Source organism: Chelon labrosus (assembly GCF_963514085.1).
Source record: "Chelon labrosus genome assembly, chromosome: 20".
NCBI classification, from domain to species: Eukaryota; Metazoa; Chordata; class Actinopteri; order Mugiliformes; family Mugilidae; genus Chelon; species Chelon labrosus.
In genome coordinates, this window is record NC_140353.1 from 13172555 (window position 1) to 13312516 (window position 139962).

Sequence of the window (139962 nt, forward strand, 5' to 3'; positions counted from 1 at the left end):
ATGTCTTGCCTATCAAAAAGCTCTTCACAGGCAGTAATGGGGTGAGCTCATACAAAAGGGCCGCGGATGACTTTTAGAGTGGAAAATCCATAGCTGCTGTTGAGCTGAATTTGCACATGCAGTACAATGCAGAGATTATTTGCTGTTTTTGGAGTTTTTTTTGAAGGACACAGTAAGCCAGTGTTTGGCATGTAGTCTGCCCAGAGGTTCAGCTCCTCCATCCTCTCCTACAGTCTGTCCCGGTATCGATTATCTGACAAGAGAAAAGCACTACATCCTCCTGTTTCCTTCCTGCTACCTCTCCTCATTCCAACAACTAGCAATCTGCCACAACATACATCACGGCCCCTTTAAAGTCAGATAACAAAACCTCTTAATATAATTACTGAGGTCTCTCAGCATTATTATTCCTGCCAAGACACTTAATCTACATCTGTGAGAGCAAACAGAGCCCAAAAATACTAAAACAAGAGGATATATATATATATATTTTAAAAAACATTTTATCATTTAAGGAATATAAATGTTCAGATAAAAACAGCTCAACCCAATTTATCTGTGCTATCTGTGTTTCTCCTTTATTGGATCAGAGTGTGTGTGTGTTACTGACCATGTATGGATGGATGCTGGGCTGTGGCACAGTGGAGGTGGATTGCCATCTAGTGGAAAACTCTGGTAACACAAGATGTCAGGCGCTCCATGTTCAGTAAATATAATGTATTAATAGAGCATTGAAGCCAGTAGATAAATTAAGCAGCTGCCAAAAAAGTCAAACACCAATTACAAGGCAATTGTCTGTGACTAAACAGTTATTTGAATAGCCAATACCAGATGTGCTATGGCCTGAATTGAGATTGTTTTTGCACTTATTATAGTTATTTCATAGTCCTCTTTTTATTGTAAACTTACACTTATACTCCTCTGTTCCTATGGGTTAGGATTATGGCTTGTGTCTGTATATAGCTTCTGCCCTATTCATGAGAAGATGTTTTAGGAAAGAAACTGTTCAAATTCTTTCAAACAAATTCTTTAATTTACTGAATTTCTGTGTGTTTCATCAATAACAATGCCAAATCTCAACTGACTTTGATATTAAGCAACTAATATCTTGATTCTGTAAGATCTGAGGAGTTTGATTTATGGTGCATAGCATCCTTCGTTATTATTTATTCATTCATTCATCTTCTATACCCGCTTATTCCTGTTAAGGGTCGCTGGGGGTTTGCTGAAGCCTATCCCAGCAGTCATCGGGCGAGAGGCGGGGGTACACCCTGGACAGGTCCCTTCTTTGTTATTATTTTACTTTATTTGTGTTGTTGTGTTTTAGTCATTCTCTAATCTCCTCTGCCCCGGAGATCTAAAGAGTGTCATCTCACCTTATTCAAGTTATCTTTGAGAGAAGAGGCAGTGCAAGTGTGCTTACCACAGAGCCTTCCACTGATGGATGCATCATGGACGGTTTCTGCCAAGGAGCCAGAACGGACAGAGGAAGGCTTCAGATGTATTAGAGCTCGGGATGGGGTTCTGCTAAACGGATTTCAGCAAACAAGGCAATGAATGATGGCTCCAACATCTCTGTACATCATTAGACCTCTCCTGGCAGCAGTCTTTCTTTTTTTTGGTTGCAGTTAGCATGCACAGCAAAGATATACAAATCAACCGCATCTTTAGTGCACATGCAGCAGTTAAAGACCTGTTAGTCTCAGTCTTTCTGTGGGGGACTGAGCATCTTGAGGTGGGTTAAAGTGGATGAAAACGGTCCTACGTTTTTTCCAGAAACCCAAAAAAATAAAAATAAATAACCAAATGTCTAAAATGATCGACAAACATCCCTTCACACCACACACTGTGTAGGCTATGGGTGCCACTATGCTTCCTCTTTCTCATTCTTCCTCACTTCAAAAGCACAGGAGTAGGGTGACAGGCCAGGGGAGGGGGAGCCCCATTGTTAATTGGCCTTTTCAGCTGAACAGAGAGGTGTAGGGAAGGAGGAGAGATGAGGACAATAGGGTCCCATTGCCTCTCCAGGACAAGAGGGATGCACCGCTTAAAAAGATAGACCGGCCTGAGCACATATAGACCTGCAGGGCTCTCCTCACATAACCCCAAACTAAGTGAATGAGGCAATCAATCACGTTAGCCAGCAGTTCGTTCAGAATAAATGGCCTGCAGCCTTGATATGGACTGCAGATCATTTTTTAAAAACTCTCCCTAGATGCCAGCCAGGTTCAGGATGTAAGGCATGAGGTGTTACTTACCAGACAAACGGTTTCCTCACATCTCATTCCACTGCTGCCGCGGTTCAGTGGAACGATAGGTACTCCTTTCCACTTCAATAAGGGGATGAAGCTCAATTAGCATTTCACAAGTCCCATTTTCCTCCTCTATTGCAACCTTCCCCGCGGAGCCCATGCTTTCTCCGGGGATTGTCCTGTTTTGGGCCCTTGTTGCCGTTGGCAGGGTGACAGTATTCGAGTGTGCAAACTTGTGCTATTGTCCGCGGGCCAGAGGGAGCCATGGAGACCCCATAATATGACACAGGAAAATGTTTGCTGATGGCAATTCTATGGGCTTTGTCCGACTCTTTCTCCTTCATGACGACTCGATTTAAGTCTCTAAATGTTTGACTACAAATGCAGGAGTGCTATCCAGCTCCTTTTCCTTTGTCCCGCGAGGTTTGAATGAGTAATTCAGCCTTTGTGTCGCTCGATTGAGGGGGCAAACAGAAAGACAAGATTCTTGAGCGTTCAAGCCCCTTTCCATGGTTATGCACTCTTTAGATCCCCCCCCCCCCCCCCCCCCCCCTCACCAAATCCTACAGCTGACATCACTCTCGGGGAGGGCGCGATGGGTATCTGTGTTTAAAAACTCAACTTTAAATGCTCTATTATGAAGTTAAAACGCCTGCATGTTTCGGCAGAATTTACGCAATTTTATTTACGCATGCTGCGCATTTTGGGAAATGTTTGGCCAGCGCGCAGAAATCATCGAGTAGGAGAAATATCGCATCCTCTCGGCGGCTTTTTTCCCCAGATCACCATGACAACAATTTGCAATGGTGAAGAATTCGATACCAGGGCGCTTGGAGGCTGATTGGGGTGCATTGTGAGGGGCCTGGGGTCGCTGATTGGTTCAAGAAAAGCACCATAACTACAAGGAGTTTATATTCATTCAACTTGTTGAAGTGCTCCTACTGCAGCCTGGAGAGAAGTCTGTACTTGGACTGAGGCTTCGAGAGAATCTGGATTTATCCAGCAGTGGTGAGTAAAGGGTTATTAGTCTTTTATAAAATAAATATGAAGACGCGTTCCTCAGATTTTAGATTTTACTCCATAATTAATTTAGCGCGCAATTACGCAAACCCTGAATTCATTTTCTGATTTCTCTTCAGATCTTGAGGACTGCACATTTTAACATGGACTGATTTACTAAAGGCTTGGCAGAAATGGCAAATGCAGACAGTGAGGTCAAAACGTTGCTGAATTTTGTAAATCTGGCATCCAGCGACATCAAGGCGGCCCTGGATAAGTCAGCTCCCTGCAGACGCTCCGTGGACCACAGGAAATACCTGCAGAAACAACTGAAGCGGTTCTCTCAAAAGTACTCCAGAGTCCCAAGATGCCACACGCACAGGTCTGCGGAGTACAGATGCGCCAAACCAATGGGGACTGTACAGCAGAGTGTGCCGGTTTCAGAAAAGGCCACATCTGACGCGCAAGGCGTGGAGAATGTGGGGAGCGCTGTGGAGCAGGTGCCCATGAGGAAACGCCAACTGCCAGCCTCGTTTTGGGAAGAACCCAAGTTGACCCAAACCAAGAGGGAGCACTCACAATTAGGATTGAAAAGGAGCCTCATAGCCACACCTGAGGGAAGTGAAAATGAGAAGAGGAAACGGAGTTATGATGATGATGCAAAGGCCACAATGTCTGCGTCCAGCCGGCGCGGCTCCGTGGACAGAGAGACGCTGAAACTGGACCGGTCCTCTCACCACTGTGTGAGCGTGTGCGGCTGCTGCCCCTTCCTGTACCACGGACACCAGGTCCTCCACAGTCACATTGTTGTCCCGCATCCGCCCCTGGGACTGTGGAGCAAAGCAGCGGGGACTGAGACAGAGAGATTTGAGCATCCTTATGGACAGAAAATTCACACACACGTCGTGGTCAAACCCATACCGACCAAGCCCACCGCTCAGTCACCAATCTTCAGTGTGTTTGGATTCATTTAATTCGCCTACTAATGAACCCGCCAACACAAAAATGTGTAAATATGACTAATGTTTTCCATTTTGCGCCTTGCCTTTTTTTTGCAAAACGAGACACTTCCTCAAGCACTTACTGGAATGCTTCATCCACTTTTGTTGTTGTTGTTGTTTAAACCTAAAGGACTAAATTGCACTTGCAGAATAATTTCACCAGCTTCCCTTCTTATGTCAATCTCATGCCACCTCTCTGAACATTGACAGTAAGTCACAGCGTTTCTACTTTTAGCTGTCCACAGAGAATGGCTGTTCTTTTTTTAAGTTCAAAAAGTCATGTAAATGAACCCAGACATCCTGTTTTAGTTCCCTCTTTCAGCTGTGAGAATCGCCTTTCTTTATCAAAGTGATGCTTGATAGGCACATTTGAAACAATGACTTTTATTTTTAAATAAATGATTCAACTTCCTTCAAGAACTCCTTTGGGCAATAGATATTTTTTACCTTTCACCGAAGGCAAAAAAACAAACAAAAAAACATTCACAATGACAGATTAAAGCGCTCTATTGTCACATCACATATTTTATAAATAGACATTTCAACATAGAGAATTAGCCGATATCTACAATCTATAAAAACATCCACAGACAGATAAATTTAGTCACGTCTCTGAGGACTGTATCGTTTGAAGTTCATGTTAAAGTTAGTCAGCCAGGCTCAGGTATCTGATCAGTCTGTTTGGCAGAGGTAGCTTTGTGATAGATCTCAGTCTGTGTCTCCCCATCTGGCTCCGAATCCTTAATCTACAAAGGTGCAGCAGTGGACGCGGTGACACTGTAGACAAGGCAGAGATAAGATGAACAAGATTGTCACATGTATATTTTTAAGATCACACCGCTCTATACGTGTGTGAGGAAGTGAAAGAGGAATGTGAAAGACACGTGTTTCCTTGTAAGGACGAATGCTAAGATTTTATCTGGTACTTACATGACTTCCTTTTGACAGCATGCCATTCTTCTTGGCTGTCCAAAAGTTCGGTGAGTTTGCTGCATAGCTGCACATGGCCAACGTGCTCCAGCAGCAAGTCTATAATTGGCCCTGCCCATTTACACATGACTGGTGATGAGATCCATTCACAGAACTGAAGAGGGAAATCAGAAAGAATCCTAATTACTTAAAAAGAATATACATATTTGAGTGAATTTATTTATGACAACGTTTTGCTTGTTTTATAGACCTGTGTTGCCCTTTCCGGTTGCTCGTTGCAGTTTAAAGGAAGCATGTTGTCATTCTGTACAATGTATCCATTGCTGTTAGTTCTTATATTGGATCCTTCCAAAGCTGGGTGAGGGGCACCGCCGTAAGAACAGGTAAAACAGGAGTGGGCATCACAGCCATTGTCCAAAAGGCATTTGAGCAGAGGCAGATTATTCATACAAAGTGCAATAAGAGCTGGGAAGGTAATCGCATAAGATGGGATTCTGGCATTTACATCGGCCCCTCTCTCCAGCAGCAAAGCCACGGTGCTGAGACAGCCCTGACGTACAGCCATCAGCAGGGGACTGACTGGATCCAGGCTTAGACTTGCACCAGCGTTCAGTAACACTTCAGCTGTCTTGGTGCTCCCGTTGGCAATCGCGAAGTAGAGGGCTGTAGCGCGTCGATCAGCGTACTGGACAGAGTGAGTGTGGGCCAGAGTGGCGTTTACGTCTGCACCTGTCTTCAGGAGCACAGCTGCCACAGCGTGCCTGTTGTGCTCTGCTGCCAGGTGGAGGGGGCTGATCCAACTCTGCCGGAGCCTGGTTCGACTTGTCACAGAGACAAGCAGGGACACAATCCTGAAAACAAAGGGAGCATGTTGGTACAAGTTAAAAAAGTTTCTATAACTAAAAGAAGACATCCACTCTACTGCACATTATAGGTCATCTTTAAAAGCGCGGGAAAGAGAAGTAGCTTCACTTACTCATGGTGTCCATACTGGGCAGCAAAGTGCAGAGGCAGCAGTCCTGAGTTAGTGGGTTTGTTGGCATCTGCATGTTTGGTCAACAGTAAGGCCACAGCTTCCCTGTGGCCTTCTCTACTAGCCTCATGCAGCGCTGTAACGCCGTCACACGTCTGCATGTTCACATCTGCTCCTAAAAAAATAACATTCTTTCTTTACTGCATCTAAAACAGGCTTCACAAACATTAAAGTACAATTATTTTTTCTCAGAAAAGTACCTTTCTCGATAAGATAACACAATGCTCTCATCTGTCCTTGCTGAGCTGCAACAATGAGCGGTGTGACGCTGTAGGTGTTGGGCGGATTGATTGCGGCCCCGGCTCTTATTAGCATCTCACAGATCTCCGTGTTGTTTCTGGATACAGCCTCGTGGAGGGCCGTCCAGCCCTGACCACACCGCTGGTTCACAGTGGCCCCGTGTGAGAGAATGAGGCTCACCATGTCCACGTTCTCCAACTCACATGCTGCAGAGGCACACGGGACACATTCTCTAGTCATCTTGAGTCATTTCAAGCCGGCATTGTTCTTTAATAGCTCTGATTTCACAGCTGTACCTTTGTACAAAGGAGTTTCTTTGTTGTGGCTGCAGATGTCGGGGTCAGCGCCTGCCTCCAGAAGGCACCGCACACATGCCAAGTGTTCACAAGACACTGCGAGCAGCAACGCCGTCTGCTCCTGCAACGTACGTTTGTCCACCGAACCTGGATGTGCTGAAACGGAAAATAAACAATCGCACACACAGGCTGGGTGACTCTTTAAGCGTTTTAACAAGCAGTTCACCAAAAACATCTAAATGAGAATATTTAAATTCCAACAGACAAATTCAACACTTGTGCTGATCATGGATGCTTTCAGCGGCATACCTCTCAGTAGGGCCTTCAAGCACGGCGTCTGCCCACAGTAGGCCGCGTCATGCAAAGGTATCCATCCATCTTTGTTCTCCTTCAGCAGGCTGTGAGAAGAGGATGTTGCTAGATCATTAACAGCCTCCACATCGCCTCTCCTGACGGCAAAGACCACGGGGTCAACATCCCTTGAAAAGACAGAGAGACAAAATCACTTTAACAGACTCTACAATGCAATCAAGCAAATTTTAGTCAGGCATCAGTAACATTTGAGGTATGTTGTTTTGATTCAACCATGGCTCTTAACATCTTTAACTTATATTTGGTTACTATCTGATTATTTTTTTAAAAAACTTAAAACTTGATTTAAGTTGATATGGTAGAAGATGACCTCAGTCGCACACAAGGACCCACAAGACACACAGACACACACGCATAAACACACGCAGCCTCGGTGTCACACAACAAAAGACTCACTCCGGCTCTGACGCGCCGTCGCTCTGATAGTCTCCTCTCCTCCTATCTCCTCGCAGTCGCGACATAACATTATTGCATTTGCGTCCGGCGTTACGGAACTGAGATAAATAGTCAGAATAGTTGAATTTCGTCATTGTTGATGGGAGATTCTTTCTCTCTTTTCTGAGAGGCAGTGTCTCCCCTCGCGGTGCGTCGGCGGCAGCGGAGCAGCGTGCTGCGCCGAGCGAGGCTCAGCTGTGCTCTCTCTCAGATTATTTTGGGAAGCGTATTGTCAGGCGGCAGGATGACAGCTTACCATATATGTCAAAAGACGCAGACACGCGGAGATAAGGCAAACGGCGCTGGAGATAAGGCGCTACAGGCCGAGCTTTCTAGTGTCCTTTATTTTACTGGCTGGCTTCCAAATGAAGCAGACTCCCACATGACAGAAAATAAAACAACATAGACCCACCACAGATTATGAGTCACCCCCTTCTGAAAGACAAAGTGGGCCTGTGCTAAACAATGCATCCTCATGAAATGAATCTTGTTGTTTTCACTGGCCACCATAAAAGACTGAATACATGCTATTCTTTTCTGTTATACTAGACCTGCAAGTTATTTTTCCCCCAAAATGCATGCACAGAAATAGACACATTTAAAGACATGGAGGCTAAAAGGTTTGGCCTCATTTTTATCAGCAAATATTTTATGACCAGCCAATAAAACATCACAATGTTTTCATCACTCTGTGAAGAATGACATACTAAGGGTATGATCTATGTTTCCTTAGTGACAGCTACAGTCATGACCTCTGGTTTGTGTAAGCCATTTAAGAATTCCTGCTATTTATCAAATATACACAGTAACACACTATTTTCAGCTAAAGGCCTGAAATGATTAAAATTTTACCCCCTGCTGACGTTTTAATGTAGGGTTTTTGCTCTGCTATGAGCAGAATGGGCACGTTGACACCATTATCCATGTTCATGACCTCTAAGCAGCTCATTAGCTTCATTTATCTACATTTTTTGAGGATGCAAAGCATCTCATACCGCCTTGTAACTCACCATCTCACTATTCAGCAAGCTGCAGTTTCTCCACAAGAGGGAGTCGTTTTGTGACGCACAGACCCGTCCATGCCAAGGCATCAGAATTAACAGAAGTTTATACCTGCTCATGTAATTTATTTTATGTATTTAAGGTGTAATTTCTTACAGTAAAAGACAGGAAGTGCAGCACACTCGCACTAAAGCCACCTGGAGGCGGTATATTTAAAGCAGCTATCTTCGAATGTGTGTTTTTAGGATTTAAAGTTTAAAGTTTGCAACACATTTTTACCTCCAGTTAACTGCTCAGATTGTGTCCACGTTTCAGCACACTGCTATAACTACCATGTATAACAACACATATAAGATTTTAAAATGTAATTAAATTAATTATTTCCTTGTCAATTACTATTACAAACTTTCCAGGAAATCAGGAAACTGAGCTATGCGGTACAGATTTCTTTCCTTGTCTTCTTTAGATGGCATTGTTGTTTGAAACTTATTTATGTTGATCCGTCACAATGGCATTTTGGTGACTGCACGCACACTCTATAGTGAAACAACCTAATGTAACAGAGTACAGCTTTATAAGATTTCACAGTTACATTAAGTGATATCTTATTTCCTCACCTGAGAAGGTTTGCTGTTGTGTTGGGTGAAGTGTAGGGAGTCAGGGAGTAGACAGCCAGCCTCTCTTTGATGTCATGGTGTAGTCTCTGGTAAAGGGACCTCGGTCTGCTGATTGCAATCATCACGTGTGTTTCTGAGGATTAGAGCATCCAAAAATGTGCTGCTGTCTTCCTCATAGACAAGCGATGACGATCCAGAAAAGAAAAGTAAAAAAAAAAAAATGATGTCAGAGCATTTATATCAGCAATTTAATCAGAGCTTACACAGCATAATACGCACACACTGTATTAATTATTAGAGAGCATTGGAAAGAGCTGAAATCTGCACTGGCAGACAACAGAGAGCAGCAGCTCAGGCAATGAGGGTGGCTGCCTTTTAAGGGCATGTTCAGCTGTGTTTGGGTTCACTTGATTCCTCTGCTCCTGAGGCACCGCTGATGTGTGTAGTGTTACAGGGAGTAATGCAACAGAAATATGGCATTACAGTTACACATGAACACGACTTAGGGAAATACTGTGTTTACCTAATTTTTAAACTTGCCACACACATACAAAACAGAAACTCTAACACTTTTGTAAATACCCTCTTTAAAGCTTAAACCCCATTCCAGTGACTTACCACACAACACTGTTCCTCGCCGTCAGAAGCCGGTCCAGCACAATAAATATGTAGCTCCACAACACACTGTCTAATATCCTTCTCTTGTGCTGCATCAGCTCTTACTGAGACGTGGTGAGGTGGGAAAACCCTTTTAAAAGACAATGACAAAACAATGACAGCTCATTTGCATTTCACAATCACTTCTAAGGAAGTGTTTGTGAAAACTTCTTCCTGCATCTAAACTTGAAATCGTCTCGGGATTTCTTCTGAAACAAACAAGTCCTTCAGCTTATCTATTTACAGCGGCGAGACTAACTAGGCTAGCTTTGAGGCAAATTTTTGAGGAGCTCGACATATTTGCTCAACAAAGATGAGCTCACTTATTCAGCTACGCTATGCTGCTGTAACCGCAACGTCACATGATTCCAGATAATACTTAGTGACAGGAGATGCAGGCACACTGTCAGCTGTCACTGTAATAACCATTAAGAAAAAACAAAACAAAAACAAGGTCCATTCATGGCAGCTAAATGGAGCTCTTATCAGCCGTCATATTAAATGTCTAACATGAAATCATCTTCTTCACTCTCTGAATGAGCCAAAATGCTTGTATGACACAAGAACTTAATGACAATAAGATATATTTGTGTGGAAGATAAATTAAATTAATACAACACAACACCCATTGCCATTGATGAATGTCATCACAGGTGTGTTTTATCACTGTATAAATCACTTGCCTGAAGTTAAATGTTTCTTCATAACGCAAGAACACATGATATTTTATGACCACTTTTACATACAGGGCTTTCTTTCTCGCAGACTTCTCAGGAACTGTTCAGGTGGAACAAATACCAAGAACAATGGCCCTCCTCCATTCAAATGTACCATGTCATTCCAGTGAACTATCATGTGTTATATCAGTTAATCCTGGAATGAGCCTTTGCGTTTGACTTGTAATAACAGGATTAACTAGTGTAATTGACACCAATAATAGCCATAGCTCAGTTTTAGTTAAGAAAGCCACCTAGTCTTGTCTGTATGGCAGCCATTATTAATTTTATTAAACAAATCTTAGGTTTTACTGCTATTATTGAGATGTCAAATTAATCGAATAATGTGTTCACCACTACCCAAAAATTATGCAGACTACTGTGTGTGCATTGCTTGGCCTTTGCTTCAAGCCTCAGTTTCACATGTGTGAGCATCGTGTGACGTACTTCTGGAAATAAGTTACACATGCATGATGTAGAAACGGGAAACCACCAGTGCGCTCGGTCTTGACCGAGGTAGCACCTTGCAGTCACCAGAGAAAGTTTTGTAATAAACATTATCTACATATTCACTGACTCTGGAGCCCTGCCAAAGAAAATTTTCCGCTCTCTATCTATCTTTCTATCTATCTATCTATCTATCTATCTATCTATCTATCTATAATAGGCTATAAAGAAGCTTTAATGATGTAAATTCACTTATTTAATAATTAAATAATAATTACAAATCTGGCACAAGTTAATATGCCACAGTGAGCAGTTTACTTGGCTATGTTTTAAGACATGGCTGAAGTAGGCCTACAGATTAATTGTGAGGCATAATCTCACCAGGTAAATGCTGCAGTTCTTAGTTTTGGACTCTGGTCTAACGTCGGAATCTGGCACGGAGTGAGCCCTCTTCGTTTTCTCCCGCTCTCAGACCGCTGACGACCTCATTTCTATGCGCCTCTCATTCAGTCCAACAGAACAGAACCGCCTCCTCGACAGTTGCCATGACAACGGGGAAACGATCCCCCGTCGCATTCCCCGTTGCCTGGCCCGCGGTTACCAGGCAACGGCTACACAAATCCAGGAAAACATCCGGAAAAGACCCCTGGTCGTCCTTCTGGTAGTCTTTCTGATCGTCCGAACGTGGAACCAATTGAAGGAGGTGTTAACTCAACTCCTGGATGATAAAAAAATACGATAACAAAAATAAAACATGGCGACTTCTTCTCTTCCTCCCTTATATCCTCGTCCAAAAGTCAGGGAAAAAACTATAAGAAACATTTTTGTAACACAGTCGGAGGACACCATAAGGTAGGCCTTTAGTAGTTGTTTCTTATTAGACGTAGCACTTTCTTTAACATTCAATTTATAAATACTCCTACTGACAATTAATTGTCTTTTCAGACAAGGAAAAGAAGACAACGTCAGCCACATTTCTGTTGTGACAGAGGTAAAAATCATGAAACATGAGAAAATGATTTGTTGTCAGCTTGTGGATTTTTTTCAAAAATATATAGAAATGTATATCATGTTATCTGTGGGGATGGTTTGATTGTTTCATTATTATTTTGTGTTTATATTAAATACACATTTTATATGATTTTTACAGTTTTATGTCTTTTATTTTCAGATCTATAATTCTGCTTGACTTTATATGAAGTGTATTGTCTTCTTTTTATTCTTGCTCTTGTTAAAGCACATTATGATCTCATTCCGTTAACATTAACAAAGCTTGCATACGTATGTATATCACACTGGAAGCATTTTGATGTTTGAGTTGTTGTGTTGTTTTTGTTTTTAGAGTTCAGGCAAAGTCCTAGAAGCAGGTGTGACCGCCTTACAGAAGTCCTTGATTCTGAAGAAGGAGGCAGAGCTGGAAGAGGTGGTCAAGCGACTCGCACTCAAACGGCAGGAGTTTAAGAGCTGTGTAGATGCTCTAGCCCGGAGAAGGTCTGAACTCGAAATAAAGCAACAGCAGGCGAGTCTCGACCTCGTAAAATTACACAGATGATTAGGGAGTAGATGAGACTGTCCTAATACGATTGCGGTTTGTGTTTGTCTTTTCCCCTAGACTAAAGAGAGGGTTATGAAATTTGAGAAGTTTGTGGCTGAAAATGAAACGAAGCGACGTAGAACCCTGAAGAGTTGCGAAGCTACACGAGAGCAGAACATTTTAAAACAGAGGGAGATAGAAAATTTGACAGAACAGCTGAAACAACTAAGAGTAAGGTGAGGACTTGAAATCCAGAAACATGAAGCTATTTCTCACTATAGCACTTTTTTAATAAAAAAACTTTACCATATCTCAAATTCACAGAAAGCAAATTTTAAAGGAGAGATTGTCAAAATACAAAATCTTTGAGGACTACTTGATGAAAACACTAGATTATCTCCCCGGCAGTAAGTCCAAAATGTTTTTTTACTTCCCTCATGAATTAACATGAACACTTACATTTAACATGAACCTGTTTTGCTTATCCTGTCGAGTTTGGCTGTAAAATGGAACAAACCTGCTTGCTTTTAAGATTACCCTGATAATGGGTCTGAATCTTTGGTTATGCCCATCATCCGACGCCATGAGACCCTGTCCATCACCCACCAGGAGCTGCTGCAACGTTTGGGGCGCATGGAAGAGGATGTGGAACAGGGCCAGCGACAACTGCTGAACATGAAGCAGGAGCACAGCACAAAGAAGCTGGTCAGATGCACCTGCGTATATACGTATACGTTCAGAGTAGCATTTCTTCAATTGACAGTACTGGAATGATGCCTTTATATCGGTTGCAGATGGCCAACAAAGACCTGTCTGAACTCCAGCGTGAGTTAGAAGCCCTAAAAGAGAAGAACAAGCAGACAGAGGTTAAATTGCAGATAGAGCAAGGACTATCCAGAGAAAAGGTAGCCTTCAAGATTATGAGTTAAAATTACCCACAGATAATAACATGGGAGTCTGGGATATAAATATTACTACTTGTGCTCTTATCTTTCAGCTGGAGGAAGTGGGAAGATTGCTTATGGCCATCAACAATCTTGCAGAGCAGTGTTATCTACCGGCATACGGACCTCTGGAGAACATGAACATGTTAACGAAGATGGACATGGTGAAGGTAGTATCATTAGCAATGGGCTGGTTCTTAAATGTCATAGAATTTGCACTGCCTAGTTTAACCAGCTCTTGACTATTTATTTTAGGAGTTCATTCTGGACAAGGCAGACACAGAGAGGAGGGCGAGAAGGCTAATGGAGTCTGCGTCCGCCATGACAAGTACAACGGCTATGACAGACAAAAGAGGGAGGGGATCAATGAAAAGCATCGGAAGTAAAACACAACTCAAAAGTTCAAGTAAAGTCAGTAAAAAGAGTGAAATATTTGCCTGACATCATGCTTTTACTACTTATTAAAGTTTTTGACAATTTCTTGAGAACATGACATGGCAACAAACCATGCAACGTGACTGAAAGCTCTAGAAAAAGCTGGTATGTGAACCTTGTGTTAAAATGTTTTTTAAATTCATTCATAGATTTGTTTGGTTTTCTGTAACAGATATATTTTCAGATAAGCACCACATCTTGCACTTAAAAAGTCATAAAAATAAGGCATCAGAACTTTGGAAATGTTAATCACTGGAATGTAAACATTGTTTTGTTTTGAAATAAAAAATGGCCGCACTCAAATGATGCGCTCCTACAGGAATTCACGCTCACCAAAACCCAATATGCGACGGTATGTATGCAGTTTATATTTAGATTATATGTATAAATGAGGATAGAAATGCGTGCAAGTACTTAAAAATGAGAACGGATTATTTGTGGTAGTCTGCAGTCTATTCAGTAAATACAGTAAATATGAGATGTCCAGTATTGCACATGGCAAAACGCTGTAACATGTTATTTTCTTTCCATTAACATTATCTCTTCTGCACTTATCACAAAGTCCTCAAGACAGCCAGACATGCAGCTTTGACCCTGTCATGGCTTATTATGGTGTGCTCCATGTTGTCAGATGTTGCCATACAGGTTTTCTTGACGTTTACTGATTAAGTTGCAAGGTTAGCTATGTTGGCAATGTAGCTAAAGTAGAAAAACATGTCACACATTTATGGGGATTCTTTTGTTGGTAATTAGTTTCCTTAAATATTAGCTAATAACCTGGGTTGTCCAGTGTTGGGGTCACATTTGATTGAAGATTGAAGAAGTTGGTTGGTGTGTGCATGGGTGCAGATCCCGGTGGGGATGGGGGGGACATGTCCCCCCCAATTTGTGAAAAACATGAATTGTCCCCCCCAATAAAAATTATTCAAAATTGAACAAATGTATTTTCAGACTTCACATTCTTCACATTTTAGATTCACATCTAAAAAGAAATGATTGGTATGGTGCCATTGTATGAGTTGCATACCGACAAAAAACAAAAATCACTTATGTGTCCCCCCCAATCCTGACATCGGATCTACACCCCTGGGTGTGTGTATCTTCTGCCACGAAAGCTGACTTGGTTTGTTATAGCTGCACCTCGTTCCTCGTTAAATAAGAAGGACCCCCCTACATGGACTGTACCACTCTACCAAGAGAAAAACCAGGACAATGCATTTCAGAGAAATAGGGGAATACATTAAACTTTAAATTCATCCTAAATAACGTGTCAGCTATAGTTCGTTGTTACTTTGGTGATGCAGAGTTTCTTGTTGTTTGTGTTTATACAAAAAAACCCAACAGCATTTAAAATGTGGTGCATTATTCTACAGGTTAGATACAATTGGTTGTTGGTAAAAGCCTATTGCTAGACATAATTCTGTATATTTTATTGCGACGTTTTTAAGTAGTCTAATAATCGTCGATAAAACGCCAGTACTTTTATAAACAAGTACTTTATACAGGTCAGTATTGTTACTATCCCCCGACCCCCTCTATGTAATAACAATGGTATGACTCCAGACTGGGGGGAAAAAATGTGTACTGGCCCTTTAACACAAGCACGTGGTGTCTGCAAACATCCGGTTTTCACAAAGTGGAAACAAAATTGCAACAATATTTTGACACACACCATTTGACGCACGCCATGCCACACTGTGTTCACGATTCCTGACGTAGTTTCCATGTTGTTGAAATGTGAAGGTATGTCGCGAGGTCAGCACTAAAACCCTTAGAGCTGCGGTTTTGCTCTGGCAGGTGGTAAAGCTGTTTGTTTCCCGACAGATGGAGGACCGCTGCCTCGTTTCGTGCAGAGAGGACGTCTCGTCGCTGTTCGCTGCGCAAACGCGGAGTGACAAACACAAAGTAGGCTACTCAGCCGGTGGGGTGGGGGGGAGATGTACTGCAGGTGGTCTCGGGCACCCCTCTCTTGACTGCTCCGCCGCATAATAACCAGACCTATTGTCCTTTGTCAGGAGTTAAGGAGCCAGTTTTCCGCCGTGAGAAATGTGCGCGGCGATGGGAACTGCTTCTACAGAGCCTTCTGCTTCGCACACTTGGAGTCAGTCCTCCATAATGCCAGGGCTTTGCAGAGGTCAGTTATTACTAAAATTAGTCATAAAAGGCACTCAAAAGGACACAGTGTTGTTAAGAGGGGATTAAGGAGCTTTGGAGTGGCTGGAGAAGCGGCTTAGTTTCACCACAATGTCACTGGTTCGAATCCCGTCTAGTCCATGGTTAAGCACGAGCCTACAACCCCCCACCTCCTATGTGTGCATACTGTATATACATGGTCAACAAAGCTGATTTACATGTAACTGTTTTACCCATTTTAATCCCAGATTCAAGGACAAGATTATCCAGAGCAGCAAGGTTTTGGCTTCTGCGGGATTCGACGAGAGTTCCTTCAAGCACCACCTGAACACAGTAAACAATGCACTCACAGACAGTACAGTCAGGCATTCAGAAGTATATATATATATATGTATATATATATATATATATATGATAAAAAATAAAAATGCATCAAGACAAACCATTAATAAAACCATTCAGAAATGTCTCACTAAAACAAAGTGAGGTACCAAACCAGGATAATCCAAAACATTGCCCTATACAAGTGATGCGAGTCATGTTCAAGCATACTGTGGGTTATGTAGAAAAAAACAACAATAAAAAACACAAGTTAAAGGTTTATTTTTAGTGAGGTCAAGCTGTGAAATTTGACACCTAATAGTCAACTAGACACACCAGTTCATTAGGTGCATTAGCAAAAACAAATGCATGCTAATAAAACAGGCTTAAATATTAGCTTCATTGAGGTTATGATACTCAGCATTTGTTTCAAATAACAAAAAGAGCTGTTGATTCAGCTGTTTTCATTTTGGAGGCTGTGGTTTGTAGTTCCATTGAACTGTAATGTGCTGTACTGACACATGCTTCTATTATGTGCCAGTTCTATTTCTATTATTACATCCTCCAAAATGATCATACAGTTGAATCACTACCTTTCCAATGCCATGTCAATGCAAACTAATGTACACAACTATATTATGCCTATACATCCTAAGTAATGAGAAATAACTAGTTGAAAATATAACCATTTGTGATTTATTGCAACACACCAGGAAATGACTTACTTATTAAAAGTCAAAACCAGTTGAACTTGGGTGATATCCAGTTGTTTCTCTTCTCATGAAGGTTGTGCATGTCGTGGATCAGTGCCAGGCCGATGAGCAGGAAAACACGCTGTTCAGGCTCTTCAACGAGCAGGTGACGTCCGACGGCGTGGTGCAGTATCTTAGGCTGCTCACTTCGGCGCACCTGCAAAACCACGCAGACTTCTTCTGCAACTTCGTGGAGGCACCTGATCTGCAAGTCTACTGTCGCCAGGTTAGTGACAAAGTGCTGCTGCCATCTAGTGAGAAAACGGTAGATGATCTTTTAAAGCGGACCTTGATGAAAAAGGGATAGGAAAATTAAAGGGTATGTTCTTTTCGTTCAGGAGGTGGAGACCATGGCGATGGAGTGTGACCATGTGGACATCTTGGCCCTGTCGCAGGCCCTGGACATTTGCATCCACATCGTCTCTATGGAGGGTGACGAACAGCAGCTTGTCCACCACATCATTCCAGAGGGTGCTGAACCGTCCCTGCATCTCCTCTACCAGACATCACATTATAACATTCTCTACACCCAACCTCAACTTTGACCAACGGGGGACTCAAAAGGACTCACCTCAACTCAGGAATACCGACTTTGGTTGAATAAATCCAAACTGAACTCAACTTATGAAAACTGTTTTTTAATAAAACTTTGCAGATTACAGCAATTAAACATCACAAAATACAAAACCTGTATTTAGAAGATTTTTTTTTTAAACATAAATTCAATAATTACACAAATCCTGTCAAAGGTGGCCATATCATTGCTGCTTTTCTTTCTTCTTTTGTTTCTTCTGCTTCTGTTTTTTCTGTTGTGCCGGAACACATTTTTTAAGCTTCTTGTTTTTCTCTATTGAAATCAGGGCGCTTTCCTTCCCTGCAAGAGGCAAGTGGGGCAGGGAGAGCTTTCCCATTTGAGTGGGGTACTTGGTTTTTATCACGTTCTTGAATATGTGCTGGGAGAGCAAATGCTTCAGATGCTTTTTCATCCCCTTCACCATCTTCTGCTGCTCTCTGTCAGCATCGTCGTCCTGTGCTCCACCTGAGGACAAAGATTGCTCCTCTGTCATCTGTTTTTTAATAGACTGAACATGTTATATGTATCTTGTATGGTTACGTTTGTCTTACCAAGTAAAAGATCATCATCCAGGTCAACCTCCAGGGCATCTGCCGCTTGCCTGAACCAGGAGTTGTGCTGCTTCTCCCTGCTGTTGTGATACTCAACCTTTTCTATCTTCCTGGCCAAGTTTACTCGCTCCTGTAGGAGGGGGACACATTCAGCATTAACCAACTCTTCAATGTCACATAAAGACACGATCTAAGGCGGATAGAGCTCACCTTGATCGCCTCCAAGCATTTGGTCTCTATGGGGAACATGGGAAGCTCGTCGCTCTTTCCAAGAGTCTTGTAGATCTTTTTGAAGTTCATCATGTCATCGGGGCCTATAAGCAGCAGACTGAGACCCTCCTTAGTGGCTCTGGCTGTTCTACCACTCCGATGAACGTAAGTCTCAGATGTTCTTGGCACCTGGTGTGAGATAATTACAGGGTGTTCATCAAAATTCAGCTCGACGGTGTGGCGCTGTGGCCTAGTGGTTAGGCACGGTACATGTGGCAGCCCCGTGGAGTGGGCTCTGATTGTACACTCTGCCGTGTGGGTGAATAGATGGTTAGCTGATAACATCTTGACTATGTTGGACTCGTTCTCATGTCTTTTCAACACAGGTAACCAAATGTAAGATGTGTGGAACTAGTTTGCAGTCAAAGACTATAAAATCAGTTGAACTACTATCAAGGGGTTTACCTGGTAGTGAATAACATGTTGAACGTTGGGGATATCCAGGCCTCTGGCTGCCACATCAGTAGTCAGAAGGACAGAACTGTGAATAAAAATGTTTATTTTGAGAGTCAATTCAGTAAAGCACAGCATTTGAACTTAAAATATTGTATATTTCAAAACCTGAGGACATGTTTATGTCAATGTATGTCATGAAAAATGTCAAAGGAGCTGTTCACCTAGTACATGATGCTCAAGAACAAATGTGTCAGTGTGAGTTTGTATGAACATTAGCATACGGATTACAAGCAGAAAAAAGGCAGTAAAAGTTACCATGTGAATATACCGTGGTTAAAATACAACTTTGTGAAATTATTGCGATTTAAATATTTTAAAACTTTCATTATACTACGCAAGTCTCAATGTATTTTTTAACAAGGCTGCTCTAGCCAAGATAGAATCAGCACAGTGCATGTAAACACATGACATAGTGCTCTTGAGTAATTTCTAGAGAAAAATAAAAGATCTATTGGCGAGATTTCTTTGCTGAACTACTGATGTTGCAAACTTATAACTGACATAGTCTGAGATTACCAGATAAAACCTTGTAGGTCAACATTTGTGCTATTTCTTCCCAAATATTTATGTGTTAACTGTAAAAACAGAGCTCCTTCCAAAAAAGCTCAGTCTGCTCAGACTGGTCAGCTCCAATGGCCTAAGCAGGCACAGCACATAAATGTTCAAGCAGACACTGGTAGTGTTGCTGGATATGGAAAGACGCATGCCGATGTAAAATTTTAAGGAACCGTTTCATTAGATGAAAAAATAAATTGAGGATGCAGGAGGAGTCAAGTGACAAACTCTACTGAAATAAGAATACCTATAAGACTTTAACACTAAGATAGTAGCATACTGGTGACATGTAGAGCAAGACACATAATAGTAAAACTCTTAAATGTCTAATATAATATCATGGCCCTTTAAGCCTGTATTTGCAGTTAATAGGTTTTTCTATTTCATCATATTTACTGGATAAAGTCCAAACCAGAAGCAAACGTCCCTTGAGGTCACATGTACATGACTCACCTCTCTCTTTCAGCAAACCTTTCCAGGTTTTTAAGGCGTTGTTTCTGGTGCATGTTGGCATGTAGAGGCAGTGGATTCCAGTCCAGGATAACTAGAAGAGAGTTCAGTCTCTTGATGCAGTCAATGCTGTTTGCAAACACCATGGTGCGCCCAGGATACTGGAGCAGGAAGTAGTAGAGGTAGAAGTCCTTGTCATCCTTCTGACAGTGGATTTGTGTCTCAATCAGTGTCTCCACAGTTGCCTCCTTCCTGGTGAGGTCAACGACTTTGGGCTTGGACCTAATCCCCACCTTCTCCATGAGAATCTCCAGCTTGCTCCTCTTGTCCACGCTCTTCTTCTTCTTCTGGAGGATGCGGCTGGGCAGGCTGTGAACCATGGTCAACGTGGCAGAGAACACAAAGGTTTGCCTCGTGGGATTAAAGTGTGTGGTGTTCAGCATCTCCAGCAGACTCTCTAGCTCTGCAAAGTGTCCTCTCTCTACCATACGGTCTGCTTCATCAATGACCAGGCACCTGTATTATGAAACACAACCAAGAGTAGTTCAGAAGACAAAATAAAGAGCCAGCAAACAAGATCAGTATCACACATGTTTCTTCCATCAATGACACTGATCCAGCCCCATTTGGTAAGCCGCTTTCCTTCTGAGAGAAGGACACATCCCACCCCACATGGAAAGTATTTAGGTCTAACGGCTGCTCAGTCAAGGTGGTACCAGAGAGACAAGCTCATATTCAGACCTAAATAAGTCTAGTTTCTAACAAACGTAGTGGTGCATAGCGAGTCATGGTCTCTTTTCTTTATTTAGCATTCATCTGCTAACGCTGCACTTACAGTAAGACCTTCAAGGCTTGAAATATAAGAGAATCAATGACATGGAGGAAATTATTTCCTCTCAATGAACCCAATGTTCCTCAGTGTATCAGTCATCCAAGACATCCTTAACAGTGAGATGCATTTGAAAATTGGCTGTTCGGCTTGTATATATTAGTACTTCTGTAACTTTATTTATATCTCAGTCTGTAGATAGTGTAAAAAGACCAGAAAAGAAAGAGAGTTTCCATGAAATTAATCTAATAATGTTGTTTGTTAAAATCTGATGAATGAATTATTCTAGAAAGTAGGACTGGGTGATGACTGACTCTATGCACATTAAAAGGTATTTCATTATACAAAGTGCTGTTTCTGTACACAAGCACAATCCTATTGAATGATTAATTCAATTGGTTATAGTAAGTTATACTTAATAAAACGGAAACGGGGTGTATTTTCTGTGAAGATGTCTTCTGATGAAATGCACTATAACAAGCCACAGCTCGCTGCACTGACTTTGGACATTTTATCTGTGATTTGTGTGTGTTTACAGTATCATCGAAGTCGAAAAATAATCTTAATGAGATTTGAACAGTGACTTACTTGAGCTGTTTGAGGTTGAGCAGATGTGGATGCCCTTCTTTGATTAAATCCCACAAACGCCCCGGAGTAGCGATAATGATCTCTGGCCTGCGTTTCAGCATCCTCCTTTGCTTCTGTTGCGCCATTCCACCCACCACTATGGCCGTTTTGATATCTGCACAACAGTAACAACTTGAGTACCTTCACATTTATTAGACAAAATTCCAATTATAACACTTAAATAAATAATGACTTACCAGTGAATTTTGCCACAGCGTCAATATGGTGTTTGACCTGAACAGCCAGCTCCCTAGTAGGAGTGAGAACCAGACCAAGAAGAGGACTCTGACTATCAGTGGGTTGTTCATTAAACGTTTTCATTATTTGGACACGTCCAACCTGCTCATCCTCATCTTCTTCTTCTTCTTCTTCTTCAACGTCATGTTGATCTTCGTCTGAGTCTCCTTGGATCTGATCTTCTTCACCTTCATTCTCTTCTTCTGAAACCTCCACGTTGTCCTCCTGGTCCACTTCTGTTGCGGACTCTGCCATGTTTCCTGATTCATCTACAGATGGTAGATACAAACTCTCCACCTCAGTCGCTGCTTCAGCGTTGCCATCAGCTGTTTCTTCTGGGCCGTTCTTCCACTTCAGGATGGCGTGGATCATGGGAATGCCAAAAGCCAACGTTTTACCACTCCCTGTAAATACAGCACACACATTAGCTTCACCTGGTTAAATCTAAGAACAGACTGTCACAAAATAAAAACTGAAAAGAGTGAGAAGCCTTTTATCTTACCCGTCTCAGCTGCCCCTAGTATATCCATACGATCTCTGATGGCGGGAGGCAAAGTCAGGGCTTGAATCGGTGTGGGTGAACTAAATCCAAGACTGCTCAGTGCCTTTAGCACAGGTGAGGGAACAAACAGGTCCTTCCATGCACTCACATCAGCATCTTTATCATCAGAACTGCCGAGTGCCGCATTTGTCCAGTTCTTTGCCTGCTTTTTGGGGGGCTTTGCCGCTTTATCTTGACTGGATTTATCCTTTTCAAGAGGCGGAAGATCTAATGGCGATTCCTCGTTTGGCTGTTCCTCTGTGGCTGCATCATTTTTTAACTGCTGCCTTGTTTTCGTCTTCTTCTTCTTCTTCTTGTTTTTCTTTTCCTTTTTTGATGCATTATGATCAGGGATAGCGACTGAATCCTTTGCTTCTTCATCCTGTCCTCCTTCCCCATTGGCAGCGTTGTTCTCCTGTAACACTTCTTCTGTGGATGTATTATCTGTCTGGACTGACTCCTTTGCAGCCACTTTCTTATTTTTCTTCTTCTTCTTGGCTTTTTTCTTGACCGGTTCAGCTGTGCCCTCTCCCTCTTTGCTCTCGGTGCCTCCCTTCTCTCCGTCCTCTTCACTCGCTTTTCTTTTCTTTCCTTTCTTCTTTCCCTTCTTCTCTTCCTTTTGCTCTTCCTTTGCTGCTTTGGCAGCTTTGGCTGCGGCCTTCTTGCTGTCTACCATACGGTAATTCGTCAGCTCCTCAAAACACACCAGACCCTCCAAGCCCTCCTCGGAGAAGAGACTGGGATCCAGCTCTACAGCTTTCCATTTGCCTCTCAAGTCAATGTTCCGTTTGGATGGTTTCTGCAGTCCAGAGGACATACGTTTGTTTTTCGGCTTCATCTTCTTTGTCTTCATTTTCCTATAATTTGACACGGGTATACATTAACAAAGTTGGGCTAACATGGCGAATTTCCCAACGCCGAGTCTTTTTAAAGGCACATGTGTCTCCTACTCTTCCACGTTTGCAGAAGTTAGCCAGAAACTACGTGCTAATGATTAAAAGTTGCTTCTGAAAAGTTAAAGCCGGGTGGTTTTGTAGAACCCACACCACTATAAAATGAAAACAAATAGCTTACCTTGACTTACTGAGGGCTCCTGAAGAAGAAAACGCGATTATACCCTATGACAACTACACATGACACGAGGGCGCAGCCATGACAGTGTTGATCACGTGGTTTGTAAAAACTTTATTTGTCGAAAAACCAGAACAGCGCATTCAAATGTTGGCATTCCTTTCTGACAAGCGGCCTTTTTAAGAGAACGTATTATTTTTAGGTTTTAAAGAAGTCTATTATTATCTTTCATTATTATCTATCTAGTTATACATTTAGAAAGCGTATTATTATTTATTTATTATTATTAAAAAAAAGCCTTAATTTCGTTGTACCACAATGACAAATAAAGACATTCTATTCTATTCTACTTACAAAATTACCAACAATGTTTGAGTTATCTTAACTATAAATAAGCATAGGTCACTACTTTATTACCAGCCTTACATAAAGTTGCTACCAAATGTACTTTATGTAATGTTTTTCAACTTTTTTTTTTACATTTGTTTACAAATGTAGTTAGGGGTTAATGAACAGTTAAAAGTCAATCCTGGAAGGTTCCTCCTGTTAATAAATCAATATTAAATAATGTTGTAACCATTACTATAGTCAGTTGTTACAACGTAAACCCTGTAAATTGTCCTTTATTGGAAAGTGGTAAGTTTCAAGTTGGCAGATTTAATTACAACAGGAATGTTTTAATTAAAATCACATCTCCATGGTTGTCTCATTTATATATCCAATGCTGTTCTCGTTAGAGCTTTTCTCACCCTGTATTTGATAACTGGTATGATTAAGGATTGAATCCAAAAGAAACATTCATGTGAAGTTTTTATTAATATTGATCACTCACAGGGTGGCTTTTACAGAACAGTCCAGAACAAGCTGGTCAAACCAATCTGAGAATTTAAAAAAATACAGCAAATTAGCCACATAGAAGCCTGAGTAAACAATATCACATGCAAACCACTTCAGAGCTCAAACATCAGAGTGGGGGCGGCTAGCCATCGGTGGGGTCAATCACCCTGCCCATGAACAACAGACTGTTTGTGTCTTCATGGTAAATGAAGAAGAAGAATGGCCTGTTGACAACGAAGGTCCTCGGCAGGGAATACGGAGTAATGCTGACTGTTGTGACAGCCGCTGCAGTTGTCCCCGTCTCATCCACATCAATCACAGCCTTGTGCAGCACCTGCGATTTTGCAGTCGAGATTAACAGTTTCAGCGGCACATTTGGGAATATGCACGTACTGTGTATGGTCACAACACGGTGAAATGGAACACTAACCTCTGACACAATGAGAGTTTCGTTCCTACTGAGCTTAGTCAGATTGGCTGAAGTACTGAAGATACTGGTCATGCCCATTTCTGGAAGAAGGTTGTGCAGGGAATACGACTGCTCCATCTTGAATTTGGGAATGTTGACTTCCAGTTTGCTATGAACAAGACATAAATTGACATCCTGAATACACAGCGTTATCTTCTGCTTCAAGGATTGGATATTGTGTACAATGTACTGTGTTTTAAATCAAAGCTCTAGGAAAATTATAGCAAATAGCAAAAATACAACTGAATACAAACAATAAACAACAAAAAAAAAAAAGTTGACAAAAAAGAAAGACGGGGTTTTCTAAGCAATGAATTTCTATGCACTTACGTTTTTGTCAGCCTTTTGATCCACTTCCGGAACCTCCCAGCAGTGATCACATCATCAATCACAGTGTAGTCCACGTCTTTGTTGGGTAGCAGGATAAGCATGGAAACACCTTCCTTGTATGGCAGCCTCAGCACTCTGGCACCTAGAGTAACGTCTTCCATCGTATAGAACTTGTCCTCTTTAAACATCATTGGCACTTGCACAGTATTATAGTTGTTGATGTAGAAGGGGGCATTATGTGTCAAACTGGGGTCGAACGGCATCTCCCAAGCTCCTGTGAAGGGGATAATACTGTTAGTTTGGTTAAGATGGCTTTAGACCTAAGGTATGCAGATACTGTAAATAGAAGCCTAAAGTGAGGATCTAAACCGTACAAGTTTGATTGACCTTACCCTGGAAGAAAATCGTGTTGATTAACAAGAGTTGAACTTGTTCATCAAGGGTAGAAATCATCTCTGTAACTTTGCCTCCAGTCTTGCACTTGATGTACTCATTAATGAAACTGATACTCCCTTCTGTGTCCGCAAAGTCTACAGTTTTGATGTCTGCCCCAAAAAACGCATTCATTTTGTCTTCAAATGTCTCCTCTACCACAAAATACCGCCGTATAAAGAGGGCCATGCCTTGGTCCAATACCAGTGAACCATTCCGCGTGATGTTCTCATTAAGAAGCTGAAAGAGCTTGGGGATAAGTTCAGGCTGGTCAGCCCTCTCCAGCTGCTCCAGGTTGAGTCCCTTCAAGATTTCCTCGTGTGTGACACCATCAGAAGCCATTAAGAGAGCTGCAAAACTGGTAGAGATGCTCAGGGGTGAGAAAAAGATGTTCTTGTCGTGGTAACTGGATATTTTTCTGTAAAGGTTCATGGCAAAGTCCATATTTTTGAAAGAGAGATCCGAGATGGTGGCTCTCGGGAGTTGTGCTTGGCCAGGAGAGAAGAGGCACAAGTAGGTTAAGATGACAATAAATGCCATCTTCAGTTTGTGTTCCACCATAATTCCAATCTGGAAAGGTTTGGGTGCGCAACCTGAAAACGAAGATGTTGTTAAAAAAGCACAACTGAGCACTGTAACTAATTAATTCACGAGAAATTATAAGGTTTCACCTTTTGAATAACTACTGTTTGGTGGTGACACACATCTCAACCCCAAAACATTAATAAATGCTATTTGGATAGTTAAAATACACAGCTCAGCTGTCATACGTACCTTTCAGCTTAGGCAAGACTGCGTCTGAAAACCCCATCTATTATTTGGGGAAACAAAGTGCAAGTGTGCTCTGAGTGTTATACATTAACCACAACATACAAATAGGAGTCCTCTGAGGTTTTTGACCATTTAGGGCCACTATTTCAGGGAAGACGTCCATCAATGAATAAATGAGGAACTTTAATCTTAAAATGGAAACTCATTCCATAACTGGTTAAATTGCTTTTTAATTTTTTTTTTTTTTTTTTTTTTTTTTTGTGTCCTGTCCAGCATCAAGGCAAGCAGAATAATGATCTGTTCTTCATATTGTGCTGAGCAGATTTTGATTTGCCAAGGGGAGCTTTATGAATGATAAGGCTCCTCTTGATAATCTCAGTTAAACTTTATTTTATTTTTTATACATGTTGGTGGATGGACCTTTACATAATATTGCTGAACCTGACACGGAGAGAGAAAGAGAAAGAAAGATAGAGTGGACAGGAGTTGAGAGAAAAAGGGGGGGGGGGGGGATGGAGAGAAAAAGAGGGATACACCAAGCAGCAACTGCTACACCTGTTGAGAAACACAACAAAGAACATCACCCGGTCTCGGCCGGAGAGCAAGCTGACAATCCTAAAAGGCACACAAAAGAGAAAGATTACACTGGGGTAGACAACAACCATGGCACAAAAGTTTTATACACTCGTGTTTAAGTCTACACATACATGTTTGTATAACACAGCAGATAACTGAACCACAGTAGTCCTTAATGTTCACGGTTTGTATACACGGTTTAAATGTTCACCAGAGGATGCAGTGACTGTGTCACCATGCAGAATGAGGATGAAGAGTGTTTAAAGATGGCTGTGATGGTGCAACCGTTCCCCCAAGGAGAGCAGTCAATGGACAGGAAGTCCCAGGATCCCAACCACCAGCAGCAACCCCAGGGTGCGTGTCCCCACCACCACACCACAGAGGGACATGCCTCCATCCAGCTGGTGGCATAGGAGGCCCCCGGCCAGAGCCCCCCCCCCAGCTGCAGCGAGCAGGCCCCGGCGGCCCAGATAGGCAGCCACCAACCTCGTCAGGCAACCAGCCACCCGGGACAGGCACGGAGCAGGGTCCACGGCCCCACGAGCCCGAGGGCAGCACCCCCCACCCCCACCAGACACGCGGCCCAGCCGACGCCCACAAGGACCAGGCCGCCCCAGACGGCCGCCCGGGACGGGCCAGCACCCGCCCCCACGCCCAAGCCATGCGCCCAGGGACCCCGGCAGCACCCACCCCCGCCCCCCCTCCCTTCCTCCCACCCACCCACCCAACCCTCCCCTGCCACCTACTTGCACACCCACTCACTCATACACTTCCATCCATCCCACTCAGCCCTCCTCTCATTTCCTCACTCATTCACACCCTCCACCAGGTTCTCCCACTCATTCCGTGCACTCACCTTACTCACCTCCCCCCTCCCTCATTCTAACACGCTCTCCCCCTGTGACTCACCCAGTCGAACACAAACAACACAAACCACAAACAAACCGTGACCGCCAGTCGGCAGCCACACCCATCCCCCAGATCTCCAGGGCCCTACACCCCCCCGCCGGCAACGGCCAGACAAGCACCCAGGGACCCCCCCATCCCGACAGGGCCCCATTTAATTTAAAAACATGCTGCTTTGACTCTGATGCAGCTGCCTCTGTGTCTTCATTTTAATATTTAAATCTAACAGGGCAGGCGACCCAGGTATAACTTTATGAAGTCATGGTGTTATAAAGTTCGTTACAGTAGGTGGCGGTATGCAGCTTTAACGATGGTTTGTAGTATGATAACCGAAGAAGATTATACTAACGTTAAACTATCGTGAGTTGCAGAAAGAACAACTCCTCGGAGCATCGCTGTGTGAGAATGAGGACGCATCATATTGTGGCTGTTCAATTAAACATAATTTTCCAGTCCACTTCTCTAAGTTACGTTCAACCCGGCTCGATGCTAATCAGGCTACAGCAAATTAGCCGGGCGGGCTCGATAGCTGACTTAGCATAACATTAGCTTGTCTTTGGCGATTTAACAAAATAAATGAATAAAATAAAAACAACAGGCATAACATAAAGACCACATTCAACACGATAACCATATGACAAAATAAATAACTTAAACTTGTTTATCGTGATTTAAACTTTGAGCCAGGTTTTGCTTTCTCGCACGCTTTTCGTTTTAACAGCTAAACAAAATGCTAATCAAGTTACCATATTAAATGAACCAGGCAAACTAAAACCTAACTGGGATAATGGGTAAACTATGCGCCATTTAGTATTGCATAGTGACCTGATAAGTTACATAAAAAGATAGAGCAAGATGGGGAACAAACTGATATCAGCGATGTGTCACCTTGCATTACGAAGCTAGCTCCAAACTTGACACTCACTGACCCCAGCTCAGTCTACGCTACAATTGTTTAGCAACAATGATAGCATGCCTCATCTAGACACACTTCAAGCTTCTTTCCTTAAATACAAATCCAGTATTATTTATCTTTTTTATTTTCACTAAAGCAAATAACGTGCAAACACATACCTTTGGTTTCCAGCTTTGAGGACACTGAGTTGTGGCCACCACTACTAATGATGTGTCATGCGTAAAAGAGCCGGCTCTAAGAACCGATACTTGGATCAGAAGAGCCGATTCCCATTAGTGAGAGCCAGCTCCCTACTATTTTTTTATTTTTTATTTTTTATTTTCATTTGCTCTTACCTTTCTGTTTGTGTGAGAGCCGGGGCAGAACTTTATTTTGATGGGCAGGCCATGTGGCCTATCACATGTGAGGACTTACCTTGTTCAACAACGTTTTATTGAAATGTCGAGTACTAACGATTTTATAACAGAATAACTGTGTGTATCAACACACAAAACATATGTATTTGTGTTGGGTTAAAATATTAGGCAATAAATGATACTAAATAAAGATCCGGTCGGGAGCTGAAAGAGCCAGCTCTTATTTGGGAGCAAAAAAGCCGGCTCTCAGAAAACAGCCGAGCTTCCCAGGTTTGTTTTCAAAATTAGGCACACAAGAAACAGATAATATCGATGTGACTGGTCAATGGTTGTGTGTCCAACCGTCCAGATTAAACAACACACCATGTGTAGAAAACAACACAATATGCTGTCTGATGTTGATAACACAGAAATCTTGTCAGCAAACAACACATTTTTATTAAGAGTGTGGATGTCACTTTAATCCTGAAACAAGAACCAATATATTAAATGAAAGAATGTGCTGTGCTAACATGAAATATAATAAAAATGAACTGTAATAACGTAGTGAATGAAAATAAACCAATGATTAAAACCCAACTACCAACATTTCACACTATTTCACAAGTGAATATGAAATATAATACAAACAGACAAAAAAATAGCAGATCCAAAGGAAAGAAAATAATGGAATCTTTCTGTAAGTCATCCAGCACATTAGCTTTGAATTACAGCTAATATTATATCCACATCGAATGGTGATTGGTTTCAGGAAACATAATAACTGTAAACAAATATTAAGTGAGTCTGTTTTTTAGGATGTAACATAATCTTGTAAGAGAACAATGACAGAGATTTTAAAAATGCACAAAATAATTTTGATGTTCTGTTTAACTCTTTGGATTTTCAGTTGTACAAATTATGACGTTAAATAATCATTTTCTGGAGGTGATCAATTAGCAAACAACCTGCATGCCTGTAACCCACTGCAACCTTAATTGACACCACTGTATCGTCTAATGTGTACAACACTGCTCCGAGCACGATTGGAATACAATATAAGTCAAATCAGTACAAATAAACATTTCAGCATTTCAGTGGCTGTAACATGCAAGAGTAAAACTGTTGCAAATGGGTGTCTATGGGGGACTTATTATTAAATAATCTTGTCTTTATAATAGATTCAAGACAAATACTGACGAGAAAAATAGTGGATGAACTCAATACTAAGAAGGCTGATTGGATTTGCCAGACATTTCTGGATTTAAGTGGCCATACTGTGCTGGAAAAAATAACAATGCAGCTGCAGCTTTACTGTGTTTACAAATTGCTTTTTTTGTTCCCTATTAAATGTCATCTTAAATGCATCTTAGATTTAACTCTATACATTTTTTTAACCATGGTCCACCCAGAATGGACCAAACAACCTTAAACTGTGTTTGTAAGCTGTCTAATTAGAAATGTCATTATACCTGCTTGCACACTTAAAGGTAATAGCAAAGCCACAACATCAAAAGTATGCTGCTGTCTAAATACCTTGAGAGATCATATATGTTCATGTGAAATGACTGATGTCAGGAATAAATAAACCACACCTGGTAGTTGCTGGCTAAAAGATGTTTCCGTTATCATTCCAACAACTTATTTTGAAACTGCAATGGTGTTCTGGTGTTTCAATTGCATGTTATGCTCTCAAAACGCCAGTCCAATATAAAGGTAGGAGGCTCTGTCATTGACTATAAAGCTTTTAACTGTCTAAACATTGGTCTCTTATGGCTTTCATAGCCCATTTCAGCATGTTTGCGCACCCTCTGTATGTCATTTCTTTCCACGTCTTCCAGCCAAAAAACGAGAATAAAAAAAGGTATAGAATAGAAATAGAAGGCGCCATGGTAAAAAGGCAATTGCAAACTTGGATTAACTGCATCGTGAGTCCTGTGGTCACCCTTTTCCCAGCCTAAGCGAAGCCCTCAGTCATATTAGACTAAGTGCTGCCTTTTCTTTGTCGTTGTTCTCTTCTCTATAGCCTGTCAGCGAACTAGCCAGGGGAAACGTGTCAGCCTTCTGACGGTCCTTATGTTCGCATGTGCAAAAGGTTAGAGGAGGGAGCAAAGCTACCCCTGTGTGGGGTTGCTGATCCAGGCAGCTGGTAAACAACATAGACAAGCCTTTTTGCAACTTCACTGGCTGGGCTTTTGTTGTTGGTCGTCCTCGGAGCCAGTGTTTACTGATCCTAGTAAAAGGAAATAGGCTCAGGTTAACACATTTCCTAATATTATTGGATAAGATATTATGTAAATACATTATATGACAAATATTATATCTAAGTTAAAAATCGTTTTTGCTCAGGCAAATATGAGGCTCACCTGAGGCTCCTGTTGACTTTGCGTCTGGTTGTTGAGGAATGTTTGACTGAGCTTGTTGCTGCTGCCTAAACAGTCAACAAAGAGGATTTTTTTATCAAATTCCATTCATTTTGTTGGCATAAATGGGGTGCAAGCATTATGCAAGGCTCTATTAAATTACATTGTTTAATAATGTTTTGCAGTAGTCAACTGAACCTACCGATCAAAATAGGCTTGTCTCCTCTTCCTCAGTTCCTCAGCTGATAGTGTCTCGTTCTGTCCTTCTTTTTGTCCTCCTGCTGCAGTCCCTGCTGCCTGGCTGCCAGATTTTACATTTGCCATTTCAGACTCTGAAGACTTGTTGCTCATCACTGCTCCTATAATATTATAGAAACAAATATGTGTCAAAAAATGATGATATTTATATGAATATTACTCTTAAAAGTTCCAATGAAACTGCTACCGGACTACTATGCTTCCACACACGTGCTTCCTGTAAAAACAGTGGGGAGGCCGCACCCCCTCCACAAAAGCCCAGTCTGCTGTAACTGGTCAATTCCAAAAGCAAGAGACGGCACTGGCCGCAATTCCACATCAGCTCAGCCTGTGTTTCTGCAACCAGGGAGACTTCCTATATCTGAGCCATGACTTCTAACTGGCTCATAGGTCTGTGCAAAGGTCTGGCAGAATTTATAGTCATGGACAAAGGACACAAAAATTTAACAAAGCCTTTGCTTGGATTGAAATTACGGGACAAGCCATCAGCATCTATTATTGATTTCCAGGAAAATGATAAACTGTAAAATCCTATTAAGAATACCTACACAGCAACTTTTTGTCGTTGCTGGGTCAGCACGGTTTTATTAACTGCAAAAAACCTTCGGATGGCTCAACTTTTACCTTGCATGCTAAGTTGTATGGCCCTGCGAAGATCGGCCTCTTCATCTTCCACATCTATGTCCTGTCGGCTGAGAGCCAACGCTTTCTTCAGTTCTTCATCGTCATCCACGACCTCATCCTCCACACCAAAGGCCATTGCCTCCGATTGGCCCAGAGCTGCAGGCCTGCTACTCACAGGAAATTAACTGGTCAGTCGTCACAAGTAAGTAAAACGTGTATTTTAAACAACATAAAAAATGAAGTACCACTTTGCGAGGCATTTTTGTGTCCTTTATTTTCCACATATAGCACATACATACCCTGAACTTGTCTGAGCCTCATCCTCTCCAATGAGCCTGGGCCGCTGCTGCTGCTGGACCCTTATGATCCTAAGAATTTGTTCTGCTTCACACTCAGGAAGGTTTCCTCTGATCACAAATATGGAATAACCTGCACAAATACAACTTTTACAATATTTTCTTCAGTGCAACACAGAACTGTGGGAAAAAAAAGTAAATTTTGCAATACCTTCTTGTTGTAACTGTGCAAGGAAAAGGGCTAGATAGGTGTCTGATATCAGCTCTGGGCCAGTCAACAGTGAATTCAGATTAAACCACTGCAATGAAAACAGAGCGGCTTTAGTAAATCAAACTGCTTTAATGTAGTTTAAGAAAACAAGTGCCAGCCATACCTGCTGTCCAAGTTTGCGTATAGTAAACCAGTGCTCCTTGTAGTTGCAAATAAAGGCTTTCTCATTTCTGAAACACAAAAATCACCATCAGTTTAAACTGTAGATGTGAACACAGAATAGTCATTACACAGTAAAGCTGTCAAAAAGCAACTCTACATTGGATTTATCATGAGGCTCTGGTACTCCCGACTGTTGAAGAGGATTAGCTCCAAGCCCCAGACTCGCAGAGCGTTGCTAATTACCTAGAAAGATCATGTGACAGGAAAACAATCGGTATTATTGAGTGAGAAAAGTTACTGCTTTTGTTAGTAATTATAAAAAGTGAATTCCTTAAACTCACTTGTATTGAAAAGAATCCACTATCATCCATGTTTCCAGATGGTTGCTTTAAACAAATTCACAAAAACAAAAGTAGTAGAAACTGTTAACTAACATCTCTAAATAGCCAAAACAAACATGTTTCTTCGGTCTGTATTTACCTGTAAGAAAGTCCTGTATTCCTCACTGGCCATTCCTCCCTCTGCCATCCTCATCCTCTCCTCTTCATCGAGCTGATGAGCAATCGAGGACAGATCTACGGGAGTAAAATACTCACCCTGCAGAAGGTTGTTGAGACAATGCTGGGCGCAGAGGGAGCCCTCTTGCTGCAAATGCAGAATCCGTGTCGTTAAAAAACCCCAAGCTTAATGAGGCTTTAAACGTGACAGTAAGATTCAACTTAACTAGCCACGCGGTGGTAAAATAAGCGATTACTTTAGGATTTTGTCTGTCATGACGATAACAGACCCACCACTAGTTAGAGCTACACGAAGCTAGCTTAACTACGTAAACAACCCACACAACTAGTTCTTCTATAACAACCTAACGCTATGTTAAGCCAGCCTTTGCTAATATGACAAAAAACATGACTGCAGCTATTAAGAAGCGTGTCTGCGTTGTTACTCCGACCTGAAAATAAACTTTTCTCAATTTCTGATTAGCAAGTGAATTAGCATTTTAGCTGTCTGGACAACAATACTGCCAAACACCACCACAAATCCCTTAGCAACGGCCACATAATGCCGCTAAGCAAATCGCCGCCGCAAGCCCCGACGCTTCCCGTGTAAACACGACGAATTACTTTGGGCTAAGTATCTTAAGTTAAATGTTTTAACTTACTTTCTCATGAAATATGGAATCCATATTCAGCTTTCTGTCAAACATTCAACTCTGACCTCTAGCCCCGCCCCGCTGCCTTCATCACCACAGGCAGGAAGAGGGGGAGATTCCCAGAGAGCGCCCTCCAGCGGACGGGTTCCTGCACCACAACTACCACCACCACCGTCAAACGTCCAAAAGCTTTTGGTCACAAGGAAAACAGTCTCCTAGCGACACCTCCTCCTTTACGGCAAATGGAATATGGCGGAGAGGGAGAAATCTCTTAACGGACTAGAGCTCAGCAAGGTACGATTTTCAGCTTGCTAATATGACTGACAGTGGACACAGACACTAAGGGGCAAAACAGTGAAGTATAACGTGTAAATTATCTTGTACAATTCGAGTTAATCTCGCAGTTAAAGGGCATCATACGTAGCAAGCTAACATCCCAGCAGGCTATGTGCTAGCTAACTAGCGTCAAATCTAAGGAGGCTACAATTAATTTATTGCAGTCCACAGTGATAGTTTGTAGATTGCTTCGGATTCAGAACTTGTCAAAGTAGACATTACAGTCGTAGAAAACAGGGGTGTGTTATCCGTAAAGGGGCTGCATCATGTGATATTTTTTTGGTGGTCGCTTTTGTCCAAAGCGCTTCAACACGAATTGTTCTGAGTTTATATATTTTGAGAGCATTGTGGTGCTCTTGACCGTTTTCAGTCCTCAACTCTTGCCTCGTTTGTCCGGCCATAAACCACGCTCGTAATGTGAAAGCGAAACCGCGCTTCTTGTTTACATTTATTGTATTACGTTAAAATTTTGCGGTTCGACATTGACATATGCAAACTTTTTGTTGTGTGGTGTAAGTTGAACATCCATGTGTGGTCCGCAGTATGATCTACACAGCAGTCTGTGTGCTGTAGACATGTTTACATAGATTAACTGCACATTCCCACCATTCACATTTCCTTACCGCTGCTGTTAGGCTCCACAACGAACACATCTGATATATGTGCAATAGTATTACACCACAAACATCTGTTTTTTATCCTATTATATTTCATTATTTATCTTTTACTCTTGCTATTTTTTATTCTGCCCTTTCTGTATGCTGTTGCAAACTGCAGTTTCCCCATTGCGGGACAAATAAAGGTTTTTCTTATTCTTATTCTCAATAAAAGAAAATGTATGTCCAAAAGTCTACTGGTTCAACCATTTTAAACGTCCGTGTATCTCATATTTCTCATAAATGATATCCTTTATAGATGGTACCAGTCATTTTTGTGCGTGTCATATAGATGTATGACTGATGCGGATGCTAAAACTACCCTAAATAAATAAACGGTGATTTTAATTTCTCTACCAGTCAGTACAAGAGGAATCAGTGCAACTTATTCATTACTTTGACGCTTGTCAGGTTGCATGCTTCCACACTGCACTCAGCACAAAATAAATAACTTTAATGTATTCCCTTAATCCAAGATTTGACGTCTAAACTGCTTAGTAAACACGATGCACAAGTAAATGTTAATCTGCACGTTATTATGAGAATTTTGCCTAATCCGTGCAGTTTTGTGTCAGTAGGTGGAGACAGTTGCAGCTCAAATAAGCTTTACTCCGTTTTCCCCGCAGGAATGGCTGGAGGCTGCAGACGGCAGAGCGGAGCTGCTCCGCTACCTGAAGGAACAGGTGCCGCAGATCTTCTGCCTGAAGGAACAGCCCAACCCTTATGAAGAGCAGTCCATGCAGAGCCGTCTCCTCCACCCTCTGGAGTGCTTCCTGTTCGGAGAGGATCCTCAGGAGGGTCTGGAGAAGCTCAAACATGGCAGCAACTCTTCTCAGTTGTGTGGGCGTGTGTTCAAAGAGGGAGAGACTGTCTACTCCTGCAGGTCTGAACAAATCCTCTAATCTTATGTTATAAAGAAATTATTACACCATTGCATAATTATGGCTAGTTGCTTTGGTACAATACTAACTTTTTGCTCTCCTTATTGGTTATTTTAATTGCTATGTGATAAACACCAAGGACTGTAAGATCTCCAAAAAGTAATGTTTTGAATATTACTCATATTTGTATCAAATAATTTTGTACAGTAGTCAGACCCTGTGGATTCTGCCTTTACTGAAAGCGGTATAGCCACAGATTTAAGGGGCACGATGTCTGTGATGGTAATTCAGGTCATGGTTTATCCAAAAAACATTTAAGATAGGCAACTGGATTTGTAGAGTTTTTTTTTGAGAAGACTTATTCAGTTCTAATGGACTGATGGAAAGTTGAAGTTTAAATAGGCACATCGTTAGAAACACGCTTGACTTGTTTCTGTTAACCAGAAACTGGCACGACTAGTGTTCATTGGATTCCAGTCTCAATGAGTGAATGGGGTTGTAACTTCCTGGGCACAGAAGTTAGGACTGTATTCTAAATTGATCGCAGATTATCAATTGCCTTTCTTCGATATTTAATAGACAGGAATACACCACAGAATGGTTTGACTTCAGTAGGCTTTAGTTCCACAGTGATCTAATTACAACTACAACAGCTCAGTATTTAGGCTAAGTGTTAAAAATGAATAGTTTATGAGTAGAGTTTCTCAGGTTTCAGTATGGTTCAGTCCTTAATGATGTGAAATACTGTGTCACTCACATAGATGTCTACATCTATTCATCCATCAGTTTATGTAATAGACTTTCTAACTTTCCTTCCCATACAAATTATATACATGTACATTTTATGTCAGCATCATTTGTAATTATATAATTAATTGTGTGTCCTTGCATAATCAGACAGTTGTTCTAAGTAAAATAAATGTAACAATGATTTGAATATCTATTTATAAAAAGGTGCTTATGTATATTTCCTTAAATAAATTGAAGGTTCTCATTTAAAGTAGCATTTTGAGATACTGAAAACAAGTTAGTCTGCAGTACAATGAGGCAGAAGCACGTTGTCAAGTGTCACTATGGATGTTTACATTAAACTGAGGAAGTCTGGGTAAATTGAGATAACTTGGCATGCAGTTCAGTTTGTACCAAGAATGGCATGCCTACAGCTTCAGACTTTTGTTGACATTTATCCAGTCAAGTAAAATGAAATCTCCTTAAACGCACTGCAGGGATTGTGCAATAGATCCCACCTGTGTGCTGTGCATGGACTGCTTCCAGGATAGCGTTCACAAGAGCCATCGTTACAAGGTTGGTTTACCTTTCTGATCAATTCCATCATTTTATTTGAAAACATTAACAGTGACCGTCAGTGTACACTCCACTTTCCACAAATTAAATGGGAATTATGGGAAATTACTCTATCATTGAAGTCCTGGTGATTTCAAAATTATTACAGGGTTTTATATTTGGCATTTTAGTGTGGCAAATCAATGCTTTCCCACTCCAGTCTAACTTAATCACTGTTGTGTTTATTCATTACTTGCCCTCAGTGACAATGCAGTGTGTGAATTTTTTTCCAGATGCATGCGTCATCAGGAGGGGGGTTCTGTGATTGTGGAGATGTCGAAGCCTGGAAGATCGGCCCTTGTTGCTCCAAACACGACCCAGGGGCAGCCACTGCCATGGTAACGGTGAGTTACATAACAGAGCGGAAAGAGGGACGTGGGAGGGGCGTACTTGTCCCATTCTGTGTCGGTGAACCCCAGAATGCTTATTTTCCCATCTTAGCCCTGGATGCTGCTCTCTTGGCTGTAGCTTTGGTTCCGGAAATGTTGAAGACGTGCACTCGGTTGACCTGCGCTATAAAAGTCGACAAGATTCTAGGTTGTGAGGGAGAATGAGTGCAAATGAGCTGGTTGGGTGTTGGACTGCAGCCTTTCAACGATTGCTTAAATCCTGCTGAAATGTGCAGGGATGTATTGAGTTTACAGTTTCTCTCGCTAAAAGCTGCTGGTTCGGCTTTCGCCAGTTGTTCGTCAGGCCTTTCTTTGCTGATCACTGTGGAAAGGCTTATAAGATCTCACTCTGGGGCTTTGAGCAGACATATAGCTCGACAGCTTGGTCCCTTTTTCCGTAAACACCAGGTGCTTCTTTTAACAGAGACTTCCATCGCCTCGGTCTGGCAGCCTGCTTTGTGTTTTGTACGCCAGATCTGAATCTGTGCTAAACAAGCATTCACGCATCACATGGCCACAACAGCATGTACGCTTCAAACCTGGAAACACATCCTGCTGTTTCAGGCCTCTTGTTGTTTATATGGTGGTAAATCACCGTGCCTTTTCTCACACAGAGCTGTGACGTTGAGTTTGGTGTAAATATGCAGACTCACTTTAATGTTCTGTTGGGTTTGTGTGTTAAATGTCAGACGTTTGTATGAAATACTGTGCTGCTATGTCGAACGTTTGCTCTCTGGGGATTTGATATTAACGTTACCAGACCAACTGCGTATTGTACTCTTGTTAAGAAAACATATTTGGTCCAGTTTAATCTTGGGCTTGTTGCTTGTGATACAGGAAGTAGAGAATTAAAGGTTATTACAACAATTTTTATAACCATGACGGATGACTTTTCTCTGCAGTTGTATATTTGTGTTGGAGAAAGCTTTTTGTTCTCATCATGGAAAGTTACTCTGCTGTATTTGTATCAACTTTAAATTATATTTCTCTCTCTCTAAACTATTTCAAGTTCAACATTAATCCGACTACACACATATATAGTCAATGATACTGTTTCAAGTAAGAGGAACGTGACTCTGGTGTTATTCTCATTTTTTCATTTTGTGCAGGATGATTGTGTGCTGGAGCCTGAGTTATATGACCGTGCTGAGAGGCTGTTCCGGGTGCTGCTGCAGTACGTCACAGAGTTTCTGGTGTGGGAGGAGAACTTTGAGCTCCCGGCTGAACTCCAGCCTCGGTATGGCCCGTCTATTCACATGCAAAATAACAGTCCCTATGCAAAGCAATAGCTTTTGACACCGTGTATCTACATCCGTGCAGGACAAAAGAAGATGCATACTATTGTGTGCTGTACAATGATGAGCACCACTCGTACGACCATGTGATCTACACCCTGCAGCGCTCAGTCAACTGCGATCAGGCTGAGGCGCAGACACACACAGCACTTATTGACAAGGAGGTATTTTTAAGATTTTATCAAATCACCTTTTTGCCATGTACATACAGCATTTATTCACACAGAATTTGTTTCTATAATTACACTCGCAATATCAGTGTCATATGATCACTTCACGTAACGGCTTTATACTGCTGCACAGGGTCGGAGGGCAGTCAAGAGAGGAACCCTTAATTCCTGCGAGCAAGCAAAAGCTTCCATCAGGGTAAACACCATCCGCTGGCTCTTTTCAAATGTTAATTCCAAAATTTCAAATAAATACATGTTGTATCTCTTTCTCTGCTGTCTTGCAGTCAAACTCGGAGCACATTTCCCTGCAGCCGCTGCGTGTGGAGATCCTCCACGCTGCAGTGATGGCTCATCAAACGTTCGTGCTGCACCTCGGCTCCTGGTTTCAGAAGATCATCGGTTACTCAGGTGCTGCCATCGTGGTCATCATACCTGAATCACTCAGACTTATAATCTGACATCTTATCAAATCACCAGATTTCCACCTTAATACTAATCTGTAATTAAACGATTGTGTGACCTGTTACCTATGTGTCTTGTGCAGTGGGCTTCAGACAGGCGTTCTGCCACGTGGCACTAGAACCAAATGCTGACATAGATCGTCCATGTCTCATAAGCAGACTCATGCTGCACGATGCCAAAATGTACAAAGGTAACTAGACTTCAGCTTCAGTTTTATACTTGGAATATCAGTCTGATTCCACGTGGACTAACATGAAGAAAATTATTTTCCTAATTTCCTCAAGGAGCTCGCAAGGTTGTACATGAGCTGATTTTCAGTTCCATTCTAATGGAGACGGAATTCAAGAGGTTTTTTGCGATTGAGTTCACAAAGGTACAACAAAGGTTGAAATGTTTAACATTGCTTTTGGCAGTTTTTTTTTTTTTTTTAACTCACTTACAAATTTCCCATCTTTCACTTTTCAGCACTACAAGCAGCTGCAGAAAGACTTCATCAATGATGACCATGAGAGGAGTATATCCATCACTGCTCTGTCTGTTCAGATCTTCACTGTTCCCACATTAGTAAGTATTGTTCCTTGTGTACAGTTGCAAGAAAAAGTATCTGAAGCCTTTGGGATTAAAAACACTGTAGATTTTTTTGTCAATTTGTAGTAGATGCCATCCAATGTTTAGGGCTATTGCTCTGCTGCATCATCCAACACCTACTGAGGACCACCACCCTTACATTATCCTGTATGATACCACGATTATATTAACTTTCTACGTGACGATGGCCAATTGGAGGCCCAGAGGCAGCAAGACCGCCTGAAACAATCTGTCCACAAAGGACCATCAAGGGGCTCTAAAGCAAAATGCAGGAGTTGCCAGGCAACCATGTTGCTTTTGTAAATGGTAGACACGTGGACAGAGATTTTAACCAGCATCAATTATTCCTTCAAGCCTTCAGCTTGTACGCTGGGATTGTTTTTGTTGACCTCACGGAGCATTTTGCTTTGCTCTTTTGATGTCTCCATCCCTGGTTCCACTTCCAGGGAGAGTGGCTACAGTATTTCTGTAAATTATCTCTATTTATAGGCATTATGCCTAACCGTAAAGTAGATGAGTAGCTAAATCTCCTCTGTATCCCTTCTAGCTTTGTGCAAATCAGCAGTTCTTAATCATGAATCTTCCGAGTTCTCCCTTTTGTGGGACATGGCGCCAGGTGTTTCTTGAAAATGTTAAGAGTCTTTTTATAACCCACATATCCAATCTTGTTTTGTTGACAGGACTGCCTTTCTAATTATCCTTAACTCTCATTAGCTTTTGTTAATGCCATTAACCTTTTTCCAGACTCCAGTGTGAATGCCTGGAGAATGTAAACAACAAACATACAATGATTTATATGTTATTAGTTAATATAGATTGTTTGTTCATAGTTATAACTTTATAAGATACATTTTAATCATTTAATTCTACATAATCCCAAAGAATAAATATACTTTTTCTATAGAAAATGTGTTAAAATAGTGTAAGCATTAGATATACTTAATGTAAATGGGATATGAAGCAGCATGTCTTTCATCCCTTTCATTCCTTTTCCTCCCATAGGCCAGACAGCTGATCGAAGAGGGCAATGTCATTAAAGTGATAGTTGGTACAGTCATGGAACTGCTGCGCGAACATCTGGATGACAAAAATCGCTTTTTCTTCCTGGGCTACAACTCTGACAAGTTCTCACGCATCCAAGTCATCTTCCACGACCTCAGGTTATTAAAAGAAGCAACAGAACAAGGACTCTTTGATTCTTTGTTGCCAACGTTTTTAGTCTTTATCTAAAATCCAACTTGTCTGTGTCTCCCAGGTATATTCTGATCAGTAAACCCTCAGTATGGACTGAAGAGCTACGCGGACAGTTCCTAGAAGGATTCAAAGACTTCCTTGGACTTCTCAAGTGCATGGAGGTATAAATTACCCCAACAGCAGTACTATTACACCTGTTAACTCTTGAGACGGTGATCCCCAAATTTAAAGCCTGACCCTTTTCACTTTCTTCATTAGGGTATGGAAGAAGTGAAGCGGCAGCTTGGTCAACACATTGCAGTGGAGCCAGAATGGGAGGCCGGCTTTACTCTGCAGATCCAGCTCCGCCACATTCTTGCAATGTTTCAGGACTGGTGTTCCTCTGATGTGAGTTGCCGGACAATTTACTAACACACTGAAGTGTTATCCCAGAACTACAGAGAGTGAAATACCTCATGGGAGCAGATTCCAGCTCTGTTATGGTTGTGACAAAGTAGGAACGCAATTCCGTTTGGACCAATGTACATGAGGAATTACTGTCAAATCCTCACACTGAATGTTCACTTGAAATGAACAGAGGTTCAGAGGACAGAGGACTTGCTTCACACGATTCTTTCTTATTTCTGCCCATTCAGGATGAGATCTTGCTGCTTGCATTTAAGGAGTGCCACAAATGCCTGACGCAGTGCACTAACCAGCCCTTCCGTAGGAATCCCACTGACTACTACATGTGCAAGCACATCCTCCACATTCATCCATATAAAGTCTCTCAGGAGCCTGTCAGCATACATTTGCCAGTGTCCAGGCTGTTGGCCGGTAGGAGAAGTCAAATTGAGACTTGCTGTGTTTCAGTAATGTTTTGTTTGTAAGCTATGAATTTACTACTCTTCACTTTGTGATCTATAGGACTGTACGTGCTTCTGTGCGGAACAGGGGCAATCGAACGTCTGGACAACCCCGTAAGTTGTGAGAAATGTTACGTAAGCTGCGGCTGTCAGTGAAGCAATTAGTGCTGCAGCTTGAAGTAGGCAGTAAATGATTCTGTCTGTTGCAGGAGAGTTATAACTTCACCCACCTAGCAGAGTATCCGCTGCGCTGTGTGGTACTTGCTGCACAGGTCTCGGCCGAAATGTGGCGGAGAAATGGCCTTTCGTTGGTCAGCCAGGTAAACTAAATCCTCTGGGTGCATACACCGTTGCTTTCATGCCGTATTGTCTCTCACCTCTCTTTCAAATATTAATATGTTAATTGTTTCACATAAACAGGTCTACTACTATCAGGATGTGAAATGCAGGGATGAGATGTATGATAAGGATATCATCATGCTTCAGGTTAGAATCAGTCAAGCATGACCTTTTATTTAATCAATGAATGATTTCCTTTTTATCTACATAATTTCGTTTTTATGTTGTTTATAGATAGCTGCTTCCAAAATGGACGCCAACCACTTCCTCATGCTGATCTTGTTGAGGTTTGAGCTCTTCGATTATTTTAATGGAAGCTGTTCAAGTAAAGACCAGGTGAGTAAAGCGCATGTAATCATTAAAAAAAAGGTTGTGCCACCAAATGTTTTAGTGAATAATGACTGAAATGCAACTGAATTTCCAGGATGAGTTGATGCAGTGGAACCGTTTGACAGAAGAGATGCTGTACTTGCTCATCGTCATCGTCGGTACAGTGTGACATTCTACTGATAGACCGAGGATATTAATTTTAAAGAATATGAATGATATCTTAGTATGTGAACCATGATGTGTGTTCAGGTGAGCGTTACGTCCCTGGAATCAGTTATGTGACCAGAGAGGACGTGACAACGAGGGAGGTCGTCCAGCTGCTGTGCATTGAGCCCATGGCTCATAGTAGCCTGGTCAAAAGCCTGCCAGAGAACGTAAGCTTCACAATGCCACATTTCTAAACCATAAAATAAACCCTGTGGCATATCATACGCGGTAACATTTATTTTTTTTGTAGGAAAGCCGTGAAACTGGCCTGGAGGCAGTAATCACCAAAGTTGCCACCTTCAAGTACGTAAGGACAGAAATAAAGACTTTGTGTTGATCATGCATTTTCATTGTGTTTAATTTGTATTTTCTATTCCTGTTTTTAGAAAACCAGGGGTATCTGGACATGGATTATATGAAGTGAAAAAAGAGCGTCTAGTAGAATTCAACCCTTTCTTCTACCATTATTCAAGATCCCAGCACAGCAAGGTAGTGCAGTGTGCTCAGTTAAATTTACATTTTCTGTTGACTGTCTCTCGGTTAATTGCTTATTTTTGGGCTGGTTGCAGGCAGAGGAGTCTCAGAAGAAGAGGAGAGTTCAGGAGGGCAATGATAAAGGTAACTGACAGGCCACTGTGTAGCTAGAAGATGTCACGGTTTTCTGTGCACTCGGCTTCTCTAACATTGCCTTTTTTTTTGTGTCTCTACTCAGCTCTGCCTCCTCCGGTGCCCCCACCCTTTTGTCCAGCTTTCTCCAGTATTGTGCGTCTCCTCTGCTGTGACATCTTCATCCACATACTGAGACATGTCCTGCAGAGAGCTGCAGAGGACCGACCGACTCACTGGACAGAATCCATGATCCAAAGGGTACACACCAAATTTCTCCTTTACTAGATCTACCTTTTTTTGAACACCTCTATGTTCATCAAATCAAATCTAACATCAATGCTCCCACTTTTATCACACAGGCCCTGCACCTGATTGGTCAAGCATTGCTGGAAGAGAAAACGCAGCTTGAGGACAGCAGTGTGGAGGAAGTGACATTTGACTTCAGCCTGAAGGCCCGCAGTGAGTGAAAGCCAATGAATAGTTTGTCATTGTTCTCAAAGGTAGGAGCTGGTGTGATTATTTTTTGAGACTTAAATGTCTGTCCTGCTCTTTCAGTGATCGGTGCAGAACAGGGCAAGTCAGTGTTCCTCTTGTTGTCCAAGGTTAAGGCTTTGCCTTCCCTTGAAGCTCAAAAAGACATGATCAAATGGATTCTACAGGTAGGCTGTTCACTTAATCAGTTTTTATTATTAGCTTTCTGGGCTGACAACTGAGTTATTTCATATTATATTGTTTTTTTCTAGATGTTTGAGATTGTTAAGTGCCTTAGAGAGAACTCCAGTCCAGCTGTGTCCATGAACATGGAAACGACTAAGCCAGAAGAGGTAAAAAAAATAAATAAATCCTTTGTAACAAATGACAGCTATCCAGAGTATTTCTGCTTCTTTACCATTCTGACTTATTTTGATCCAGAGTGCTCAGGACAAAGAGAAAGCCGAACGCAAAAGGAAGGCAGAGGCTGCTAAACTCCACCGACAGAAGATCATGGCCCAGATGTCAGCAATGCAGAAGAATTTTATTGAGTCAAACAAGATGCTTTATGAGAACATGCCTGAGAGCGGACCTCAAGGAGAACCTGTTACATCTACAGAGTGGTGAGCCGTGCTATTCCAAGACCTGAGATGAAACTGTACATCACATAGTTTCTGATAATATTAGTTTGGCTTGTATTCATTTCTCCAGCTGTGCCATGGAGCACAGGGAGCTGTGTATAGCCGTTGGGCCTCACCGAGGGTCCACCCCAGCTGAGAGGGAGGTGCTGACTTGCATTCTTTGCCAAGAGGAGCAGGAAGTGGTGGCTCAGGCTCCAGCCATGGTACTGACTGCCTGTGTCCAAAGGTCCACAGTGCTGACACAGTGCAGAGGGAAAATACCAACCAACAGAGCAGATGGTCAGTCTCTATTCACTGATAGTGCCATTTAATCTGTGAGAATCACCGCTTTATGGTTAAATATTGCTTCATATGTCTATTGTATTCATCACCGAAAGACCCAGGGACATTGTATCCCCTCTTCATGCCTCCTGAGCTGGCCGTGGGAACTCACACAGGCAGCTGTGGACACGTCATGCATGCCACATGCTGGCAAAAGTGAGTCACTTTTTGTGGGGAAATATCAGTTAAATGAAATATCATTCTGATGGTACTGTTATTAAGTGTGTGTAGTCCACTAAAAGGTACATTTGACAGGTTATTTGATATTCGGGTGTCACTATCACACTCTATTTTCTTTCAGATATTTTGAGGCAATCCAAGACACGACCAGGAATCGGCTCCATGCTGAGCTGATCATCGACCTGGAGAATGGAGAGTACTTGTGTCCTTTGTGCAAGTCCTTGTGCAATACTGTGGTTCCTCTCATCCCGTTGGAGCCACTAACATTTAATTAGTAAGCCCAGTCCGTTTATCTCGGAACATTTCAGAACTTTCAGGCGGTTGTACAAATGGTAAGGAGTTATTTAAACATGTGTATCCTGTGTGCAGCGAAAATGCAGAGATAATTGGACAGCATTTGACACTGCCTCGCTGGATCCAGATCATCTCTGCCAGGATTAAAGGACTCAAGTCAGTCACTCAGGATAACGGTAAGGAGACATACAGAGCATGCAGCTGTGGCACCACTTTGGCTGGATGAACAGCAACCACTGAGGAAAAGCTATTACCTTATGTTGCACTGGACAAGAGACAATAAAATAATAAAATATAACGATAATGCTGAAAGGCAAACAAACCTTTTGTGATTTGAAGTGGGCGGGTGCGAATTTAAACTGAACTTTGAGCCAACAAAGAGTGAGAGAACCTGATATCGTTGAGTCACATGACGCAAACTCCTGGGAGAAAACCTCTGTGGGTGTCATCTCTGTAATTTTCCATGTGATACAGTAATTTCTTCTCTTTCAGTGCTTACTGTCTAGTTTGTTTGTTGTTATTTGTGATGCTGAAGGGATCACGTGGCCCAAGATAATTGATAACTGCCTTCTCTTACAGATTGCAACACAGAAGGTAGTAGTAGTGGCACTGGTAGCGCTGGCCTGTGTGGAGAGGGCCAGCCAGACTTTAGGTCTATTCTCAGTTATGGAGTTCAAGAACCGTAAGTGAAACTATCACCTCCTTCTGCATTACTCAGGAATATTTGGTTTTAATACCACACCAATCTGAATTCTGTGCTGCTGGGTACTTTTAGGAGAAAGTTCTCGAAGAGCATCACAGAGATGCTGGTTGTCTGCGCCACCACAGTCCACAGAGTGGGACTGAAGACGGCACCCAATGAGCTGTGCCCCCGTGTGCCCCTTATGGCCTGGAACACATGTGCCTTCACTATTCAGGCCATAGGTACAGACAGACTTGGTTTATGACACTTTAACATCTTTTCATGTACACATAAATGTAATTCTTAAAAGTATATCTGCATATTTTCACAGAAAACATATTACAAGAAGAGGACAAGCCACTCTTTGGGTCCTTACAAAACAGACAGGTTGGACATAATCACTAACTAACAACGAAGATAATGCACATGGTTTGCTTCAGTATTTGTTCTTTACAAGGCACCAGTTTAATGAGATGCTTCTTTGTTTTAGCTTGCAGGTCTGAAGGCAATTGTTCAGTTTTCAGCATCGCAGAGACTAAAGAGCTCCCAGGCAGTCATCCAGAGGCACTTTGCAGACATGTTGGGGGGTAAGTAGTCCATCTAAGCAACATCAGAACACACCGCCATTATGACTGTGCTGGATTGACTGTTCAAACCTGTGATCTTTATTCACAGTCTTACTACCCACCATGAGCAGAAAGAATACACCTTGTCTTCTGGAAGTGGACTTCTTCCATCTTCTGGTGAGTCTCTCTTAAAGGGGGCAGCACAGATCTCTCAGCAAATCAATAAATATAATAGGTTATTAATTACATGTTTGCATGCACGCTCTCTGGATGATTTAAACTATGATGAAATGTGATAATGGAGTTTATATGTAAAAATCTTACGATGATGCATGTGTGTTTTGTCAGGTTGGATTGGTGTTGTCCATACCCTCACTGTATCAGGAGGAAACGGTAGACCTACAGCCGTCCGCTGTCAGCTCCGCCTACAACCACCTGCACATCTTGCATCTGGTCACCATGGCTCACATGCTGCAGATTCTCTTGACTTCTACAGGTACAAACAACAAAAACCCCAGTCATATAATACGAAATGATAAAATGATACCTGCCATGTAAAGAAGTTTGTTAAAAAGCTCTAAAAAAAACAGCGAGAAATAATGAATGTGATTATGATTACTGAATAATGGCATAAATTCTGTGCAGATTTCCCAGCGGTGGGTGGTGGAGAGGAGACGGAGGAGGCGAGAACGGCAGCAGAGTTGTACGCTACAGTGTCGCAATGCTCTGGAAGGTACAAATGATTTTTGTCTTTCTATTATTTATCTGTAAAAAATCAAAAATAATTTTTTCTTGGTTCTTTATAGGCTTTTATTTAAATTACTCTGTTTGTGCAGATTCAAATTTGAGTCGTGGACCAGTTGGTAGTCTAAATAACAAAGAAAAGGCTATTCCTGTCGCAAATACCATAAAATCAGAATATTAACTTCACTGGGAAAAAAAGTTGTTTTAGACCTGAAACTAAATGAGATTCAGACGTAAAATTTCTGCTTTTGCCAAGATTGACAAGTATTATACTACGATACTGTGGCTAAAGCTGTCATTTTGTAGTACATTTTCAGATATTTGCCTTGTTTGTCTTTCCGTTAGTCCAAAATCAAATACAGCACAGTAACTTTTGGGTACTTTCCGGTTTCATTTCATTAATACGAGTAATGAGACATCTGTGGTAGAGATGGTGTGATGTAGAAGCAGTTATTTTTAAGTAGCCTACTTCATATTTCTGTCCTCAGTATATGTGACAGATTATTCTGTGATTTGCTCTGCAGGCTGAATCCAGATGTGTCCGGCAGCTCTGTAGCAGAAAGGGTGAGGACGGGAATTGAACCATTCCTGCGCTGTGCGTCTCTCTTTTTCAATTGCCTTTCAGGAGTGCAGCCTCCAGAGGAGCTTTTTAGTACTTCTGGTAGGTCAAGTCGTAGTATACAATTATCATATAATGAAATGCAGTATGTGAGCATTTGTGTGATGTTTTATTTCTGCTGCAGTTAACTCTCAAGGACAGATCGAGGCACTATGCAGTTACTTGGCACTACCCTCCAATATGTTCCAGCTCTTCCAGGAGCACAGAGACACTGTTACTCCACTAATTCAGAGGTATGTGAAAATAGTGATGTATATTTTATTCTAATATTCACCGAAGTGCTGAGCAGTTTTGTAACTGTAAATATATATATTTTTTTCTTTCTTAGGTGGTGTGGGAGCCCAGCTATTACCAAAGCCCTGAAAGGCAAAACCCAGATAGTCAGGTTGACTTTGACTCTTGTATTACTTCACTGTTACTGTTATTTGAAATAAAATATCTTCTAATAGCTGTTAAATAAATCTACTCTTCCCACAGATACCCCAGGAGAAGGAATCGGTTGATTGATCTTCCTGAAGATTACAGCGCGCTCCTCAACCAAGCCTGCCATTTTCAGTCAGTGGAGAACTGAAGTCTTTCTATTCACCGTCTTTTGGTCTGCTGTGCATGTGCAACCCTCCTAACTTGTCATTACTTTGTCCCCAGGTGTCCAAAATCTACAGATGATGAAAGGATGCATCCGACGCTGTGTCTGTTTTGCGGGGCGATGCTTTGCTCTCAGAGCTCCTGCTGTCTCAGCCAGCTCGACGGGGAAGATGTGGGAGCTTGTACTGCGCATGCCGCTACCTGTGGTGCTGGAGTGGGCATGTTCCTCAGGTTTGTCTGCATTTGAATACCTTTGCAACCCTCTTATTAGGTCTAGATTTTTGGATTTATTTCTTCTTTTATGAAATGTGCTGTATTTAAATTAAGTATGTTATAATGTAAACAGGATAAGAGAGTGTGAAATTGTACTGATGGCCAGTAAGACTCGAGGAAGCACGTACCCAGCTCCTTATTTGGATGATTATGGGGAGACTGATCCTCATCTTGGGTAAGAATCTGTTCTCATTCCACATCTTAGTTGTAGTATAACTACTGTGTATATGTTTGTAGAAGGGATGGAACTTGTTTGTAGCGCAAATGTATGTTACGCCTGTTGTTAACCCTATTTTAATAGGGTGTAATAGCTTAGGCTTAGCTGTTAGTTCAGCTTAGTCAGACCATACCTACACATGACATCTGTGTCACCTATGGAAAATAAGTTCATGTTACCTTGTACAGGTAAAAAAAGGGTAATCTTGTGGCTCCACATTACATTCATTTATAACACTCACTTTGTTCTGGACGGGTGATGCGTTGTTGAATGCAAGTCAAAGTGTGTAGCATAACACAGAAAATTGGCTCCTGTTTATTTTCCTCACCGACTGCCAAAGATTGTTGGATTCCTTAGTTCATAGTCATATCTCGTGTTTCTCCACCACAGACTCCGTTTCTCTGTTGCCTCCATTTTTGGAAAACCATAATTTCTGGTTAAGATAACGGCTAGTGGGGGAATGTCGCTACAGATGAAAGATTTAAAACACTGGTATACTGTGTTGTACAGGATATTATCTGACATAGAGTACGTTAATAAACATGTGAACTTGTTTAGCAGAGGCTTGAATGTAACATGGATTCATGGATTTACATAAGTTTAAGTATAGTTAACCTCTAATCCAATCATCACCTATTAATAGCTATAATATTAATAGACAGTCATAGTTTACGTTGCCGTGGCCATGAAATACATAGTACATCATATTAAATGTGTTTGTGGGTCGGATAAACCCTTGAGTTAATCAAGGCCTCTTGTGTTTTAATTTCTAGAAGGGGCAATCCGTTGCACCTTTGCCCAGAACGCTACAGGAAACTGAACCAGCTGTGGCAGCAGCACTGCATCCTGGAAGAAATCGCCCGCAGCCTAGAGGTGGTCAACGTTATGTTTGCCTTTGAGTGGCAGATGTTGTGATGATTGCTCCAGATGTGGTGACCGGGAATAGAAGAGCACAGCCATACAGTACAATCAGATCCAGTGCTCCCAAGGAATAAACACACACGCACACACACACACATAAACATGCACGCACACACACAGACACAGTTCAAACCCTTCTATAATCAAGTCAAACCCTTCTATAATCAAAGGAGGCCCAGTCCCTCCCAGATGAATCCTCTGTTGGAGTCCAGAGTGGTGGGACAGTCATGGAGGAAGAAGAAGAAAAATAATGACCGGTGGTGGATGACGATTAAACCCAAGTCGCCTTGTTTCAGTTTGATTGTTTGCCGTTAGAATGAGTTTCTCCTAGAGTAATGTTATTTGCTGAGAGGCGCTCATTCAAATAAAGACAAACATTAGACACACAGCATCATGTTTCTGTTATCAGTTTATGTATTTGATTTCTCTCAGTAATGCTGTGAATGTCCTGCATTCTCTTTTTGTGTTAGACGTTATGATTATAAGTTATAATTGTTCAGCTCTGCTGTTTTGGAAGGTACGTTCATGTGAAAATGTTTAGGCATGGTCAAATATATTTTATCTACCGCCCTGTTATCCAGATAATGGACCCATAACCTGCTGTCACCTTTACTCATATATAGACATGTATGTAAGGGGTAAAAATACAATATACGTTATTTTCAAAATTGCATCCAGTATTTTTAGGAAGTATACAGTACTATGCCTCCCTGTGTTCCTGATGTAGATGCACGTAATGATAGGCAGCCCTTTTGGCGCCACTTTTCTGAAAATCGGCCGTAAGTTCTCACCGATCTTATTGAACAAACAACCTAAAAACATTTCCAATGCAACATGAAACTGTAAGATCCCTTTTCAAAAAACTCTTATTAAGCCAAAAAACCTATTATCAGAAGTTCACTGTATGCTTGCAATGGTTAAAACCTGCCGGAGGGACCATGGTGATGCAGGTTGTCACATCTTTTCACGTGTTAACTCACTTATAGCAATATTCTGTTTATGAAAGAAATGCACATTTTATTGGAAAAAAAAAAGGGGGGATTTTATCTTTTCAGTCAATAAGTGTCAGCCGTTTTAGGAAAAAACTGTGTGAATATGTAATTTCTTCCTTTGCAGAAGCAGATTTTTGTGTTGTTTGATTACATGACTTCCAGGATGTGGAAATAAAGACACAAGCCAGTCTATAGTACGTCTGATCCACTTCCCTTAATCAATATGAGGGCAACAGAATCTGGTACTGAATAAACTAATGTAAGGAGGACATATTGCTAAGAAGAACTACTCTACTTATTATCCTTTGAAACTTTGTTTTTTTTCCAATTCTTAATATTGAGAATTGTTAATTTTAAAGTCCCCATGAAATCAAATTCAGTGCTCAAGTGTCACCCTTTTACCAATATTGGGTCCGACAACGACAAAAAAATAAATAAAAGTGGTGTTGAGAGTATTATTTTACTTTCTGGAAAATGATTTGGAAATGTTGATGACTCATCCTGCACTCGGGGCAGTGTATAGGAATTTTACATTCAACGAAACGGCTTGAATTTTCATGTCCCTCCCTCCCTCCCCCTGCAGCTCTCTTCTACTGTTAACCTGCCGTGCCTTCTAAGGCCAGTGGAGCTGAACAATCAGAGCCGACTGGGACTTAAACAGAAAACTTGTCAATATGCAAATAGCCCTCTGCTGACTGTTTTAATGGGGACTTTAATGCTTCTTATTTATAGAATTGCAACTTACTCCTATAATAGTTTTTGCAGTCGTTTGACTTCAGTTCATATTAGAAAATAAGACCACCAGCCCTAAAATACTGAAGGCATTAAATAATGTCCGACAAAGGGTTTGTAAAGAAGTTTTATTATCAAGCTTTGGTAGTTCTTCCCAGCGAAAGATTTATTTTTCATCAGGTGATTAAACCACAGAGGCATTGCTGAGGCACATGAGAGTCATTGTTGTGATGGCTTGATGGCTTGCTTCTGTGACAGCATGAAGATACTGTGTTTATGGTACTATTTACTACTTGTTTGTTTGCTGATATAGTTCAGGTTGTGAAATACTTTTACTAAACACCCAGAAGCTAATCATCAGACATCTTTGCGTGTCTAATTCTTGCTATTATTCTGAAATCCTTTGACAGGATTTTTCTAACATGATCTGTACAAATCACTAATTTGTCTTCATCAGTCAACGACGTATTTCAAGTTCATTTTGATTCCAGAGTTGCCGGCGGCAGGTCACTTGCTGCAAAACCACGTGATACACAGGCAACAAGATATCAGTTGTAAACAACGGGTTACAGTACAGATGTATGTATGAAGATGTACTGATACGGTGATTTCTGGTGTGTTGTTTAAGTTGAAAAGGACAATTTATGGAAACGTGTGGATTGTAGTATTAAGTCAACTAGGAATTCCCTGTCATTCAAGGAAACGGATCAAACATTGTGTGGTAATCCCCACAATATCTTTCGTTTCTACACAGTCAAAACCTTTTCTAATTATTACTCTATTAAATAAATAAACAGCTCTTTTAATTAAGTAGTCTGGATGAAGGCCCTTTCTGGGTTTCAAGGATGCTATTCACCCAGGTCTTTTTTTTTTTTTTTTTCCTGACAAGGGTCAACTGCCTTCAGTCACTTGCTTTGGTGGAACATTGTCTGGCCCGTAGTGCGCTTTGGAGGTAGAGGGGACATTAATGTTGGGGTCTCCGTTGTTGGCCGTGTCTATGTGGTTGTTCTTGCCGAGGCTCTTGATGATGTTCAAGTTGGTCCGAGCCGTTTCCATGAAGCTGTTCTCCAGCAGCCAGCCGTCGGACTCCGAGTTGGGGTCTCCCTGTCTCAGCACATTTTCTAAGGAGGTCTGGAGGTAACGAACCCCTGTCAGCACTGACAGCTGAAATGAGATACGAAAAGCCATATTACTGAGAAGATAACAGAAATTATAATCTAGAAGTTTGAGCATGGTACGCTGTCTATAGGAGGGGCAAGAGATAGAGACTGATTCACCCCAGGGCTTAATACTGCGGGTTTACCTGTAATGAGACTTGAGTTTTTACAAAGCTACTTCTGGATTCACAAAAAGCTTTATACAACTTCTTTCCCATGCAGCAGAATTCACCTAATCAACTGCATCTAATTTAGTGTAGTTCCCCTTTAGCCTCACCAGGAATTACTTCAACCAATTGTGTTTTCTCACCTCAAACAGCCACGTGATGAGAACGGTGAGGCCAATCGACTGCATGATGTGAGTGTAGTACTCCAGCAGGGCCTGGCGACACCCCTTCATCCACAGGTTCAGCTCCTCGGTCTGGTGCTCGTAGTTGAAGTGGGCGGAGTTGTTGGTGATCTGCTGCTGGATGCAGGGCCGGGGTGAGTTGATGTTGCAGCAGCTGAAGGGGACTCCATCGATCAGATACTTCCCCTCCACGTTGCTCCTCAATCGGCTACAAAGCGAGACGAAGAAGTTCGAAATCTTAAGGGTGTTTGTTCTTCAGTGTGATATTATGATGATGGTTTGTGACTGATTTCAACCGGACGTAACCTGATCCCTAATCCCAATCAGTCTGGATGGTTTGATTCCAGCCACAGCTCTCTTTTGCCTGTCATACAGTTTGTTTCTTTGTCTTTGTCTACTCCTGGACCTTGGAGTGTCTCACCTTTTAGGGATGGTCTTTCAAAATTTAAACTGTCAAATAGTCAAGATTTAATTAAGGTTTAATTTTTCCATCAGTCCAATACAGTACATAATAGAAGAGTTGGTCAAGAGAAACACACCAGGATCTTTACGGATATCATTGAAAAGAATTATATCTCTACCAAGATTGGTTATCAGCTCTTCATTACATTTAAAAAGATTCTAAATATCTTTGTTGTAAAGATTTTCCATTAATTTAAACTACATTAGCTGTAAAGGCCACTTGGGCTGCCATGGAAACATGTCCTGAGCACAGATCATCACTAATAAGTTGTGATATGATAAACTATTTAGTAAGCCACACATACAGCCGTTGTAACATTATTATTCATTTGTAGTTGTTTCTTCCCACTTGGCAAATAATCATCACTCTTTTTTAGCTCTCTTTTGGCCTCCACCAACTCCTGAAGGTAATTTTTGACTCATTAGCCTACTATTTCTGCTGAACAAGTGGTATAAAGGGTGTTTTTTGTTCAAAGCAGTTTCCTGGAACATCTGCAAACAATGCAATGAAATCCTAATGAACCAAACCTGAAATAAATTAAATTCTCTTTACTACTAACTACCTCTTTTAACTTTGTATCTTTGTCATTTAAAATATTAAGTACAGCTGCTTTAATTTTTCCACAATTCATCCTGCAAATTATACTTACTCCACCACGTCTTTCTGGGCCATATCCAGGTAGCGGTTGCTAATCCACTGGATTTGAAACCAGTCCTTAAAGCCATTGTTCCCACAGCACTGGAACTGTATCTGCAGCATGTCCACAGTGCGCTTGAGGAAGCAGCGGCCCGGCGTGTCCGTGTCCTTATAGAACCTCATGGCCTCAGTAAGCCCCAGGTTCAGAGACTCATCCAGCTCCCCACGCATGCTGTAACACATCAGAGCGCCCACCAGCACGCAGAAGGTGAAGAAGAAGGTGCATATAATGTAGGGCAGCATGATCAGCTTCCAGCGCAGGAACTTGGTGGTGTCCACGCAGTCGTAGCAGATCTTCCCACCCAGGAAGTTGATGGCACAGGCGATGAGACCCACGGCTATGAGCATGTTGGGCACGTACTGGATGTCCCTCTCAGCCATCAGCTCCACTCGCTTGTTGAGTTCCACCTTGAGGAAGAGGCCCAGGCTGAACAGGATGGCCCCTGTAACCACTGAGATCCAGTTGAGGATCCACAGCACCTGGGCTAGCTTGTCCCTCTTGGTCTTGGTGAATTTAACTCTTAAGACAGCCATTATAAATATATCTCCTCTGAGTTTTTCTCTTAAGTTCTTAAGTCCAGGGTGGGATTAAGGGTGGGACACAGGTAGAGCAGGGGAGAGGAACAGGTTATCCTCCAGGGGATGTTGGGGACCAAGGGGAGGGGGGTTGGTCGTACAGTTCTCTGAAGGTCCTTTCATAAGCAGCTTAGCTTGGTAGTTATGAGCGATATCGTGTGGACGCTGCATTATTGCTGTACTGTAGGAGCTCTGTGAGACGACAGTAGTGAGAGTATAAAAAGAAATGCTGACATAACAACACACGTTTTAAAAATGAAGAGTAGACAGAATAACATTTGATCAGATGTATTTAATCAGAAACTGCAAGACAAAATAAGAATAAGAATGGATCTACAACATATGGTTTTATTTTTGTTACACATAACAACTTTTTTTTTTTTTTTTTAATGCAGTGATCTTAAATCTCAATAATAAAGTCCCCAAAAATAAAATGTGAGAAATAGCTGGAACTATATATCCAAGAATCTCCCTTTACTCACTTGACAGAGCGGTCAGCCTTCACTTTGAACATCTGCCATCCCTCTCCTCTCATTTCCAGCTGGTTTTCCCGTTGACATCCTCAGATTTGGTCCTGAGAGAGGCGAGTTGTAGTAACACAAATAGCACGAAGGCAGCCACAGCAGCATCGGAGTGAGACTAGCAGCCAAGATCTGACCCTCCTCCTAATCCCCTTTAATCATTAATCAGCCCTGGGCCCCGCAAGGGATTTGGACCCACCTTCTGCCGCATACGCAAATCTGACTGTCTCTGCACTGTGAAAGTAGTGGCTGATGACCTGTGTGTGTGTGTGTGTGTATTTTTTTATTTGAATCAAGCATGAAAGTACTCACAACCCTACAGATATATATATATATGTACCTGTTTATATAATCTGTATATATAATGTATACAATATCTGGTATTTACACAGCATCACAAGGAATACAGTTTAATTAAGCCAGCCTGCTGTTCCTTTATATGCACAAAGGTATACTAAAACAATACATTAATATGTACACTGGTGCTTGTTATGAAGACCACACACATGATCTAGAGCAGTAATAGGTCAGAAGGGGTAAATAAAGTGTAAATACACACTGACACACTTATGGGATAAAAGCTGCTGCACTGCTCTCTACTGGTGGACACTTCAAGTAACAGCAGCTTGAATTTGTTTTATTAATAAATCAGACAGGGCGGCACAGTGGAGTGGTGTTTAGCACTGTTGCCTCACAGCAAGACGGTTCTGGGTTCGAATCCATGGGCCAACTGGGGCCTTTCTGTGTGGAGCTTACATGTTTCTCCCTGTGTCTGTGTGGGTTCACTCCGAGTACTCCGGCTTCCTACCGCTGTCCAAAGATATGCTGGATAGGCTCCAGCCCCCGCCACGACCCTTCACAGGACAAGCGGTTACAGAAGATGAATGAATGAAGGAATAAATCATTCTTCTTTTGTTTTGTCAGTAAACTTTGTTGATGTCTGTTTTGTCTGAGCAACAACCCATGTATTTCAATGTATACACAAAATACATGTATGACAAAGAAAAGCATAAAATCCTCAAACCTACAAATCAATGGCATACTATTTAGAAAAAGAAAAAAAAAGATTAATCAGTTACTGATGGCATTATAACAGGTATTTTTCCTTTGCCAAATGGCCAAATTAACTTGTTGTGGCATCTCTGACTAGGGTGTGGCAAAAGAGCCAAATGCCTGAAAGGCTGAAGCTGCACAGACCAGGGTGGTTTTCTTCCTCCTGTCATTTAAGAAGTTAATTTCCTGCTATCATTTCATCCCTGCTGGTCTCACCTCTTCTGTTTCCAGCCTTCACCCCCCCCCCACACACACACACACACACACAAGCGCTCTCACAGCCACGCTGCAAATCAGCCACGCTGCAAATCAGCCAATGAAATGTTAACTGAGAGTGAGATTAGTGGATTATCGTGTACGAAAGTAGCTTGTGTAAGAAGAGTATGTTACCGTAGCCACGGGGCCAGTCAGCAAATCCACAAGGCAGACAGGACTTACAGCACTGCACGGACCAAGAGTGAAGTTTAACTGAGCCACTATGGACGACTAAACCGCAGTCACTACACTGAGTGAGTACTGAAACCCTCCAAAAGTTGTTTTACATGATTCTACAAAGGATAATATTGATCCAATTATGGAAACTTGTCAAAGAGAGGTATTCTGGGCTTAAGTGCACATGTTGTATAACTGCTTATTAACACATATTAAATGCTTTACATGTGGTTGAAGCACCTGTAGAATGTAAATAGATGAAATTCCTGTTTACTTGAATACCCATGCTCTATGAACTGTGAACACCAACAATCAGCATATCAGTCCATAATGTTTCCTTGATCCCAGTATGCAAACCCATGGTTAACCTTATGATCTGATGTTAGGGGCTGAGGCAGCATGCTCAACACAGAGGGTCAGTGGTCTGAGGCGCTGGCCAGCAACAACATCAGAGCCATCATCCGCTGGCTAAAGAAGCACACAGCTGAAGGTACAAAAGGGTCAGTTACAAAACTTGCAAAAACCACTTATCTATAAATCATCTGTTGATTTATTCATCATCATATTTCCAATAAGGTGATGCCGATGTGGAGGAAACTCTACCGACTTTTAGCAGATGGGTACAGAGGACGTCAGAGTTTGCTAAAAAGGAGTTATTAACCTTGTGTAAGTACATCACTCTGTCAGTGAATAAATCAGATGTTTACTGCTTTAGTGCTTGTATATAGTTGATGTACAGCTTACTGTAGAGCCAGATTCAAACAGATCTGAATGTCCTGTCTGGTAAATATCCATTTCTTTTAGACTTGAAGTTCAAATGCACCCTTTGATCAGCTTGCTGATATCAGAATAAGCTGGGCCTATACTGTATATCTCATGTGTCCTGTTTGTTGTCACAGGCTTCAGCCGCTGTCATGGTCTGTGGATGTTCCTGGACCGGAGCTCCTTCACTAGAGTGCACATGTTGCTCCAGAGACTGAGGAACCTGCTCACCTTGGCCCAGTGGGGAAGACAGCAGCTCTGCTCAGCCCACCTCTGGCACGGTAAGCGAACAGCTGGCGCGGCACTGGGTAGTTGCACGACATATATCCTAATCTGTATTTAACCCCTTTCTATAATTTATTTTTTATGTAGGTGTTGGAGTCCCATGCATAATCTGCAGAGACACATGTGGCTCCTCAGACGTCAGACTAGGCTGCTGGAACAAAGAGCACAGGGCTCTAAAGCAACACATCTGGCTTGGACAGCTGGTCCAGTGGTGGGGCATCACGGGCCTTCTGCCTAAATTACCTGGTACAGATATCATCAGACACCAAAATATTGGCACAGAGGAACGTTATTACACTTCCTAATGTTTTCTGTTGTCTTCTCTTTCTGCCAGACGCCCAGGAAGTGAAGCGTATCTCTCAAATGTGGAAGGAAATGGAACAAAGCCATAAGAGAGGTGGTCTTGCTATGCCTGGGTAAGGGTTTCATTTGATGCTGAGGATATTTAAAGCATTTTTTTCCTCTGCCTTAAAGGACAATCTGCATTTTATTTTCTTACATTAGATTTAGATCCTTGATACAGGGCATGGTGACGCAGCTGGACCAGCGATATGGATGCATTTGGACTTCTGAGGATTGCACAGATCAGTGCTACCCTCCCCCCAATCTGCAGGCCCTGCTAAAACTTGTGCTGATGCCTCATATTGACAATATGTCGGTCCAGGCCATTGTATCCGTCTAAACATTTCCAGAAATATAAAATATTTTTTTGCATCTCTCTCTCTATTACACATTTGATTCTATAGTTCTTAACCCACACGTTGCAGCTAATGTATTTCATCCTGGACGTGGCGAATTTCCTGCAGTGCAAAGACGACCTCCTCCGCTCCTTCTGCCATGCCTTCACAATTCCTTCCAGCTTTTCCCAACAAGTCAGAGCCTTCTGGATGTTTGATCATGGACACATCAAAGTATGTAACCACAAAAGAAAAATACTAAGAAGATCCTGTGAATTAGGCCCGTTAATGGTTCTAATATTGATTAAGAGATTTTAATGAGCAGGAGCACGCTGGCTGGTAGCGACCTGCAAGGGTCAGTTAACCTCAGTATTGATCACATTAATGTCCTTGTTCCAGCAGTCGTAATGGTGTGCAGGTGACACTGATGGGCCACTTGAGTAGTGCATATGATTAATGTAATAATTTTCCACTGTGACACTCATTAGTTTTGCCATTTTCTTACCTTACTCACTAACCTAGGCTTCAATGGACTTATTACTGAGCCCCAAGGCCGCTGTTCCCTGGCTCTCCTGGCAGCATCGTTGCATCATCCGCTGTCTCCTGACGAGGAAGCAGCCAAGAGTGGCGTTGAAGTACCTCCAGTGGACCAGACCTGCGATAGAGACTGCTGAGGATGCCAGGCTCTATTCAGACGTGCTTCTTCAAAGCAGGTATGCTGTGGTGCATTACAGTTTCATATGATAATATTACTCACGCTGCGTTTACTGACTGATCGTACCCCTGTGTGTTTCCAACCTCCAGTTGTGTTTCAGATGCCTGGGCTACTTTAAAGAGAGGCAACACAAGAAGGGAAGACATGGTCATGCACCATGTCCAGGTTTGTTCCAGTTTTAGTCTGTATACAGAGACTAGGGCATGAAATACATAGACAGAGAACTTACTAAATACTAAAGATAACATTTTTTTTCTCCAAAATCTTTATCAGGGTAAAGAAAACAGTGAAATTGAGACCACAGAGTTGTCCCTGATGAGAAAAGGTAAGACAGACACTGTTTTAATGATATCCTTTCAATATGAGATTTACTGAATACCAAGAGCTTGTGAGAATAAATATTTTGGAGGTTGGACTCTGATGAGAAGCGACATGACAGAGCGGTGTCCCAGATGAAGGTTAGATAGGGACAAGACCCCCAGGAGTCTCGGCTCTAGTGATGGAGACTTCAGTTGAGACTGCCAGGAAAACCAGGATGAGGTGGATATGGGGAGGAGGAGGGCTGCACAACAGACATTCATGAAGGCAGAGTGACAGAACTGCAATGAATGTAAAGAACAGGGAATGTGATTGGACAAGAGTAGGGATGTTGAAACTGAGAATGAAGTGATTGTGACAGCCTGGGAAAGGCCGAGCGGTGAAGAGAATGGAGCAGCAGAGGTAGCCCAAACTGAGCGTGGAGGGATGGAGAGGATGTGTGAACAGATCTTCCTTATTGAACATTTGTTTAAGCTTCATTGTGCTGATCTGTGGGATTTTCATTTACCAGACTGTTCAGCAGACATACCACCCTGTCCACTGTCCGCCAAGCTGTATCAGGCTCAGAGGGTGAGCGCAGTGTCCCCAGAGGAACTGGTCAAAATGGTCAGAAAGGCTCGTATGGATGTGAGAAAACCACATCCCAAGAAAAGGTACTGAGGTTGCAGATGTTATCAATGTACAGTAGCAGTGGAATTATGCAAACTTATCATCTCATAGCTGTGGTCTTTATTGCAGTGAGGCGGTGTGGCCAGAGCACACAGAGAAAAAATCAAGCAGCAGAGAAATATTTCTGTCCACCCAAGCCCTGCGTCATCTCACGCCCAGCCCTTCCCCAATAGACTTGGCAGACGAAGCAGAGCAAACAGCACATACAGACGAACCAGGAGACAAGCAGCTGGATGTCCATGATGTACATATTCTCCTCATTAATAATGATCAGAGTTTAGGGTGCGTGATTTTGAGAAATAACGACCCTTGGCCTTTGTCGTCTCAGCAGCAACCTGAGGCACAGGATCACATTTGTTCCTCTGAGCGTCTGAGCTCTGTGTCTGCATCATCCTTCACCTCGGCTTCATCCCTGCCCCTGTTGAAATGGGATCGTCCTCATGTGTACAAGAGCACGTTGACTCTGCAGAGGATGTCTTCTCTGCTCACTGATGGAGAAAACAGGGAAGAGGAAGAAGAAGAAGCCAGCGGGACCTCCTCATCAACCGATGCCTTCCCCGACTGCCCCGAGCTGGTGCTGACACCAGATGGCGCCACAGACCCTATTTCCCTCAGCGGCTTGAACAAAGACAATTTGTTGGAGCTGATGCTTTGTGCAAAGGGTAAGCTTTGTGGTGGCTTTTCACCATGTCTGTTAAGATATTGTCTTACAATAAGAGAATTTCTTACTTTTTACAAGGGCGAGAAGAAGAAGATGCTGAAGCAAATGTTTTCTCACAAGAGGATATTTTCAGCACTGATACTCTTTTAGGATACTCTTTCATGGATGAAAACCTTATCTTAGACACAAGGTCAGAGTTCGCCGCACTTGTCACCACACTAACCGACAGTTAATTTAAAACTTACAGATATTTTTGTTTTTGCAGGTTGGATCTGCAATATCAGTTTTACAGCAGCAACGACAGCCAGTCTGTGCCAGATTTTCTCTCTCCTGACTACGGTGTGTAGGCACATTCAGAGTGACAAAATAATACCAGTCTGGATTGCGGCCCCACTGAACGTTCATTACATGGACTCTTCTCTGCAGAAATAAGGGGCAGCTGTCAAGGAGTGTCCGAGGACATTGTTCATGGACCCCCAGATGTCATTCCTCTGCGGAGGCCTTCGAGGTCAGTCAACAATGAGGACCAATCTGACTGCATCCCATCACATACTCTTAGTAGCAGTGAGGTAGCCACTGTTCCTGACTGGTTCCAAGAAAGGGAATTTCACCAGGTATGTCCTGTAATAGCCGTACTTAACTAAACAGCACATCTCGATTGATATAACATCTGTTTTGCAGATCTTTCTGTTTAATGTTTTGCTCTGTATATACTTAGAAGGAATGTGATCGGCCACTAGAACCACTGGAAGGTTCCAGTCGACACTTCTCCTGTACCCCGTCTAAAACCAACCAGCACCAGAGTTTTGTTTTAGAGGCGCCTACACCAAGGACAGGTGAGCAGGACAGCTCCCGCCTCTCCCCTGTGCACAGCTCCACCTTCCATCCTAGGACCACTGACGCCTCTCTGAAACACAGTCCAACGGGCAACATCAAAACCACCTCTGCTCCTTCTGACACCACCGATGACAGCTCCTCCCAGTCCACATCAAAAACAGGTGAACCCTGTGTCGACTCAGCCTGGCCCGAGCGTTGCAAAGTGGCCAGCTGGTGGAAACAGGGCACTGAGACGTGTAGAACTTCAAGTGACCTCTTATCTACTGCAGAGCCAGGAGCAGCTATCGTGTCGCGTGAAGAACTGGGTACGTTTCATGAATTTAAAACCTAATACAAACCTGTGTGACCCCAATGCTGTAATGAAACATGTGCTACCAGTTGATTTTTTTTTAAAAAAAAGACCCAAAAATTGCAAATGCTCATTAGCAATATGCTAATTGAAAACCCCATTTACGTCTTTGCCTGCTGTGCTCTAAGGATTAATATTGTGCGCACGTGTGTGTGTGTGTGTTCTGGCTTGACGTAATTGTATGTAAGAGGAGCTGCTGTGCACTGCAGGGTGCAGGATGCAGGTACATGTACCAGAGGCAGGGGGGCTTGGCTGCTAGGAGAGGGGAGACTGCTGGGGAGGAAGTGTCAGAGATTGGTTCCCTTAACCTTGCTGCAGCATTCAGCCATCCATAAAACAAGCCCTCCTCTCCCTCCCTCCCTTCCTCCCTCCCTCCACTGCATTTTCTGTGGGGGGTGCACTGTCCACCACTGCAGGCAGACCTCCCTCCATCTGCCAGGTTGTGCTGATCACCGCTGGGCCTCAGGGATCCATGGCCTGTTGCCCCAAACTGATGCCCCAACCTTGTCACTGAGACAAGGGTTAAAGACATAACAGCGGAGCAATGTTGCATAAAATTAAAAGAATAGTGTCATATACGTTGTTACCCAGACACATCCATGTGATGTTTACAGCAACTTGTTTTTCTTGCTCATCACATTTCACTTGAAAGCAATTCTGATAATCTTATCTCTTTCTTATTTAAGGTTTAATTTCTGTTTATTTGCAGATAACAAGAGGCCTCCTTTTGTCCTAAATCAGCCATATACCTACAGTCCGGTCAACTTCACCGCACACCAAAAGGGAGACAACAGAGATAGCAGACAGGTACTTTGTTCTCATACTGTACAATGGACAATTTACTGTATATTGGGACAATGATGTATTCATTAAATCCAGACTGGTCAATAGGGGTCACTATTGTTCCAGTGAAGATGCTTGACAGTTTTTGGATGATCTCATTTTTAGTCCCCAGGGATTTCACTCCATCACAACTCAGCAGGTGCCCTCTTTACTATCCTTCATCCCTCTTTCTGCTGTCCTCCAGCATCAGCATCAATGCCTTTAAGCTCTCCGCCTACAATGATGTCATTTTCCAAATATGAAAGCTGCTCGAGTCACTGTTGCGCTCGTCATGAAGCACAGAAGGATCTGTCCATGAAATACAAGAGAGTGTCATTATTATTTATTTGTCAAAAGCGCAGTAGTAGCCTGTTTGTACCATCAAATTTTACAGCTTTCTTTACAGCTTGTGCATTGATCTGAACGTTACACTGCTAAGTAGTGTAACATCATTGTCCAGATGTGACCAGGTAATTGTTTTACGGAGGTTTCATTGGATAATTGTTTAATTGGGATGTAGTCACCTAATTATTTTTGCTCCGAATTGGGGACCATATGGAGCCAGGCAGGTAAAACGTAATTAGGCCATGTTAATTTATGATGATCATATTTAGGTATGTCTGAGTAGCACTGTACAAAGACTCTGCGTCTATCATGGCCAGTCTATTTTGGTTGTTCAGTGCATGTATTTTAGTCATGACATTACATTCATTACTTCCCCATCTCATCGTGAGAGTGTGTTCCCAGGGAGCTGTTAAGGTGCAAGGGCTGTTAGTGTGAGCTAATTGTTCATCTTTGCCAGAAATAATACTTGTAGGATTTCCTTAACTGGCAGATAGAGAGATTAATCCTTGGGAATTAGTTTAAGAGAAACCCCTAATAGCTGATCAAACTATCAGCTAAAGATAATAATATACGGATATTAAAAATTGTGTGAATTCTCATTGTGTGACCTCGTGCATGACCACTTTATGATGCTTGGTACAGTTATAAATCAGACGTTCACACTGCGGTAAAAACAAAGTCATCCATCAAACAATGGGAGCTCACTGAGAGATCATGCCCCGTCTGGAATGATACCACAAAATTAAATACTATCGACTTTGCGGTCTTTATGAAAATAACAATATTTGCACAGACAGAGGCGGGGAGTCGCTGTTTTTCGGCGACGTCGCGCGTTGAAACGTTCAAGATTCAAGGGGAGATGAATGGCCTCTATTAGGAGCATTTAATCAGTGACTGGCCCAGTGCTCCCAGTCTCCTGTGCCCCCTGGGGGAAGATTAATGGGTACAGGATATTTCATCAGGCCCTCCACATCACTGGCCAGGATATGAGGCTGTAATTGTGTCTGTTTTGTGCCGTTGTTTTGTGTTGCAGGCGCTGACAGAGGAGCCTACTTGTTGGAGTAGTTCGGGGAAGGCTTCACAAGGAGCCATAAGAAGTGGAAGGACTCGATCCCACAGAGGCAAACGAGTAAAGAAAATGTGAAGATCCACAAGATTAAGGACAGTCTTTTAACATGACGCCTATTTATTTTGATTTAGAAATACTATTTTTGCCTAAGAACTAGAGAAATACTGTAAGGAATAACTTAAAATAATACAGTATACACAAAATGACAACAAAGAATGTCCACCATCACAAGATCTCTTCCTCATTCACTCAGCTGGTATTGATACTGACAGCAACTGCTCCTACCCAGTGATGTTGTCTTGCCACACCCTTACTGAGAAACACTCACTCACTAATAAATATGGCAGGAATTATTGACGAAACATGAATTCTTAAATCGTTTGCTGCTTAAAACTCAAGTAAAACGTGATAATTCATGATTATATTGTGTCTTTCTCTTTTTTTTTTTCTGGTCAACATGTTGTTGCAGTCCAAGCATGAAATGCACCACATTTACAATGCACCGGCGGTGTCCTTGAAAATGATTCTGCACTTTAGATTCTTCACTGGTTTGCTCCGCTTGAACAAAAAAAAAAAAAAAAGGATGTTTGCTTTGCTGCCATTGCATCTCATGAAAAATGGATGACCTCCCAATGCTTTCTTCTGCCCATCGCTCCCCATATTTGCACAGAGCCCGGGGACTGCGTTTGGGTTAGCATCCTCCTCCCTCCCTCTCCTCCTCCTCCTCTTCCTCCCTTTTGTGGCTTGTTCTGGGGGTGAATAACTTAACACATATTTCAGCCTGACACACTTCTGCTCTGGGTCTCCCCTGGGTGCGCAGTTCACAAGCCCACACATGCTGTATTATTAAACAGTGGGGTTTGGAGTTCTGTGCGTGTAATCTTTGTGTAAGGGAGAATTTCTTATGAAGTTGTTAGGCCTTTCCCTAAGACCTTGCAGGTGGGGCAGCACCTCTGATGCCAGAAGACGCCTGAGGTCTAGCCAGAGACGAGATAAGCATGTCAGCAAGCGTTCCCTTCTTATAATATTACGTTTTTTTGCAGTTTTTTGGTTTAATTTTCCTTTTAGTAAAAGCAGACGATTCTAATTCACAAGCAGTACAATATGTATCCCAACAGAAGGGTCGAAAAAGCAAAGTGATGGATTACGGGAGCTATTAAACAAGACAATTTATCACACGCACACAAGAATAAAGATCTGCCTCAGCAAAAAAATGCGCAAGGAGCATGAAACATAAGTAACAGTACCTAATGATGCTAAAAGCCAACTGTCTCAGTGCCTGGGAAGGAAATCAGCTTTCTGGCCGAGACCACACACACTCTCTCAAGAACACAATAACTCAAGCTAACCTGGGAGCTGATACCATCATGGAAATCAGAGTGCTGTGGTGCAGCAAAATGACACATAAATCACGCGCCAGGGAGATGATGCAAAAAACTGCAGCTTGTATGATGGATACAAATGGCCGCCTGATGTCTGGAAAGCTCTGGTATAAATACTTGTCTTTACGCTGCGTGGTGTGTTGCCCAGGAAACCGCGGGATTATTAATATCCAGTGAGCTACAATGACTCAATTGTAGCTCAAATGATGATGCTGGAAGCACATGTACATGTATTTTCTAAATTCATTCCAATAATCATTTTGGAGACAATCCATTATATTCTTATTGTGCCACATCCAAAACGACAGGCTTTACATGAAGCTAGTGATCATCACACAATAAACGGGAAATGTGACGACTTTGGACCAAAGTGGCTGCAGGTGTCTTCCCCACTGGAGGGCACTGCGAGCAGCACAGAGGCTGGGGCAGCCGAGGAAGGGGAGAGACACCTTGGCCAGCTCACCAGATGGGCCCAGTGAAGCGAGTCAGATGGCAGTGACAGCTACCTGCCCTTCTTTGAGGACTGTCACCATGTATAAACAAACCATTACTCCAATTTGATCACGCAGAACCCTCTGCAGTATCCAGACTACCATATGAAATAGTTTATTTATTTATTTATTTGGTTTGGTTATTTGCATGGTTGAATAATTTTCCAGTTTCATTGACCTCAGTCAGTGCAAATCATTCTGTGCAACCAAACATTACTCAACCGGGTATCATGTATTTTATTTGTAAAGGAAACGCGGTCTAATTTGGGAAAATGTGTCTAAAAAGGCACTTGGAATATTTCCATTAGATGGAGCCATAACTGCATGAGCCCTGTCCTTTCAGTAAACATCATATAGCTTCAGTGGAGTAAGAGAATAAGCTTTTGAGTAATGTACAGGTCTCTTAATTTGTGAGAAACGGTTGTTATTAGGGAGAAAATTGTATGTTAAGGACTACAAATGCCATAATTTCCTGCTAAATACCTAAGCTGATTCGAATGGGAACACCGGAGAAGAGGAGTATCTCCACGGCTTGGATGTAGATGAGATACAGAGCCCTGAAGGCCTGAGCCTGCTCATTAATTTGCAGCAGAGCTCCTCGTCGGATGCTGCGCCTCCTCGCCTCATCTCTGGCTCCACTGCGCAGCCGCAGTTTTTCCAGGACGCGGAGAGCGGAGCACAGAGGCAGAAAAATGGCTCTCGATAATTTGATTTTCGCCCAGTGCATCCTTTATTTTTTAGCTTTTGTGTTCGGTTTCATCGCCGTGGTGCCTCTGTCGGAAAACACGGAGGATTTCGGGGGGAGATGCCTGCTGTTCACGCGGGGCATGTGGCAAAACGAGAACATCACTGTGTCGAAGCAGCGCTTCATCGTGGAGGAGTGGGGACCCGAGTCCGCCTGCAGCTTCATCACTTTTGTCGGGATAGCGTCCCTCATTCTGTCCGCAGTGCAGGCGTGGAGGCTGCTGTTCTTTCTGTGCAAGGGACACGACGAGTGAGTGGCCGTACACCCAGACCAGTAAAAACCAAGGAAAGGGCTCAGAGGGACAGGACACATCTCGCAGGGTTAACGGTTTAATGCAGATGTGCTTTTTGCTTTTTTTTTCTGTTCATTTCTCACGCCCTGATCAGCGCGTCAGAATCACAGCCTGCATGCATTATAGCCTATAGTGTGTGATGGCAATAGCCATAGAAGAAGCTCTTAAAAACGTCTAGTCATCCTCCATGATAGAGATGGGGGGAAACACACTTCAGTTGCCTTTGAAAAATCTGAATCACAAGCTCTGACTCACACAGCTGTATTCTGTGACATCAAAGTAGCCTATGTCATTGTGTTATTGTGCTTCTGACTGTAGAGTCATTACGCAAATCTTAATATAAGGGGCCTAACTGTGTTTCAAATTTACAGGCCCAGAGACAAATGGAAAGAAAATCCAAGAAATTACATAAGTGTTTCCTGCACACTAGACTATTTTTCTTTTGCAGTTTTGACATTTCTGCTCCATGTGTCTCCAGCTCCCTCTTTAATGCCTTCCTCAACCTGCTGATCAGCTCCCTGGTAGTGTTCATAGTCTTCCTGTCCAGCACCATCATCAGTGTGGGTTTCAACCTGTGGTGCGACGCCATCACCGAGGGTGGGACTATGCCCAGCAGGTAAGAATGGAACTGGAGGCTCTTCTTTTCAGATGTTTCCTTGATATAGTGCTAATTGTATGTTTTTGTGTAGCTGCGAGGACATGCAGGGCACTGATCTAGAACTCGGAGTGGACAACTCTGCTTTCTACGACCAGTTTGCTATAGCTCAGGTAACAGCCGTTTGGTCATATTATCACCCAGACAGTCTGACAGAGTCTTGAATCTGAGTCCTAATTTGGATATTTTCCCCTTTTTCAGTTTGGCCTGTGGGCCGCCTGGCTCACCTGGCTTGGCATCGCAGTGATGGCCTTCCTGAAGGTCTACCACAACTACAGACAAGAGGACCTGCTGGACACGCTGATCCACGAGAAGGAGCTGCTGCTCGGCCGCTCGTCACGCCGCGGCTCTGACCTCAAGACCGGCCTGATCTAGAAACCCGGAGGATGCACAAACACTCTCATTCACTCACTCTGAACCCTACAGTCCTCTCGCCTGCCATGAGAAACACCAGTGTTTGCCTGTGTAGACAATCAGAATCAATTGGCTTCTGCTCCCATGGAACATGGCTTTAATCAAATGTGCGATTTTTGCTTTGTTCTTCTACTGCATCATCCACTGTAAGTGTTTCTCTTCAAGATGCACAGCGCCAGCTAAGCTTTGATATTATTAAACCCAAATAGTTTCGACTCATAAAATCCTATTTAGCGACACAGCATTAATGTTTTGGACTCCTTGACCAATTGATCACGTCGTTTTTGTGAAACTTCTGCATGGACCTAATGCATGACAAATTAATAGGGTGGTTTTTTAGATGTAAAGGGCAGTTATTTTGTTTAATACACCAGTAAATGTATTCCTAATATAGGCTTTCTTTCCTGGTAGGATACGCACTGCGTCTTGGTGAAATGACAACTCTTTGCATGCTGCAGCAAAGCCAAGCGACGTGTGCTTTTGCAGTGTATTTCCACTTTTATCAGCAGCTACAAAAAGGTGTTTTATAAAAGTGACAAATCACAGCTCACTGTGCACTGTGTATTTCGGCAGCAGGTCCAAAAGCGCTTTTAGCAACGTGTGTGAGATAACAGAAACAGATTATATTTTGTGCCATATAGAGTAGTAACTCAGGCTTCTACTTCACACTTTATAGGCTACAAACCAATATACTGTATTACCGTGAGTGGATACACATAAGTATACCTGCATGCATCTCTCTCCCTGTTCCTTCACATTCCACGTTGGCTCATGTTCATGAAGAAAGCGAGTCGTCTGTTTGACTTTGATAGGCAATGACAGTTTTATTCAAAACAATTGAAATCATATAACGGTAGGAACTAAGAAAACCCTCCATAAAAGGCACTTCTTTCAAAGTGACCATAGATGTTTGGACAGCAGTGAAATGCAGCTTGAAGCTAAATGTGCATATACAGGACATGAGTTCACTGGGTATCGTTTTTATTGCTAATGACAATTTAGTTTGACAGTACGGAGTATTTTGTATTTCTTTCTTCCATACAGGCGCTACAAGCCCTCTATTGCTTTGACATTCAAATGTGAGCTCTCCAAAATCCTTTTCATCTTGAGTTCCCTGAAACCTGTTATATAAAGAGCAGTGTTTTAATGGAAACTATGTGATGTGTGTTATTGCTCATAATGAGAGGTATGTGGGATGTGCATCACTGTGCCCTTTGATACCTGCGATCCATTTGTGCGGTGGTGTGGCTGTCTGAAGTTTAATTGCTTCCTTTGATAAAGGGACTCGTACAGTCATATACACAGTCTGCTTCTGCTATATCTCCGTGTTTGGCCTCAAAAATAGCAATGAAAGTGATGTTTTGTGTTGGACGCCCGTTGCAGCCCACACCCATCCATCCGTACGATACGCTCCTCCAAAGACTGATGGGAATCTGACATCACGATTAAAACCTGGATATCGTTTTAAATAGAAATACTACAGGTAACAAAAAGTTAAAAAACCGAACCGAAAGTCAGACACTTTTGCGAAGATGCAGATATACAATATAGAAGTCTTTTGTGGGATTCAAACGGTTATAAAGAGAAACTGTCAAAAGCATTTGCATTCATTCAGTTTGAGTATATTGTCTGATCATAGATAATATTGTGCTGCAGATGTTCTCCTCAGTGGAACTAGATCTCAGGCTGACAGCCATCCGTGCGGACGGCCCGACAGTCTGAAAAGAACGAGGCGGTTGTCACCTCTTAAGTCATTCAACCTGTGAAGTGATGCAGCCCTGTGTTTTTCTTTCTCACAGATCATTATCTAACAGTTTACACATGATGCTTCCATCCGCCTCCTGTCAGATGTGCACCGTGCCAATCGAAGCCTTTTTTTTTTCTCCTCAAACATCTCTACATTCATTTATGTGCAGTTACAAGGCTAAATACTGTGATAGTCCTTAGTATATTGAGCCATATATACACATTCAGTTCTGTGTAATATCCGATACACACAAATCATGTAGTGTGACAAAATAAATATTTGCATTCCATGGAAACTCACAGACGGTACACTGTGACGTGAACTGAAAAATCACATGGTCGTGGAGATTATGTGAGCGTTATATGTGAGCATCAACATCGCAATGAACAAGATGCCATCACAACTTAAATAAATGCGGTGGCATGTCGACCACCTTACTACATATATACATACAGACATGGAAGCTACATATTTCTGGGATTACACGTTTCCCTTCTTCACTGTGGGAGTGGCGCAGCACCACAGAAAGTGTACAGAGCCTTGTCAAATGGCTGAGGTGTTTGAGGGCCTGGGTACCTTCAGAGATAGGAAAAAAGAGGTGTCTGAAAAAAAAAATAATAATAATGAAAAAATGAAAAAGAGGCTCCATGTCTCCACCTGTGGCCGGGCACAGTCACTGCATCGTCAGCCATATCCAGCAGCCCCAGAGAAGCTGTTTCATATGCAGCAGGTAGACAGCCAAAGAGGCCTCCAGCTCCTCGCACACTCGCTGTGGGCGCCGGCGGTCTGTGCAGTACATGGCCACGCCCAGGAATGACATCAGCAGGAAGAGGCAGGTGAACAGGGCGAGGTGGGGTCGGGACGGCGTCGTCTCATAGGCTGCACGGGGGGGAAAGCAAAACCAGGTGTTCACGGTTTTGATTTGTAAATAAGTATTTGAATTCTCTCATGGACACAGCTCGTTGTCCTTGTGAGCGAACAAAGGCAAGACCTGGCAAGTGGTGTGTATGGGAGAATTTTAATGTGATAGATTTGTCACACAAACTGTGTTTCTGTTTCAAACGTTGTTAAAAAGGGGGGTGACAGTGGCAGGTAGAACTCTACATTGCATGTCAAGCAAAGTGAAAGTTAATCAGAGGCAACTCTTGACAAACATTTTCCGAAACAGTTAACCTAAATCGTTTTCATTGGTGCTTTTCTACACTTAGTTAGAGTCAACAGACGGCTTGCTATTAAAAAAGTGCAGTGTTGTGGACACTCCCTCATGCACATTACCATAAAGTGATTATTTCAGACACACTTACCACCTAAACAGTCAGAGTAAGGAATGTCTGTGAAGCCGACAGAAAAGAGGCCAGTCAGTCTACAGGGGACCGACCTCTGTGATGTACAGCAACTACAAACCAGCTGCTGTGCCCTCATAGACTCCCACTATCTTTATGGAACAGACTTCCTTGCGCCTCATTTGCATGCATAATTAATTAAAAAGAGTAAATCACTTGCCCGTGTTTGGACGTCTCTCGGCGTTACATTATTTTTAAATAGTACGGAATCCCCAACGGGAAATAGTTTATGATGCAATCTTGGGACGTTTTAATACATTTTGCGTTTTCTCTTTACTGTGAAGTGCAAGGCGTACGCAGCTGTTACATATAAGCTGGGGTTTCAGCTGGTGCCACATTAATTTCGGGGGAATTTTTTTAATCAAAATTGTATTAATATTGCCACTGAATAAATTCACGTTTGTGCTAATGTAGAGCTGACATAGGTGGGCTGCAGATAGAACGTGTAATTGGAAGTCACAGGAGGAGTTTGGTCGAGGTGACGAAGCACCAGAGGGCAGCATGCACTTCCTGGTTGTACAAACACATCGAGCTGTCTGCGACTGAGCAGCCTTGGTGCCATTGCTAACTGTTTACATTCATGTTTTCTTACCATGTACTGTGGTCTCTGGTTCCCTGAATCGAACCCTCCGCTCGCCTTTCCGTCTGTGGTTGGGTTCTGTGTCTGACCCATAGTTGGGACTTGGCCTCTTTAATATGGAGGTGGGGACTTTGCCATTGGTTACCTACATTAGATACGATTCAGGTCAAATACACTGATTCCACGTATCTGAGAAGTGTTAAAGTCCAAACAACAAAAAGTTGGAATACAGAGAAAAGCTTCATTCCCAGAAGTTCCGAGGGTTCTCCGTACCTTAGGTTTCAGTGAGTCCTCCTGTTGGTGGTGGGTGTCCTTTCTGTGGCGTACCTCTGAGTGTTTCTCCCGGTGGGAATGAGGAAGACAGTTGACCGTGTCTCTGAGGGACTCAGCAGCAGCGAAGCGTTTGGACAGCGCAGACACGCACTGGCCCAGAGAATCTACCAAGAGAGTCATGATCATACAGAACATGAGAGAAGATCTAGAGCCGCTTCACACTGAAGTCTGAAGTCAAGACAGACGGCAAGGTGAAGTCAAACAAAGTAACTCAAACATGCAAATGTCCTGGGGAAACAACGGCAGTGTGTTAACTCTTTCGGCACCACTACAGTAAAGTCTAATGAGAGACAATGCCTGATGCAAAACCATCCAGATCCTTTCTTTTGCATCCTCAGTGTCTTCGCTCTAACAGGCTTTAAGGCTTTAGGGATATTTTTTTGTTATACTCAATCAATTAACTGATCTCATTCAGAAGTCAGCTGAAAACCACAACAGCACTTTGCATTTGATCTACAGCTGTAATCCTTGTAATCGTTTGGGCTGCGTTTTGCCTTTCATTAAAATTAAGACAGCAGAGGACAGTAGAGGGCAAGCGACATGCGCTAAAGATTCTTCCTGGACTGGAACTGAATGTGCAGTAAATGACCAGCCCTTTTATTTCCACCTTTAACAGACAGTGAAACGATGCACAGACTGGACACGTTCCAATTAAGGAAATAAATGTACTTAATGATCAGAATCAGTCAATGTGAATATCACCGCGACGATATTAAATAACACTGACATTTTCGTCTGAAACCACTCTGCTATTTATTTTCATTAGATCAGCCTTAAGGTGAAATCAAGGGACACATCTTGACGGGCGTACTGTATCTGTAATTGTAACTTCAAAATATTATCCAGAACGGCACAGGGCACCTTACAGCGCAAGTGCAATTCATGTAACTCGTCTTGCAAATACATGCAAATAGTCTGTCAGCAGAGGGAGTGTGACTGACCCAGTTAATGGTGAAGGGTGTCTGAGGGACAAAGAGCTGTAAACACTTAGACATGCCTCAGCATCTCTCTGAAGGTCAAAGAAGATTCCACTGTGTACAATACAACATAAAGGTCACACAAAAAGTGCGCAGAGACTACTGCTTACTATGATCGCCAACTACAAATTCAACCACTCTCCTGCTCTTGTCTTTTTTTAGTGTTTCATCAAACATGTTTAAGACCATCTGAGGAGAACAACAAGGGGTGTAGTAAAGCTTTTCCACTATACGGTCTATAATCCTGTCTTCGTGTAGCTGCCGGCGTTCAGCATCACCGCCTCCGAGAGCTGACTCGACAACAAGGCTGGTTTCTACGAACGGCAGGGCTTCACAAAAATGCAGAGATCAGAACTGGCCAGAGAGTGCTGCTCCCTGTAAGTGCAAGCCAAGCATACGCACTGTACAACAAAACCGTGGCCTCAAACTGTCACAAAGCTACTTTTCCTTTCTTTTCTTTGCTCTGCGTAAAACCACTCCTGTGTCAAACACGGCTGCAAGTGTTTATTAATTTAACATTTGCATGGACTGACAAGTCTAACTGAAGTGCTTCAAACCGCATCCACACTGTGTCGTGTGCTTTCATAAGCAGAGAGGAGATAACGTCTCCTGACATGTGAGGTCTCCACCCTCATGCTTCAGACTGCAATGTTAACAGAGGTAAATTACATACTACTGAAAGAGGAGTCGTCCCCTGTGGTTTCCTGAGTCATACACGCATGTTTGTTTTTAATCTGCGTGCAGTTCCTGTGTCGTAACATTACTTAAGAAAGAGAGTAGTGTTTCCTTTGCCGCCCTGTAGTATTTAACCTAGGTGTTTACCTGAATATTCAGTCTTGCCAATCTCAGCATAGACGGTCGCCATGAGCTCCAGGCTTCTGGCTGTAATTGGATGGTCATTACCGAAGGCCCTCTGGTGAATTTTTGTAGCCTAAAAAGACGCAGAGACGTGTGAATCACATGAGTCTTGACGTTGTAATAAAATCTGGAGAAGAACCTAAAACAGTAATGACATGATGAAACGCGCATGTGTACAGTACATACCTTACCACTGTATTCTAGGGCAAGATGAGGTCTGAAAGAGAAAGGAAAGGAAAATGACACCATTAAAGAAACTCCACACTAAAATATTTGACATCTGCTGAAAACAAATGTTCAATCTTAAAAGGGAGCACTATCTGCACATTTTCTGGCATTTGAAAACACAAATGCTGTAAATATTTTCCAAAACAATGGACCTGAGCGTATCTGTTTTGGTGTTTGAAGCACAGCAGCATGACAAATCTAAACACGTGTGTGCTGTGATTGAATACGCTCCTTATGGAGGAAGTGGAAAACTTCTCTTTGTGCCAGCGCAGCCTGCCCCTGTCTATTCTCTAGGGTGAATTAGAGAAGGCATGGCACTCACAGGTTGGTTTACTGTCTCGTGCCCGCGCCTCTGCTTAGTGCTAAGCTAGGTGAACCTGATGTATTTCACTGAAGATCCGCCATCTGTTCTGCTCATATCTGCCGAAATACCAGCCAAGGACATTCATCACCCTCACACCCTCACGTGTGTCCATAGATGTAGAGCAAGCTGTGTTTAGTGGGACAGATGTCAGCTTCGCTGTTCTGGAGCCACACTTCCCTTCAATTAGTAATGGCCAGGTGTCAGTTTGCACTGCCATAGAAGGACCTTTTGAGAGGACATCTGATCAGCAAAGACAGAAAATCCCTTCACCAGTCCAGAAGACTTCCTATGACAATGCTGAAAGATTCAAGAAGATTACAACTTCCTGTCCACAGGGAGCAAAGTCTGAGGCCAAGGCTGAGAGTGGAGACAGTAAAGTCCTGGGGACGTTAAGACTATTTTCCTCATAAAGAAATAAAAGCAGGTTTGTGTTTAGTTTCTGTTCAATCATTTTGTACAGATTTTAGAGTCTTTGCAGGGCATGCGTCAAGAAAAAAAATCAAAGAGCAGAATCAAATTCCTGCTTGTCCTTATTTAGCCAGAAACCCAAGCCTCCGGGTACAGCCATGCACAATCAGTACCATCTCATTTAAGTTTAACTACTGTATGCTCCTTGCATTAATGAAGCACTGTGATCTGCCCTCCACAGAGCCAGCCTTCCACCCTCTGGCACCCTCTCTGGCAATCAGGTTAAATGGCCTTATCCCAACAGTGACAACAGAGGCACAGAAAATGGGTGCCTGCTACGGCCTAACACAGTACCCCTGCAACAGGAGACACCAGATCCAGTTAAGGTGTCCCTCCTGTAACACTCAGGTAGAGTGCGGTGTCTCTTTTCTCCACATCTACAAGGAAATTCAACTCTGCCTAAAAAGACTTGGAGTTGGGGTTTAACTGGTTCAGAAAATTTCCACTGCAGAACGATGAATGTGAGTACGTGCGAGCGGACATGCTCTCTGCCTAAATTCACATATTTTCAAAAAGATTGACGAGGAAAGGCAAAGAAGGCTGTTTATCAAACCTTCAGAAAACATTATACAAAGCTGTGAACTGAGACAAAAGTGATTCATTTCTTAAAGTGGGCTTCTGAAGACGTCACATAAATTCTCAATTTCAGTAAAACATTTTTCTCAAGATTATTATTATTAACTTACTAAACAAGCAGGCGAGCTATGTACTGAGCTGCTTCTTACGTAATAAAACCGAGAACAGAAACAAGTGCCAATATACTGTTTGCCTTTTTATAGCTACAGCAGGAACAGTTTCATTTCAGCCTCATGAAGTGATGAGAGGGCAAGTACAGCAGAAACACACATATATACGTATATATTAATATATGCATTCAGTATTTTGTGGGTTATAAAACAAGTCATAAAAGTGATTTTTTTCTCAACTATAAATTGACTTACGATGAGGGCACTGAGCCTTTAAACTCACAGAACAAGTTACACCTCATTAATTAGACCGTAATGGAAGCTCCAGCAGGACACAATTTTACCTACTGTTTGCTCATGATGCAGAGCTGAGCCAGCCGTTCGAGGTGCTGAGCCTGGGAGGCCTGCTCCGAAAGTTCCTCTGGGGTTGTCCATCCTGCAGATCCCAGGGTAGCCTCCTCCTGAGGCCCTGTCACACAAACGCAGGGCATTGAATCACGGTCGATTTGCCACTAAAACACTGTCCCCTCTGTGCGTCTATCTGTCTTTTTGTCCTCACTGCTCCTTGCTCACATTACTCCTCCACCACCTCAGCGAGAGAAGAATAAACCCCTCAAAGCCTGGGTATGTGAGCCGTCTGGACTTTAAGCCTCAACAGTAAAGAGGAGCCAACTGAGGACTGGAGACAAGAGAGCAGAGATAAGGGCAGGAGGGAGTGGATAAGGGAGTCAAACAACACACATGCCACGCCCACTGGAGCACTCAGACGCACACAGTGACAAACCACAAACAGTATGCTCTGTACACACCTAGCACACTCGACACACACAGTGGACACAGAAATGTGTGTGCAACACACGCCATGAGCAAATTAATAAATCATTTTAACAGGTAAAGACTTAGTTTGCATTACAAAACCTACAAAATGACAATGATGTCAGCTGCCAGTAGGGGAATACAGATGAAGGAACATTTGAGAAAGACGCAAGGGAGGAAAAAGAACGCTTGTAAGCTGCAGCTACGGTGCCAGCTCTGCCCCTGGAGATGTGCACCATTCAATCTGAGTGAGTGCTGAATCAGGGGCCTCAGTATTCTGTAGTGGCACACGGCTCCTAATGAGAAAGTGTGGCCATTTGTCTTCTGCTACGTCTGTCCCCGATCCCCTTCACTGTGCCCATGCTACACTGCGCTGCTGCTGCCTCAGCAGCAGACAGAGAGGAAGAGGCAGACGTCTGGAGCAGCGGCAGCAGCAGGTGATGAACGAGCAGCCTTGCCGTGAGCGCTCGCATAAAGCTCCACCAGGCATATTGTAAACAAAGATGGAGTCTGGGTAGAATGGGATGTCATTTCGTATTGTCTTAACAACTTCAAGGAGTGGATTTCCGGATTATTACAGAACAAACTATTAATCGTCTGCATCTATATGGTTTTTAGTTGGAGGTTACACACAAGTCACTTTGGAGATCTGCCTACGCCAGACACAGCCTGCCAGGCATCTGTTGCTTTGCCAACAGCCTCCAAATTAAATAAAATATAATTTTATTTTTATGTAGTAAATGTCAAAAATAATTAGCTGCATGTGATGCTCAAAAAAACAAAAGAGAAGAGAGTTTCTATGTAAAGACCTATTGAATTTGGTTCTTCTAAGCAAAAGTGGAGTCATGAGACAGATAGCTAAATCAGGCCATTTGGCTTGAATAACGTTGGGTAAACCTTAAAATACGTGATACAGTTAAACCCAAACAAAGTAATTGAATTGAAGAAAATAGCTTGTTGACGCATGGAAACTTATTTCACGTGTAAGTACCACAAACGTACATGTGTTGAACGCATATTACATGGAAAACAAAAAGCCGGGGACACACTCAGAGTCAAAGTGCACACTGCGCACTCCACGCTCTTTGATTTTGACACATAGCATGAGTAGCATAATGTGAATATACTTGCCTGTGTTGCCCTGAAGAGCAGTGAGCTCGATCAGTGCCACCTCATAGAACATTTTTTCAGCCTGGATGAACTGGAGGGCCTTTCCATCTGTTTATGTGGGTAAAGGATCAGTCTCAGTTGTCAACAGGATTAGTAGAAGTTAAAAACAGTGTGGTTGGCCAGCTCAACACGTTTTTTTGTTTTTTGTTTTTTTGTTCCCCTTTCGTCCCACTTGAGAGCCACCCCTATGGGCAAACAGAATGTGTAGTAATCCAAAGCACACTGTTGATCTTGAGGTCCGGATTTCGCAACACAGACTTCAGTCACTGGGTTTGTGTCATTGTTTTTGTGTCTGTACCTGCTTTTTTTTGTGTGTGGTTTTAATGAGGTGTGTCCAATTACACCACGTATCTCTCTTACATAACATTCCTATTTTAACATCTGTTTTTTTTTTTTATTCCTTCTTTTATGCTTCCCTTGATTGATCTCAATAGCACTGCTTTGTTTCCATGAAAAGGTTCTCTATTTAAAGCAGTCTAAATATAGCTCACTTTGTCAAAAGCATTCTGTGCGCTCGGTGTCCGACCCGGTGTAAAATGACACCGCTGATGCTTGTCAGGTGAATTTAAAGACCAATGGGATGGAGAATGCTTAAAATAAACACAGCCTGTTTAAATGTCCTACTTAACATTTCTCGTGCGTATAACACTATAAATTCCATCCTAGGTTTTCCATCTCTGCTGTGTCACTACTTCCACATTATACGTCAATGTACCGGGAATAAAACTAAATATCTACAACTTTTACAATCAAGTTAAAAAGATGGACAAAAAGGTTTCTATTCTGGTAAAAATGTTAAGATTGGAGCTGGTTTCCTTCATTTTGTGACCACCGGGATAATGTCAGTCGAGCCATTTATCTGTTAGGATCTGTCCCAGCACAGTTAAAATAGTTATAATAAAAGATGTGATGAGATTTTAAAAATGTGTTCTCCTAAATAAAAACAGGATGACGGGAAAAAAAGGAATAAAATAGAAACCTGGCACAAAAACAATCATTTTTAATATTAAAGTAATAAAGGGAAAACATTCTCTTTGCACTAATTCAGTTTGATGTTCTCCACACATCTTGAGCTCCTTTACAGATATGTGATTAGAAATGCGTTATACCTGCCCCAGCTCCTGGGAGTCACCTGGCAGCGGGGACTAAAGCTCGTACGAGGTGGACCATCTGTGAGGGAGAATGAGGGCAGCAGCCATCACCAAAGGTCAGAGCACTACTTCTGCCCGCTATTTTTAGCCGCCGTGGACCACAACAATGCAACAACAGGAACCTCACACAATCCTCTCCTGGGAATGGCCTCGATTCTACCCGCACACACACAGCCACCCCAGAGCTGGTAATTGGACTGCACTCCAAAACTCGACAACAACTTGCATTAACACCGGCGCCTTCAAAGGCACATCGGATCGCACGTGCCACCCGACTCTGTAGTGTACTGAAATAACCTCCTGACGCAGACATTCAAATGAAGCCAGTAGAGTGTGTGTAGAGTTATACACTTAGAAATGTTGTCATCAAATATTGCATTTGCAGGTCCACTTTAAAAATGTAAGGGTGGCCCATGGCCAGGTTTTTATCACATGTCTATGTTTATTTGAGATTAAAGTATAAATGCAGGGGTCCATATTCTTTCCAAGAAACTCATATCAGCAAAACACTCTGAAGCCAAAAGAGCTTTTGGCTTCGGACAAAGTTCACTTGCTGCCAGCCTTGATAACGATACATCAAGCCTTAAGCATTCATTTCTCTGCCAGTGTAACTATCAACTGCATCTAATACAGTACAGTCGACTAAAGCCAGCACAGCAACATGAAACCAATATACTTAAAATAAATGAATTTAGCTTTATTTCCTAATGGTGCGCTTGAGATGCCGCAAATTCTTCTCAGAAAAATGTTTCTGTGAAACTCCAAAGTTCCCACAACCTGCTCCCAGTTCGAGAAGGATGACCCTTCACCTTCCTCCCTAGAGGGGAGTCGCAGCCAGACCACGATATCGCTGCCACGGCTACTGTGATGCTTATGAGAAATGCTCAGAAAACAGTTGGAAGCACTTTCTGGACGAGATATTTTCAGCCTTTGTGCAAACATTTCTAATGTCATCTCAGAACTCATATTTTAAGCTACAATTATATTTCAACATGTTCTTATTTTATACTCCTATTATGGTTGTAATGATTATATTCTTGCGACTTTATTATGAAAACTTCAAATGCATTTTCCGCCGTTATTTCAAGCAGTTCGTAGGATGTGGTTGCACTTTTATGGCTGTAAGGTTACACTAAAAGTAGAAGAATGCAACTCTACTACACATAGAATACCACAATTTGACTTGAAACGATGCATTACTATTAATAATGTTGTACAGTAATGTAAGGCAAGGCAAGGCAAGGCATTTTTATTTATATAGCGCATTTCATACCAAGAGGCAACTCAATGTGCTTTACATAAAAACAGAACAAATTAGAACACACAGTTAAAAGCAAGAACAAAGAAAAAGAAAAAAGAAAAAAGAAAAAAGAAAAAAGAAAAAAGAAAAAGAAAAGTGTATTATATTATACATATATTAAAACGATTAAGAGGACTTACAGTGTAAATCCAAGATTACGATTTAAAATGATTTAAAAGGGCTCAGCCATATGCACATGAAAAAAGAAATGTTTTTAACCTGGATTTAAAAGTGCTTACAGTTGGGGCTGATTTCAGCTCTGCTGGTAGTTTGTTCCATTTGTGTGCAGCGTAACAGCTAAATGCTGCTTCACCGTGTTTGGTTTTAACTCTGTGCTCCACTATCTGACCTGAGTCAGTCGATCTCAGAGCTCGACTGGGTTTATACATTGCTAACATGTCATTCATGTATTCTGGACCTAAACCATTCAGTGATTTGTAAACCAGTAGCAGAACTTTAAAATCTATTCTGTAGCTGACTGGGAGCCAATGTAAAGACTTAAGAACTGGGGTGATATGCTCTGATTTCTTTGTTCTGGTTAAAACTCGAGCTGCAGCGTTCTGGATGAGCTGCAGCTGTTTGATACTTTTTTGGGGGAGTCCAGTCAGAAGACCGTTACAGTAGTCAAGTCTATTGGAAATGAAAGCATGAATCAGCTTCTCCTGATCTGTTTGCGACATGAAGCCCTTAATTCTGGATATGTTCTTAAGTTGATAAAAGGCTGTTTTGGTGATTGATTTGATATGACTGTTAAAGGTCAGATCTGAGTCTATCAGCACACCAAGGTTTCGGACCTGGTCTTTAGTTTCTAGAGACAGTGACTCAAGGTGTTTACTGACAGTAACCCTCTTCTCTTTATTGCCAAAAACAATGACCTCAGTTTTTTCTTGATTTAACTGCAGGAAGTTTTGGTTCATCCAATTTTTGACTTTCTCTAAACAGTGACACAATGACTCTATTTGACTGCAGTCATCTGGAGACAATGCAAGATATATCTGTGTGTCATCTGCATAACTATGATAGTTGACATTTGAATTCTGGATAATTTGACCCAAAGGCAACATATATAGGCTGAACAGAAGGGGTCCAAGAACTGACCCCTGAGGAACTCCATATGTCATAGCCACTGGATCGGATTTATAGCTTCCAATGGTCACAAAATAACTCCGCTCCTCCAAGTAGGACCTGAACCAATCTAGTACTGTTCCGCTGAGTCCTGCCCAGGTTTCCAACCTGTTCAGCAGTATACTGTGGTCTACAGTGTCGAAAGCAGCACTGAGATCCAACAGGACCAGAACTGACACCTTGCCTGAGTCAGTGTTCAACCTTATATCATTCAACACTCTAATGAGAGCTGTTTCTGTACTGTGGTGAGGTCGAAAGCCTGATTGAAATTTATCAAAGAGTCCACTGGAGTTTAAAAAGTTGCTAATTTGATTAAAAACCACTTTCTCAATGATCTTGGCTATAAAAGGGAGATTTGAGATAGGTCTGTAGTTGGTTAACATGGAAGCATCCAGCGTTCTCTTTTTTAAGAGTGGTTTGATGGCAGCTACTTTTAGGGCTTTAGGAAACGCGCCTGATTGAAGTGAGCAATTTATTATTTGCTGCAGATCTGTTTGGACAGAGCTTACAATAGTTTTAAAAAAGTCAGATGGCATTGTGTCAAGACAGTATGTCGATGGTTTAAGATGCTGAACTGTGTGCTCTATGGTTTTTTGGCCAATTGTATTAAATTCTGACATCCTAGCTGATTTATTCCTAGGTGGTTTTAAGGATGGTGTCATTTTATTATTTCGACGATTTGTGTCGATATTTTGTCTTATAGATGTGATTTTTTCATTGAAAAAGCAAGCAAATTCATTGCATTTTTCTGTGGAAGAAAGTTCTGAAACTATCTCTTTTGGGGGGGTTGTAAGCTTATCAACCAAAGCAAACAGAGTGCGAGTGTTGTTGATATTCTTATTAATCATTTCAGATAAGTGTTGCTGTCTAGCCTTGAGTAACCCGTGGTTAAAATTAAAAATACTTATCTGTATTTTTACAGATAAAAATACAGATGTACTGTGTGTCAAAGGATTTAACCCCGTCATGGTGGATGACCCTCTTAAGCAGATACGCTTTCGTGCTGAGAGGGGCAGACTGCGATGGCTATTGATGATGTGAAGCTCAGCAAATCGACCTATTTTGGAAAATGGACAGTGAGAAGTAGCGTCTTGCTGAGGTGGATAACCTGAGCTGGCGAGTTAAGTGTTGGAGTGTCTCAGTGACGGGGAGAAGAGCCACGGAGGTAATATATCCTGAAACGTGACACCCCTCTATTATCTCTATTCTATACCATTGGAGTTTATAGAAGCAGCAAAGTGGCGATGCACGGGCCAGTCAGTGCAGATACAGGTTAATTAGTGCTCTCCCACTCTGTTGTGCCGAGATAAGAGCCTACAAATCCTCTTAACAGGCAGACTCACAGCCGGGGCTACACACAAAACATGTGGCATTAGGGGACAAACGTGTTATTATGAACTCGCCCGAAGACATCCGCTCACCCTCCTGGATTTACATTACATTTATAAAGGCCCCACATCCTCCATTGTGCTGGAATTTGCCACACTGACAATCCTTTAAATGAATGTTCAGCTCACAGAGCCAAACTCGGCTAGCTGTAAAATTGGCCGCTTGCTAAAAGCTTTCTCAGAGTCGGGGTGAGATGGAAAGCAAAGACGGAAACTGATTTATTAAAGGATACAATTCTTTTCAGTGATGAAGAGTTCTGCAATCTGTAAAGCACAGGAAAAAAACATAAAAAACAACCAGTGGTTAAGTATTACATAATTAATTTCCAACACAATTCCCGGGTGTGTGCACAAGCGATGTTGGGAGCTGTCAAAACAAGTAATCCTTTTTCCTCCTCGCAGCAACACTGGTCTGGCCAACGTCATGCCGCACGTTCCAAAGTTCTGGAGTAAAGGCTATGTTTTGACATCAGGGACATTCCTCCAGGCACTACTAGAGAGAATTAAAATTGCAGCTCTGCCTTAGTAGGAGGGCCTTGTAAATCACCCCGGTATGTAATCTGCTCAGACTTTACCCACGCCACGCAGTGCCAAAAACATAATGCCTCTGACCTTAAATAAGGCTACATATAGCCCACACACAATGGGGCTCCTATCATCTGGACACTTATAACAAAGTGAGTAATGCTGTTGCTGTATATTAGCGCTGCATCCAATACCTCATTTAGTAGCCATCCTTCCTGGGATGATAGTGGAGTTACAGTATCAACACAGAGACACATGAGTGACTGTGCTGTCAGATTTGACATTGGTGTTGGAGACATCAAGGTTGAGTGTGTCCTGTGTGCTGTGGCGTGTGATCAGATGTGTCTATACAGCTGTGCACATGCAAGATATAGCAGATCAGCAGATGCATGCAATGAACATGTGCACTCATGTTGGTGTGGGTGGAAGACAAAGGAAGATAATGTGGGCGCGTTCAGTCCCCATCTGGCTCACCTGGTGTAAGCAGTTGGGCAGAGAAGTGAAGCTCTGCACATGGGTCAGTCCCAACAGGCAGCTGAGGAAGCAGTGGAGGGCGGCCTGGTACTCCCCCTGCTGCTGGAGCTGCTGTCCCAGCTCAAACAGGCCCTCCCTCCCTCCGTTCAGCATCCCCAGTGCCAGCCAGAGTCAGCGCTGCCTCCCATCAGAGCTCCACCGTCCGAGGACAGACGTTCCTCCCTTCTCCACTCCACTGAAGAGCCACACAGAGAGAGAAACAGCCGGAGTGAAACACAACTAAAAGCAGCTGCTCATGTAAACACAGACAGAACGGTGGAAGGGGAGGAGTGAGCAGTGCAGCTTCCTCTCAGTCGCGTCTGTTCACAGTAAGTCAAGGGCAGGTGATAAGGAGCAGGCTGAGGGAGCACCGGCGACTCACACGGAAAAGATCCATTCCCCTCCCTCCTCCCAGGCTGCACCAGGAAAGGAGGACAGAGGAAGTGGGAGAGTACTAGCTGTTTGAGTGGCAGAGCTCTGGACCAATCCCTGCTCTGATCACACCCAGTAGCTCTACCACAGTGTGCTCAGCACTCTGGGTCTTCCTCCAATCCTTGAACAGGGAAATTGCAAAGATGTATGTTTTGATGATGAAAAGAAAATACAGTGGCACATGTCCTATCATCTATGTCTAAATGCACTTTAAGATAACATTTAAATTTCATCAAGTGTTGTGACCTTGTTGTTTCTCCTATTGTGCATTCACAGAGCAGTAGGTTATGCATATTACAGTGCGTGAAAGAATAATTTGCCACACTTATGATTTATAGATGAGGAGTCTTAATGCTGTGTGAGCATATTTTACATTATTAGACTGTAACCTAGCTTTTGTAGATTCAGTGCAACCAGACTGCAGATGCAAACACAAGGATATTAGAAACATCCACTTTACCAAATGTGTGTGAGCGTGAAAACACTCACTATCCAAACAAGGACAACAAATATTTATTCAAGAGGAGTGCCTCCTCTGGATGTTTGCTCGCTTCCCTGCACACTCTGCTAATCAACGCAAATGGGAGGCCAATCTCTGCCTAGGGAAAAGGAGAGGGAGAAGAGGAGAAGAGATACGACCGAAGCACTTGATCCACAGATGATCCAGAGGATCAGGAATGGGTCTTGACTCTGAGAGCAGCACTCCAACCCTCCTTCCATTTGGACAATAGCCTAGCCTGGTGGTTGGAGGTAATGAATGTAACACAAAGCAAATGGGCAGAGTCAGTCTCCATTAGTGTGCGACGCACCTGGCTAAGCAAGATGGAATTTTAATGGCCGTGAATGCCCGTGGATGGGAGATTAGAGGGTTTTAAACTTACACTTGCAGGTCAGACTCTGGGAACTGTGAACGGTGCTCAGTTTGGACAAACAGCATCTCGCTGTGGAACTCGATTATGCTGATGCAGGGCACCTTAACCTCCCACCACCACCCAGAGAACCATGGTAAACAGACAGGTAATTGTGCTTGATTTACTGTGGTGTCAATAGTATTGTTAAAATGCTGCAAGCAAAGCTTCTGATGCAGTTAAGTTGGAGGGCCACTAGCTGACTCTCAGTGTTCAACCCTAACTGAAAGCTAAAGAGCAACAGCAGTGAGAAGACGACAGACGGATGTTCTTCTCTTCACGTGATAAAATGCCCGAGCAGCGAAGTGGAAACTTTTCAAAAACGGTTAGTTCTGTTATTTCTCATACCATGAATGAACCCCACAGTCAAGAAATGTACAGGTTGAACATTTTTTTGAATGAATGCTCCTGAATGCTTGGGCACGTTAATATGTAAATGAGTGGTATATAAAGGGCAGTAGAAAACATAAATGTACAGTATGTTTGAAGAACACTTTCTCTAAAGCTGTCCACTTTCCGTAGACCATGCCCGACTTTCCTTCTGCAACTGGAATTTCCCCATATGCAAATGTCATTTAAATAAAATATGGGTATTCCAGAGTACTTTGCAAGCTGTCACGCTCCGATACGGGGACATGTATAAAAAAAAAGAAAAGACAAACATTGCCATTGTTACTAGTGACACCTGTGATATTTTTACTACTACAGGTCATAATGTCTGCTGTCTCTGCTACAGGTGCTGCAGCCCTGCATATCTGAGAACAATGGTGTAGATTTGCATTTTACCAGCTGCAGAATGAGCATCATAATTCAAAATTATGGTCGGGAGGATCGACTTTGCCGGCACCACAAAACTGTAGATCATTTACTCGCATCCTGCTCCAAATAACTTTCGGTGCGTACTGTGTGCTGGCAATCGTTTTGACAAAGATATTGACTGATGTTCACTATACTACATGGGAAGAATGGAAATCTACCTGTAATTGGAATATCGATCGCCTGTCCTGTGGAGTTGGTGGACAAATACATCAGCATGATCAGTAAACACAGCTCCCACTCCCAGTTAAGCCAATACAGCGGTCTAATGCAAATGAACGGTGAGGAGGCCCTTCAGCTGAACGCTGTGATGAAAGTGTCATTCACAGATATAAATTCCGCATCAGCGTTTATTACAGAGCAGTAAACATCAATATATTAAATTTATGTAAATGCTTCACATAATGTACATTTACAGTGGTCTACACTTTGAGCTGCTTGTAAACATCACAGCACACGCAGTAACAAGATACAAGATAATTATTCAAGCTGGGACTGAAATCACATTTTGAATTATTTTCTAAAAAGATCACAGGTGAAGTGTTTCGGAGTGATTATTTGCACATTTGCACTTTCCTGCACTTAAGAGAACATTCATCTTAACAAACCATTTGTTCGCGTTAATGCATTTTGCATTGTCCAGCAGCTTTGCAGAACATTGCTTCCCTTGCGTCCTCCTGTCAACCTGCTACACTGCGCATGGCCCTACATCAGCATATACTATTTATATTTCCAGCATTGTGCATATACAGCCACTCTTTGCAATTTCGCTATAGCCTAGAGGTCTCTGATACGGACGAGGTTGCTGTGTGTGAGTGACAGCAGCTACATCCCCAGCTACAGTGTGCCAGCTTCAAGTATTTGTCTTGGCACGAGTAACCCCGGATATCCTGCGTTTTACACAAAACACCAGATGAAACTTTGTGCCTTTTTCTTTAGATATACATATTGTTCGTCTGCAGTCTGTTTAAACCCGTCCACTCTCTTGCTGCATCCCTCTAAGATTCAGGCTCTGGCAGTTTAATAGGCTCGGTCCCGACACCCCCAGCTACTGAAAGGCAGTTTATGACCTCCATGTAATCAGCAGTAAATGCTGCCACCATCTGTCTCTTTTTACTCAATTATCTGACCCAGTGACTTTTACTGACAAACACTGTCCAGGTAAACACAGTAGCACAAATCCCCGAGCTAGGATTATGACACATCTATACATCATCCGTGATTTCTTTTTAGCCAGGTTGCATTCCAGCAGTACTTGGTAATAAATGGCTTAGTTCCGTTGTGCACAGAAAAGAATGAAAAACAAAAAAAGGTGCAATTACATGTGTCGGGGCGTTATTACTTCAACCCTCACGGCGGGTATTGTGAAAGGGTCACATAAGAGTCTACACTGCACATTTAGTCATGACTAACACTGCAGAGCTTTTGATTTTCTTTTTTTTTTTCAAAAGCTCTTAATGAAAAAAAACACTTAACTGGGTTTATAATGATTCATCTCCATCACAAAGAGTAAAAATTAATTCATTAAGAACTGTTGATTAAATGGGATGCCTCATAAAACCCTCTGCTGGGCTCAGTTTCTTCTGCTCTACTCTAGCACCCCCTAGTGGTCAATCTGAGGATGTCATTATACAGATGCCACAATGCTTTGGAAAGAGGGGATGGAAAAATTTGTATGTGGGGTTACAAACTAGACGCCTTTCAATACATGTACTTTTTGGTGTATTAGTTGTATTGTGAGATATAATAGAAAATTATCATGTGTGTAGATTGATGCTGTTATAAGACATAGTGTCTATATTCATGAGTGGTTTTGTAACGACTTTAGTCAAGAAGGCATCACAGTCTTATGTATCTCATGGCCCTCCATTCTCTTAGAATAAGAGATTGAACCCATATGTCTGCAAAAATAATGCGAAGGCTTGTCATTTATGTGTGTAGGAGGTAAACTGAGAGACGACAGCAAGTGTCAGAAGACAGACTGTCATACTTTAAGTCACACTTAGATGTGACTGCAGGCTGTTTGAGATTAACGCTGACTCTTGGCTTGGTCTGCCTGCTCAAAACGCACGATTTACCACATTTATGAATGTGATTCTTCTCAAGGTCTCTCTCTTCTGTCTCCCTTCTATCCCTGCTCTTTTAAGTGCTTGTGAGACATGATGTCAGGGGACAGGACCGGAGCAGTGACACTCACGGCTTACTCATCCTAGCTGGGGTGTCATGCTGCCAACAATCACAGGATCTCTGCCACACCTCATTAACAGAGCCTTATCTCGTTCTCACTGCATGGTCATTGTCTGGATTTGTCTTTGCTGTTTATCACAACATCCTGACTCACCACTCTATGGGTCTACAAGAGGAGACAATGACATAATGAAGATAAACTTAATTACCAGCAGTTAAAAATTAAATAAGAATCAAAAGGTGTACGACAGTGCGCTAAGAGTTAAATGTTTAATATGTAAATGTCTTGTCCATGCTGCATCAACTCACATGAGGTTGCCATGCCAACTGGCATCAGCCTAGTCACGGTTTTTCTTCTGCTTTTGAAACAGGTCACCGGGTTAATGTCTGTGTGGAATTCAAAACAGACCGTGCCACCTGTCAATAAGGCTCAAGTGTTAACAAGACACCTGGAGCCTCGCCGGCCTCGTTTCATTCTCCCACGTCCCCCTTCTTCCGTTGTAACCGTGCAGGTGTGGGCCATTCCATGAAAGTGGCCGCGTTTGGATTGTTTCCCCACTTCAGGGTGGCTGAAAGGAAAAACAATGATGCGACGTGAGAGGCTTTTGTGAGAACACTAAAACCCAGTGGTTTCCCAATTAGGGGCTGAAGACAAGCGAGCAGAGCACTTGAGGACAAAACCTGAATCAGAAGAGGGGGAAAAATCCAACAGAGCAGGGAGGCTGTGGCCACATCAACTGTGTTTAGTTTTCTCCACTAGGAGACTAAACTGAGCCACAGAGAACCACTTAATAATGGCAAAAAGCTGCTTTGTCATTTATTAATAGAACAAACATCTTTATTCTTAGTTTCTGTAAAAGCAATAATTTGTATCAGGGCTAAAAGATTAGTTAATTCTATCTGTAAAACATTTTTACATTATAGTCTCTTTTTCCGTTTTTGCAGGACAATCATAATCCTTCCAAAAACATACAACAATACTGAATCTAATTTCTTTTATTTGTAGCTATGCCAACGGCATGCTATTTGTGGTTGTTCAGTCGGTCAGTCCGCTGCTCTGGCACAGACTGAAATATCTCAACGATTAGCGGAACGATTGCCATCGACATTCACGGGCCTCAGAGAACGAGTCCAAGTGACTGTTGCCCCCTGAATCATCCTGTACTGTGACTTCGTGTTTGTCCTTTTAGCTTTTTAGGGAAATCTCTCGTCAGTTATTTCACGGATTGCCATGCAATTTGGTGTGCATATTCAAATTCCCTCCAGGATAATCTATGTAAAATAATACATATAATGCATTATCTGCAAAACTCCAGCAGGCTACAGAAATCAGCTGCTGCCTACTTATGTTTAACTACAAATTTGCAAATGACAGCAACCTTGCATGTTAGCAAGATAAACATGGTAAATGTTACACCTGCTCAACATTACCATATTACTATAATAGCATGTATCTCAAATCACTACTGTGTCTATAACCACTGTTGAAACATAATGTCCTGTTGAAATGTGTTTTGCATTTCTTTTTAAGAGGTCTCCTGATACCAGTCAAGAACCTTTTCCATGTTTTATCTGATTTATTGAAATTACCAGGCCCATTTTATCCTCACATGAGCTGAAACCTTAATTTGAGCAGTTCCTTTAGCATGACTGATCATGTACGAACACAACCATCTCACAGGTTTAAAGGAATGCCAACGAGGAAATTAAGGGTTAAGCGTTCTCACACCGACTGACCTACAGATATGACCATGACGGCGTGCTGTTGCTGCATCGGGAGGAGCTTCGATTACTCGGTCACGGTCAATCAACCCTGGATACAGACTTCAGAGGCACACACCTCGCTTCACCATAACTCGCTTGGTAGTGGTGGGTTATATTGGAAAGGCAGAGAAGGCCGGTGACCAGCAGGGAGTGACCACGCACAGTAAATGTTTATGTGTCATTATTCATCCTCCAAGAGAAGCTCTCCACTTTTTATTCTCAAATTCCCTTTTATTGCAGTCAATTCAAAACTGGGATAAGGGGCATTTAAATTTAATCGCTTGGAAAATTCGGTCATTTTGTTTTTGGTGGCGAACCGGTGCTACTGTACACACTTAATCCTGGGAATTTCCAGCCGTTTTACATGCGAGTGGTTTAGAGGGACTCAGGGAAATTGGCTCATCACTCAATAGTGCAGTGAGATTTCTGCTGATGACATTTCCATTAACAACAGGACATAATATGTTTATAGATCCACATTTTCCTGGCCCTTTAATTTCTCTTTCTGCAACACAGTTTCTAACAGATGCACGGGCGTGAGGAAGGAGGACTTTATAGATCGCACATACAGCGGATCTATAGGCAGTAAATTGTGCTGACAAAGCATGGTAAGGTAGCTGATGTAGAAAACTACATTGACTTAATTGACTTACAGAACATGCAGTCCTTAATGAAGACAGCTCAATGTGACTGCTGTACAGTAAGAACCAGTCATTTTAAATTACCAAGAAATAAATCTTATGATATTGTGCTCTTGAACTCATCACTGGGCGTTTTAATGAAGACATTTTCACCTAATGACACTAGAATGATGAGGTCATCGTAAAAAATGACTTTCTAAATGTGTGGAGGAACAAGAAGAAAATTGCCAGTGAAAGCTATTCCAACCAGACTTCCTGTTTCTGCTGGTGTTACAGCTTGAGGTTTTCTGCTGTTCTGGTATTAGCAGACAGCTCCTGCTATATGAGGTCCCCTAATTGTCAGTAACTGATTAAATTCTCTGTGACCAGATCTGTTTATGGAGTATAATTTAGTTTGTCAGGTCCTGGTGGTGGGTTCATTTCGTGGCATGGAGGTTGCTGAATTTTTAATGTGAGAAAAGACCTTCTGCTCTGCAGAGGCAGGATTTATGTAAAACTGACGGGTTGTGTGTGTATATCAGTAGGAAGGAACAAGAAGAAGGCATCAAAAAGGCCGATTTTCTTTAAGCAGACTAAAGAACATTTGAAAATGGCTTTAATAATAAGTGGTATTGGTGTCTGTGTTATTAACACCATTGCTCGCACAACTGAAATATATATTTAGTGAGACTGTGGTGTGGTTGTATTAAAAAAGGTGCCCCGAAGTTTAAATGCACAGAGGTGGCGTTCTTAAGTCTCTTTGCAATACCACAACTAAAAAAAAACAACAAACAGTTGGAGTCATACTCCTGAACAGCCACATCTGCACTGTGATGATTACACAATAATAATTACACTGGTCACCGGAAGCCAAGAGCTGCCGCTCCATGAACTGTTTATTTACGGAGTCATCAACCTCTGGACAATTTCATCATGGGAAATAAACAACCAGGGTCACGTCCTTCACTAGTGAAATACGTCACCTCCACATCCAATAAAACATGCTGGCACGGAGGCATAAAACTCAGATATTAGTTGCACACTCACACACAGACAAGGTTTAGACTAGATTTCCCTCCTGGTGAAACATCTCAAATCAGTCTAAATAATACAATGAGGAGATTGCGGTGACATTTCGGTGCATCTAATGATCGAACAGTATCCCAACTGGGATGGCGGATTAGACATAATTAGTATTTTCATTTGAGTGAAAAAAGAGCTGGATATCTCAGAGTGTGTATACTGCATAAAAAGAGATTCTGTTCAAATAATAAACTTAAATATGACCCAAAGAGGACACGTGTCCATATTTAGTTCATTTAATGATATATAAGTGTTGCCTTTTCACTTGTGGGGTATCATTCACTCAGGTGTAAATCTGATCAGTATTGCATGCTGGTTTTAGAATTATTCTTTCCCACCCTACATTAATTCCCACCTGCCCCAGAGCTGGAGGTTTTGAAGCATGAATGAGATGAATCAAAATAAAATTTGAGCATAATCTCTGGTCGTTGAAATGAATCAGGGCAAATTCAAAAGGGAGTGACGGGAATGATCGTCACGCCGATTTATGGAGCATCCTCTGGTTTTGTGCTAATAACTGAGCTGAATCTAAGCCTCGCTACCGCTGCCACACAAACACACCTTTTTTAAAAAATGATGTTTTAACTGTTTTCATCTGGCTGGGATGCCCGTAACGCATGCCCACCGAGGACGCTGCGTGGGGGTCGGGAGCTCTCATGGGAAATCTAGCAGTTTGTTTGGCAGAAAACAGGAGGCGTAAACAAATGGAAGGCGGTGGAGGATTTACAGCATCCTGATGCATACATCTCTGTGGTGGGACAATCCCACCTGCTCAGCCATGGCTCATTCTGACAGGTCACAAAGAGGCAGTCAGAGACTAACCTGCTGCGACTGTGAGTACTGGGATGTCCTACTGCTCTTGTGTTATACAATACTGAGGTAAAATGCACTAAAACTGCAAAATTGCCTCCTGTGCAGTAAATTCAACTGAGGGAAAACACTGTGCCTGGCTAGAAACAGCAGGCAGTGGATTTGTGCTTGCCATAAATGTTAAAATAAGCAGCCACAACTAGAATGTAGGTCATTTAACATGTATTTTTGGGACACTACACCTTCTGTTGGTTAGTAATGAAAGTTATACATATTGTTTGTATGAAACACCTATTGTGAATAAGGAACAAATTGTAGGAACATTTCTGTGACATTTTTTTAGTTGACTTCCTTGTTTGCAAGGAGACTAATATCTCCAGTTGTGGAATATTAAAGAATGAAATCATGATCATGAATAAAAATGCGACCCTCTACTGGATAAGTGGTAATGGAAAATGAATGTATGCATGAATGGATTCAAAACTGTTCTTCAGCCAAACTTGTTATTTTAATGGTTACATTGACAGAAGAAAGCTCAGTTTAACTTCTTTATGTGCAACTTTTAATATTGATCCTGACAGGTCAGCATCACTAGCCATATCTCATGTGTGAAGAAAAACATCTTGCATCAAACAACATGACTACATACTATATAATATGTATTATGTTGCACATTACATTAGTATGCAACTGCTGATGCGTTTATTTATTTTTTATTGCAGGTTCCCTTGACAATAAAGCCAGGCTATTATATTACATATAAGATAGTGAGGCAGTGTTTTACTATGAGCTAATAAAAACCAAAATTCATCTGCTAACGCTTGACAGTTTCCCCTCCAGGAGAAGTGCACTGGGCATACAGTAAAAAATCCATGATAATTATCTTGCAATATTGGTTTTATTACTTGAGGATGTAAGCCCAACCACATGCTGCTTTCTGGTATTATTTCAATGCTTCATTGAAAGGAGGGAGCACACTGAGGGAGATAACAGACAAAGCCAACGGAAGAAAGTCTAGACTCATTCACTACTATGTTTTTAACAATTTAAACGTTACCTTCAGTTTTAATGACACATATTTGAATTTATTTTTTATTTCCAAACTCCTGAAGTTACACCAAATCTAAAACAATGTTTATTTCCTTCTGGATACCGTCTAAATGTTGTAACATTAAAAAGCCATTACTTGTTGTTACTTGATCAAAATCCTGAGAGAAATATTCAAACCTAAGACACGGGTTTTATAGCTTCACTAGAGGTTGTATTTGTGGCTAAATGCTAATGTGTGCAGCTAACACACTCCCAGTAACCATGCAAACATGCTAATGGTCGTGCTTTTTAGCTAATCAGCAAATGTTAGTGCTAACACACCTCTTAAAATGAAGATCATGGTTTGAGGATAGGTGGTCGGATTGGGAGATCATTCATTCTGCAGGTATTTGGATGTGAGTCAGAGGTACTGAATGGTGGTGGAGGTAATAGAGGAAAAGTTAAAGATCACAAATATATTAGAGTTCCCCCTAATTAAGGCATGAATCTGCATACTATTCAATTTTTCAAAAGCGCTGGAGCATTGGACCTTGTGGTGGCCTCAGAGTAAAGATCAGTCAATTACCCAGTTAATTTACATTTGTCCCCTGGGAACAATCAATATCTGTAAATGTTGTCCATTCACACATTTCAACTAAAAACTTTGACCTCCTCTTCATAAAAAGTCAGCCAGCATACCGCTGTGGATAGAAAACATTCAGGTATGAGCAGGGGTTTCTCCTCAACTGAAGAAGCCACAATGTATATGTAGTCTCAAGTGGAAAACCTCCTTCAATATCTTCTAAAAGGCAGGTATTGATCTACAGAAGGATGGAGCACTTCTGCACCTTTTTACACAAGATTGCCAGGCTTGAGAACACATTGTGGACAATTGTCTGTGTCTCTCGCTTGATTTACTTTGTGTCTGAGATGCTGGCGGATCACGGAGGGAATCGTCTCCGAGGCAGCATGTGGTTCACTAAAGCCAAACATCTGTCTTTCAAGTCACTTCCTGCTCACTGCTCAGTGTATGGGGTTTAGCATGCCTCCCACTTGATTTCCTTTTTTTTTGTAGAAAAAGAATGGGCCCAGCAGGAGGGAAACCTCAGCACAACCTATACCTTGGTAGACTGCAACACTCTTTATCTTTATCCCTACGTTTCATCCCCTTTAAGCCATTCGGTTGGATTGCACATAATGATCTCTGCACTGAATCACACAGCTTACTGTCAGGCTGTTTGTTCTTCGTAGTCTAAAGATTGAAGTCTGCAAAATCCTTTGCCCAAATCTGTTCGGTTTCCAAACAATTGAAGACTATTCATATTTTCTGTAAGGGCCTTTAAGTCGTGCTTGTTCCATTTCTGATTTGTTCATAATATAATTGTTTTGGCTTGACGATGATGCCATTTTTAAATTCAATTTGAAGCGACTGGAAAGGGTTAACTCCACAGTTCGCAGCAGTGCAGCAAATGGCTAAAAGCAGCCTGGCAGTGCAGTTGAGTAAGGCTTTAGGCCTGTCATAATTGCATTCACTGTCTGAGGTCGCAGGAGGCCAGCAAGTATTGGTCTGAATGCGTACTGCGGATGAAACCATGCGGAGTGAGAGGAGCCCATTACTGCAAGTCCCAGACAACGGTGAAAAATGAAATGGCTTTTCAAAAACTGGGCCGCTGTAACATTTTGGTGGCATATAGTGGTGGAGTAACTGTGTCAGGTGCAGTGGGTGGGAGTGAGGTGGGAGGGGGGTAAGGAAGTGGGCAGCTCAACAGGCTCAGGGAAGATGGAATGATATGAGAGCAAGGTGTAATTTCCTGGGTGTCCCCCAGAGAATTCCAGCCTCTGGATGGAAATTGTCACGAATTGTAGACACACTGCCACACACACACAGAGAGAGAGAGAGAGAGAGAGAGAGAGAGAGAGAGAGAGAGAGAGAGAGAGAGAGAGAGAGAGAGAGAGAGAGAACCAGATCTCTGTTTTGCACTTCTTCTTTTTTACCGAGGGAGTAATTGGCTCCAGCAGCAGCTACAGATGCTGGTGGGGAGAAATGGGGCAAATAAAACAAATCTAATTGCAAATAAGTTACCTGGTGAGTTCACTTAGAGATTCCCCTTCAGGGCCTCCGAGGAAGGAAAAAATAAGACAAGGGGTGGAAGAAACGTACACCTGCTGTGATACACCCAGCGCTGCACCTGCCACACCTGTCGGGTTAATTGGATTTTCTGACATTCAGAGAACACGGTGCCGAATGTTATCGTCTACTTTATACTGGCATTTTTACATTCCCAAATTATTTTCCAGGCCTGAAGAGGGCAGACGAGTCTTCTGTTGAACTGGGAGGGTGGCAGCCTTTAATCCACGCTGTGCTTCCCCCAAATGCAGCCACAGATATTTGTTAATTTGTGCAATATTAATTCGAGGATATTACAATCTGCTAATGTCACAATACACAAGGTATTTCAGCTCATTACAAGGAGCGGCTTCTGTCCCACTGCATCAAAGCCATATAATTTATCACAAATTATTTAGAAAATTCAACACACACAGCTCTAACACAAAAGCCACATAAACCAACACATAACAGCATTGTATTCTAATGTATGGGGCATGGCAAACACACTCCTATCAGATCCATTAGTTCCACCAATGTAACAGTGACAATAGCATGATAACTGCCCAGCAGGCAACAGCAATCGGGTGAGATAGAAGTGTATTTCTCTGTGACATGAGCCATAAAAGGCATCCATCCAAAGGAGTGTGTGTGTGTGTGTGTGTGTGTTCAGACAAAAGCCACATGGCTGGAGAGCAGAGAAAACACCTGTCTCCTTATCTTTATGATGCTGCAGCGCTGGTCGCTTTGCATGGCTGAGGCTTTTACTATGGCAGGAGTTCCCCCCTCAGTCATATCCTTTTGTTATCTGTCCGGGAGAGTTAACACCAGGCAGCTACCGTGTGGCCACCATATATGGATGCCAGTGTGGAAATGGCATGCTTCCCTTTCAAATATGCAAGGAAACAAATCCTCCTTATACAATTATGCTAATGGTACAATAAAATATGATTTATGGTTCATTCCATGATCATTTTCATGCTATGGACACAGAAAAGTCACTTTTTTTTATTGTAAGGTTGTAGCTTCATGAGGGAGCAATGAACTGCACCTTCACCATTGCTCATAAACTACAGATTTTGCTGATGACAAAGAATCCCATAAGACAGTTGGACATATCAGGACATCCTACAGTCCCTTTCATTAAGAACTTGCTTGAAACAGCAAAAACAGAAAATGCCGATCAGTAAAAGGATTCTCCCTTAAATTGAGAGAGAAATGCTCAAATGAACCTTTTACAGAAAATGAGGCTGTTATGGGGAAAGAAAAATGTAATTTCCACCATGTAATTTAAATCCAGTGGTATGGGGTAGATGGATGTGATTACTCTGCGGTCAACAGCTCCATCGCTCTTACTGTAATAGTCCATAAAATTATGGTGTAATCATCTCTCTTAGCTCAGTAATGTTGCAACGTCTTTGATAAACAATGGTATGACTCACAGAAGATGATATGTCTTGGGATTCTGCTGCAAGAACGTCTTGCCTCACACAAACGGATGGCACTGGATGCCGCACCGTCCCCCCTTTCACAGTGGAAATGAAAATGAATCAGGGCGAAAGATAAAAGCTTGACAAGCCCCACAGTCAATCCTTCAGTTTAACAGCCAGAGAATTCACTACTGAACAAATGAAAGTGGGCTGCTGGGAAGAGGGGAGTAGCATTATTGAGAAAAAGGATGGCATTGCGAAAGCTGAGCAGTTTAATGCGTGTATCTTTGTTGCCACCTTGCACTTTCTCACTTGCAGAGAGAAAGAGCCGTGCATCTGTTTAGGAGACATGGGCTTTGAAACAAAGAGGGGATGTCATGTTCAGAACTTCCTCAGAGAGGGCAGATTTGACCGAATAAACCTGAATCTCAGAGGGTGAGCGTTGCATTATTTGCTGCAGCTCACAAGTGTGTGCACATCTCTGCCAAGCAGTGACTTATAATCAGAAATGAGAAGTCTAGCATCAGCATTTCACAGCAGACACGTCGCTGTCTCTTGGGCTGTTGACCTAATCGCTGGAGCCAGCAATGAGAGAACTAATCCATCAAAATGACACCATCGGTCCCCCTGTGCCCACCACCTTCACCACAAACCTCTAAACACCTAGTCTCACTTAGTGGACGTCAAGGAACAGTGGCGGCAGGATGTGGAATCTAAACCCAGGGCCACAATGAGCAAAAGATTTCAGGTAGATTGTGCCAGGGAAAAGCTTCAGTGTTATGGTCCTGGGATCCTTTTTTCCTCGGAGCAGATCACCACATCTTCGCTAATCTTATTACTAACCCCTATGTTGAAAAGCCACAGAGGAGCCCCTTGAATGCATCACCTGCTCACACAAAGCATGGGCCTGCACGCTGATCTAATCAGGTGATATCATTGATTTCCAGGATTACATTATGAATGGGATAGAATGGGACTGAAGTGGGTTTAGACAAGGAGACAGGAGAAAAGACAAGGAAAGAGACGGGATTAGGAGAACATATGGGTTTGATGTGCATGACGATGCAAGACCCACGACTCACAGTCACCTGTTTATCTCCAGAGCTCAGACTGCAGCAGGCAGTATTGAAAAATGAATTAAAGAATCTAAAAGTATGATCTTCAATAATCCTTTAATTAATCCAAGTCCAATCCAATCCAAAGGCCCATTTGCATAAAATATACCTGTTGAAGCTCAATCTTTTTTTTTCACTCTGACATAAATGTAATGGATTTTTTCGGTTCTCTGTTGTTTTCTAATGTGATTAAAACTTAATTTAAATGACGTGAAACTGCCTTGTGATGCTATGTGAGAAGTTTATGAAATGCTTATCAACAGAGATTTTAAATACGCATTATGGCACATAGAGGAATGCTACGAACTGATTACACTGTTCGCTGTAACTCCAGCCCATTAAACAGCCCTTCACCGTCGCTGGTCTTGCGTTGTTTGTTGGAGGTAGACACATAGCAGGTCTTTGAGACAGCGGGAGGATTAATGGAGGGTCAACAGATGACCGGAGACCTCCACTGAGGGACCTCTTAATGACAGACAGTAAAAATAATTAACAAAGACAAAACACTCCTGTTTGAAATCAATCTTTAAACCTAAGACATGTGAGCATCACTGAAGCTGTTCAATTTGGATTATCATGACTATCAGATATGCTACTTTAAACAGCTTTTACATGTTTTCAAGCCGTGATGTGCACTGTTTAGGATCAGCTGGTCAAAATTATATTAAATGAACATTAAACTGGCTGTAGTCAGGTGCATTTGCTCTATTAAGTTCTCCTGTGCCTTAAAGCCAATATAGCACAATTTAGTGGTTATGCATTCGGGTCCATAATGTCGCCGTAGGATTTTATGGACTTGAAAAAATGTAATTAGGGCTTAACATTGGTTTAAAGTCAAATATATACGCACATTAGCCAGCTTATCTCATGATATATTCTAAATTAATTGTTCATCTTAAATCGCTGAGTTAAAGAGGCTTTAATTTGCTTAAGGGACTAAGACCAATAAGTCCAGCGCTTGATATTTTGCATACTTATTATTTTTCATATAATCCGGAGGGTATTTAAAAAACTGGATTGTTGACCTGTGTGAGTCTGTGGATTCTCTAATTTCATAACAAGCATCTTGTTACCGGAGATTTAATGGCCTTAGCGTCTCTCTAATGTAATAAACAATATATTGGTTTGAAATTGCATGACAATTAAGCTATAAATCACAGGGATGATGTCTGAAATGACTAAACTAGTCACTTGTTGCATTCATATCCAATTAACTTTCAGAATTAAGAGCAGTGTGGAGACACTATTAGATTTTTCAAAGCCTACAGTCACAGGAATAAAAATACACAGAATACTAAATGAGGTGGGAAAATCAATAGCTTGTCACTGGAATGAGACCTGCCTATTGTCATTTCACTACATAAAAAAGAAAAAAATAGTGTAACTAGAGAAGATGGGCTTATGGAAGTGATTTGTGTGACTCTCAGAACCATATAATTTATAGGCCATTGGGGAGCGTTAGTTAGAGTTACACGTCCAGTGGACAGCAGCTTCATATTTCCTTAAAGCCTCCTTTCAGATCCCACACTGGGTATGAATGTCAGAGACATCCGTCAGCTTCGCTCTGGGGAAGAGCGGGACGCTGCCAGGAGTGCAGTGGATCCCTGTTTAAGTCCCGTACCACAGACACCGGGAGAATAGGTGGGGTAGAAACCAGAGAGGGCTCCTCTTCCCCCCTCCTGGTCCCAACAGAAAGGGATGTATTGGCACTGGCAAGCTGCAGACCCCCTCAGATAATTAAAAGTGAGGTATAAATCAGCGTGTAAGCAGTAATCACACAGGCTCCTGCCAACTCTCCACAACGATCATAAATCTAGAAGAAAACAAAGCTTCAGCACTAACAAAGGCTCTGTAATCCCCATTGATTTGGAGCTGGATATGCATTTCATAGAAACCACACTGCCCTTCTATTGCTGAAATAATACATCTGTAAAAGTGAGGGTATGGTTTTACATTTAAATCGATTTAAATGGATGAAGGAGCAGCAGAGGGTGTCCAAGCCTTGATTCCATAAGAGTTTTTTTCCTTTAAGCAAATGCGATCGTACATAACTACGAAGTCATTTCAGTTCTCTCTCTGGCCTATATGTTAAATATATTTATGTATTGAGGATTATTTTTAGGAGCCAAAGAAAAAGGCCACTTCTTTTTTTAATTGACAAGAAAAAGTAAAAACTGAAGCCGATGATGTTAGTCTTACATCTGCGTGAGAATGAGGAGGTGGTCTCAGAACAACACATCCCGCACCGTATTGATTTGTAAAAAAAAAAAAAATCTTTAAAAAGTGTGAGATGTGAAAAGAAGTTATTGATCCTTCCTGAAATCATGCTGATTAAAGTCTGAGTAGAGAGAAAGGTCAATAATGGTTCGCCAATGAATGCCCCCTGATAAGGCGATGACTTTATGTCGTATAAAGAAGAAAGACAACATCAACAGCTGATTTGATATAGTACCAGTTTAAATTCAAAAGAATCTCTATAAGTCCCCCTGAAGACTTGATTTGAGAACATGAAAGACACTGTACTTAAATTTTCCCTTGTTACTGAAAGAGAGTCGGGGATGAGGACCTCCGGGGTCAGGATCAAAGCTGATTTCATGTGTTGAGCTGTCAACAGTAAAACTGTGCGCCTGAGGTCTTATCCAGCTCACAGTGCAGAAATGACTCCCTCCTCCTCCCCCCCTCTGTCATTTAACAGAATCAAGATGAAAAGCTTATGAAATTAGAGTCAGGAGTTACAGAAAAAATCTGGGAGATTTACTAACTGGAAAACAAGGCCCGTTAATAAGCTGAAATCCTCAACCTGCTGAAAAATACTCAAATTAGAAGCCTGTTCATATTAAATATGATATTGTGGTTGGTTTTTAGGATATAAAACATCTAACTGAATCCATTACTTCATAAACCACATAACCTGACCTCAAGCGTTGAGCAAAGCTGGGTTTAATTACAGCTTAATAGAGGAGAATACATGAAAAACTCCACAACTAAGACCACTGGGCGAAGAATGCAGAGATGGATTATAGCATGTCTGAGCTATCAGAACAAACATGTTGTGCACTTCTCCTGCTGCTAATCTGCAGGGATCAAAGCTTGTTACAGAGATTACCCGCTAATCAGCACAAAAAGCACAAGTGGATCCAGCAGACAATGATATTACTCTGTGGTGTGTGTTCAAGCCCCCGTGTGATCAATAAGGTTGTAAGCGTGTGTTTAAATCACAGCGCCCTCTGTTCTTGGGTAAACATCCGTGTGAATGGGAGAGCTCGCAATAGTAAAGTCAGTGTTTTCCCAGTCAGGCCCACGATTTTAAACAATAATGACTTTTTAATGTGGACCTGTGATTACATTGTCATGGTGAAATATGGGTCTTCTTGACCGCATTGGAAATGAGGGCCTAAACGTGAATTACTACACCGGCATAGATTACAGCGGCGCGCCAGGTGAGGCAATCTTCATAAATTCAAATCTAATCTTAACAGAGCCAGCAGTGTCAGCCAGTGGAGAAGGACTTTACTGAGAGGAGGCAGGGCCGGGGGGGGGGGGGGGGGGCGGAACTGTCCATACCCGGGCTACTTAGGTCAGTATTCAAGTTCAAAGTCGAAACTTCAACAATGTAGTTTGATATGAACGTAAGTATACATGTTCACATTCTTACCAAGAGTTGGATAAACGTGTTCCCAATTTTGGCATATTTGGTCCTGACAACTACAAATACCACATGAAGGCAACTGTCGCCCCCAAAGTCCTCTAAGTGGGGCCTCTTATAGCTAACCTAGGATATGGTGGCTGGATCCCCTAAGTTCATAATGTTTCATAATGTGAGGACATCTTACTAAGCTATAATAATGACATAATTGAATTGTTGATTTGATGTTGCATATTCATGTGTTGCTACCAGAGATGTTTATGATGTTTGATGAAGCACGACTGACCATATACCTTTTTTGACGGAATACTTTTATAAGGAAGCATATGTCGAGCCAGGATAGGGACTGTTTCAGCTTCTTTTAGTGGTGGCCACTGTCGGGGTATTCTTCCAGTCTTGCTACACTAAGCAACCAGCTGCAGTTTAATTTTTGATATACAAAACAAAGTCCAAGCCAGAAAGCAACAAATGCATTTGCAAATGTATAAATGTATGAATATAACTGGGTCCAAAATCTCCTTTCTTGGAAATTAAGAAAAGAGACTTCTTTCATTTATTCCCTAAGCAAATCAGCGGATGTGCGATGTTAAGATAATCAGGACTGTGAATGCTTTGATTGCTTTTCTACTACATTTTTGTGAACTCTGCATCACTGCCATTTAAGGTTCCAGATTTTTTGGGAAATTTCCGAGAAATTGGAAAAATGTGACGACAATAAGCAAACATGTGATTTAAAGGCTACAAATCCTCATTGATAATATTTTTAAAAAAAAAACAAAACCATCACAATAAGCAACGTGGAGTCACGGGGTCCTTTGCTCAGGCCATTACAGACATTTCAAAATATGTAGAGTGAAGATCCTCAGTACTCACCATTATCCTGTTTTTACTAGCTCAGAATTATTTGCTGTTTCTTTGTCCAGGACATGTGTCAATCATATTTCTTCCCTCTGTTAGGCAGAGACACAACGGTGTCAGTGAGGTGACAAATCACAGGGACGTGGCGTGGAGCAAAGCAGGGTATCTGTCAGCACCTTGTCAGGGGCTGCTGCCCTGGTTTATCTATCCTCTGCCTGCAACTACAAGTGATCACAGTTTGATGGCTCCAGCCACGCTCTTCACAGGGACATTTCTTATTCAAGTCACAATGCTGTCATTGACGTTTTAGAGCCTGTGGGGCGCCACGGTGATGATAGCACCGGCCCCATTAGCAGCAAGCATCCTGACATGCTGACAGAATTCTTATCATTAAGTCGACAGAATCAGAATCTCACGTCTCCGCTACAATACCTATGTGAGGAACCTACAGCACAGTGGGAATGCAGTGTATATAGTAGGCCTATGCTTTCAATACATTTTGGAGGAGAATATACTTGAGAACACAAGGACCATAGCCTCTGTATTGTATTTCATGGATTTTTGGAATTTAACATTTTGAAATAAAATGTATACACTAATTATGATGCAAATGTGGCGTGTTAAAGACTGAAGAAATTGTTTGACATTTTGGAAAATGTATTTATTTGCTTTCTTACCGTGACTGGAAAGATCTCATTCTTGTTAGCTTAGCTATAAAGTTAGCTTAGCCTAGCTTAGAGTGGTCTAGTCCAGTGGTTTTCAAAGTGGGGGCCGCCAGGGGGCGCTAGGGGGGCCTCAGACAATTGGAGGGAAGATAAGAAAAAAATTAGAAAAATGAAAAAAAAAAATTTTAATTCTTTTTAACCATTATTATACAATATTTTATGAATCATCATTATTAAATAGAATCTAATTATTTATTAAATCATTATCATAAAACAGAGTTATTAATAATATTTCATATCTAATTGTTATTTGCCATGCTCATCTTTCTGATTCCCTGCCATTCAAAACATCGTTCATGACCTCATAATCTGTGTAGACCTGGGCTTTTTGCGCCATTTATCAAGCTGCTTTGCTCCTCAAGCTAGCATGTAGCTAGCGCAAAATGGCCAGGTTTTTGACAAGAAAGAGACCGAAGGGACAAACCAACAGCCCTGCTGTGGAGGACACTGCTGCAAAAACACCTAAGAACTCCTGGCCAGCTACAATCAGAAAATATGAGGCAGCTCTTGTGCTAAACAAATGTAATAGTTATTGAATAGTGAATATAAGTAAGAAACATTATAAAAGATGACGTTTCTTTACATATTTTGTAGCATTGTTTGTAGGTTTGCAAAGGGGGTCCTCAACCAGAAGCTAATGCTGTTTGGGGGGCCTTGGCATGGAAAAGTTTGGGAACCCCTGGTCTATGTCTAGTTAGCTTAGCTATAAAGTTAGCTTTGCCTGGCGTAGAGTGGTCTAGTGTAGTTAGCTTGACTATAAAGAGAAAAAGAAAACAGCTAGCAAAATTATCCTGCACCTCAATGACTTAGATGTTATATCTTGTTTGTTTAATGTGTACTAAAACATATATGGAAAAATTACCATTTTAATATATAAAGTGTGCAGCCGACGGGCGGATTTTATTACCTTCGGACAAATCTTGCCTTCAGATGGGGTTGGTGTTTATCATGTTCACAAGAAAAGTCCAGAAAAGTGGACATTTTCTGAAGCTGGAGCTGTGACATGCTTGCAGAGGTTTCTAGAAATGGCAGAGGTAAATGATAAGTTAGGAGGAAAAGGTTGACATTCTTTTATTATACATGTCCTGCATTAAGTTAAGAGGCCGTTAGTTCGCCAAATAGTTTAATCTAGAAGTTTGCAGATGTTGGCAGCGGCGTTCTCAGGACTCATTACTGATGTTACCACTTAAGCACCTAGAAATGTCTGTACACTACTTTCTGCATCACAATAACAAGCCCACAAGTTCAATTTGAAAGAAACCAAGACAGACTATGTGCCCTAAGATTTGGCTGTGACTTCACATTGAACATCATTCCAAACTATTCCTTTAATGTTGCAGTCCAAACATATGAAAACAGTCATGCTTCGCAAGCACAAGAAGGGTAAAACGATTGTCATTTGACAGTTCTCACGCGTTTTTTACCTAGCTTCTTCCAAAATGCAGATGAAACAATTACAGACTATTGTACAGTATTGCAACATATCACATTAAAAAATGTATTAAATAATTGGTGACACTTTTCCCATATGAGTTGAAAGTCACGATGCGTGCAGCTGTTGCTCCAGATAACTCTTTGTCAGGCCAAGAGCATAAGAGAGAGATTAGTGATGGGAAAAGGGTACACTTTTAAATTGTCTCAAGATTTGTTGCTGGGAATCTCAGGATGTCACAAAGCCTCAGTACTTTAAAATTCCCAGTAAATTACACTCGGATGGTGCTGCTAATCGAATATGAAATCTAAGCATGCCTTTTCCTCTAAGAAGGTACACTATATTACCAAAAGTATTCGCTCACCCATTCAAATGATCAGAATCAGGTGTTCTAATCACTTGGCCTGGCCCCAGGTGTATAAATTCAAGCACTCAGGCATGCAGACTGTGAAACAAGACATTTGTGAAAGAATGGGCCGCTCTCAGGAGCTCAGTGAATTCCAGCGTGGAACTGTCATAGGATGCCACTTGTGCAACAAATCCAGTCGTGAAATTTCCTCGCTCCTAAATATTCCACAGTCAACTGTCAGCTCTATTATAACAAAATGGAAGCGTTTGGGAAAAACAGCAACTCAGCCACGAAGTGGTAGGCCACGTAAAGTGACGGAGAGGGGTCAGCGGATGCTGAAGCGCATAGTGCAAAGAGGTCGCCGACTTTCTGCACAGTCAATTGCTACAGAGCTACAAACTTCATGTGACCTTCAGATTAGCCCAAGTACAGTACGCAGAGAGCTTCATGGAATGGGTTTCCATGGCCGAGCAGCTGCAGCCAAGCCACACATCACCAAGTGCAATGCAAGGCGTCGGATGCAATGGTGTAAAGCACGCCGCCACTGGCCTCTAGAGCAGTGGAGACGCGTTCTCTGGAGTGATGAATCACGCTTTACCATCTGGCAATCTGATGGACGAGTCTGGGTTTGGAGGTTGCCAGGAGAACGGTACATTTCAGATTGCATTGTGCCAACTGTGAAATTTGGTGGAGGAGGAATTATGGTATGGGGTTGTTTTTCAGGAGCTGGGCTTGGCCCCTTAGTTCCAGTGAAAGGAACATTGAATGCTTCAGGATACCAAAACATTTTGGACAATTCCATGCTCCCAACCTTGTGGGAACAGTTTGGAGCGGGCCCCTTCCTCTTCCAACATGACTGTGCACCAGTGCACAAAGCAAGGTCCATAAAGACGTGGATGACAGAGTCTGGTGTGGATGAACTTGACTGGCCTGCACAGAGTCCTGACCTGAACCCGATAGAACACCTTTGGGATGAATTAGAGCGGAGACTGAGAGCCAGGCCTTCTCGACCAACATCAGTGTGTGACCTCACCAATGCGCTTTTGGAAGAATGGTCAAAAATTCCTATAAACACTCTCCTCAACCTTGTGGACAGTCTTCCCAGAAGAGTTGAAGCTGTAATAGCTGCAAAAGGTGGACCGACATCATATTGAATTCTATGAGTTAGGAATGGGATGGCACTTCAGTTCATAGAATGAGTAAAGGCAGGTGAGCGAATACTTTTGGTAATATAGTGTATATCTATAATAAATTACCCTTTGCTTCACTGATACATCATACATTAACCTTTGCCAGCAGACAAGTCATTAACTGGCCTTGTTAAGTGAGGTGCATTGGAAGTCAGAGGTGCATTTACTAACCTTTAATTTCCAATATCACTTCAGCTCCTGAGGGTCTGCTTCAGTGGCTCCACCAGGGGGCTGGACGCACAGGAAATAAAAATAGTTTGGAGATTTTTGGTGCCATTGATTGCCCCTGGTGGAAAAGAGGCATATATTTCTAAACCCCCTCACCCCATGACACTGACACAGTAAAAGGTCAAAGCCCCTGAGCAGGCCACTGAGCTGGCACAGGAATTAGATGCCTGCTGAAAACCTGCAGCACCAGCTTTCATGGCTCAACGCTCTCCTCCCATGTTCCCTCACAGCAAACAAATGCATTTGCATTTCACTCCCACCCCGCAGATGAGCACAGAAATCACAGAACAAAAGAGATTATGGAGGGTGAAGTACAGCTTGCTTGTGTGTATGTGCACGTGTCAGTACAGTTAAGACAAAAGAAGATATTGAAAAGACATTAAAATAGGTCTGGTAATGAGTGAATCTGTGGGTTTTACACATCCACTGTAAAGTGCTCCCTCTCTCCGTGTCAAGGTATATTGGAGGAGAGCATTTTGAGAATAGAGCATAGGGAATAAAGAGCAGTTGAGTGAAAATGCATCTCGCCCGATTCCCTCAAGCCCTCGCATGCAGCCATTATCCTTCTTGTGTATGATTCTCTGATGCCTCATATGCTCTGGTAAAGTGCTTCTCTCATTAAAAAACAATGTGATATCTCCAATTTCTAATTAAATAGGACATTATCTCAAAGACAAGCTGGAGTGGAATGAGGCCCTCAAACGAGTTATGAAAAAGACTAGCTGCTCATTGCCTAATCATGCTTATGTTGATCTCAATGGTGTATACGCGCTCAGCTGATACTCTGGGATAAAGCGGGGTTATTACACAGCTTATCTATCCAGGAGAATGGTTTTGTTTTTTTTTCCCGAATCTATTGGTAATTTCAGAAGTGCTACTTTGCCGAAAATAAAACCCATGTGGTTTGTGGCATTTGATGGGAAATGAGAAGAGTCTAAATAGGTCTTTGTTTTGTTCTTGCTCTTCACATGATTTTTTATCCTTAGAGAGTTTCATCACAGGGAAAGTGTGTTTCTGATGCACAACTCATACTTCATCGCATAAAATGCTTCATTGGCAGGAAAAGAAATAGCCTGTCACCTTTACTCAGGTTCAGGTAGAGGAAAAGTGCAAGGAGACAAAAAAAAATAAAATACCTGCAGCTAAAAAGATTAGATTTGAACAAAAACAAGCATAAAACACAATGTAAAATGTACAGTGCAGTGAGAATCAGATCTTAAAGGTCAAATCTACTTCAAACACTTGGAGCAAATCCAGCCTTTACTTCGGGTCCTCTTCCACATCATTTGCCGTTCTTATCTATTATTGATACGATCTTTGCAAAAGTGTGTACACGTGCATGTGCGCTTCAACATGTCAATGATGTCATCTGTTTCCAGCGGCACAACCTGCTGTATTCAGCTTCCAAGTTTTCCAGGACAGTGCTCCAACACACTGTAGAGGGAGTTTCCTGTTGTCACTGTCTCTGCCATGCTGACAGCCAGAGCGGCTCACTGGCCTGAATATTCCTGCGAACGCTAAGTGTTTTGCTGTCAGCTCAAATCACGTGCATCCAAGATGATGACTGCCTCTGTGTGTGTGTGTGACTGTACACAAAAGGCCAGTGGTAATGGGTTTAATCAACTGAGATACCAGTTTGGGAAGACCAAAGCTCCATTAAGAGGCACAGAGTGAGACGCTCACAGACAGCAGAACAAAAACCTACTACTGATATGAGGGTTATAACAGGTATTCTTCACAATAAGAGGGTATAAAAAAATCCTGCAAGTGAAATGCTGTTCCCTTTTGTGTATGCAGTACAACAGGCTATAAAAAGAGCAGCTCTGATGTAGTGTAGTGATGTGAAGGAAGCTAGTGTAACCTCCACTAATATTAAATTGCCCCATCTAGTATGCATCAGTGATTTAATGCCCTATAAAAAGAATAACTAACCTAAAAGGCACCTTCCCTGTCACAATGCCACGGGGCCAAGATGGCACCGCGCTTCCTGGCCAACGTGCCATTCATGGAAAGATGACAAGGACACAGCCCAAATGACTTCTCCCAGCACCGGGGCTGCCTGGACCTGATAAAGACACATAATTACACAGCTCCATTTATCTCTCCGGGTCAATCCCATCTCTACCTGACGATAGTGGGAACTTTCATGCGCCAAACTCGAGTTCAATTTCAGATAACATTGTCTAAACCATTTCATTCAGCAGCATAGATGTGTACTGCAATAAACCTGAAAATAATGTGCTAAATGACGAGGGGGTTTCACGCAGTCGGAGCGGCTAACCTCCAGAAGGAAAACCAGGAGAACTCAGCAATGTCACCTCTCCCGCTACAACATCTCCTTGTTACAGGTGTAAGAATCAGTGATTGTTTTCATTGTACATGTACATCACACATAATTTAAACACATGACCACACATATTCTTCTGCAAATGTCTTTAATACGACTCAAATTCATAATAGCTCAACAAAAGCAGAGGGAACTGACTGTATAAGCTGTAAAGATGTTGTTGAGAAAAACAAAAAAGAGTTCAAGAAGCAGGACAAGTAACTTTCACTCTCTACAGATTAAAGTTGTGCCCTGCCTTTGGGGAAAACTTTAATAAAATGAAAAAAAATTCCCGCAAGTGAATCACCATATTAGTTTTCTGTTTTTCAACTTTTTATTTATCTTTTTATTGGCGTATAATTAATCAGTATAACACAATAATTTATTATTTATTGCATGTAAATGTGTGAGCTTTACTACACTGAATTTCCACTCGAAGCACAATATTACATGATGGTTAGTTCTACTCTGCTGAGCTAGCTATATGAGCCTACTAGCCAGCATCTTATCTATTATTCATGGATTTAATGATTACCATATTTATGTCGGGTCATAAAATAACTTACGATGGTCTTAGTCAACACTGATATATTTCAGTTATAGTAAAGACAAGAAAAAAACAACCAACCAACAACTAAATGTAGCTGTATTGGTGGCTAGCCAATGGAGACAATACATAGAAAATAAAAAGTACATATATTTAGCAGTAGCCTTAATGAGAATCTCTGACAAGGCAAGAATGAATTATTGATAATACCTAAATTGGTATTGACGGTGTTTGGATCTTGGTGGAAACAGTGGTGATAGACCCGACACACTCAAGAGGTGTCATGTGCATATTTCCAGCCATCCCCTACGGAGCACAAACTATCAAATTTCCTCTCACTTCTCTACTTTCTCCCTGGAGCACAGACTTTATTGAGGTCTGCAGGGAAGTTGCAGTAGGTAGTCAGCTGTATCCTCAACCGGATGGGCCTCTGTGGTTCTCTAAATGTCACAGATTTAGGTCGAAACATAAAGCGAAGACTGGTAAATCACATTCAGGAGTGACACACAAGGGCTGCTGTATGTCCACATTAAAATAATCCAAGGAGATGAAGCTGCTGTTTGATTGAGACGCTGCTAATTTTCACCTTTAGCAAAAGGCATCTTTAAAATAATGTACAGCTTGCAACATTTTTCATGAGTAGTCACCTATACGTTTCAGTACCATGACCTGCATTGTAAATTTCTCCGTGGCCGCAATTTATATTCATAGACCTTTAAAAAGCGCGTTACACTCCAGGTGGCAGGTATTCAAGTCTTATGAACTCATAGGGCTCAAGATCCCTTCATAGCTTTTATTTGACAAAGGGATTATTACAGAAAATTGACAACGTACGAAAACCCGCCTACAAACTTAAATTTAAATCCAAATGCATTGTTGCAGGTAAAAATAGATCATAAGTCCAACAGTAAGCGATTTTCAAACAACTTGTAAGCACTTCTCCAAGTACTAAATCAATGACACAATAGTTACACCGATGAGGCATGACATTATGACCGCCTGCCTAATATTGCAGTTTCCTTTGTGTCTCCAAAACAGTTGTGACTCATCAGAGAATGGACATGGGCCTTCTGAGGGTGTCCTGTGGTGTCTGGCAACAGAATGTTGTTAGTGGGGGCCTTTGGGTTGAGATGAGGGGTCTCTGTGGATCACGCTTGTTGCAGTGCATCCCACAGATACTTGATCAGTTTGGGATCTAGTAAATTTGGAGGTCAGGTCAACACCTTTCCCGTGTTTTTTAAGTTGCTTCTAAACTGTTTTTGTGTGTGTGCCTGTGTCAGGTAGCATCCTGCTGGGAATGGCTGCTGCTAAAAATGCATTCATTGTATCCACATTAATTTTGTAGGTAATTTAATGTACATTAAACAATTACACAATGAACTATGTAAAGCTTCCATGCCCACTGATGGATTATCTGTAAAATATGCTCTACATGTAGTGTTACTCCATACGTACAAAGATTTCTTCACACAGAAGATCAGTATGCTACTTGTTTTCAAAAATTAAATGGAGTTTTGACACTGATTAAATATCTAAAGCATTCAAATTAGAGTTAAACTGAATGTATCAGATCTGACCTAATCTCTTTTCAGCTCTAAGTTAGGCAGTCTTTTCTCAGTATCTCAGTAATAGTCACTCTCAGCAGTTTTGTTTGGAACTTTTTCGAAGGAATCCTAATGGTAAGTCATGAACAGGGCCCCTGATGTTTCCACAATGACTGAAATTCCGGCAGCGCAGCTGTGAAAGTGCCAGTCACTAGCAGAAGTGTTTGCTGATGTAGCACATTTGAATACATTAAGCTGTGAAGTAAGCTTACCACCAGGTTTCTGTCGCCTGATGAAACGAAACAGGCGTAAACAGGAAACTCATCCCACACCATCAATTATGCAACAAAGTGATTCTCTCGATTCCAAAGCAACACACCGGAATTTGCTCCAGGTGAGCGGTGGTGGGCGTGTGAAGGCGCTTGTGTAACTCTTTGTGAATAATATTATTCAGATCGTGCAGATTTGCAGCACTAAGCGTATCTTCATTTACATTGTAATGATGCTGTGCATTTTTCCAACAGGTTTTTTCCATTTTAAGTAATGTTTCACTGGAGTTATCAATATATAAATAATAATATGACTGAATGCAATTGCAAACACACAAAAAAGCATGTAACGCAATTGCAGAGGCTCACAGAAGCAGTAGGGAGATTTTCACTTCAGAAGAACAAACTTGCAAAGAATAAAAAGTTTGTCTTGAAAACTTCCTGACTCTTTTCATTCAGTATTTGCCACTGTGTATTACTTTGTCAAACAGTGACACAAGGTTTTTCCCATATGAAAATAATAAAAAAGGATGTTTTATTTGAAGGTGTCGCTGTGATGTGAGTAGAAATCCAGCGCACACTCCACATTATTTTACCTCGGCTCTGAGAGTGAAGAGATGCACAACCAATCCTCCTAACAGTCTATTTTCAGATCTCGTTGTTTTAGCAGTTGCAGTAATGGGTGTTGTTACAGTAGGTGGTGGATGAATCAGATTGGACTGACAGGGTGAGATCTCGCTGTACGTGTGAAATGAAATGGAGGTGGATTGCACCGAGGCCTGTGATAGATTAACAGAAAGTGGAGGTAGACTGCTACACTTGAGTCTGGGACAGTCAGGTGTGAAATTAAACAGGAAACAGACATGGCGGAAGGGTCGTGCAATACAAAGATGGATCGGCCCTCCTGCATGTATAATTGATGAAAACATTTCAGAGTGTGAATTCAAATAAGTGGAAATTTCACGTGTAATAACTGCACTGTAAACCCGAACAGTACAACAAACTCATAACTATTACCGGCAACTAAATCAAAGTGGGGTAATTAGTTAACCCGACACTGAAACATTAAGTATTCTGAACGAATAATAGCGTTTTGATTTCACAGGGATAAGTATGTTTAAGTGAACACCGTCACTTAACTTGAAACGTTTAGGTTAACAGGCGTACGTGAGGGGACGTGACGTCTGACGTCACTACATCCAACTGTTCAGGGCACGCATTCAGAAAATTCAAGATGGCTGGACCTTAGCGAGGGATGCGACCGGAGCGAAGAAAGGAGGTAAAACATTCATATTAATCAAAAAACCTGCACAACAACGCACATTTGTTGCTGTGCTGTTGTAAAATTGTCTTTTATCTGTGTTTTGTGTTCCGGGGGACCCTGATTTCAGGATTTGAAAGTTTTGCGCGCGCGACGGTGTAACTTAACGTAACGTTACAAAAGTTCAGCAAAAGTTCAATACAGCCTAGTTTTGTTAAACGATGTGAACGTGTGTAATGAAGTTACATGCTGCGATACTAGACTTATTTCCGACTGGTTTAAACTGAAGCGTACTTTGTAATTATCGTCAGTGTCGCTACTCAGCCCAGGTCGCTAACGTTACGTTACTTCGTTATTTCGTTACAACAACGTAACGTTAAGGGCAGTGGAAAGAGCCGTTCTTTGCCTTGAAAAAATATGCAGAGGACGACTTGTTTCAAATATTCGTGAGATGTTTGAATAAAGGCAGCTGCTACATATGTGAATGTTTTTTTTTTTATCAGACATTGCAAAAATGCACTAAACATAGGTTTGTGCTCTCTCTTATGTTATAGTGCCAGAGCGGTTTTGTCATCCTGAGCAACCCTGAGCAACAGACAGCGTTGGTGAATTTTTTGGTAAGTATTTGTTTATTTAAAAACACTAGGGGTGTAACGGTACATGTATTCGTATTGAACCGATTCGGTACGGGGCGTTCGGTTCGGGCCAGCGCGGAGAACGATTTAGGGAGCCATTTTTTTTTTCCACTTCGGTGCCTCACTGTCTCTTCTCCCCCATGTGTTGTGCGTGTGCTCTGCAGATGCTGCAGAGCCAATGTGTTTTTTTTTCTTCGGTGCCTCACTGTCTCCTCTCCCTGACACTCTCCCTCGTGCCATGCCTGCTCTCACACATCTTGACCAATCACGTTCGGCTTTCAATTAAAAAAGTGGAGGAAAAAAGCAACTTTTTTTTCTCCACTTTTTTTGCATGAAAGCTGAAAATGTTTTAAACTTTATATAGTTTTTATACTTTTAATAATTAATCATTTATTTTGTAGACTTTGTTCAAGTGGCACTTGCGTTTAAAATAGTTAAAAGTTTGCCTAATTATGTCTTTATTTTTATGTTGTATAATTTATTTTGTGGCATTTTTTCAAGGTTGAGTGTGTTTGTAAAATAAAGCCATAAAGGATAAATATTTGATGTCATGTATGTATTTTACATTAGTAATTTATTTTTTCAGGCAGTTTTGCATTATTTTGGGTGATAAATTAGTTAGTAAGTTTTATTTATATAGCACATTTTTACACAGCATGCACTGACCAAAGTGCTTTACAATGTCAAAAATAAAAATATAATAACATTTAAAAATATAAAAATAATAATAACAGCAATAATATCATTATTATAATAATAATAATAATAATAATAATAATAATAATAATAATAATAATAAAACCAATTAATAAAATGCGAGGAGCCGTCTGGGAGCCGAAAGAGCCGGCTCCTTATAGTAAGCAGAGCCAAAAGAACCGGCTCTCCAAAAAGAGACGAAATTCCCATCACTAGGAGTGGAGATGGGGGCTGTGGCTCCTATCTCCTCTCTGTCTGTCTGCCTGTCCCTCTGTCCGTGCGTCCGTCTCCCTCTCTCTCTCTGTCTGTGTTGCGCACCGAGCTCCAGCAGCTGTGGATCAGCTGCAGACGCGCCGCCAATAGCAGGCACATGTCGCTGCTGTGTTGACACTACGTGCCGTCGTGATGTTATTCATTCATTTATTTAATCATTTGCGGCCGAATGGTTGCATCTTCAGGCAGCCGCTGTGGCATTTGCCCACATTGCCCTGTGGTCAGTCCGTCACTGGCTTCAACTGTTAGTGCTGCACTTTACATGTGTAAAAAAAAAAAAAATTGTATCAGGGACAGTGTACTTACAACATAACATTAGTAGGTGAGTAAAATAATTAGATTTGACTAAAACATGTAAATTTGGTTTAGAAAAATTCCTAATAAACAAGCAAATTTATGTTTTGCATTTGGTTGTCTTACTGTACTGAAAATGAACCGAACCGAGACCTCAAAACCGAGGTACATACCGAACCGTGACTTTTGTGTATCGTTACACCCCTAAAAAACACCTTTGGTTATGACGTTCATCATGATTTGGAAATTAATTACATGTGTTTATTCTCTCCCTGCAGGATTTGTGTGACCTCTTCTGCCCACCCCAGTTCACGGTAAATGGATTGGAAGTGCAAGTTGTGCTCTGTATCCTTGGAGACACGTGCAAAGTTATTTAGGCATTATCAATTGCACCATAACCACTTCTCAAGAGTCAGCCCTCTACCATGTTTGTACAGTGACTGCATTTGTACTTTCCAGTCATTTAATGCAGTTAAAGCTCATTTGTCACGGTGTCATAGTGATACAGGCAGAATAAATTTGGCTGATGGTTCACAGTCAGGAAGTGCATTTTTTACATGTCCCTTGTGTGGCACCAAGCAGCCATTTTCTGAGGCATCACTATTTTCTCATTTAAGGGGGCATTTAAGAAATCATGAAGTGGTAGTATGCCCATACAATAACTGCAGTTACAGTACAAATGCATACTCGTCCTTCAATGCACACAAAAGCCGAAACCATGCAGACAGTTCAGATTTTGATACAAATATTGTATGTTCAGAAAAGAATGGTACGCCTGGTGAAAATGTTGAGGAGGGACCTGCTCAGTGTGAGAGCTCAGACACCTTTGACTCTGTTGAGCTAGAGAGTCAGTGTGACACAGACACTTTAAGAGCGCAGCTGCACCAAAGTTTAGCATCGCTATTCTTAAAGATGAAAACAATTCTTCATGTGTCTGACTTGGCGACTCAGGACATAGTGGAGAATCTGACACAAATCTTTTCCCTGTCCCAGCCTCTAGTCAAACAATCTCTTAGAGAAGTCTTAGAACATCATGACATCTCTGTCAGTGAAAATACTCTCGATGACATAGTTACTGCTGTTCTGGAAAGCAACATTCTTGTAAACGCCACAGCTAAAGGTAGAGAGTTATCTACAACTAAAAGAAGGAAAACATTTGTTGAGAAAAACTACCCTGTGGTGAAGCCTGTAGAGTATGTGCTGGACCCAGGACACACAGCAGTCTATGTTCCTGTTCTTGACATGATTCAGAAAATGTTCAAACATACAGACATTCTGGACAAAATTCTAGAAACAAAGATGTCACAGGAAGATCATTTCATGAGCCACCAAGATGGCTCATACTATAAAGAGAATGAATTATTCTCTTCCTCAGATGATCTAAAGCTACCACTCATTTTGTACATTGATGATCTGGAAATAGCAAACCCACTTGGAACATCACGGAAGATACATAAACTATGTTCAGTCTACTGGGTATTAGCTGATCTGCCGAGTAAATATAGATCATCATTGCATGTGCTTCAGTTAGCAGCATTATGTAAGGTGTCTGACGTTCAGCGGGTTGGATATGAAAGACTGTTTGCTCCTCTTTTGCGAGACATCCAAACTCTTGAGCAAGATGGTGTTTTTATTGAGTCCATCGGTAAAGCCATAAAGGGAACAGTCTTGGTTGTCGTGGCTGATAATCTTGCAGCTCATGCATTAGCAGGATTTACCAAGTGTGTCAGAGCTCAGTATGTGTGTAGATTCTGCACAGCTACCAGAGACCAAATTCAGGCTCATGATGTTGGGAGTGGAGAATTCAGTATGCGGACAAAAGCCAGTCATGATGTTGATGTTGATGCTGCACTGCATGGGGTTGGTCAGAGTGGTGTTCAGGGAGGCTGTGTTCTGAGGCAGGGTCTACAGTATTTTCATACAGTCACAGGCTTCCCACCAGATGTCCTGCACGATCTTCTTGAGGGCATTGTGCCCGTAGAGCTGGCCCTGTGTATTGGGAAAATGATACATCATAAATACTTCACCCTGGAGTATTTAAACAGAAAAATTGTCTCATTCCCATACAAGCATGCAGACAAGGTTGACAGACCTCAGCCTATCCCAAAGACCTTCACTGTGAAGAAATCAATTGGTGGCAATGGCCATGAAAATGCTACTTTGCTCAGACTGCTTCCATTGATCATTGGTAGTAAAGTTCCAGAAGAGGATGGAGCATGGAGTGTACTCATGGATTTGAAAGAGATAGTAGAGCTGATGATTTGCCCAGTGTTTACAGATGAATCCATCCAGTATTTGCAAATGAAGACACAGGACCATAGACACCTGCTGCAGGAAGTTTTTCCTGATTTCACACTCAGACCAAAGCATCACTACACTGAGCATTACGCTGACCTCATACGTTGTTTTGGACCTCTTGTCCACTTGTGGACGATGAGATTTGAGGGAAAGCACTGCTTTTTCAAGCGCGTTGTACATGACACACAAAACTTCAAGAATGTTTTGAAAACACTTGCAAACAGACACCAACACATGATGGCATACTCTCTCAGTGCCCCATCCTTCTTCAAACCTCACCAGCAGACATCTAGTGTCTCATCTGTGATGGTATCAGGGCTTCCTGATGTTGCAAAGGCATATGTCGAACACATGACAGACAGCAACATGATTTACAGCACATCAGTTGTCAGTGTTGATGGAACTGATTATGGCGTGGAGATGTTTGTGTCTGTGGGACAGGAGGGAGGTTTGCCTCAGTTCAGCAAAATTGAACAGATTCTCCTTGTTGATAACCAGATCGTCTTTCTTTGCAAGACACACACATCATATTACATTGAGCATCTGAGATCTTATGAACTTTCACCAGGGAACTTGGCTGTCCACCTTTTAAAAGAGCTCAATGACACTTTGCCTCTCTCTGCATACAGAACAGATGGAAGACTGCTCTTAACACCAAAACGGTTCATATTACTAGACTGACATCTCAGCTCATTTAAGGTAAATGGCTAATATGGTAACTTTATTCAAAGATCATTCTTAATCACAATCACACTAACTCTATTTACTGTTTTTTTTGTTGTTGCAGTACATCAACACATCAAGATATGGCTGCTCCGCAGAAATTTGTGCTCCGTGTATGTGTTGAAACAGATGTTGCCATGAAGCTCATCCTCACCGAGCGACCACAGTCAGTAGAAGAGCTCAAGAATATAATGCAAGAGAAGTTTAAGCCAAGGCTGGACTGTGAATTTACCCTTCAATATGAAGATCCTGACTTCGATGGACAGCTCAGTGTTCTTATGGATATTCAGGAGCTCCCTGAAAAAGGAACACTGAAAGTGGTGAGACCTGAAAGCGATGTATCCTCCACTGGAAGCTCCGACACAGACATACTCCCACATGTGCCTTTAAGACAGCGTCAGAAAAACTGTCCAGATTGTTTCCCTGTGCCAACTTTTTCTTATGAAGTTGAGCATGTATGTGCACAGGGAAATGCTGCCTTTGAAAGTTCTGGGAAGACAGTGAAATTAACAAGAGCCCAAAAACACAATATCCTGGAAAACATGGCTGAAACAATGTACAACTTCAAGCCATATCCACATGACAAGGAAGTGGGTATGGCTGCTGAAGCTCTAGTAGCAGCTCATCCATGCCTCCGAGAACATGGGAGTAAGAATGGATGGTATGGATGGAAGGTGGCCTTGAAGTTCAAGATGGGGAATTTTCGCACTAAGTTGGCCAGATCTGGTTGTGCAGAGGTCTCCATCAATGCAGGCAAGAGAAGCCAAACCAATCCTGAAAATGATCATCCTCATTCCAACATCAAAAGAGCCAGAAGAGCCGAAGTTAATTTCCTACCCAACTTCCCCAGGGGAGAGAATGAGGCAACCTTGGAGGAAATGAGAGTACAAATCGTACAAGAGACTGAAAAGACCGAGAGAGACCAGATACTGATAGAAAAGCTCATGCACACAACCTTTGCCCTTCGCCGCCAACACATTGTTCAAGGAAGTCCACAGGTGCAGGAATTCCTGGAGAAATGGCCAGCGTTGCGAATTCAGTCACAGGTAAATATATAGTATGTTTTAATTAGTAATAGTTAATAAAAGTTATTGATAGTTAACATTTCATGTCGTAGATATCAACTCAACATTGTTTTTACACCTAAATATTTGTGTGTACAGGTGTTTGCAGAGTTCCATCGCATCACAAACGTGAATCTACGCAACCAGTTTTACTGTGAACTTGACCGATACACACCAAAGCTTGTTGCACTGTATCGACAGAAGTCCTCAAGGACTGGAAAGGGAGCAGAGGCACTGCGAGAGATGCTGAGAATTTATGACTTGGAGGTAAGTTTATGTTTGACTTTTCCATGGGGACAATGCTGATCATATAATGTGTTGTCATTACAGATTACAGATGCCTTGATAGTCAGTCATCCTGCTGAATCATAGATAGATTACTATTTTCAACATGACTGCATAACTTCATAACTGAAGCATTACATTGTTATACCAGTGACACGGACTGGGCATGCTGGCAAAAATATTTCTATAAAGATTTTTTTCTCAATCTAGGAAGAACATGACATCAACATGCGACGCACTCTGGCTCTTCGCGCGCTTCCAGTGTATCTCCGGGAGGATGACACTGAATTCTACAAAACCTTTAATGTAAGTATTAGGGTTTCAGACAGGTATCTGCTAGTCACACACAGCCCCCACCCCTCCCCTACACATATTGTCTCTGCAGCCAGAGCTGCTTCACTCTCGCACACACAGTGATTAATCTCTGTTTAGCTTGACTCTAGCTCATGTTACTCTCTTCAGTACTCTTCAGTTTTCTTCAGCTCGCCTCTAAGTTTCTATGATATTTAGAGTTACTTAGGCTTCAATCTGCCTCCTCATGCTCCACTCCAGTATCATATTTCTACAGCAATAAGTACATATTACATAATATGTGATTATAATTTTTTTTATGTTGATTGCCCTGCTAATGATCAATAGGATTGGTTTTCACTTTCAGCATGTGTAAATACAGTAGATAGTAGCAACAAATTTCTAGTGAAGGTGATTCAGATCCATGCATGTAGCCATGTAACTTGAGCCCTCCACTGTATCTAGAATATGACAGACTGAGACCCAGCATCTGATAAAATGACAGTTTCAGTCAGATGTGGAGAGGAGAGAAGAGGATAGAGGAGAGGATATAGGAGAGTTGAGGGAGAGAAGAGGGGAAGGAACGATGATATTTAAGTTACTTGGTTAACTTGTTATGAAAGGAATAATATACCGTATTTTGGCTCTATAAACAAGGATTGTGTTACATCCCTCTGGATTGGTCGTTATAATTAATTTTCTTGTGTTTTGCAGGGTGAAGATGAGATGGAGACCACTGACACACCGCTAGCGCTCCTCTCTGTGGTCCCTGACTCCACTGGTTCCATCAGCTTCAGCCCTGAGAGCATATCCATTGTGATAGAGGATGAAGTTGTTATGAGCGAGCTTCCCAGGTTGGCTGATGCATTTGTGGTGCTGCTTGGTTTAATCTATGCATTACACTTGGATTATCCAAAGAAACTCACTCACACATTCACATTCGTCCAGAAAGTGCTGATGTGTCTGGATGATAACAAACCATTGAAACCATGCCTACTCTCCCTGAAAAATGATTTGTTAAAGGAATAAACAAGCTGAAAAAGGGATGCCCGACTGAGCAGGCATGCACAAATGTAATTAATATCAGCAACATTAGTACAGCCATGTTGTTCTGTTGCTCATTCTTAAATGTGTTTGATAGTATAGACTGTTAAAACGTGGAAAGCACTGTTAAAAGCTTTTTGTGTATGCCCAGTGGGCTTTCTTTAAGTTAAGCATGAGATTTTTTGTTTACTTTATTGTACTGCCTCTTTGACCTCATTGATCAGTATGCCCTCATTTTTAAAGGGATAGTTTACCCAAAATTGAAATTTCACTCATTATCTACTCACCCTCATGTCAACTAAGGGCTGGGAGAAGTTTCAGAGTCCTCCGTGGTTTCTCTGAGTTACAGGGGGTCTCGGTGTAGCAGTGCATGTCCATATAACGATTGCAAATGGATACCAACTGTCTTTGTAACAAAAGGACACACCAAATACCTGCATGTTACTCGTATGTAACGTCCGTTTTGTATTGAAGCCCCAAGATGCAAAATTTGTCCCAAAAAAATTGAATAAGTCTATATTTCAAACTTGTTTTGTCGCGAAAGCTTTTCGAAGCTGGACCCTGGTTCGTCCAAATTTGACAGACCAGGAAGAGGAGCTTCTGCGACAAAACAAGCTTGAAATATAGAATAGTTAAATTTTTTTTCCCAGAACAATTTCTCATTTCAGGGCTTCAATACAAGACGGACATTACATACGAGCAGTATGGAGGTATTTGGATGTTTTTTGGTGTGTCTTTTTGTTATGAAGACAGTTGGTTTCCATTTGCAACTGTTGTATGGACATGCACTGCTACAGCCAAACCCCCTGTAACTCAGAGAAGCCACGGATAACTCTGAAACTTCTCCCAGCCCTTAGTCGACATGAGGGTGAGTAGATAATGAGTGAAATTTCAATTTTGGGCGAACTATCCTTTTAATGGCCATTCAGTTATTTATTTCAATTATATTTTCTTTTATTTATTGTATTTTATTCTGTTTTATTTGGTATGTTTTTGATTTTCCTCATTTGCACAAATTTAGATATCTATGCTGCTGCTTTTATAAGATATTTTTATTATTATTTGACAATGTGTAAAAAAAATAATGTTTGACTCCAGGTGTTGCACTTTAATGTTATTTGACATTTCACAGTTTTACTAAGCCTGATATATTGTTCTGAAAAGAAAAAATGTTTAAATGGAACAGTTGTTAATGCCTTTTTAAAAGGTCGGTTTTAAGGTGCTGTTTTATACACTAATAAATTATTGCAATTCTGAGGAACACTTTAGTCAAGAACCTTTTTTTGCATGGATGGTGGAGGGGGAGTGGGGGGGGGGGGGGTACAAAACACATCTCTCTGAAAACAGGGCGTCTTGTACATTTTTAAGTTGGCAAGTCATAAATATATTAACTTCATTAAGGTGTAATATTTTGAGTAGATAGAATTGATATAATATACATTGTTTTCAGTTAGTTTTTTCAAGTCCATGTGATTCACTTTTTATAAGTATATTCAGTCAAATAATTTAAGTATGAAGAAGACATAAATATTAAGTTAAGGAAATTTAAAAAATATATCAACCTTAAAATATAAATTAAGTCACGTGACAAAATATTTTTTAAGTATAGTGTAACTCAAAAAATTTATCACAATAACTTAAAAGTTCTTACGTAATCAGTTACGACAAAAATTTTGAGTTTTCTGAACTTATTCGGGTTTACAGTGTGCGTAGATGTCATAAGCTCTTTGGCTTTGGACTGAACAAATCAAACCAGTTTGAAGCTGTTAAAGCGTTTTGGTGCATCACGGTTCCCAGTTTGTCTTGTCTTTCTAAGCCTAAAAAAAATTAATAATTAATAGTGCCTATCATGTTCAACTGAATATGTGAAATCTGTGACAAAACATAGATGAAAAACAGGTTCCCACATTCAAGTCAATTAGATCAGCTCTCTAATCCCTGCCCTGGGAAATAAAAGAAATACGGAAAATTGGATTTATATGCTTATATCCACTGGTAGCATCACAGACGAGGGAGATAAGAGGAGAAAAATCATAGGAAGGAAAATAAATGTAATCCGAGACAAAATGTAGGTGAAGAATCAAGTCAGCTGACAGTAGGAAAACACATTCCCCAGAAGCAACAATCACAATCCATATATCATCCTACCATGAACCCTCGTATGTGTGTGTCTGCCCATACTGCATGTGTGTCTAAAAGAAAAGGGGAGTGGGGTGGGATGCAGAGCATACTGAATTATTGAGTTGAATTTTCACGGGCTGAAGGTCAGTGAGCGAGGGGGGAAAAAGACATGCCTGATGAAAAAAAAAAGATGTTTTCTTATTGTCTGCCATGGCAAGTGATGAAATATCCGAAATTGCAGAGATGATTATTCCCAGAGTCAACACTATCAAAATCATCTGCCCTCTAAGAATAAACCAGTCGAATATGAGCAACAGGACAGAAACAAGAAACTGGAGCTTCAGACCAAAACGGTCGTCCATCAGGACTGGTTGATATCACTCAGTGAGAGTCCACGATTATTAAGAAATAATCATGATTACGGTCTCCATTAGCTCATCGTAATTGATCTTTAAGGAGCCTCTGAGATTTATACATCCCCTGTGCAGTGAAACTTTACTCCAATAACAAAGATTTCTCAACCAAGAGCGATCCAGTGTGGACTAATTGGATTATCAGCGGAGAATTACAAAATGATCTCACGGCTTTGCCAGTAGTCCCCTTAACGAGCTCCGTCCTCGTAAACGGGACGCTGGCCTTCTCTTATGGCCTAATTGATATTTCATTAGAACCTTTCTATTTATGATTTTAACGGCTCGTCCTCTCACAGTAAAATTCGGGGCTGTTAGCACGACCAGCGGGAGGTTCCTATTGGATATATCATCAGCTTCTGTGTGGTTAGGATGTGATCTAATAAAAAAAAAAAAAAAATGGATTTATGCTTATACCCTTTGGATACTGGTTTACGAGAGCATAGAGTCATTTAACAGACCTAAATGTCCCGGTACTTGAAGCATACACGTATACCCCCATGTACATGTAGACAGTGTGTGTAAATGTTGCTGCTTCTCAACAAGATCACAGTTCACTTCTTAATCTGCCCCTAAAGACATTTCCACTCTCACAACTTCCTCTTCATGGTAAATTAATTACGTATTACATGTCAGCATAAAAAGACTGAGATGCTGGGTTCAAGGTATCGCCCGAAAATGCAATAATTACACTATTGATGGTACTAGAAATTGCTGAATGAATTGTAAAATCAGTGAACTGTCACCATGGTTCATATGCCTGCACTTGATTCATCAATGCTTAATTTGATCTAATGTACCTCCACCCTCATTAGGAGGTTCTCCTGGACTAGTGATGGCTCTCCCTGCCAGACGTGACACCACCTCGAGCTGCAGACCCCCGTGGGCTGCCTCTTTAGAGCTTGATGAATGCTAATGGTGGACACAGGGCTCAGATATGGTTGTCGTGATGGTGGTTGGGGTGAGGGTTAGTGTGCAATGAAGGGTAACTGTTAAATTAGTTAATAGATTTCCCCTGCCAAGGGGATCCTCCTCACTCTCCTCTTTCTTCACCTGTCCTGAGCCCCCTGGGTGACTTGACAATTTGTCAGACTCCTGTTTCCATTCTCATTAGCTTCATTAGCTCTGTTGAGGGGGGGAAGAAAAAAAAGATTGAGTACAATGGCTCTGCAGCAGTTTGGACGGACTGTGGGTGGATCTTTGATGCTGCAGGCCTCATTAGGTGTCTATCCATGGCACAAAACTCAGAAGCTCGATGCACATAGCCTTTACACACTGATGCTCGATGCCTCACCTCTCTCACAGCCAGCTATATGAAGTCCATCACAGACTAACAAGCTCCACACTCAAGAAGCATCTTGATGACATGAGTGTAAGACAAGCCCCGTTTTGTCTGAACATAGAAGTCTTATGAGAGCGGTTGCTTACAGGGAGTGTCCACGGTTGCGTTACAGTGGGGAGTCACGAGCAGAGCATGGCACAGTGGATTTGTTCAGATCAAAGGGAAAGGACTTTGATGAATGCTGTTCATTAGGCACACGCGAGCGGGCTTCAGGGAGAAGACTTAGGGACATCAAGGGAGGGATTCAGAGAAAGAAAGGGAGATAGAGAACGGAGGGGGGGGGGGGGGACATCACAGGAGGTACTGAAGGGTAAGATGAGTAATACTATGCAACAATCTAAATGTTTACAGACAATTTTACAGTGCATCTTTAGAATAAGTTTACTTTCGGTTCCTAAACTGGCCACTGGGTGGAGACAGCTGTCTTATGAGTAAAACCTCCCTCTGCTCAGCGCTTCATTCACAGTCCTCGCCTCATACTCTGACCTGTAACATTTTCAGTATTAATCTAAAACAAATGGGCTAGTGTGCCAGCGCAAGGAATTACGTGTTAATCTGAGGGAATGAATAATGAGCAGTCGTTAAAAACACAGTCACTCTGTGGGCAAAACCAACTGCCCAGCAAGTCCACCTGACTGATTGTTTTATGGATGGAGGCTGACACGCACAAAATGGCGAATGACAGATGAAGTCATCCTCCACTCATTAATATCTACAACCGGATGATGAGGTTAAACTCGTCCTTCTGTGTCTGTGCAGGAGTTAGGCTCCACCACGGATGCTTGTGTACAGCAGACGTGTGACATTATTGTAAAAGAAACTTAGGTTGTAATGGCGTAATGGAGTTCAGAGGCAGATCTTCTATGGCTGCCAGAAGCAAGAAAAGCCAAACAACAATCTGTCTCTTGCGCTTGCAGCAGTAGTGTACAAATTGATTTGGTATGCTGTCCACCTGCACCTTTGCTCGGAAATATATATTTAGAGAGAGAGAGAGAGAGAGAGGGAGAAATCACAAGAAGTTTTCTGAGACACCTGAGATTCAATTCTGGAGATATGAACACTATTTCTTTTATTTCAGTGCTCGGAAATTAAATAGACAGACAGCAAATGGGGGAATTGTTATTTTAAGGCTGTGTGCTCACAGAGGGTTCTCCCGTTTATTCAATTCTGCTCCGATGCAATTTAATTTTAAAACATTTGCACCAGGATAATCTACTCGGCATCTGTACTGCTTTCTAGGGAGGCCTATAGAGATACAGCAAATGTGTAAAACAGCACAGAACAATTAAACACAGATCAGTACGCATTCTGTGTATTATGCAGAGAAATGTAAATTGATGTACAGATTTGTATGTGAGCGTCAGCATATTCATTTGTTATACTTCTGCAGACTTGATTTAGTATGCCGGCAGCCTCATACCAGTTAATGTTTCTCTTGAAAGAAGCATTTTTAGCTTTAATATGATGCTATTAAATTGAGACTGTTCCTCAGGCATTCAGATTTGTAGTTTATTGGTGGTTTAAATTAGGTTAGATTGCACTCATGTGATTGCTGCATCCCAGCTGTTACTTTCTAGTTGCTGCTGCATGAGCGCAAACCTTTTTTTTTTTTCCAAAAAGAAATACAAAGTTAAAGCACAAAATCAAGGCCAGATAAAGACATGGGAAGGTGTGAAATGTCACCGGTCAGGTGACGTTTAATCTCCATGTGTGATATTTTCATTTCGCTGCCTCGGCTGATTCAAAACAGGGAAGTGTTAGGCAAACAGAATGACAGGCAATTAGCTTCCCATGACTTCAGCCAAATTAGGTATCAATTATGTGATAATGAGGATTTAGCCTTGTTCATATGTGATGATGCAAGATAAATTAACGTGGAACAAGAAGATGAAGCAAAATGCAGCACATGATTATGTTGCAAACCCTTTGGTGGATTGTTTTAAAAGGAAGCCTTGGTACTTCCTGACTGTTTTAGGTTCCGCACAAAGACTTATGTTGGTATGAGGTCTCTGAATATTTGGTGTCCAGGACTAAGAAAGATACCAGACGTGGGTCATTTACTAAGAAACAGTATAATATGAACATGCTTTTGCTTTTGCACCCTCTATGTGTCAAAAAGGGAGGACCTGAGCCATCTTCGAGGGATAACTCTGCACCTCTTCATTATTCTTGATACGCTCAATTAATGGAGGGTCTCCTTTCTCCCCTCCCTTTTTCTTAAAGGGCATCCTACGAGCGATAAACTCCAGATGCGAAGCGGCGGTCTTCAAATCTGCTGAAGTGGTTTGAGGGATGAAAGAACATGGGGGTCGTAAACTGTAGAGAACTAAATTTGGGAGTGAGATAAAAACAGCCAGGTTGAGTGAGAAATACAGACATTAAAGGAAGACGAAAGGAAAGACTAAGCTCTCCGACTGCAGTTAGCGCCTCTTAGAAGTTCTGCAGATGATACATTCAAGCTCTCTTTGACCAGCTCCTACTTGACTGTCTTGAAAGACTAGATTCACTAAAAACTGTCATGCCACACAGCGCGGGCAGGTTCTTTTCTTTACTTTGTTACTATAACCTTAAAGACTTTGTTCTAGCAGCCAGCTCAGGTGACCTACATTAACCTGCACTGACAGCAGATCTTGTCATTGCATTGCGTCTGAAATAGAAATAATAGTCAGCGTTTCACTTAAAAAGAACACTCTGACATTTTGCGAAATACACCAGTCGGCTGTCTTACCCAGAGTTAGACGGGAGGATCAATATCTATTTCATCTCAGTCAGTACAAAGAAAGCTCTGGGACGTGTTTAGCCTAGCTTAGCACGGAGAGTGGATGGTGGGAAAAGTTACACAGGCTGCAGCAAAGGAGTCGGCCAGCAGTTTCAAAGTGATGCACATTATATTTTGTAAGTTTATCACGCTTTTAGAGTTGTGTATAGGTCCTTATTGTACTGGTCTTCATACATGTCTTCAGAGACAGATGACTTTATTTTGGCATTTGAATCTAAATTTCCATTCTTCTGAAATCCTTAAACTAACAAATTTCTTATATTAATGACAGCTTACATAGTTTTTAAGAGACATAAACCGTGAAGCATAGACCACTGTATATGTTGTCAAGCCTGTTTGTGATGTTACAGATGATAAGAAATAAATCAAAGTCTTAGTCCTTCCTAGAAATTCAAAACAAATGTCAGAGCTTTCATCGCGCACGAATCTTCCATAGCTAAGCTTAACCTCATGGACTAATTAATTATAAATACCAATAACAAGGTCCATCTTGTAAAAGAGAATTTTTATATACACTTCACACACTTAGCTATCCCTGACAGGAAACTAATATTTTATGTATGGTTTCTAGACACCAGTCTCATTTATCAGAAATGTCATGGCTCCCTGCTTCTTCAATATGACTACAGAAGCAACTTCCTTCTTTGGAAAAGGAATTCCTCTCCGGGTGACTTTGGCAATGCAACCAGCATATGCACAAAGAAGTGTAATTTGAATCACTGCACGCTGAACGCTGCTGCAGCCGTATAGAGTCCCTGTTGCATCCTAATACAGTGTGTTGAATGTATTTGGTTGGCACTAAGCCTTCTAACTCAGGGTGATCCAGACATGAGGACAGCATTCATGAGGAGTCACATAAACACACACATTACACTGAAAAACACCATGACATGGCCAGTATTAGAGTATACACTGATCAGGCATAACATTATAACCACCTGCCTGAATATAGGTCTCCCTTGCGCCTCCAAAACTGTTGTGACTCATCAGAGAATTAACATGGGCCTTCTGGGAGTGTCCTGTGGTGTCTGGCAACAGAATGTCATTAGTGGGGGCCTTTGGGTCCTATGGGTTGAGGGGAGGGAGGGGGTACACTTGATCAGTTTGGGATCTAGTGAATTTGGAGGCCAGGTCAACACCTTGTGCTGTTTTTCATGTTGTTTGAGTTGTTCCAGGTCCAAACGTTTCCCAGCAGAACATTGTATGTTCACAAGATGGTTAATGTTATTTCTTTCTTCTGTCAGTTGTTGTAATGTCATGCGTGATCGGTATATATGTGTACACACGCTCTGGACCTATAAGCACATACAGGTTTATTTCAGCTCGAAGCTTCAGTTTGACTGTTGAAACAATCATCTTTTTTTTTTGCATCCTCACCAGTTGTGCCACTGTGCCAGTGTTTTACACTATGGCAAACCATCAAAGAAGCTACTACCACCCTCCTTAATAAATCCAACTGAAAAGAGCGCAGCTAATGTGCGACCCAACCTGGATCAGTGCTAGTGTTGATGGTTTATTGATTGCTTCAGTGAATTCTCAGTTTCCTCACTCCACAAGGCAATCAGAGCGCAGGAACAAGGATTCAGTCATTCTGAAGAGTACAGGTACTGAAGATCTTGAAGAGCCTCCACTATTGAGGTCACTAGTCCCATTCACTGTGATTGTGGCTGACATTTCAAGCAGATATTTTCACAAGGGAGCGAGGTTATGAAAAAAAAAAAACTGTCAGTCAGGATTATAAATCTCTGCAGACTCTGCATCTCATTAAGTGGGCATCTTGTGAGACAGTGATTAAGGCAACAAAGACGAATGTGAATGACAGTAAGCAGTCATGGTCTACACCAAACTGATACTAGATGAGCAGATATTCCGTTGAAGCTCTATAGCTAAATCTCTGTTGTATATTTTTGAAGCTGAGCTGCCGGTATTGTGTCTGCACTCATTCATTGGAGCGTAATCCCATATTGAGGAGTAATCCATGGGCTGAGCAGTCAAAGAGAGCTCTCCTTCTTTACTCAGCCAAGCCTAACTGAGGTGACTGAGGGGATTTTGCAGCACTCCCCTCTCTCTGCAGGGTCGATGAGAGGTGAAACTAAGACTGCTGGACTGTTCACGAGGTCTGTAACGTGGTTAAAATTCACATGCATATAAAGCACAATGTCAGATTTCAGGGGTGAACATAGAAGAAGGTTGCAGCGAGATGTTCCTGGAATTTTGATGGGTACGTGTCCGTGTGATACATGCAAACACACGCATGATTATTTCAAAGCGTACGGTAGACTGATTGACTTGTTCTGCTTACATCACTCATAATTCTGGCTGTCTGCAAAAGATACAGTCTTTGGGGGGCGCGGGGGGGAAATTCCCCACATCAGCACTCTGCCGCAATTTCCTGCAACGCCCGGGACATGCCACAGTTGAATAGCAAGCTAAATTGCAGCAGGAAGCATTACCTCCGAAAGGTGCCTAGCTAGCTCTCAGACAGGGCTATTAGCACTGGAGTGAGCCCAATGATACGGCGTCCCCCTGGGAGCAGGTGAAAAGAGGGGCCGTAATGATGACAGTCACCACCACTCCCCATCTATCTGTGCTTCTGCTCAACTGAGCTGGTAAATGTAAGACACTAATCAAACATAATTTGCATGTCCACACTTTATTTCAGATGTGCTATTTTAAATATGATTTCAGATCGTGCGAGCCAAAGCAAAATATGAGCCAGTGACACATGCTATTAACTTCCGTAGGTACCATCACTTATATATAACAGTCTATATGGTGCTGCATACGCTGCAATGGGATTTAATATGTGGGCCGACAGGTTAAAATTGCACTAAAAGCAGCAGTTTGCGAAGAATCATGTGTAGTGTGAGCAACTGCTTTCAGCGAGCATAGATTTCCTGTATATTTTAGCAGTTTTAAGCCCATAGTTTTGTGACCACTGTTTTGATTCACTCTTATGTCAGATCCAAATGCAGCAGGAAGAAAGGAAATAAAAGCAACAAATGTCAGACAAAAGAGATGAGCTTGTGACATAACATGCTGGAGCATTTACCAGCTAATGTGCTAAATTTCCCCTGGGACTCGGCGGAGAACAAAAACATATCATGTTGGACTTTTTTTTTTTATATGCTAATGTTCCCCTATATATATCTGCTGGATGTGAAAATTAGCAACCGTTTGCCAACATGTTGACGATAACAGAGGTTTTTCCTCAGCGGACACATTGCTCGTCGTCGCAGGAAAAACACAGGTGTAATTGATATGGATAAGAATGACTGGATTCCATTTCATGGTCAGAGCTCGCTGGGGAACCTTGGAGCCGAGCCTCGGCCTCTTAAATTTAATATCATCTGAGCTTTTCCACCTAGGACGAGTCAAAATGTCTGCTGTGAAAAGATCTATTTTATTAAAAAAATACATGAATACACACAATTCTCACTTGCTGGAAAAGGTTTTCTGGACCATCAAACGAAATTCTGCTATTGTCTTCCAGCATATCTACATGTAATGGATATTTTTAGATCCATTTTACATAGTGGTTACATATCCTCATATATTTAGAGTAAGTGTACTTAAGGAGAATTATTCTGGAAGTCACTATATAAAGAAAGGAGTGCGACAACAGGGCAACAACTGCTCCTCCTCCCATTTCTGTTACTAGGAAGAATACTAAACTGTTTGGAGGTACACAGTCCCTCTTAACATTGGCTTGCTCACGTGTGGATCTCTGATATCTGATGTTGTCACTTCCAAACTTTTAAGATACGGTATCATGCTTTTGTGAGAAAACGTGAGAGGCCACTGAAACTACTTGGACCATTAAGTACAAGTTTGCATGAGGATAATGGGCCAAGCTCAGGGATTGCTTTGCTCATGCACAACACCTCATATGCTGTTTCATTTCCTGGAGCATTTATGCATATACTTTGTGTACAATGAGGAGTTGTGACTTTTATTTTATTTCTAGAAATAGAGGCCCCAAAACGACTGCTGCTACTACTACTATAGCGGTTTATTTCACGATCCACAGCTTTATCAGATTTCTCATTACCTTTTTTTCTGACATGTAACAATCTTCGGAAAACACAGACAAGAACATCGATGGCACGCTGCTAAAAGGAGAAGTTAATTTGTTTTTCACAATTACTGACTTGAAAACAACCTGTGGCGCAATAACTCACCTGCACTCATCCCTTGTTGCTGTGCCCCAGAAGCCGTCTCACCTTGCCTGGCAGTGACTGGTACCCCTGCAACGTGCTCCGTCTGCCTTATCACCGTTACCCAGACACCGTCCGTAACAAACAACCTGTAATCCACTTAGAGCTGCAGAAGAAAACACTGGGCTCCACAAACCATTATCATCATCAACACTGTGCAACAAGAACTCGCACCACTTACTTCACTTGTTAACTTATTATCATTTAATTTGTTTATTTTCTGGCTCGTGGAAACTGGATCAATGCGAGTCGGAATGCGCGGACACTGAAGAATGTTTTCAGCTACGATGCCGTGACATTAGATAGGAATTTTTTCAAGACTTGCTTGCTCTAAATTTGGAGTTAATTTCACGGTGTAAAACAGTATCCTCACAAAGCTCCTCTCTCAGCGCGTCATGGGACAGCGCTTCAGACACAAAACGCATGTGTTGGCATTTGTGATTGTGTGTGTGTGTGCAACTAATGACCTTGAGTGTCTCTCTCATGCCAGCCACTGTCACCAGTCTGGCACAGTCTTTGATTAGGAGTAATTAATGCTCTCACATCTGGCAGGAGCTCCCTCACCCCTTCTTAAATTTGGCTCTTGCTAGGTTTTTTCCCCCCTCATACTCTACATGCCCACTCCATTTAATTTAACTATATCTTCTTCCCAAACCATACAGAGAATCTCTGATTATCTGACACTTGCTCCTGGGTGTTGCAGATATTCTTCATACCTCCCTCAGCTGAGCTTGCCAGAGGTTTTTGTGTCAGTGTCGATATAAGGTGGTCTCCGTCATTGTCACCTTAGCTGTTGCCCGGTTTTTGATCTGCCTTCCATGCTAACCCGCGCTGCTTCACTGTTCAAGAAGATGAAACGGCTGTTTTTCTGGCAACCTGAGCAAAGCAAGTCCCCTGGCAGTGATCCTTAACCAGGCTGGCCTCTCCCGGGAATTGCACATCACTTGCTCAAAGAAAAAAAACGAAAAAAAAAACGAAATAGATGAAAGTAAACAGTTGGGTAGAGAACATCTCCCTCCATTTATCACCGACTGATGTGAATTGTGTTAGACGCCTGAGAATAAGCAGTAGCGCAGCACACTTGCATTTCGTGGTTTAGCAAAAAGCAAAGATCTGCCTGAGATCTGAGTTTCATGGCAAGGCATCTACAATTAGAAATGAAGTGACTCCTCACCAAGTCCTGCCGCTTGGTTACTGTGTCTTCATCTGCCGAACTTTCGATTCTTCAAGTAACATCTCTTGGTCTGTCCGTGAGACTAAATAATGTTTCTATGATAATGTAAATAATGTAATTACAGCTGACAACTTTGGCAGGAAATATGTTGGTAGCAGAAGTTAAGTTGGCCTAAGGAGTTTTCTGAAACACTTCAGAAGAGGATTTCTGTCTCAAAATGTGCACTTGTTGGCTACATACATGATTTTAGGATAATATACTGAGTTTCAAAGCTGTCAGCATCCTTGGGGTACGTTACGATTGTGGACTTGGAAATAAAGAAGAAACATTGTTGTTGTATTACAGTGCAGAGTCCTGATAAGATAAGGAAAATAGAAATAGTTCAGCAGCTTACCTTCCATACTTTGAAGGCTAGATTTGCATTATATTATTTCTATTTTCTAACAATATGTGTAATGTTTCAAGATGAAAGCCTGTTTCAATTAAAGTCTGCTATGTGTTTGGCAAACGCTGTAAAATGTTAAAAAATCATTTAGAGAAGTCTGATAGCAGGATCCAGGATCCAGCACTGGCACACAATGGATGCGCCAGTGGATGTGTTTTTCTTTTTTCCAACATAGCCTTAAACCCCATAAAATAATGTCTAATCAAATGATACTGCTAAGTATTGCAGTGTTCATAACATTTACTATCCTGTGCATGGCAGGCTGGCTGCCAGGAAGCCTCATCTTTGCACTTTACAGCGAGGCAGAGAAACATACTCTGCACTCCTCACTGCTGGACAGACACGCTGCTACCACTATTACAGCTTCCAAGCTATAACTGGACAATGGCTGTTTGATGGGCTGGGATGGCGAACAGACAATTGGTTCACTCCTAAAGTATTCTATATAGGTCAGGCGTTATTTCAAAGCAATTTTAGTGGAGGATGTCCATCAACATCCCCTCTTCCCCCCTTAAATGCATACTCATTTGAAATCACAAGGTAAACCGTAAATGGCGACCCAGGGTTTTGTTCCTGGACAGGGATGAGCTCAGCTGTCAACACCAGTCCACTGACCGCTGTCCACACAGCAGTACGCCCTGCTTCGGTCCCCTGACCCCCCTTTCCATTTTCCTGGCTCAGGACAGAGAGCAGCTGACTGCCAGAGAGAGGGCCGTGTCCAGCCATTATCACTCTCAGCATGAGGCCACATGCAGACAGACTGGGAGGGGGAAGTCAAGGCGTGTTTATCTATTAAAAGCACCGTCTTTTTTCTCTCTAGAGCATTTTTCTTCCCTGCTCTTCCTCATTCACTAGGAGATAATAGTCATCTTTCTACAAGAGATTCATTTTTATGACTGGGGATTTATAATGTTTACTTTTATCTTCCTTTTAAAAATCCCTAGACCATTAGGCGATCACAATTTTTTTGGTCCGCTGCAAAATGTACCTGGTTTAACTGAAATGGAGTGAGGGTGATAGTGAAGCCAAAAATTGGGATAAAATTGCTCTAGTGAATTCGCTCTAGTGAGGAGTCTGCTATGAGGTGTTCTGTGTATCTGGAGATCGCTGGAGTTGGGGGATGTGCAGAGATAAATATTCAGCAGAGATGCACATAGGTGAAAGGCCGTCAATGCATGACCGCATGAATAAACATCGTCCCCTGTCCTGCTGCAATTACAGCCCCGTGAGCAAGTGGTTGAAGTAATATACGCCCCAAAACGCTCTCAGAGCCACTGGACCAAATTGCAAATTGGGTTTCCACCTACATGATAACCAGTGATGGCTTGACCACTGGGCATATTCCCCGTCCTCGCTCTAATGGTGTGTTCTATTCTGGCTTTCATCCATGATGGTTGGTTTGTGTGTGCAGGACCATTTGTGCATTTATTTGTTTTTGTGTATGCATGTGATAAAATGTGAGTTTACAGTATTTTACTAGGCAGTAATCAGGGAAGTTTTATTAGCAGAAATAAAGTTTGAAACGGTTTATATAACTGGGCACTGCTGGGGCAGGAGCCTGTAGGATGTTTTGTTTTGGATCTTAGCAGACAGATAGTGCACAGGCCCAGCAGGCTGAGCAGCAGGCCCAGTATGTGGGCGGCTCCAAGCCCACAGACGCTCCGTGGCCCATAAAGAGGGCTGCTAGGACAGATAAGACCGAAATCTGCTGGGTCCCCTGAAGTCAGAGCTGGCCCTAAACAATACCGACCCGCAGTCAAAACACAAAGTAGTCTGTGGGGTGCACAGAGGGACACTGGCAACCCAACACCACAGCTTCTCTTTAAATTCACAGAAAACTCTGATGACAATAAATCACAGGCATCAACCCTGAGAAGGATTACGTTTAATGAAGTGAGTCAAGTCCAAGTAGAAGACTGAGGGATATTTGCAGCAGCAATAGTGTTAATGTTTCAGTGAAAAGAGAGGTGACAATTCAATTTAGGAATCCGGTCTTTTCTCTATCACTGAATGAGAGCTAATACATCAGCGGCGTTGCAAGTAATTAGAGGTTCGAGGCTATCTTTCCATGGATCAAGACATTAGCAGCCAGAGGCAAAGGAAATGAGCTGAGTCAAAATCATTTATATTGTTCAAACAAATTGAAGCTGAAAGCAGTCGTCCAGAGTGTGGCTCTGCATTGTTCGGGAATTCGCGCAGTCAAACGAGCAAAGACCTGCATTCCCTATTCAGAAGCAGTCCGCAATTACTGGGATTTCACCGCATTAAATAGGATAAATAAACCTGTGAAATTTAAAACTAATCAAGCCTGTTGAATTATGCAGTAAGGTGTGCTTGCATGCCTGCCACGGTCAGCTATTCTAAAAGAAATAAGACAGGGCAATTTCTCCCTTCTCTGTGATTTATTTGATTATATAAAATGGAGGACAAAGGAGGAGCGGGCATGGGTAGCTGCTCCGTGGTAGCCACACATCTAAAGCCCTGATGGGCCCCTATGGAGACAGAGATAAAACTAGAGCACACATGAGAATGCAACATTAGTCATGTGGACTCCAGCTTGCAGGGGCATTAAATAGACACAATCTCTTGGCTTGAGGGAGAACAGTCCTGCAATATCCTGCACCAGTGCATGGAAAACATATTTTCCTCCAAAGTTCAATAATTCATGGAGCGTTGTTTTCTAATGTTCTTTCTTACATAGTTTTTCGTTTGTTTAGAAAGGCTAATATGTAAAACTAAAGCGCATACCCACAAAAACACAGCACACTTACATTCCATCTACTCAACCAGCACGTCTAGAAAATAAGCAACCTAACAATTGATCAAAAGAGGAACGAGGCACATAAACGCAGCCGGACCACAATACATCTGCACAAGCATGCACACGCACAAAGCCAAGAGCGTACATCATCCAACAAAGACATCTCCCCAAGAGATTCCATTTCCAATTCCCACATGACACCCTGCTGGTTAAATGCTGATTGAAGATTATTTAATCATCTCTACGCGAATGTCTGTGCATATCTTAGATCGGCAAAGATTGAAATAAGATTCTAGTCAGGGACTCTAATTATGGAAATCCGGAAAAGAAATATTGAACTAATCACTTGTCATTTACATCTTCAAAGGGAGTTATGAGTTACATCCACTTGATCCAACCAGAACAGTATTAGGAATGAATTAAACACCATGTATCAAAGCCAATACGTTCTGCCACAGGTAGTGAGGAGTATTTTTAAGAGATCACAAACGAAGTGCTCACCATCCACGCGTGTCTCTGCTATGTCTAGAACTTGAGGATGACAACTTTTTTTCATTTTTGGGCTGGGTTTTGTTCCATTTTATTAACTTTATAAAGACCACCGGTTCAAATACGCAGAACAGTGTAATAAATATGAATGAAGACAGAGATGGGCATGCTTTCAGATCTCCAAATTTTAATAATATACAGCAGGTGCATGGATAATAATTCTGATAGGATTCGTTTGAAAGACTCAGACTTATCGGGTTGTGTCATGCCAAGTACAGGAAGCAGCTCTACCCATGACAGCTAGAAAACCTCATCTGCATTATTTTTGACCATTGATCTTAATTGGTGGGTGAGTTTTATGCAGTGTACTTCGAACAATGGCAAAATAAAATCCAAAATAAAATCACTGCAACACAGAAATGAGAGAAGACCTGAGAGTAGATGTGCGTACATAGTTCGATTTCTGGGGATGTGCACCTCATCCATAGTTCCAACACTGTAGCATAAATTAAGCTTCACTTTGATACGCTAATTTATTCCGAGCCATTTTAAATAAATGTAACTCAGACGGGGAGAATCATCCAATATCATCATTTGGCTTAATGCGGTCAGTGACTGCGGTTGCATTTGTATGTATTTATTTTGAAATAAATCACCGGATGAATCATCAGCCAGACGAAACTGACTGTTTAATTTCACTACAGTGATGTGAGGTCTTACAGCATCTTTACTTGAAGAGGTGTGGACAGTAAAAGAAAAAAAAAAAGGTTTTCTGTCTCTGTCCACGGTCATGAATATCAAACTGGTCCTCCATGAGCCACATGAGGAGTTAAGATTGAGTCTTTTCTGGTGAATGTGGTCCATCTATGAACCCAATCAATGTCTAATACTGGAGGTAGCTCAGGTGAGGAGAGGCGATGAGGCCGCACACTGGCGGACACACACACAAACACACACAGGCTACCTCAACAAAGTTACTTAAATACACATATACTCACACCTACTGTAACACAAGCATTTACACCTGCTTCCAACCATCGCTTTGAAGCAATGAAAGTCACGGTCTAAAGGGAGAGAAAAGTAATAGGATTGCTCAATTAGGTGCCAAATGGCTTTCTGGGGGCCAGTATTTCATCTCCACTGCCACTGCAAGCAAAGGGGAGAGAGAAGCATAGGCTTCTGAAAGGTGAGCGCAGACATAAGCTGCATACTGGAGAGATTTTATTGCCTTTAAAACACAGACCTGATGCTTTCTACAGCGGCTACAAGGTCTGTCACCGACATTGCCCAGTTAACATGCACGCTGATGACGTCCTGAATCAAACAAAGCATTCTCTAATGATATAAAAGTAAGATTACATTTCCATTCGAGGCTGCACAACAGTTTAATTTGTATTAATGGTGGAAACCCTTGTAAAGGCACCAAAAAACATTCAAACACAGAGAAGACATCTTGTTTTTCACAGAAAGAATATTCCCTGTGAGCTGCAAGTAAAGACTGCAGACTGTAATGACCATTTATTGTTTCACCTCCTTCCTTTGCATCAAATTCAATCGCTTCTTTTAAATAACAGTAACAACAGGGAGCACCTTGGCAGACGCAATTTAGAGATTTAAGCTTTCTTCTGTAATCACCTCCACACAGACTGATGTGTTATCCTCAAGAGCTAATCAGAGGAGGTTAAAAGGAAAGTTGCGCGGCTTGATTTGATGTCTGCGATTTACTTTCCGATTTAGCCGTTCAACATTAAGCCCTGACAAAGAGGATGCTGTGAAAACACGTATTAACAAAATAATAAAAATAGAGAAGCAGTTCAGTTTCGGGAATCATTTTATTGACTTTCTTGTTAAGAAGAAGGAGAATAAATACTGCCATGGCTGTAAGTAAATATAAAGCTTCTTTTTAAGAGCGTTCAGTCAAATTACTCTAGAAATGGGCAGCAATTCCTCTGTGGCGATGCTGCAAGTCTGTTCATCTCTGCTTTTCGTACTTCCTGTTATTGTCTAGCTTTGGCTAGGCTAGAGTTTCTGGTTGCGATCAGCATACACTCAATTTGATCATCCCCTTTTTTCAGGTGCTTGGAGAGATTTGACGTCACATTCAGAGTAAAGAGTTGACGGTGAGGAGATTGCAAGTCTTATTTTTGTCCTTTTTCGAAACAGTTTTGAAGCAGTGGCCATCTCTCCACACATCAAAAGCTGCAGACTGATCTCTGAGCCTGAGCTGGCTCTACAAAACATGTCGATCCCTTCTTTCTGTTCTCGCTTTGCATTACGCAGCACTTAATTGTTACTCTTGCAAAATTATAACGTCGTGTCAGGCACCCATAGATTGCTCTGTTACAGGCCTGATGCCATCGCCATACACCAGAGCCAGTTTAAACAGTTAGCATGTCACACAATGTCCAGTTTTCCATCAGGCTGTATAAACAATGCAAAGTCTGTTGAATAACAAGTGTTATGAATATCAGCGTTCAGAATATTATATGAATGCAAATAATATTCTGAATGCTGCTCGGGTTGGTATTCCTGAGTGAATATGGGGATTGACAGCACTAACCATGACGTGTACTGAAAATCTACACGATATGTTATTCACGATGCCCTCCACCCCCCACCCCGCCGAGTACGATCTCTAATTCCATGTGTGTGAGTGCACTATGGGGACTGATGAAAGGATTTTGTTGCCTTTGGAGCGAGCCATGTTAGCTGCGTCTTCCTACTTCCTACTTGCTGATGTTTATCTATCAGGCAGACTCAAGAGTCTTCTCATTAACTCTCTGCAATGTCAACATCCCCATTTTCCAAAATGGTGAACACCTTCTTCTAATATTCCAAACAGAACACATAGGTCAGGGGAGGGGGTATTACCGGCAATCCCTTGCTCACCTCGGCATTCCTGAATCAATAACATTCACAACATGTTTGTTGGAGCTCACAGATCCTCTAAACCTGACTTTCTTTGACTCCAGGGCTTGAAATATCGGGATTTCCATCCAACCAGTGTTTTATTTACCATATTACTAATTCAGTATGGCCTTGTTATCCAGGCCTTCTCTGTGGCCTCCTCCTCCTGGGAGGCACCACCCTAATTGTGTTCTGCAGATCTGTGGTATAGAATTGCTGAAATCCCTGACTCGGGCAAAATGAGAATATCAATAAATACAGACCCTAGATGATCTTTGCTTGTGGCAAAACTGCACAGCACTGGATGCTGAGGTTTGTAATTACCTTCCCCTGAATAATTGAAATCACTGTCCTCCGGCTGTAAGCTCATCTAACTGAATGTTCAATATTACATCATTTATATATCATATATTTTACATGCTGTAACTCGGGCAGTGGTTCCTGGAGATATTTAAAATGCCACATCGGCACAGTGAGGACGCCTTAACAATCAACAGATGACAATACCAACTATTTACTGTATTCAGTCCACAGACCTCTGCGCTCCTGGCTGTCACACTTGTTTTCAACAGGGCCGCCTCATCTCATGTCGGCTGACACTACAACTGTGGACTGCGAGGTTGTGGTAGTTATCTGCGAAAGGGGGGAGGTTTCCTGGTCACTCTGCGCTCGTAAATTGCCGTTAGGGTTTTTTATGGCGGTGCAGTAGCAGAGCCGGTCTTGTCAGTTCATTATCACAGTAGTTTGTGTTTTCACGATGTCTGCTCCCTCCGCTAGGATTTATCTCCTGCGCTGCGGATATGTATATGTCACTGCGCCTCTCCTATCCAGCAGAGAGCTAAGACACAACAGTGTTTCAATCATTAGCTTACACTATAAGCAGGGAAATCATTCACACAGATGAGCTTTAACCACACAGAGAGCAAAGGGCTTAG

General features: G+C 42.0%; 13 protein-coding genes across 18 annotated transcripts; 6 read left to right on the forward strand and 7 right to left on the reverse strand.

Moving 5' to 3' along the window:
• Positions 1-3445: 3445 nt before the first annotated feature.
• LOC311506001 (protein FAM181A-like) lies at positions 3446-4365 on the forward strand (the record flags this gene model as incomplete). The annotated part of the gene is made up of 1 exon (XM_084569865.1): positions 3446-4365. The coding sequence occupies one exon, from the start codon at positions 3446-3448 to the stop codon at positions 4223-4225; it is 780 nt and encodes a 259-aa protein (XP_084425991.1). The 3' UTR covers positions 4226-4365.
• Positions 4366-4680: 315 nt separating this feature from the next.
• LOC311504981 (ankyrin repeat and SOCS box protein 2-like) lies at positions 4681-9866 on the reverse strand. The gene is made up of 8 exons (XM_084568347.1): positions 9178-9866; positions 7061-7230; positions 6752-6907; positions 6416-6661; positions 6159-6330; positions 5433-6033; positions 5183-5336; positions 4681-5029 (listed from the first exon to the last, which is right to left on the reverse strand). Exons 1-8 carry the CDS (start codon positions 9297-9299, stop codon positions 4899-4901), a joined length of 1752 nt encoding a protein of 583 aa, XP_084424473.1. The 5' UTR covers positions 9300-9866; the 3' UTR covers positions 4681-4898.
• A 1809-nt stretch (positions 9867-11675) lies between these two features.
• On the forward strand, positions 11676-13994 carry ccdc197 (coiled-coil domain containing 197). Its single transcript, XM_084568676.1, has 9 exons — positions 11676-11849; positions 11943-11988; positions 12340-12516; positions 12610-12767; positions 12856-12938; positions 13064-13236; positions 13326-13436; positions 13529-13645; positions 13731-13994. The coding sequence occupies exons 1-9, from the start codon at positions 11752-11754 to the stop codon at positions 13914-13916; spliced, it is 1149 nt and encodes a 382-aa protein (XP_084424802.1). The 5' UTR covers positions 11676-11751; the 3' UTR covers positions 13917-13994.
• A 1454-nt stretch (positions 13995-15448) lies between these two features.
• On the forward strand, positions 15449-17803 carry LOC311505855 (ubiquitin thioesterase OTUB2-like). The gene is made up of 6 exons (XM_084569656.1): positions 15449-15653; positions 15735-15815; positions 15926-16044; positions 16292-16376; positions 17151-17342; positions 17455-17803. Exons 2-6 carry the CDS (start codon positions 15735-15737, stop codon positions 17659-17661), a joined length of 684 nt encoding a protein of 227 aa, XP_084425782.1. The 5' UTR covers positions 15449-15653; the 3' UTR covers positions 17662-17803.
• ddx24 (DEAD (Asp-Glu-Ala-Asp) box helicase 24) lies at positions 17746-23447 on the reverse strand. The gene is made up of 9 exons (XM_084569655.1): positions 23281-23447; positions 22168-23063; positions 21626-22069; positions 21390-21543; positions 19976-20488; positions 18917-18992; positions 18452-18640; positions 18242-18371; positions 17746-18155 (listed from the first exon to the last, which is right to left on the reverse strand). Exons 2-9 carry the CDS (start codon positions 23057-23059, stop codon positions 17875-17877), a joined length of 2679 nt encoding a protein of 892 aa, XP_084425781.1. The 5' UTR covers positions 23060-23063; positions 23281-23447; the 3' UTR covers positions 17746-17874.
• A 537-nt stretch (positions 23448-23984) lies between these two features.
• On the reverse strand, positions 23985-26286 carry serpina10b (serpin peptidase inhibitor, clade A (alpha-1 antiproteinase, antitrypsin), member 10b). Its single transcript, XM_084569193.1, has 5 exons — positions 26120-26286; positions 25306-25938; positions 24914-25187; positions 24545-24692; positions 23985-24448 (listed from the first exon to the last, which is right to left on the reverse strand). The coding sequence occupies exons 1-5, from the start codon at positions 26154-26156 to the stop codon at positions 24257-24259; spliced, it is 1284 nt and encodes a 427-aa protein (XP_084425319.1). The 5' UTR covers positions 26157-26286; the 3' UTR covers positions 23985-24256.
• Positions 26287-29083: 2797 nt separating this feature from the next.
• atxn3 (ataxin 3) lies at positions 29084-33961 on the reverse strand. Its single transcript, XM_084569098.1, has 11 exons — positions 33923-33961; positions 33244-33408; positions 33105-33149; positions 32921-33006; positions 32765-32831; positions 32602-32689; positions 32394-32523; positions 32095-32261; positions 31415-31571; positions 31216-31280; positions 29084-31082 (listed from the first exon to the last, which is right to left on the reverse strand). Exons 1-11 carry the CDS (start codon positions 33944-33946, stop codon positions 31030-31032), a joined length of 1047 nt encoding a protein of 348 aa, XP_084425224.1. The 5' UTR covers positions 33947-33961; the 3' UTR covers positions 29084-31029.
• On the forward strand, positions 33430-51256 carry ubr1 (ubiquitin protein ligase E3 component n-recognin 1). Its single transcript, XM_084569097.1, has 47 exons — positions 33430-34207; positions 35532-35788; positions 37013-37091; positions 37364-37474; positions 38629-38756; positions 38840-38978; positions 39118-39180; positions 39269-39392; positions 39529-39636; positions 39731-39819; positions 39912-40010; positions 41037-41194; positions 41290-41389; positions 41487-41615; positions 41864-42044; positions 42135-42187; positions 42283-42393; positions 42494-42559; positions 42647-42748; positions 42837-42900; positions 42992-43116; positions 43200-43252; positions 43336-43438; positions 43519-43567; positions 43662-43816; positions 43918-44017; positions 44114-44217; positions 44302-44382; positions 44471-44652; positions 44741-44949; positions 45048-45147; positions 45293-45445; positions 45541-45641; positions 46045-46147; positions 46241-46389; positions 46479-46534; positions 46638-46734; positions 46823-46890; positions 47062-47209; positions 47359-47446; positions 47982-48118; positions 48201-48309; positions 48405-48461; positions 48554-48631; positions 48722-48892; positions 49008-49109; positions 49925-51256. Exons 1-47 carry the CDS (start codon positions 34163-34165, stop codon positions 50064-50066), a joined length of 5226 nt encoding a protein of 1741 aa, XP_084425223.1. The 5' UTR covers positions 33430-34162; the 3' UTR covers positions 50067-51256.
• A 1431-nt stretch (positions 51257-52687) lies between these two features.
• Positions 52688-54995, reverse strand: LOC311505066 (photoreceptor outer segment membrane glycoprotein 2-like; the record flags this gene model as incomplete). Its single annotated transcript, XM_084568468.1, has 3 exons — positions 52688-52960; positions 53264-53510; positions 54415-54995. The coding sequence occupies 3 exons, from the start codon at positions 54993-54995 to the stop codon at positions 52688-52690; spliced, it is 1101 nt and encodes a 366-aa protein (XP_084424594.1).
• A 12107-nt stretch (positions 54996-67102) lies between these two features.
• tmem179ab (transmembrane protein 179a-B) lies at positions 67103-68511 on the forward strand. Its single transcript, XM_084569532.1, has 4 exons — positions 67103-67419; positions 67941-68078; positions 68152-68230; positions 68319-68511. The coding sequence occupies exons 1-4, from the start codon at positions 67118-67120 to the stop codon at positions 68490-68492; spliced, it is 693 nt and encodes a 230-aa protein (XP_084425658.1). The 5' UTR covers positions 67103-67117; the 3' UTR covers positions 68493-68511.
• Positions 68512-69221: 710 nt separating this feature from the next.
• On the reverse strand, positions 69222-77734 carry cUnh14orf180 (chromosome Un C14orf180 homolog). Its single transcript, XM_084569531.1, has 6 exons — positions 76464-77734; positions 74556-74586; positions 74334-74442; positions 72475-72638; positions 72214-72346; positions 69222-71157 (listed from the first exon to the last, which is right to left on the reverse strand). The coding sequence occupies exons 1-6, from the start codon at positions 76604-76606 to the stop codon at positions 70952-70954; spliced, it is 786 nt and encodes a 261-aa protein (XP_084425657.1). The 5' UTR covers positions 76607-77734; the 3' UTR covers positions 69222-70951.
• A 3-nt stretch (positions 77735-77737) lies between these two features.
• On the reverse strand, positions 77738-84935 carry LOC311505780 (uncharacterized protein). The gene is made up of 3 exons (XM_084569533.1): positions 84065-84935; positions 83299-83329; positions 77738-78149 (listed from the first exon to the last, which is right to left on the reverse strand). The coding sequence occupies exons 1-3, from the start codon at positions 84215-84217 to the stop codon at positions 77950-77952; spliced, it is 384 nt and encodes a 127-aa protein (XP_084425659.1). The 5' UTR covers positions 84218-84935; the 3' UTR covers positions 77738-77949.
• Positions 84936-112500: 27565 nt separating this feature from the next.
• LOC311505809 (uncharacterized protein) lies at positions 112501-120580 on the forward strand. Of its 6 annotated transcripts, XM_084569587.1 has the most exons (8): positions 112501-112797; positions 113334-113396; positions 114956-114991; positions 117605-117674; positions 117763-118744; positions 118862-119029; positions 119258-119353; positions 120053-120580. In XM_084569587.1, exons 5-8 carry the CDS (start codon positions 117782-117784, stop codon positions 120365-120367), a joined length of 1542 nt encoding a protein of 513 aa, XP_084425713.1. In that variant the 5' UTR covers positions 112501-112797; positions 113334-113396; positions 114956-114991; positions 117605-117674; positions 117763-117781; the 3' UTR covers positions 120368-120580. The 6 variants fall into 6 exon arrangements, with proteins under 6 accessions (XP_084425713.1, XP_084425717.1, XP_084425714.1 ...); XM_084569591.1 differs by having other exon boundaries at positions 112501-113396; positions 117610-117674; XM_084569588.1 differs by having other exon boundaries at positions 117605-118744.
• Positions 120581-139962: the final 19382 nt, after the last annotated feature.

What these genes read in the sequence shown, in the direction of transcription:
- LOC311504981 (XM_084568347.1), bottom strand. Translation starts at nt 9,299, where the DNA reads ATGATTGCAATCAGCAGACCGAGGTCCCTTTACCAGAGACTACACCAT. An exon ending in ACAACAGCAAACCTTCTCAG is followed by an intron (nt 7,231 to 9,177) that starts GTGAGGAAATAA and finishes TGTCTTTTCAAG; the next exon opens with GGATGTTGACCCCGTGGTCT. An exon ending in TGCTGTCAAAAGGAAGTCAT is followed by an intron (nt 5,030 to 5,182) that starts GTAAGTACCAGA and finishes CCTTGTCTACAG; the next exon opens with TGTCACCGCGTCCACTGCTG.
- ccdc197 (XM_084568676.1), top strand. Translation starts at nt 11,752, where the DNA reads ATGGCGACTTCTTCTCTTCCTCCCTTATATCCTCGTCCAAAAGTCAGG. An exon ending in TCGAAATAAAGCAACAGCAG is followed by an intron (nt 12,517 to 12,609) that starts GCGAGTCTCGAC and finishes CTTTTCCCCTAG; the next exon opens with ACTAAAGAGAGGGTTATGAA. An exon ending in AAGGACTATCCAGAGAAAAG is followed by an intron (nt 13,437 to 13,528) that starts GTAGCCTTCAAG and finishes CTTATCTTTCAG; the next exon opens with CTGGAGGAAGTGGGAAGATT.
- LOC311505855 (XM_084569656.1), top strand. Translation starts at nt 15,735, where the DNA reads ATGGAGGACCGCTGCCTCGTTTCGTGCAGAGAGGACGTCTCGTCGCTG. An exon ending in AATGCCAGGGCTTTGCAGAG is followed by an intron (nt 16,045 to 16,291) that starts GTCAGTTATTAC and finishes TTTTAATCCCAG; the next exon opens with ATTCAAGGACAAGATTATCC. An exon ending in TCAAGCACCACCTGAACACA is followed by an intron (nt 16,377 to 17,150) that starts GTAAACAATGCA and finishes CTTCTCATGAAG; the next exon opens with GTTGTGCATGTCGTGGATCA.
- ddx24 (XM_084569655.1), bottom strand. Translation starts at nt 23,059, where the DNA reads ATGAAGACAAAGAAGATGAAGCCGAAAAACAAACGTATGTCCTCTGGA. An exon ending in ACTAGGGGCAGCTGAGACGG is followed by an intron (nt 22,070 to 22,167) that starts GTAAGATAAAAG and finishes CTGTATTTACAG; the next exon opens with GGAGTGGTAAAACGTTGGCT. An exon ending in AACATGTTATTCACTACCAG is followed by an intron (nt 18,641 to 18,916) that starts GTAAACCCCTTG and finishes ATCTCACACCAG; the next exon opens with GTGCCAAGAACATCTGAGAC.
- serpina10b (XM_084569193.1), bottom strand. Translation starts at nt 26,156, where the DNA reads ATGGGGTTTTCAGACGCAGTCTTGCCTAAGCTGAAAG. An exon ending in AGTCTTGCCTAAGCTGAAAG is followed by an intron (nt 25,939 to 26,119) that starts GTACGTATGACA and finishes CTTCGTTTTCAG; the next exon opens with GTTGCGCACCCAAACCTTTC. An exon ending in AAACTCTCATTGTGTCAGAG is followed by an intron (nt 24,449 to 24,544) that starts GTTAGTGTTCCA and finishes GCAAAATCGCAG; the next exon opens with GTGCTGCACAAGGCTGTGAT.
- atxn3 (XM_084569098.1), bottom strand. Translation starts at nt 33,946, where the DNA reads ATGGATTCCATATTTCATGAGAAA. An exon ending in AGCCTCATGATAAATCCAAT is followed by an intron (nt 32,832 to 32,920) that starts GTAGAGTTGCTT and finishes TTTGTGTTTCAG; the next exon opens with AAATGAGAAAGCCTTTATTT. An exon ending in TACGCAAACTTGGACAGCAG is followed by an intron (nt 32,690 to 32,764) that starts GTATGGCTGGCA and finishes TTTTCATTGCAG; the next exon opens with TGGTTTAATCTGAATTCACT.
- ubr1 (XM_084569097.1), top strand. Translation starts at nt 34,163, where the DNA reads ATGGCGGAGAGGGAGAAATCTCTTAACGGACTAGAGCTCAGCAAG. An exon ending in CCGGCTGAACTCCAGCCTCG is followed by an intron (nt 38,757 to 38,839) that starts GTATGGCCCGTC and finishes ACATCCGTGCAG; the next exon opens with GACAAAAGAAGATGCATACT. An exon ending in AGTTATGGAGTTCAAGAACC is followed by an intron (nt 46,148 to 46,240) that starts GTAAGTGAAACT and finishes GGGTACTTTTAG; the next exon opens with GAGAAAGTTCTCGAAGAGCA.
- tmem179ab (XM_084569532.1), top strand. Translation starts at nt 67,118, where the DNA reads ATGGCTCTCGATAATTTGATTTTCGCCCAGTGCATCCTTTATTTTTTA. An exon ending in CTGTGCAAGGGACACGACGA is followed by an intron (nt 67,420 to 67,940) that starts GTGAGTGGCCGT and finishes ATGTGTCTCCAG; the next exon opens with CTCCCTCTTTAATGCCTTCC. An exon ending in ACCAGTTTGCTATAGCTCAG is followed by an intron (nt 68,231 to 68,318) that starts GTAACAGCCGTT and finishes CCCCTTTTTCAG; the next exon opens with TTTGGCCTGTGGGCCGCCTG.
- cUnh14orf180 (XM_084569531.1), bottom strand. Translation starts at nt 76,606, where the DNA reads ATGCCCTGCGTTTGTGTGACAGGGCCTCAGGAGGAGGCTACCCTGGGA. An exon ending in AGGACTCACTGAAACCTAAG is followed by an intron (nt 72,347 to 72,474) that starts GTACGGAGAACC and finishes TATCTAATGTAG; the next exon opens with GTAACCAATGGCAAAGTCCC. An exon ending in ACCAGAGACCACAGTACATG is followed by an intron (nt 71,158 to 72,213) that starts GTAAGAAAACAT and finishes CCCCCCGTGCAG; the next exon opens with CCTATGAGACGACGCCGTCC.
- LOC311505780 (XM_084569533.1), bottom strand. Translation starts at nt 84,217, where the DNA reads ATGCTGAACGGAGGGAGGGAGGGCCTGTTTGAGCTGGGACAGCAGCTC. An exon ending in TGCCCAACTGCTTACACCAG is followed by an intron (nt 83,330 to 84,064) that starts GTGAGCCAGATG and finishes TGTGCTTTACAG; the next exon opens with ATTGCAGAACTCTTCATCAC. An exon ending in CTTCATCACTGAAAAGAATT is followed by an intron (nt 78,150 to 83,298) that starts GTATCCTTTAAT and finishes CCACATAAACAG; the next exon opens with ATGGAAAGGCCCTCCAGTTC.
- LOC311505809 (XM_084569591.1), top strand. Translation starts at nt 117,782, where the DNA reads ATGGCTGCTCCGCAGAAATTTGTGCTCCGTGTATGTGTTGAAACAGAT. An exon ending in CGTTGCGAATTCAGTCACAG is followed by an intron (nt 118,745 to 118,861) that starts GTAAATATATAG and finishes TTGTGTGTACAG; the next exon opens with GTGTTTGCAGAGTTCCATCG. An exon ending in AATTCTACAAAACCTTTAAT is followed by an intron (nt 119,354 to 120,052) that starts GTAAGTATTAGG and finishes TGTGTTTTGCAG; the next exon opens with GGTGAAGATGAGATGGAGAC.